The 144,179-nt window shown below is 36.6% G+C and overlaps 1 protein-coding gene across 3 annotated transcripts; it reads right to left on the bottom strand.

Annotated features, from left to right (window-relative positions):
* Nucleotides 1–45,453: 45,453 nt before the first annotated feature.
* Nucleotides 45,454–110,007, bottom strand: LOC131055405 (uncharacterized). 3 transcript variants are annotated; one of them, XM_057989874.2, is made up of 5 exons: nucleotides 109,891–110,000; nucleotides 108,769–109,012; nucleotides 63,663–63,808; nucleotides 63,366–63,514; nucleotides 45,454–45,901 (listed from the first exon to the last, which is right to left on the bottom strand). In XM_057989874.2, exons 2-5 carry the CDS (start codon nucleotides 108,792–108,794, stop codon nucleotides 45,824–45,826), a joined length of 399 nt encoding a protein of 132 aa, XP_057845857.2. In that variant the 5' UTR covers nucleotides 108,795–109,012; nucleotides 109,891–110,000; the 3' UTR covers nucleotides 45,454–45,823. The 3 variants fall into 3 exon arrangements, with proteins under 3 accessions (XP_057845857.2, XP_057845876.1, XP_057845865.2); XM_057989882.2 differs by having other exon boundaries at nucleotides 45,837–47,973; nucleotides 108,769–108,996; nucleotides 109,891–109,990; XM_057989893.2 differs by lacking the exon at nucleotides 108,769–109,012 and having other exon boundaries at nucleotides 109,891–110,007.
* Nucleotides 110,008–144,179: the final 34,172 nt, after the last annotated feature.

Genomic DNA, 144,179 nt, shown 5'->3' with positions numbered 1-144,179 from the left:
ACATCAAATTATGTATAGATAGAGATAGAGCATGCTCACCCACTTGTAGCTAAGATATTATATATAGTTTGATATCGTGATCTTATGACATGCACCCTATTATAGATGTGTGAATTTAAGCATATTAGAGAGGCACAAGAAGTTAGATAACTTGTGACCTTATATCACCAAATACACCAGTTTCATGCCTATAACCTTGGGTAGAGATCGTGTAAATTTGGAGATGTACTATAGTGGAGAGAGATATTTTGGAGAATTATAAGGATAACCATAATCTAGTGTCCCTTCTATTATATTCTTCCAATTTTTACCGTTATTTTTATCCTTATGGTTTTTAATTTGTTATATTAATGTTTATCTTTTTATTTTATGGCTAAAACCCTATTCATGTGTGTGTCATTATTGAATTGGGTTTCTATTTTGAAGGTGAATTATTGTATAGCTTGAGTTCTTAAGTTTGTTTCCCTTATTCATTTTCACTTTGTTGGTTTACCAACTCGAGTTCCCATTAAGCTAAAGTTGTCAATTTCCTTTTACTAACTAAGGTTCTAAGGTCAATATTTTACTTTAATATTAGGTCCCAAAGATTTTTCTCATGTCAAGTTACGACGGTATGTGAGGAGAATTTATATCATGATTTTTATTTTAACACTTATTTTGAAACCCATGACCTTGTACTATGGTGCCATATGTTATTAAGTTTGGATTGTTCGTTGTCAATTTTTATTAGCACAGTATTGTCCCTAAATATGTGGCACCACCTAATTGGTTAATAAAGGCTTAGTTGTATGTGTCAAAGAAATAAATGGAGATCATTGCCATATGTGCTAGGTGCTAGTTTCCTATATTGCATCATGATTTCTATTGCAAACCCCACACTCTTTAACACTTTTTGGAATGGTTCTTGTCATAAGGTTCTAAGTATATAGGTGTTATAAGTTATGATGATGTGGCAAGCTCTAAATTCATCATGAGGGGCCTTTGCATTGTGATTTTTCTTTATTTATTTATTTTATTTCAAGTAGCAAGCTAGTGAATTCATGGCATGTGTTCTCAAGTTAATGAATGTGCATGTTAGGTTCTACGGATGATAGGATGAGATAGAATTTGTTTATTGGTCTAAATAATATTACTTTCATGACACATGTTGAATTATACGTCCTTAATAGTTGGTTTTGTTTGATTGCATCTTTTAGCTTATTTGCATCATAGTTTCCATGAATCAATTTCCTTTTGAAATGTGATAAGTAATTATCTTTAAAAGCATAGGAAGGTATATTGAGCTACAAAATAGATGGCTAACTATTATTTTATTTTATTTATAAGGTTTATTCCATCACAAATTCATCTTGAGGACCCCATGTTCACATTTTTTTATATGGGATAGATACATAAATATGTTGTGTTAACATATTTTTTAAATTTATTGTTACAATGAAGTTATTTCATTGGGAAATGAGTCACAATATGGATGTATACTTTACACCTATCAACTCTCACTCCACAAGCCAAAATAACAATGTATGATAGCCATGGATCTACCTCATATGAAAGCATCAATGACTAGAATTAACATAATTAAAAGACTTGATCATTGTGTCATTCACTTCTTGAACTCATGCATGTATTAATACAAAATTTGGTGAGGCAAGTGAGTTGTTGCATTTGCATTGTTTAGAACCATTCAAATACTATTATAAATAAAATATATATAAGATTCCACAATCGTAGCAAAGAGGATTTTCGAATCTTTTTCATTCAAATCTAATTGAGAAATCTATGTAAGATTTCAACAATCTTTTTTATGGAGATTTGTGTACAAATTATTTTTTGCTACTTGATACGAGAGCATGAGAACCTCTTCAAATAAGAGCCAAGGTGATGCAGGAGCATCTAGTGGTGTAAAGGCAATCTTGCATCACCCAAAAATCTTTTTTCTATTTTTTTTCTTTAGTTGTTTTCGAGCACATGATGATGCATACGAGGTACAAGACACTTAGACGCTTGAAACAACCAAAAATATTCACCTACTTTTTTTAGTAAGTTGGCCTATTTGGGTTCATATGTGTAATGGTAAAAAAATTTAGGGTTCCACCACAAGAAGGATGAAAACTACTAATATTTTACTTAGGGACCACTACATTCAAAGGAGGGTTGAATCCAATAGATTTAGTCACAAACTAGCAAAGATGAGGACTCAAAATACTAATTGGATTCAAGGGATGAATTTGTCTACCCTCTTTCGTAAGTTGAATTGCTGAAAATAGAGTAAAGTGTTGAAAATCAAGGTAAAAATACAAAAACAACAAGCTACAATCGTTGGATTGAGGCATGGACCTAGATCTGAGAAATATAAGTAGATTTTGATCTGATCCACAAAAGAGCTCCCAGTATGTCGAAACCATAGTGATATTCACCCTAATACTCGAAACATTTCGCACACCAAAGGGGGATTGATTCATCTCTGTAAATGATGATGATTTTGAAGATCATAGCTCCTTACATGTTTCTTGCACATAGAATGAAAGAAAAATAGGTAAAAATAAATAGGTTGGGAATAGGGGCTTGCCTAAGTCAAACCCCGGTGTTGGAATTTACATGAAATAGAGATAAAATATAATTGAATTGTTGAAATTGAAGATTCTACTTTTGAGGGATATGTTGAATAATGATTGAAAACCAAATGATATACCTCCTTGTGAAGTTTTGTTTGTCTCCACACAGGATTAGGGTTTCATGAAGTCTTTGACAAAATAGGATATCATTGTCCACTTCAATGCTTGAATCTTGACTTTATTGCTACTCCAAGGCTTGAAGACTGATTACTTTCTCAATTTCTTGAATGCTTGATGTCAAATTGAATTTTGTGTGTGTGTATATTATGCATTCATATCCAAAATGAGAGGGGAAAGCCTCCTTTTATACTTGCTAGTCGAGAAACACATTAATTTTCTGACATAGACCAATACGGGCTGGGTTTCCCACTCATTTTTGAAATTGCAAAAAGGGTTTGAAGAGGGGCCCAAATAGGGAGGACTAAGGCGTGGCGCCCTGGTCCTACCCCATTTTAGGGCTAGGAAAAGGTGCCTAGTTGATGTGAATAGCAATAATGAATTCATATTTGCATGGTGCGAGCAGAATTAAACCCTAGTCGGGCCTAGGGGCACAAATGCTAAGGTAGGTACCCAAATGCAATCAAAATTGTAAAGGGGTGCAATTTTAGGATGCTACAATATGGACATAAAAATTGACCCCAAGGAGCGAAATTGAAAAATAAAATGATTGGTGAAAGAATCATCTCAATGATAGGCCTATTTGTAGATCAAAATTATTAATTATTGAATATATGTTATTATATAATATAAAATTTGTAATCCCTTGGTAATAAGGTCATATAAAAAAGTTGCTTGCATTGCTAATTCTTGGAGTAAACTCGCTAAATATTTCCTCATGTTTAATTTTGATGGTACTTAACATGAAAATTCAAGACTATATGAAGTTGGGGTTGAATGGGAAGTGATGATGTTGGTATTGCATTGGCTTTAGCAATGAACTGTAAGTGACTTGAGGTTGAAGGTGGATCATTAAATGTTATTCAAAAGCTTCAAAAGTATGATTGTCCTAGTTGGAAATGTTGTTGCTTCATTGAGGATGCAGTAGATTTGAGCAAAAATTTCAATGATATTTTACTCATTTTAGCATATGCTAAATTTGGAAACAAATTTTTGACCAACATGGGCGTTGATCGTGAGTCTTTCTTGCCTTTTTATGGTTATTGGAAGGATACTTGGACAAGTCTTGATAAATTTATTTTCAACTTTCAACCTCTTTAGTCATTTTGATGAATCTATTTTATGCCCTATTATCGTTGTGTTGTTAGATAACATCACCCATCTTACTTTTTTTCTTAGAATTTCTCAAAAACAACAAATATACCCCATACTTAAGGCCTATAGAATAACAATAATTCTATATCACTAGAATAAAGATATTCATTATTCAATGTTCAAGGGAAAATTATAAAGAGTAATATACAAATAGGATTCTTGGATGCATGAATCAAGGAGAGTACATGTTTAAGAGAGATGATTTCAACTCCCAATCACTTGTAATCATGCCCAATTAGGAGGTGATTTGATTAAATCTAACATGTACAAAGATGGCACCTAAGTACTACCAATCAAGAATTGATTAGGTAGTGATGACACTTGTGTACCTTAAGTCAATGTGTGCATATAATATTATTAGCTTAAGTGAGAATAATTAGATTTTCATAATATCCTAAGAATTTATTAAATTGGTGAAACATCACACTTAGGACAAAACAATATAAGATTAAGTAAACATCACACCCATTCCCCATGCCTTAGCCCCCACCCAAGCATGTTGTCAAATGCAAGTTATAAGGAAAAGTGGGTCCTAGCAACTAGGCCATGTTAGGTATCAATGTAAAATAAATTTCTCCACAAAAGTGAATGAATAACCCTCTAGGGATAAAAAATGAAGAGACAATGGGGGGGTATTCCCCTGCCCTTTACTTCCCCCAAATGTGATAGCTCCTACACTAAGATCAAAGAATGCTATAAGTTGAATAATATCCATACATGTAAAACAACATTCCTTCCCTTCACAATAAGTAAACTCAATGGTGCATGTTGAAGCTCTTCCCAATCTAGATAGAAGAAAATGCAAAATGAATATCTCTTGTGACTATGCGACAATGTCCAAATCAATGATAAGAGGTTTTGAGATTGAATCAAGTGTATTAGACCTAACTAAAGATAGTTGGAAGTCAAATCATGATGGAAACCAAAACAACATATGAGTTTAATGTACTCTTTCCAAAAATAGAACTTTTCAAATTTATTGTCCCACTATCTAGAAATAATAAGTCAATATCACAAGACAACTTTATGATTATAAAAGGTGGCTTATTATGTTATTGTCTAGAGCAATATAAATCTAATGAAAAATTAAATATTAAATTATATGCTATTTCAAAATAAAAATCACTCCTCTTGGATATGGAAGTGTTTCTTGGAGGTTTTGGGGCAATTATGGAGAAGATTCTAGGAAATTAATGCAATTTGATAAGCATTAATGTTGATTGGTCTTATCCTCTCACAAGATTTTATTCGCTTCTTAGTAGAGAAGATTCCTCTTGCTGGGAATTGGGTTTTGGGTGCCTATCTTAGGCCTTTGGCAAATTTAAAACACAATAAATTATCATTTCCCATGATTGTCATTTTGTTTGTTATATCTCACAGCTTCTTGCTTTTGTTTCTTCAATGGTTTCTCATCATTGGAGTTGGAGGATTTTGCATAGAATTTTCATGGTTTCTAAGTAATCTAAGGATGGGAGGCCTTGTTTTTTAGTGTGCAATCTTATCCAAAGGTTTTCATTGTGCCAACAATGTTACCAATTTACAGTTTCAGTGTACTTGTTAGCTAATATAGTTTATTTTGCAAGTTTCAATATTATCAAGTATCGGATTGTTCACAATTTCTATAATTTTTCTAGGTAAAAAAAAACCTTATTCAGGGTTCCATAGCCATATTGTACAAGGTAGAAGGGTTGATAATCCATTTTTGAGCTTTTTGGGTGCCCTGTAGTCCATAGTTTAACTCTATTTATTGTGGGTTTTGTCTAGAGGAAGTTTTTTTTGTTGTAGAATCTCTTGCATATAACAAAATAATGAGTAAAAAAAATTATTTCTATTTGAATACAAAAAATAAACAATAATTCCATTTTGTGATGCTCAATGCAATTTTGACAATTTGTTTTACTAGTAAAATCTACACTATTTGCAATGGTTGAAAGAATTGATATTGAAATTAGAAGTTACTTTTTTAAATATATTATTTAAATAATTAGGGACTTTATATCAAAGTCAAAGAACTAATATTTTCATCCTAAGGGGTAATTTGAAACTATGCATATCAGAGAGAGAGAGAGAAGGTATCTCTAGCGTGAGCAAAGGAAACAAATTGCAAGAGACTCTTCTTAAAATTAAACTGAAGAAGATGGTGTCTAACATTGAGTGGCATAAGAAGACCCTATTATAAATCCAGGATAATCAAAGGAATACTGCAAAGAGTCTCGTGGAAACAAGAAAGGTTATGAAACTATTAGTGAATAAATTACAAGGCTCAATGTCTACCTAGGAGAAAGGAAGTACTTCATGGGATTCCAAAACTTCAAAGAATTCTACTTTAAAACCTTCACAAACCACTTTCATTCCTCCAGATGAAGTCCCAATAGTGAATCATTCCTCTAATCTCATTCAATATTTTGTAACAAATTTGGGTGCAATTAGAGCTGCTTATAACAATCAAAATGAGGTATTTAGAAATTCAGTTCCATTTAGAGAATATGAGGAGCTTATGAATACCTTGCTATCAAGAAATGGATAAAAAAGAGACCTAGACAAATGTGGGAAAGATCCTAAAAAAAAATGAACAAATGAATAGCTCCAACCCTTGATAGAAGTAATAAAATCTCAATGAGATCTTGGTTACAAAAGTTTCAAACCTTCTCTATTCTCAATCCTATGAAGGAGAGGGATGTTGTCTAGTATCTAATTTGGGACCAAGTTAAAAAATTTATGATTCATTGTATCAAGTGATGGCTACCCAAGGCCATAGTCAAGTAAGTACATTTGATGATTTCAATCAAAGGATTGTTAGATATATTTGAACTCGAGGATGAGGAAGAATTTTTTAAGGAGTTGTCAAAATCAAAGAAAACAAATCCATCAAAGAATAAGTAGAATAATTTTAAACAAATGTTGTGGCAATACCTAATATGTCAGAATAAAATAGTCATATATATTTTTCTTGAACATATTGAAGAACCCTTAAGGGGTTTGGTTAAAGCTTTTGCACCCTCTACTTTCAAGAAACAATCAAAAGAAGTTTATAGCTTGAGACTTTCGTTCCAAAGAAATGTATAACTCACCAATCTAAGGTTTCTACTCCATGGCAAAATAAGTGAAATTTTTAGACATGTACCCCTATACAAAATAATGCACTACCAACAACAACTAAGAAAGTAGATGATAAAACAAAAAGTGAACTTACCGGGAAGAAGTTTATTTTTACTTGCAGAGAGCCACATATTCCTAGCCACATGTGTTTGGGTAAAGGGCATGTGCATTTTATTAAAGGTTGTTTCAGATCCTAAATCAAATGAGAATAAATAATTACATGACATAGAAGGTAACATTCATGAAGAAGAAAAATAAATCAGCAAGGGAGGTTCTTTGCCAGCATTACTTGAAGCTCCTAAATATCATTCTTTCAAAGTTTGTAGGGTTCTCCCTAGGCATAGGATGACTGTGTTGATTAAAAGTGGGGCAACCCACAACTTTATTTATTAAAGTTTCATGATGAAGAGAGGATTGAAAACAAAGGAGTTTGAAGGCTTTAATGCCACAATTGTCAATAGATTCACCATGCATTGCAATTGTGTGATCCAACAACTCAAGATGATATTGGTTGACTATGAGGTATGTAATTATTTTTGTGATGTTTATATTTAGGATATTGATGTTGTATTGGGTGTCAAATGGATGCACTTTATTGGAGGACACTATCAAAATTACCAAATGATGGATTTCAAGTTCAATCAGATTGGAAATAAGTCATTTTGAGAGGCCTGTCAAATGGGGTTCCAAGAGTGGTGATCATAAAGAAGATGGAGATGAATTTTCAAAGAGTACAAGTAGAATGGGTAGTGATTGTCATTATCCATCCAAAATTTCTTTCAAAGGACAAGGTAAATTTCATATTGAAATTCAAAAAAAATTGGATAGGCGTAGTGTAGTTTTTAATGATATGCCTCTAGGACTACCACCAAATAGAGAGCTTCAACATGTAATTGAGTTAGAATAGGATTTCAAAACTATTATAACAACACCTTACCATCATCCAAGAGGCTACACAGAAGAAATAGAAAAGGTTGTCGAAAAACTTTTCGATATGGGTTTCATCAGATTAAGTTTCAGCCTAGATGTATCATTTATAGTGTTAGTGAATAAATATGGAACTCTAAGGATGTGTATAGATTATAGAGTATTAAAAAAGAAAACAAATAAGAATAGATATCTCATTCCAAGGAAAATTAACTGGAATGAGTTACATGGATTATTGTACTTTTCCAAAATTGATTTGAGATCAAGGTACCACTAGATTCACATGAGAAAGGAGGATGTGGAGAAGACAATTTTCCAATGCCACTATGGGAACTTTGAGTTTTGGCCATGCCATTTCACCTTATGCTCCTACAAATTTTTAATCTTGCATGAATAATGTGTTCTCAGGAAATTTGTTTGGGTGTTTTTTATGATATCTTCATTTACAAAAAAACATGGAAAGAGAGTTTTCAACACATAGATATTGTTTTGGGCATTTTTGGAGCAACAATCCTTCTATGTTGAGATGTCCAAATATGAGTTTGGATCAAATGAAATTATTTACTTGGGACGTCATAATTTCCAAGGAAGTTCAAGTGGATCAATGCAAGACTTGAGCAATCCTAGATTAGTCACCACCAACTAATCTTACATAGTTAACAAGATTCTTTGGATTGTGTAGTTATTACAAAAAAAATTGTTCTATTTTTTTTCATCTTGCTACCCTTTGACTTATTTGACTGGGGGATTCTTTGCATAGTTTGAGGAAGCACAAAAAGTGTTTTTAAGTTTAAAGAGGTAATGATCTCATGACCAATGCTTGCAAATCCTAATTTTTCACTTCCTTTTGTGGTTGAATGTGATGCTTTATGAGGAGAAGGTTCTATACCAACTCAAAGGGGACATCCAATAGTATTCAAACACAAAAAAATTAAAAATTTGGGAAGAGGTTATTCAATCTATGACAAAGAAACATTGGCAATCATAGATTCTCTTGAAAAATTTAGACAATACCATCTGTGTGGAAATTTTGTGGTTATGATGGATCAAAATAGTCTCAAGTTCTTCCTAAATCAAAAAGACTTGAATTACCACCAACAAAACTGGGTATGAAAATTACAAACATGTGATTTTAAAATTGAGTAAATGGAAGGAAAGAAAAAGGTAGTGATTGATGCTCTTTCTAGGAGGTCCACTTTATGTTCCTTGTCCATTGTTTCTATTGATTAAAATATTTGATAATCTCAAAGTATGTTGAAGATTCATGTGTTTCTAATATTTTGGATGAGAAGATAGAATATGATAGGTACACATTGGTTGATGGGTTAATTTACAAAACAATTTTTTTGGTACCAAGATCTAAGATTAAGGAGAAGATTCTGAGGGCTCTTCATGATACACCCTTGGCTAGTCATCAAGGGTATTATAATACATATAGTCAGATCTAAGAGATATTTGCATGGAAGAGGTTGAAAGAAGATGCTTTCAAACACATCAAAAAGTGCATAGTTTTCCAATAGAACAAAGGTGAGCATTTTTTTCCTACGAGACTACTCCAACCATTACCAATTATTGAATAGAAGTGGTAAATAATTTCTATGGACTTCATCACATGATTACCCAAAGAACAAAGTAAATATTGTATTTATGTAGTGGTGGATAGATGACAAATTGTGCATGGTTTTTTCCTATCACATTTGAATTAAAGGCATTACAAGTACTCGAATTATTTTTCAAGGAGATTTTTAAATTACATGGGTTGCCTAGAAATATTGTCAATGATAGGGATAATAAATTTCTTAGCTCTTTTTAGAAATAAATTTTCCACTTAACATGTACAGAGCTCACAACAAGCAAAAGTTACCATCCATAAATAGATGGATAGAGATAATGGTGAAATGGTTGCATCTTGGAGAGTATTGTTACAATACCTCTCATCACATGTCTATTAGTATGCCTTTTTCCAAGCTCTTTATGGATATGATGCACTTTCTTTTGTTGACCTATAATTTTCAAATAGCAGAGTACCTACAAGTGACCTTATCACTAAAATTCAATAAATGTTGAGATTGCATAAGAATAATTTACATCATGCACAAAATTAGTAGAAGCTATATGCAGACAAGAAGAGAACACGAAGATCTTTTTAAGTAAGAGATTTGGTTTTTTTTTTCAAATTGCAACCATATTAAAAAAAATTCATCAAAAAAGAATGGGGTTGAAAATCTCAAAATCAATTATTATGGACCCTGCATAATTATGAGGAAAATTGGAGATGTATCTTATGATTTGGAGCCGCCACCAAATAGCAAAATTCATAACAATTTCCATATCTTGTATTTGAAAAAGGTTCTTGGGCAACATGTTGTAGCTTCATCTGATTTACCACCCTTGGATGATGAAGGGAAAATTATTTTGATCCCTAAGGAGGTGTTGGAAACAAAGGAGAAAAGGTTGAAAACATGGGAAGGTTCTAAGATACTTGAGCATCCTAATCTTCATTTCTTAAAGACAAGAAATCTTTGGGAGGGAGGACTTTTCATTTTACCTTTCCAAAATAAGCCTTTAAGAATTTAGTATTTCCCACCATCCAAAAATAGTAAGTCGAGATCACGAGACTTCTTTGGGATTATTAAAAATTTAATTTTTTATTATAAAGTGAAATATAAATCTAATGAACAATAAATATTAGATTAAATGTAATTTAAAAAGAAAAATTTATCCTCTAGGACATGGGAATGTTACTTGGAGGTTTTTGGGCAATTATGGAGAAGATTTTGAGAAATTAAAGCAATTTGATAACTGCCAGTGTTGATTAGTCTTATCCTCTCATAAGACTTTTTTGGCATCTTAGTGGGAAAAAATCCTCTTGCTAGGTGTTGGATTCTGGGTGCCCATCTTCGGCCTTTGGCAGATTTTAAACATAAGAAATTATCATTTTTCCTTATTATATCTCACAGGTTCTTGCTTGTGTTTCTTCAGTTGTTGCTCAACAATTAGAGTAGGAGGTTTTTGGATGGGATGTTAATGGTTTACAAGTAATTTGAGGATATGAGGTCTTAATTTTTTTAGCAAACAATCTCTTCCAAAGGTTGCTATTGTGTCAACAGTGTTACTGATTTGCAATTTTAGTATGCTTGTTAGGTAATATAGTTTATTTTGCAAGTTTGGGTATTATCTATTGTAGGATTGTTTACTTTTATGTGATTTTTTTAGCAGACCATAATTTTTTTGTGTGTATGTGTAGAGGAGGAGATTTTTTACCTCTAAGATGATAAATACTAGAGAACAAACCTATTTGTCGCCACCTCACTTAAATTGGTGCTAAGGGTGAGCTAGGGGATGCAAAATGTGAAACCAAACTAACAAATTGCAACTGAGACTGTCGGATGACTTTGTTAAGCCTATGTATCGAGGACGAACACGTAGAGCAAGGACACCAATGCGGTGCATTGTCATCCTGTACAGACGACGTACAGAGACCATACAAAAAGTAATAGGTGCAACTATAGTATTAAATAAATTTGGAAAATGACAAGACTAAGCTAATGATAATGGAATGTGAAATATTAGAATGAAATAGGAAAAGAGGTGAGAAGCTCACAATTGGTCCACAATTGAAGCCTCCCACAAGATGATTGTTTTCCCACGATTGCAAAACCTACACACAAGCAAGAAGGAATATGTTGGGGGTTGTGTTTTGGAGTCTGCCTCAGTCAAACCTTCATTTTGGTGTTTCCACCTCCACAGATAACCCAAATAGTAGCAACAATAGAAAGATAAAATGATAAAGATGGAAACAAAATAGATAAGCAATTGAAAAACTAGATAGAAACGATGGATATTGAAATAAAGAGGGATAAAGATGAACTCACCTTCAGCACTCAAAGAAACTTCACTTGGGCAAATGGAGTTAAATTCCAAGAGCTCTCTGAAGATTGTGGTAATGGTGGGAATTGAATAGAAACCCTATGAATACTGCTCAAGAAGATCAGTAACAGCTCCAACCTACAAGAATTGTTCAAAATTGCCAAACAATCCCCCAAAATACCTTCAAACAGGAGACATATGGCTTCCAAGAGGAAAACCGACATCGATGGGCGCATGCAAAGGCGTTATGATTCCTTCCAGGCACAAGTGTGTTAGGATAACCGGTGAACAACTGAGAGGGGGGGTGAATCAGTTGTTAACAAATTATACAAATCCAGCCACTTAATAACCATAAACTGGAGCACATAAACTTAAATACCAAAATAGCAGAAATAGATACCAGTAAGCATTAAAACTTAACAATAAAGTAGATAATTAACATAATGCAACCATACCACATAACACCATGATTTGTACGTCAAAAACCCGAAAAGGAAAAAACCACGGTGGGAAGCCTACCCACAGTCAGATGATACATTTGCAGAAAGTATGTGTTACAATCAGGGGTCTGCACATGCAGGAAGGCACACTGCCTAGAGTGTACTGCTCATTACAAAAGGAGTCTCGTTGACTATAGAGAGGTAATGGACAACAATCCAATAGAGTGAACTGCTAGAGATAGCATCTACCATACCTGATTACAGTTTCGGTCAAGCTCAATGTTGGAGGACTAAATCCTCTTTTTGAATCCAATTAGATCATCAATGATCGACCAACTCCTCTACCTGAACGATATTATAATATTCGCACATTACATTCCTTGACCATGACCTTTCCAATAACCATGATACTCTACAAAGAGTTTCTACCTCTTATTTATACAAACCCTAAGGCCTAAACCAATTAGGTCGGCCACCTAAAAGATATTACAATAAGATCAATACTTAAATCCAAATTACAATGATATGCCATGTCGGTTTAAGACCAAAACAACAATAACCAATCCATAAAATATCTCAGTAACGCGTAGAGTACACGTTAACATGATATCTGTCCATAACCTAGATAGGTACCGGGCCTATTATGGGTCCACCACGCCAAAGCAATGTCTTCAATTAGTTGAAGCACGAACAAAGAACATCTTCAGCATCCTGAAATCCATCTAGAAGCCGCACCAACACCACTTATGCATACTGTCAAGTTTCCTCAGTGAAATCTCTTATGGTTAAACCTTAAACTAATGTCGGTATCGATTTACAAGAGTGTGTGATAGCATCTGATTACCGAGTCAATACCAACTAACCAAAACATACTCCAAAAGCATGTAACACATGAAATCAAACATACTCCATAGATCCAAACATGTCAGAAGTGTCCAATAGATAGTCTCTTTTGTTGGTAACACTAGATCTTCTACCGGTAACCAAAACATGTTTGCCGGTAACCAAATCTAATAGCTTGTGTTGACATCAATGAAAAAACATCAATGCAACACATAATCAATTCATCCATAATGCCAACAATCTCCCCCTTTGGCATTGATGGCAACACTAGATGTGAAAAACATCTAAGTACCAAGAAATGCCAAACAAGTCTCCCCTTGTGGAAGACAACCAACAATCTCCTGAATAACTCTCCCCTATGAATGATATCTCTATTTTTTCACATTACTATCTCTCCCCTTTGACATCAATGCCAAAAATCTCACACAAATATCAAAGGAAGAATGTAAACCTCTAAAACTCCAAGCTGACTACTCCCCCTGAGTAGTAGCACCACTCATCAGTGCCAGAATGAATAATATCTCTGATAAGGCATGACGGACTGATGACAAACTGCATCAATCAAGTCTCTGTCGGAGGGACAAAAACCCTTAACCTATCTCTCAAATACTCAAATGATTCCTTAGATAGTGGTTTAGTGAATATATTTGCAATTTGTTCTTTAGTGTTCACATAAACCAATTTGACTTCCTTTCCTTCTACCTTGTCCTTCATAAAGTTATACTTTATTGATATATGCTTAGTCTTAGAGTGAAATATCAGATTCTTAGACATATCAATAGCTGTAGAGTTATCACAATAAATAACTACCGGTTCACTACAATTTACCTTGATATCCTTCAACATTTGCTTCATCCATAAGACCTGAGTGCAATTAGTTGTTGTTACAACATACTTAGCTTCTACAGTAAATAAAGAAATTCATGACTATTTTTTGTTGATCCATGAAACCAATTTCTTTCCAAGAAAGAAAGCTCCACCAGAAATGCTCTTCTTGTCATCAGTATCTCCTGCCCAATCTGAGTCAGTATATGCACATAAAGTGAAATCATCATTTCTAGAATACCATAAGCCATATTTTTTGTTCCTTGCAAATACCGGAATATCCTCTTTACTGCACATTAATGATTTTTTTTAGGATTATTTTGATATCTTGAAACAATACCTATTGCATTCATAATATCCGATCTAGTCTGAGTCAAATATAACAGACCACCAATCATAGATTTATACCTTGTCGGATTTACCAGTGTAGAAGTATGCTTGATAGATAATTTCTCACTTGTCACCATAGGAGTACTTACCGGTTTGGAATTATCCATACCAAACTTCTTCAACAATTCCCTCAGATACTTAGTTTGACAAATAAAAATGCCTTTGTCAGTTTGAGTAATCTGCAAACCTAAGAAAAATCTCATCTCACCAACCATGGACATTTCAAATTCATCCTTCATATTATTAGAAAATTCCATGCACAATTTATCTTCTCCTCCAAAAATGATATCATCAACAAATACTTCAATAATCAGAATATCATCATCATTGATCTTATACTATAAATTACTATCAGCACTATCTTTAGTAAAACCAAGCTTCAAAAGATATTTATCCAACCTTGCATACCAAGCTCTAGGAGCTTGTTTCAATCCATATAAAGCTTTCTTCAATCTGAAAACCATATCTTTATCATCTGTTAGTGAAAAACCATCAGGTTGCTCAATGTATACTTCTTCCTCAAGTTCACCATTCAAAAATGCACATTTAACATCCATCTGATAAACATTATAGTTCTTATAAGTTGCATAGGCAAGAAATAGTCTAACAGCTTCAATTCTAGCTACAGGTTCAAATGTCTCACCATAATCAATTCCTTCCATTTGACAATATCCTTTAGAAACCAATCTAGCCTTGTTTCTTATAACTTGACCATCCACATTCAGTTTATTCCTAAAAACCCATTTAGTTGCAATAACATTCTTATTTTTAGGTCGGGGAACTAAAGTCCAAGTCTCATTTTTCTCTATCTAATCTAATTCATCTTTCATAGCCTTTAACCAATGTTTATCTTTACAAGCTTCAATAACAGATGTCGATTCAATATGAGAAATAAAACATACCTCTTCATTTGCCACTCTTCTTCTTGTCATAACTCCCTTGTTCCTATCTCCAATGATTTGATCTTCAGAATGATTTAATCTTACAAACCTTGGTGTCTTTTGAACTTTAGGTTCCTTGCTTTGATCATCAGTCACGGTTGAATTTTCTGATTGTGTCGGTGTAACTATCTCAAATTCCTATACCGGTTGAGGCATTGTCAATTCAGTTATGATTATTTCCACTATCGGTTCCCTACCATATGATATAGATTGATTTATGTATTTCTCATCCACTTTCACATTAGCACTCTCCATAATTTTTTGCAATCTTTTTTTATAACATCTATATGCTTTTCTTTGAATTGAATAACCAAGAAATATCCTTTCATCACATCTAGGATCAAACTTCCCAATTGAATCATCTCTTTTGATATAGCATTTAATTCCAAAAATTCTGAAATATTTAATAGTAAGTGTATGTCCAAACCATAATTCATAAGGGGTCTTACCGGTTTCACCTTTGATGTGAACTTTGTTGAATGTGTAGACTATTGTACTCACTTCTTCTCTCCAGTAGATGTGAGGAAATTTGGCTTCCATCATCATAGATCTTGTTGCATCCAAAATGGTTATGTTTTTTCTTTCCACTACTCTATTCTTCTGAGGAGTCCGAGGTGCAGATAAATGTCTCCTAATTCCATTTGTCTCACAAAAACTGTTAAACTCATGAGATGTGAATTCGCCGCCTTGATCTGATCTTAGACATTTGGTTTTCAATCCAGTTTCTATTTCAACCTTTTTTTTAAAGATCATGAATTTCTCATAGCTTTAGACTTCTCCCTTAGAAAAGTCACCCACATCATTCTAGAATAGTCATCAATAATCAACATGAAATACCTATCACCTTGAAAGCTTTTAGTCCTTGCTGGACCACATAAGTCAGTGTGAATCAAATCAAGCACATCATTAGATTTATCATGTATGCTCTTAAAATAACTACTAAGTTGCTTCCCCAATTGACATTCTTTACATACCGGATTATGAGGCTTCATAATATTAGGTATATCTCTAACTGCCTTAGTTTAACTGATCTTAACAATACAATCAAAATTAACACGACACGGCCTCTTATGCCATAACCAAATCTCATCAATATGAGCAATCAAACATGTCTTATTACTAGTGTTCAAGTGAAAAATATTACCTCCAATCTAAATACCGGTTGCAATCTCCAAACCAGTCTTGTTATTGATTTTGCATTTTCTATCTTTAAACTGAAGTTAGAAACCCTTATCAACCAATTGACCAACACTCAAAAGATTATGCTTTAAACCTTCTACATAATAGACATTATTAGTATTATGCTTTCCATCCAAGGAAATAATACCTCTACCTTTGATCATTCATGCTTTGTCATCTCCAAATATGACTTGATCATCATTGTATTCCTATAGTGACAGAAATTTTCTTTTATCTCCAGTCATATGATGTGAGCATCCACTATCAATTACCCATTCATCCTTACCTTCATTTTTTGTTGCCAGGGCCTTTTCTTTATTCATGATAGCCGGTTACGATTCATCTTCCTTCAAGGCATAGAACACCCATTCCTTTCCATTGCCAGATCCACTAGTAGAGTCTTATGTCGGTTCATCCCCAGAGTCATCACTTACTCCTTCCTCATCTGCTATGTAGCATTGTTTACTTTTCTTGAATCTATATCTAATCTAGTTAGGCTTAAATGATTTCTTAACTCTTTCCTCAAATCTTGCATTCCTTTCAAGAGATCTAGAAGTAAAATGACCATTCTTATTACATGCAAAACATTTAAAAGGTGATTTTCCTTCATACTTACTTCTTGTCGGTCCTTTAAGTACTCTTCTAGCAAATAAGGCTTCAAGTTGCTCAAATTCTTCATCTTCTTTCCTCGTGCCTTCCAATTCTTTTGCATATAAGGCCTTCCAATCACTCTTGTCAGTGGATGATGATGCATGAAAAGCAGGTTCAGACTTTGCAGCTCCAGAAGATCGAAATTCTTCAAGTTCAAAAGCAAATTAATTTCCCAATCAGAATATCTCTGTTAACTAAAGAGTTTGTCATTGTTCTCAACTCATTAATTGCAGTTTCCTTCATCTTGTAAGCCAGTAGAAGGGCTCTCAAGACTTTGGAAACTATTTCATCTTCACTCAAAGATCATCCACAACATTGAATTCCCATAACAATCTCATTTACTCTTTCCATAAACGCAGCAATTCTTTCATTATCTTATATCTTCAAGTTTTCATACCTTACCCAGTAACCATCAAGTTTAGAAATTTTCACAGTAGGGTCACCTTCATTCAGAGTTTGCAATTTATCCCACATAACCTTTGTCGATTATTTCTCAGTCAATCCCATGATTTGATGATCAGTAAGTGCACACAGGAGGGCTTCTCTAGCTCCGCAATCATTGTCAATATTCTTATCCAAGTCTGCAGGAGCAGGATTTCCAGATGTCGGATCATAAGGTGTGTATCATTTCTCTGTGATCTCCCAAATATCATTGCCAAGACATCTAAGATGAGTCTCCATCCTAATCTTCCATATTCCATGGTTTGTTCCATCAAGCTTAGGGATTTCTCTTCTGAAAATAGTTGTCAGTGGATTTGAAGTGTTAGCTGCCATAGGATCTACCTCAAATGGTTAAGATTTTGCAAAAGAGGACCAGAGCTTTGATACCAATTGTTAGGATAGTTGGTGAACAACTGAGAGGGGGGGTGAATCAGTTGTTAACAGATTATACAAATCCAACCACTTAATAACCATAAACCGGAGCACATAAACTTAAATAGCAGAATAGCATAAACAAATACCAGTAAGCATTAAAACTTAACAATAAAGAAGATAATCAATGCAACGCAACCATACCACATAACACCATGATTTGTACATGGAAAACTCAAAAAAGGAAAAAACCACGATGGGAAGCCTACCCACAGTCAGATGATACTTTTGTAAAAAGTATGTGTTACAATGAGGGGCCTGCACATGCAAGAAGGCACACTACCTAGAGTGTACTGCTCATTACAAAAGGAGTCTCGTTGACTACAGAGAGGTAATGGACAACAATCCAATAGAGTGAACTGCTAGAGATAGCATCTACCATGCCCGATTACAGTTCTGGTTAAGCTCAATGACGAAGGACTAAATCCTCTTTTTGAATCCAATTTGATCACCAATGATGGACTAAATCCTCCGCCTGAATGATATTACAATATTTGCACATTACATTCCTTGACCATGACCTTTCCAATAACCATGATACTCTACAAAGAGTTTCTACCTCTTATTTATACAAACCCTGAGGCCTAAACCAATTAGGTTGGCCACCTATAAGATTTTACAATAAGATCAATACAAAAAACCATATTACAATGATATGCCATGTTGGCTTAAGACCAAAACAACAATAACCAATCCATAAAACATCTCGCTAGAGTGTAGAGTACACGTTAACATGATATTGGTCCATAACCTAGATAGGTATCGGACCTATTCTGGGTCCACCATGCCAAAGAAAATTCTTCAAGCAGTTGAAGCATGAACAAATAACATCTTCAGCATCCTGAAATCCATCTAGAAGCCACACCAACACCACTTATGCATACTGTCAAGATTCCTCAGTGAAAGCTTTGTCAGTTAAACATTAAACTAATGTCGGTATCAGTTTACAAGAGTGTGTGATAGCATCCCATTACCAAGTCAATACCAATTGACCAAAACATACTCCAGAAGCATGTAACACATGAAATCAAACATACTCCATAGATCCAAACATGTCGGAAGTGTCCAACAGATAGTCTCTTCTGTCGGTAACACTAGATCTTCTACCGGTAACCAAAACCTGTCTCTCGATAACCAAATTTAACAGCTAGTGTTGACATTAATGCAACACATAATCAATTCATCCATAATGCCAACAAGGCGTAACACTCAAACGGCCACCTATGAACTGTCAGATTCATAGGACTCTACTGCATTGTGCGGATGTCTCCGCGTTGTGTTAATGTCTTGCAAATGATAGGTTAGCAAAGTTGTTAAGATTCCAGTCTAGAGCTGACGAAGTGATCTAGGTGGGAAAAAAGACAAAAATGGTGGTACATGACCTCCGATGACTTGGAGGAAGATTCCATTTGCTGCAATGCATTGTACAAGGTGTGATTTTTTATATTACATTTTGCCCTCACTTTAGCCAGCATGTCTTTACTAAGAGATGTGAATCTAAAGTAGAGGAAGATACAGAAAGGAATCACAATAGGGAGGTAGAATTTTTTTTATCAAACGAGGTTGCCCCCAATGAGATGAAAATAAAATTTGAGATAGATATTGTTAACTGATACATCACAAACATGCTAGTTGCAGACTAACATGTCTGATGGTAAGATAAAGGATAGATTGAGATGGATGATAGATAAGATGTCATAACAAAAATGAACCTCGATTTGGAGGGAAACCCCTTATTTCGAAAAGATATAAGATAAGTCATCATCATGATATGAGATGCACCAATATAGATAGAAAAGTGGGTTATGCTAGATATCCATATGATAAGGTGATGATATATGCTACTATGGATGACCATATGATAGGGTGATATTTTGTCAACATGGGTAGTGATATGCTAGATAGCCATGTGATTGGGTGATCAAAGATAAATTTGATAAGTAGTATATTGGCCCCTTTCTGGGCTAAAAATATCAAGTGGTTTGGCCCCCACCTAGGAAAACATGGAAAAGTGGTCAACAAGGAACATGCAAGGAACTAGATAACAAATCCAGATCATGCATAAATGCAAATATGATGGCCCCCCCTTAGAATAATATGCATGAAAGGCATGTCAGTCTAAGGAGAAGAGTGTAAAGACATAAAACATTCTAATTTTAATAATAAAATATAATACTCTTTATTCTTAAATAAACTCATAATTCCTTAAATAAGTCTATTTACTTCCACTATTTCATCCTTAGTTCTAAATGATCATTTCCAATGATATCATTATAAACATGAGATTGCTATAAGGAGATGTAGATTATTTATTCAATAAGAAAGTGTATTAGTATTTCAATCATATCTACATACAATACTTAGGCCTTTCTAATGCCTTAAGTTCAATAACAAGAAATTATAAAGTAAAGGATGAGATGTGTCCTTTGATCTACAACAAGCTATCTTCAATGCAATCTCTAGAATGCAGACGAGAACAAGATTCGGGTGCTTTTTCCACCCAACCTTGAAGCTTACACTTCCCCGAGATCCTTGGTCAATCAAGAATACCTGACCCTGCATGAATTGCTTAGAAAAAGGAATTCAATAGACAAGATGGAATTTGGTAAGTGCCTAGAATGATACATGCATTTTCTATTTTCTAATTCCTTTAAGAAACAAGCAAGATCAATCAACGATATGGTAGAAAGCATAAATAAATCAATCTATTTCAATAGTCAATTAGTTACTCGGCCAAGTATAATGCCATGCATAGCAATAAAATATATTTTTGAAAAGAAAACTATTCTCTCTATGATTCCACATTCGGCGCCCATCCCGGAAGGTAACTTTCCCACAAACACAAGCCTATCTAGCTTTTTTCTATGTTCATAAGAAACTTAGAATAAATATAAAAAAGACAATCTTTCATTCTTCAATTCTAACTTCCTATTTCTCGCATGATAAAAATACAATATTAAAAAATACAATCTTTCATTAAATATAAATAGAAGGAAACAATCTTTCATGGACAAACAAATATATATCCAAAGAGAGAACAATCTTTTACTTATATCTTTCAAGTAAATCAAAGACAAGAGTTAAAGAAGGTGTAACACATGTATGTATGTATATTTACATATAAACGAATAGAATATGAGTACACATTCTTTCATCAAATAACATATTAAATTTGACACTAACATGTGTTTTCTATGATTTACAAATTCAACTATCTAAATTCAGTAATTTTCTACAACAAGTATTAAGTAAGACGACATTTCATAATGCACATACCTATATGGCTTCTTCAAATGAAATTTCAAAATAAATTATCATGTCTTCTAATGCATAAACTAATTCATGGTTTAACTCTTTCTTCATTAGTGATATAAAATAAACAATTCTCAAGATAATTCTATTCTTATTCCTGTAAATATATAATAAACTATTGCTCGATTAAGAGCCTACCTCCAAAATTCGATGCCAAAATTGTGATGTTGTTCACTAATTCTTCTTCTAAATCTGACCGCAACACTTCTAGATTCCCAATCATTTTCTTCCTCTATGTTTTACAATTCCTTTTGTTGTGTTGTTTTCATCTCACTTATCTATTCTATCATCTCTATTATTTATTCTATCGTCTCTATTCTCTATTCTTTCATCTAAATTTTCTGCATATTTCCCCTCGTGTCTTTCCTCTAAAACCAACAGTCTATATTTATAGTGATCGAATCTATATCAATTCCTATTTTTGAGCCAATCTCTCATAGGGGTGGACTAATTTATTGGTATCTAAGTGACACCACATATTGTTTAACTGCAACATCTCAGTCCTAAATGGTTTCAAACACTTATGTGTTCTCCATGCAATGATATTCGTTATCTACTACGTGACACCAAACTACTGAAGCCGTTAAGTTCATAATTATTGATGATTTCATGTGGGCTAGTTACCCACGTTACTTTTTTACCATGCCACGTTATATGGTAAATATGAAAGCACCACATAGGCGTAGTTATTTGCAGGATAGAGTCGTGATATATTCAAACACTATGAACACCAAATTTGTCTCCCATTCGAACTCAATGAGTTCGTTGCAATTACAAACAAAGTTGGTATTTTGCAAAGTCAATACACTTCTCAACTTCCTTTTGCTACAAATAAGGTTACGTGGGGTAGTTGGTGTTTGTAATTGAACCCCACTCCTTTGCCAATTAGTATGCTACGTGGGTTTGTCGGTTATATCACTGACTCCCACTATGTGATATGATTTGCTATAAAATAAGTCTACCACCCTAATATATATAAGTTGCACGGTCGATATTCTTATCGACTCCTCACAAACAAATTCTGAAGTCTTAGTGGTATTTAAGTCTATGTCAAGTCGACCTTACCAGAATCGACTTCCCTCATAACGTGTAACATACTTTGTCGACTATGACTTCCATAAAAACCTGCCACCATATCAGATATGTGGCTTTCAAATAAGTCCCTATCCTGCATTATATATATATATATATATATACACACATATATATACACATATATATATACACACATATATATACACACGCACATATATACATACACACACACACACACATACACACACACACACACACACACACACACACACACACACACACACACACACACACACATATATATATGTATGTATATATATGTGTGTGTATATATGTGTGTATATATATATATGTGTGTGTGTATATATATGTATATATGTGTGTATATATATACATATACATATATATAAGTAATGATTTATCATAAAACAAAATAATTTAATTTCAAATACATACATATATATATATATGCACGTATGATCGAATTTTTATTCGAACTCATATATATATATAATACATATAAATATAACTATAGTAATAAATCAATTCAAATTTAATAATCTTTTCTTCTTTTCAAGACATCATATAATTCATATGTGTGTGTGTGTGTGTGTGTGTGTATGTGTGTGTGTGTGTTTATAGACATCATTATCATAAATCAAGAAGTGGAAATATAAGCACGATATAAAATCTAATTCACAAGATACACATACAAACATCAAAATACATGTACAAATATTTAAATTAATCTATCAATTAAAACTACTTATTACAAATTCATCATTCCAATTTAAACAAACACTCAAATGAAGTCATTTAAATCATCTATCTTTTCAAGATGCAAATTATAAATTCTAATGTGGTGTGTGAGATTCCCATCTATTCTTGTGAAGTCCAAGAGCTAAAACAACTTTACATGGACCCTGTTCTCGCCTTCATCTGGATTCACCTATTCCTGCATTCACTTGCACTCAATTGCTCATTATCATTGATGATCCCCAGTTTCACAAAATTAATATTGATCATTCAATTGCATTTACATAAATAACATAATGTAAATCTTTTCATTGCATCTGAATTCCTATTTCATTATCATCTATTTCACTAAAAATTCCATTTCCATTTCATTTTGATTTCATAAATAAATAAAATAAGAATCATTTTCAAAATAAGTAATTATAGATAAATATGGTTTGTGACATCCTTCCCCACTTGAAAGAGACATTGTCTCAACGTCTTATTATCTATCAATAAGCACATAGTATTTCAACATCATAGAATATTAACCGTATATATATCATAGTCTCAAATCAAAACATAGACAATAACAATAGCATCCATGCTATCCAAGTTCACAACATGTAAATCAAATCAGAGTACCAAGGTATCTCATGCACTAAGCGAATACTAGTCTAAGAAAGCAAATGAGGAAAACGACGGTCAATCATCTCAGCATCCTCCCATGTAGCACTATCCTCAGAATATTGGTCCCACTAGACCTTATACTAAATGAAATCTCTTCTACGTAGCTTCACGCTATGTTGATCTAGGATTCAGATGGGCTCCACTAGCACCACCCCTAGATCATGTACTTGTAAAGATCGCCAATCAATAATATGAGATGCATCGAGATGATAAGGTTTCAACAAAGAAACATGGAAAACATTATGGATTTGAGCTAGAGAAGGTGGTAAAGCTAATCTATAAGCAACTGGATTAATAACTTCCAGCGCATCAAAGGGTCCCACATATCTTGGTCCCAACTTTGATGATTTCCCAAATGAGATAGAGCTTTTATGAGGCTTGACCCTCAAACATACTTTATCTCCTGCAGAAAACTATCTAAAAGTCTTGTTTCTATCAGCATAGCTTTTCTATCTATCAGCTGACTCTTTCAATCTTGTCCTAATCAACTTCATCTTCTCATCCATTTCTTTGAGCAAATTAGGACCAATAATGATCTTATCTTCCACTCTATCCCAACTAATGGGTGTGTGACACTTTCATCCATCGAGTGCCTCAAAAGGTGTCATCCTTAAAGGTGTGTGAAAAGAGTTGTTATATGCAAACTCAACCAAAGGCAAATACTCCTCCCACTTGTACTATTGATCCATGCAATACATCTACAGAAGATCCTCCACAACCTGATTAACCCTTTTTGTTTGTCCATCAGTTTGAGGATGATATGTTGAAGTAAAGTTCAGTTTGGTTCCCAAAGTTGCATTCAATGTTGTCCAAAACCTAGATGTCATCCTGGTATCCCTATCTGAAATAATGGTTTATGGTACACCATGCAAATGGAATATTTCTTGCACAAATTTCTTTGCAAGAATAAATAATCCATCCTCAAGATTTCCATGTATGAAATGTGCAACTTTGGTTAATTTATCCACTACGAAGATGGTATCATGCTTGTTTTTCTCATATGTAACCCTTGGATAAAATCCATACCGATTACTTGCCACTTATACTTTGGTATGACATGTTGAAACAAAAGTCCTGCCAGGTAAACATGTTCAACTTTCGCTCACTGACATTCCAAACATTGTGCCACATACTCAATCACCTCTTTCCTGAGTTTAGGCCGAAAACACAAAGATCTCAATTTTGTTATCATCTTTGTCACTCCAGGATGTCCTGAATAAGGTGCATTGTGCACCTCATGCAATATTAATTTCCTTGTCTCTACCTTCAGGAATATACATTTTTCCTTGGTATCTCAAAATACCATCAAGTTCCAACTCATATCCATCAAATCAGTGATCTGAAGGATCTACTCCCAAGGCTTGCTCAACCCTTAGGTAATGCTCATCTTCAGAAAGATTTTGCAACACTTGTTTCTTCAATTTTGACCTTGTAGTAACCATAGCAGATAGATGTCTTCTTCTACTGAGAGAATCTGTTACCCTATTTTCCTTTCATTTGATGTATTCAATACCAAAATCATACTCACTTTGGAATTCATGCCACCTTCTTTATCTTGCATTAAGGTTAGGTTGTGTAAAGATATATTTCAGGCCTAAGTGGTATTTTTTCAACTCAAATGGCTTCCCTAAAAGGTAATGCCTCCACATTTGTAATGCATGAATAATAGCTAAGAGCTCTAATTCATGTGGTGCAAAGTAATTCATATTGATTCAATTTCCTAGACTCAAAAGCAACCACCTTTCCTTTTTGCATTAACACTACTCCTACACCTTCACTTGAGGCATCTAAAATCACCGTGAAGTGTCCATTAGGATCTGGTATAGTCAAGACTGGTGTTATTGTCAATTTTTGCTTCAAGAGCTGAAATGAATCTTCACACTTCTTAGTCCACTCAAGTTTCCTTCCCTTCTTCTGAAGAGAAGTAATAGGTGTTGATATCTTTAAAAAACCTTCCACATACTTCTTGTAATATCCTGCAAGACCCATAAAACTTCTAACCTCTATAACACTCTGAGGTGTTGGCAATCTACAATTTCCTCTATCTTAGTAGGATTAACTGAAATTCCTTCAACAGATATAACATGACCTAAGTAGTACACCTTTTCCTAAAAGAAAACATAGTTTGAAAACTTTCCAAAAAGCTTTCGATCCCTTAATCATTGCAAAACTATCCTTAAGTGCTTCTTGTGTTCCTCTTCAATTTTGAAATAAATCAATATGTCATCAATGAATATAAGCACAAAAACATCCAGATAATCTCTAAAAATGTTGTTCATAAGGTTCATGAATATTGTTAGGGCATTGATTATACCAAAAGCTACGACCATGAACTCATAGTGTCCATACCGAGTTTGAAATGTTGTCTTAGGAATATCCTCATCCTTAATCCTCAGCTGGTGGTAACCTGATCAAAGATCTATCTTAGAGAATATTATAGCTCATTTCATTTAGTCAAATAACTCATCTATCCTAGGAAAAGGATATCTATTTTTAATGGTTACCTTTTTTAGCATCCTGTAGTCAATAAATAATCTCAAGGTACCATCTTTCTTCTTCGCGAAGATTGTTGGTGCACCCTACGGGGATACACTAGGTCTTATGAAACCTTGCCTAAGCAACTCCTGCAATTGAGCCTTAAGCTCATACAATTCTATGGTAGTCATTCTATATGGAGCCTTGGATTGTGGCTCAGTTCCAAGTAAGAGTTCTAAAGAGAAATCAAATTCCCTTTTTGGTGGTGGTAACTTAGTAAGGTCTTCTGGAAAAACATCCAAAAACTCTCTAAGAACTAGATAATCCTTAGGGCTCTTCTTGGCATTATCCATGTCACTTATAATGATATCAAAGATGGAACATCCCTTCCATTGGGCTTTCTTGAATTGCATAGTTGAGATGTGTCTCAATTTAAAAGGCTTTTGAGACCCAAAAATCTCAACTGGATTTCCAAAATCATCTATACAGCTAACAACCTTATCTTCATAGTTTACTATAGCTTTGTACTCAGTTAACCAATTGATACCTAAGATTGTATCATACGATCCTAGTGGGGCCACATATATATTAACATAAGTTTGGAAACCAGGAAACTCTAAATCACTGCAAAATAGACATGAATCTACCTTCTTCTCTGCTCGATTTCCATATTGAACCATCCATCCATTTGACATATAACCAGGTCTGATAGATAATCTAGAAACTACTATAGGATCAATAAAGCATTCAGTAGCTCCTGTATCTATCAAAATAGAAACCAATTGACCAAAAAGCTTACTCGTCGTCTAGATAGGTGAAGCTTGAAAATCAGCCTGACGGTTGTCAACCGCTGCATGAATTTGATGTTGTGAATCTCCTTTCTGACTTCCTCCTCTTTGAGTTGTAGAACGTTGTGGAAATTTTGAAGCATAATGATTTTCCCCATAGTTGTAACATCCATCTCTAGGTCTTGGGTGTCCACAAGATCTATTCCTGTCAAATTTTTGCCTAGTATTGAGATTAGTGAAGTTGGTGTTAGTATTCACTTTCTTGTTTCCATCCCGGTTCACTCTTCCTTTCTCTTGAGTATTAGGTCTTGTTTTTAGATTCCTTATCTGTCGGTTTCCCTTCTGATGATCATTATTTTGAAAACTCCTATTCCCAAAACCAGGTTTGGTATTCACATTCTTTCGGAAATTTTCCAATTGTTGCAACTTTTGTTTCTATTTAGTTGCTTTCTCAAAGACTTCCTCCATAGTCAATGGATTATGAATATCCACTTCTGCTCTAATGTGAGTCCTCAAACCTAAGATGAATTACCGAATGCAAAATCGTTCATCCATCCGGTATTGTGGAACATACTTTAGGAGATTGGTGAACTTCTCCCAGTATTGAGTAATTGTCAAACCACCTTGCGTCAAATTCTTGAATTCAGTCATCTTCTTGTCGAAGAATAACTGAGGAAGCCACCTCTTCCTAAATGATTACAGAAATAGTTCCCAAGTAATATCACCAGGTTGTACCTTCGTCTTAGATTTCTCATTGTCCCACCATGTCATAGCTTCTCCAGTAAGCTGATAAGCATCCCATGCTTCTTCAGTCTCATTGGACATGTTACAAAGCTCAAAATACTTCTCCAACTCAATTACCCAAGCTTCCGCACCATCACCAATGGTCTTACCATCGAACTTAGGTGGGGCTATCCTTTTCAAGTCTTTGGCCAACTCCCCTTCAATCCTACCTCGATAATCACGTTGTTCCTCAACTCTAGGAATTTTATTTCTAGGTTGCTCTTCCTGACGAGGTTGTTCATTTTGAACCTCATCAACCCTTCGAAGTTCTTGTTCAATTCCATCCATCTTAGCATTCTACTGATTGAAAAGATCAAGAATTTGGTCAAGTCTTCCATTCCCATTGCAATTCAACAGTTCATGTATCAAGAAATGTTTCTTTGGCGTAATGGTCATAGGCCCTAGTGTTTCAAACCTAGCGCTCTGATACCAAAATGTAAAAAAGTAAAACATTCTAATTTCAATAATAAAATGCAATACTCTTTATTCTTAAATAAACTCATAATTCCTTAAATAAGTCTATTTACTTCCACTATTTCATCATTAGTTCTAAATGATCATTTCCAATGATATCATTATAAACACGAGATTGCTATAAGAAAATATAGATTCTTTATTCAATAAGAAAGTGTAGTAGTATTTCAATCACATATACATACAATACTTAGGCCTTTCTAATGCCTTAAGTTCAATAACAAGAAATTATAAAGTAAAGGATGAGATGCGTCCTTTGATCTGCAATCCAAGCTATCTTCAATGAAATCTTTAGAATGAAGATGAGAACAAGATTAAGGTGTTTTTTCTACCCAACCTTGAAGCTTACACTTCCTCGGAATCCTTGGTTAATCAAGAATACCTGACCTTGCACGAATTGCTTAGCAAAAGGAATTTGATAGACAAGATGGAATTTGGTGCGTGCCTAGAATGATACATGCATTTTTTATTTTCCAATTCTTTTAAGAAACAAGCAAGATCAATCAAGGATATGGTAGAAAGCATAAATAAATCAATCTATTTCAATGGTCAATTAGTTACTCGGCCTAGTATAATGCCATGCATAGCAATAAAATATAGTTTCGAAAAGAAAACTATTCTCTTTATGATTCCACATTCGGCACCCGTCCCGAAAGGTAACTATCCCACAAACACAAGCATGCCTATCTTTTTTATATGTTCATATGAAACTTAGAATAAATATAAAGAAGACAATCTTTCATTCTTCAATTCTAACTCCCTATTTCTCGCATGATAAAAATACAATATTAAAAAAGACAATCTTTCGTTAAATAGAAATAGAAGGAAACAATCTTTCATTTACAACCAAGAAAACAATCTTTCATGGATAAACAAATATATATCCGAAGAGAGAACAATATTTTACTTATATCTTTTCAAGTAAATCAAAGACAAGAGTTAAAGAAGGTGTAACACATGTATGTATATATGTATATTTACATATAAACGAATAGAATATGAGTACACATTCTTTCGTCAAATAACATATTAAATTTGACACTAACATGTGTTTTCTATGATTTACAAATTCAACTATCTAAATTCAGTAATTTTCTACAACGGGTATTAAGTAAAATGACATTTCATAATGCACATACCTATATGGCTTCTTCAAACAACATTTCAAAATAAATTATCATGTCTTCTAATGCATAAACTAATTCATAGTTTAACTCTCTCTTCATTAGAGATCTAAAATAAACAATTCTCAAGATAATTCTATTCTAATTATGTAAATATATAATAAACTATTGCTCGATTAAGAGCATACCTCTGAAATTCGACGCCAAAATTGTGATGTTGTTCACTAATTCTTCTTCTAAAATCTCACCGCAACACTTCTATATTCCCAATGCTTTTCTTCCTCTATGTTTTACAATTCCTTTTGATGTGTTCTTTTCATCACCATTCTCTATTCTATCATCTCTATTCTTTATTCTATTGTCTCTATTCTCTATTCTTTCATCTAAATTTTCTGCATATTTCCCCTCGTGTCTTTCCTCTAAAACCAACAGTCTATATTTATAATGATCGAATATATATCAATTCCTATTTTTAAGCCAATCTCTCATAGTGGTGGACTGATTTATTGGTATCTAAGTTACACCACATATTTTTTAACTGCAACATCTCAGTCCTAAATGGTTTCGAACACTTATGTGTTCTTCATGCAATGATATTCGTTATCTACTACATGACACCAAACTACTAAAGTCGTTAAGTTCATAATTATTGATGATTTCATGTGGGCTGGTTACCCACGTTACTTTTTTACCATGCCATGTTATATGGTAAATGTGAAAGCACCACGTTGGCGTGGTTATTTGCAGGACATAGTCATGATATATTCAAACACTATGAACACCAAATTTGTCTCCCATTTGAACTCAATGAGTTCATTGCAATTACAACAATGTTGGTATTTTGCAGAGTTGATACACTTGTCAACTTCCTTCTGCTACAAATAAGGCTACGTAGGGTAGTTGTTGTTTGTAATCAAACCCCACTCCTTTGCCAATTAGTATGCTTCGTGGGTTTGTCGGTTATATCACCGACTCTAACTATGTGATATGCTTTGCTATAAAATAAGTTTGCCACCCTAATATATATAAGTTGCATGGTCGATATTCTTATTGACTCCTCCTTGCAAACGGTTTCTGAAGTCTTAGTGGCATTTAAGTCTATGCCAAGTCGACCTTACCAAAATCGACTTCCCTCATAACAAGTAATGATTTGTCATAAAATAAAAATTTAATTTCAAAAATATATTTACATATATAATAATTACGTACCTATATGTGTGTGTGTGTGTGTGTGTGTGTGTGTGTGTGTCTAATCAAATTTTTATTTGAATTCATATATATATAATACGTATAATTATATATACATATAAATATAACTATTATCTTTTCTTCTTTTCAAGGCATCATATAATTCATATACGTATATATATACACACACACACACACACATATCTCTCTCTCTCTCTCTCTCTCTCTCTCTCTCTCTCTCTCTCTCTCTCTCTCTCTCTCTCTCTCTCTCTCTCTCTCTGTTTATAAACATCATTATCATAAATCAAGAAGTGGAAATATAAGCGCAATATTTAATCCAATTCACAAGATACACATACAAACATCAAAATACATGTACAAATATTTAAAGCAATCTATCAATTAAAACTACTCATTCCAAATTCACAATTCCAATTTAAACAAACACTCAAATGAAGTCATTTAAATCATCTATCTTTGCAAGATGCATATTATAAATTCTAGTGTGGTGTGTGAGATTCCCATCTATTCTAGCAAAGTCCAAGAGCTAAAACAACTCTACCTAAACCATGTTCTCACCTTCATCTATGTTCAGCTATTCATGCATTCACTTGCACTCAATTGCTCATTAGCAATGACAATCCCAGTTTCACAAAATTAATATTGATCATTCAATTGCATTTGCATAAATAACGTAATGTAAATATTTTCATTGTATTTGAATTCCTATTTCATTATCATCTATTTCACTAAAAATTCCATTTCCATTTCATTTTGATTTCATAAATAAATAAAATAAGCATCATTTTCAAAATAAGTAATTATAGATAAATATGATTCGTGACAAAGAGTAGTTGTGGCACGTCAACATAAAAAGATTTTTTCATGGAATGCCACCATTAGCTAATGATACATAAATTTCCACAACATCAGTGATGAATGCAAGAGGACAAGGGGATCTGATAGTTTGACGTCAAAACCCGTAGCAATGAAATATATATATATATATATATGTAATACAACTGCAAGATGGGTGTATCGTCATAGTGCCAAAGTTCTCGAATCTGTAAAAGAGCACGTGAAGACAAAGAGAAAATAAAAATTTAGGTCAACGTGGAAGGAGGATAAAGATGCCCCCAATGCTTTGCATCATCCCCAAATATGAAAAAGAAGAAAGATACGACAGATAGAAGAAATAGATAACAAATAGAAGTTGTACAATGAAAAATCTCTTGTATCCAAGCACCTATAGAGTAACTCAAGTCCTCTAGTAGAGTACAATAGATAAATATAGTCAACCTCCCATATCCAAGCACCTACAGAGCAACTTGGGTCCTCTGAGAGGGAACGAACATATAAAGAAAGCACGAGGGAACACAATCAAACTCACATGCAAAAATATTGAGAGAAAAGAGAAACGTCCTAAAGGTTATCCCTTAGGAGATCATCATCCTCCCAATCTAGATCAGAGAGAGGAGGATGAGCTCGGAGAGGGACAATAGCAAGAGCGGCACCAAACGCCTCACTAGCAGTGAGGACAAGGGATGAAGCAGCATCAATGTATGCATCCACGGGATCGGAGAAGGTAAGGGTCAATGATCATGTGAAGATCATAGACAATGTCGAGATTTCCTCCAAGGAATTGAACAAACAAACATTCATAGAGGAAATAAGTGACTCAATCAAAGAAGATGAAACAAGAATAGGACAGTCAGCCTCTAGAAGAGTGGCAGTGAAAAACTTAGGAGAAGGTGGAGCCTTCTCAACCACATACATAGAAATAGACAAAGGACTAGGCATTAAAATAGGTAGAGAAAAGGATGAGGAACATACCTGCTCGAATTTTCGCCGTTGAAACTCTGAGACGGGGCCTTGCTCAAACTTGGGTTTGGTTGGAAGGAGAAACAAATCTTCCATCAATCGTAGAAAGCTAAAGGACCCCAGAAGAACTATGATGCAGGAATGACTACAAAACAGGGGAAGCAAAAAAAGTTGCACTGGGCACCACCTGCATATGTATCATGTCAATAGGCCGAGACAATGGAGGTAGGTCTAGCAAAGAGGTGATGAGTGGCAGCTCTAAAGGAGAGATGAAAACCTACACTCTCTTTGGGGGAGGTTCATCGATAGGCCCCAAGGAAAAAAGAAGTAGAACTAAAGATGATGCAGAAAGAGGAGTCATTGACGAGGTAGGAACCAATGCAACAGAACTAGGTGTTGCAGATGCACCAGCAGATTGGAGAGAAACATTGCACTCTTGATCCATAGCCTATCGATAGCACTTACGCTCACATGCACGCTAATTATGACAAAGATGAGGGCCACCAACTAAAGCTTGAGAGGACTCGGGAGAATCATGCTCCATCGGAGAGGTCTCTGAAACCTTGTCAAGGATAGGAGAAGGTCTAATAAATGGAATAGGAGGTGCATCCAAGATAAGCACTATATTCACATCAACTTTTACCCTACTCTGCTTCACACAAGGAGTAGCAGGAGGAACAGAGGGTGCCGACGCAGAATGTGAATTAGGAGCAAGTGGTGATGAATGAACACAAGAAGAACGCTTCCCTTTCTCATAGCAAGAGGGCTGACGGATATCGGCCATGATTGGGAGCTCAAAGGGAGGGTGGGCCACTAACTTTGAGAGCACATGTGCCTTTCCCTTGTCTATATTGGGTACAGTCGTAGGAATGAAGACACCATCGGAGGCTACGTAGTCCTTAGAATTGCTCACCATTAATCATATGTAGACCTATGCCAACTGTTCACGAATAGAGTCTCCTCCATAATGGCATCAACTCTACATGATGGGTCAACCATCACGTCTGTGACAGTTTGACCATTCAACCTATTAGGGATATACAAAGGAGCAAACTCTCCACAATATGGGGCATCCAGAGGGGTGAATGATAATGACACATCATACACCTTCCACTTTTAGCTAGGGAGTGAACAAATAGGAGTGATGGTGACCATGTTCACAAACGGACCATCACCCGAAGGAGGATCTGATGCAGAAATGAAATTTGTCAAATGCGAGGGAAACGGATGAGTGTAGATCTGCAAATTCCTATTAGTCTTATCAACAAATTTGTTTGATTTATGTTTCCACACATCAACTTTAATCACACCACTGTCAATGTGGTCTTGGACAATATTCCAAAGACGATAACATTCTTCAATGCCATCACCAGGCACACGATGGTAATGCCAAAATTTTGACCATCATATCAACGTGGATAGGGTACGTTATCAAGTAGCGATCGAACCTCGGGAAGGGTAATCAGATTATCTTTTAGTAATCATTGCATTATGCTTAGGTAGGAGTCATTCAATTTAGAGAAGACTCTATTCTATTGTAATCCCTGTGGGATAGCCACAATATTAGCTACAACCTTGTTCTTTCTAGACCCTCCCATGGACGTTCCTACGAAAGACCCACCATGAGGATTCTCCCTCAATGTCAACTACAGATTGTCATTGAACATCCACTACAAATCACTATCTGGTAGGGCAAAGGGAATATTAGTAAGGATTGACTAATATCTCGAGATAAAATCTGTAACCTTTTCGTTTGGTTTCTGTTTACAATGAACAAGGTCAGCGATAGTGATCTTGTTGCTAATGTTAGCCTGAAACCATCTAGGAAACAAATACATGAGTTAATCAAAGGTATGGATTGAATGATCTGGCAAGGAGCTATACTACTCTAACGTGGTTCCCCTAAGGGACCGTGAGAATATTTTAAGCAACACAAAATCAAGGCTATGGTAATCTCTACACATGGTCATAAAGGAATCAATGTCCCCATCGCCATTAAACTTGTCGAACTTCAACGATTTAGCCCTGGGAGGAAGGATGGTGTTCAGGATAGTGATTTCAAGGGGACTCTTTCTATAATATGCAGGCATAGATGATTGACTAGAAGCGAAGGCCAAGTTTGTGAGTTGTAGTTGTAACTCTAACTGCCCCATGTTCTATAAGATAGTGTTCAAGACAGGATTAGCAGGCAGAGGAGGCGAAGGTGGGCCAGATACACCACCACCGACAAAGGTTGAGCTACTAGACATACCTGTATAACCCAAGGGAGTGGACAAGGAATTGATACTAGGAATGGTGGGTCCGAGGTCAACCATGTGTACTATCAAACCAGGTATGTCAACACCTAGATAATAACTACAAGTGTTAGATTGGCCATCCTAAGGGGGTGCATCTGCCAAGGGTACACAGTTCTTAACAATCATAGACGATGCCCTCAACATCTCTAAACCTTTCTTATCTAAGATGAGCATGTCTCATGGAGTATTAACTAGATTCCCAACTTAAGGGAGAACATTCTCCCGATTAAGGAACCCTTTGAAATCTCTCACGTTCTCCTCTAGGGATTGAATCTGGTCAAATTCAATACCAGCAGCAGAATCATGATCAACAACAGGAGGAGAAGACTACAGAGAGTTTGTCAAGGAGTTGTTCTTAGAACTAGCAGCTAATGAGCCTTCCATAAAAGGTACCCAGAGTGTATAGGAGGGGAAAGGCTCGCTTGAGTCAGGCAAAGGATTTTTTATCATCGCGTTAGTTAGAGGAGAACATTAATGATCAGGAGGAAAACTTCGTCTAGATGTCCTCCTGTGGCAGTCTTAGTCATAAAGCTCATAGATAGGCCTTGCAATATTGAGACCACACTATAGGGACACGAGGGGTTTGGGTATTCTAATAAAGTTTGCTAAATAGAAAGATGAAGAAACGAATGCTAGAACAAAGATGCAAACTATGTTCTTTTATTAAAAAAAATGGATTTTAAATCTTAAATGAATGCAATGAACTAAATGATGCAAAAAGAAAATTGGCTTCACGTCCGGTTCACCAAAATGTAGAGGAGATTTTTTACCTCTAAGATGACAAATCCTAGAGAACAAACCTATCTGCCACTACCTCACTTAAACTAGCGCTAAGGGTGAGCCAGGGGATGAAAAATGTGAAACCAAATTAACAGACTGCAACTAAGACTCTCTAATGACTCTACTAAGCCTCTGTCTCAAGGACGAGCGCGCAAAGGTGGGTCACCAGCGAAAGGTGACTTCTTTTTTGGGGGGGGATGATGTTTGTCGGGAATAATCATTATGTTATGTTGTTGTATTATGTTATGTTGTCATCGGTAATTATGGATTACAGCAGTCAGTTAGTTTTCTCGAAGCGCAGTTGGATGCGACGGTTGGTCGCACCCCTTCGGGTATTATATATTGCATACCTTTCCTTCTTAAGATCATCATAATAGTCATATCTGGTGTGATGTTGTAAGCACTTGATGTACATAGACTGTTGAATTAATACAGAAATTGGTTCTTTAATATATTTTCGTTATGCTTTGTGCATTTACTTTCTGCATTTAATTGTTTACCCGTATGTGGCAAACAATGTTGTCGTCATATACGGATGAGGTACAGATACCATACGAAAAGTAACAAATGCAACTATAGTATTAAATAAATTTACAAAATGATGACTAAGATAATGATGACGGAATGCGAAATATTAGAACGAAATAGGGAAAGAGGTGAGAAGCTCACAGTCGGTCCAGATTAAAGCCTCCCGCAAGATGATTGTCTTTGGACCACGATTACAAAACTTGCACACAAGCAAGAAGGAAAATATTGGGGGTTGTGTTTTGGAGTCTACCTCAGTCAGACACCCATTTTGGTGTTTCCACCTCCATGGACAACCCAGATAGCAGCAATGATAGAAAGATAAAATGATAAAGATGGAAACAAAATAGATAAGCAATTGATAGACTAGATAGAAATGATAGATATTGAAATAAAGAGGGATAAAGATGAACTCCCCTTCGGCACTCAAAGAAACTTCAATTGGACGAATGGAGTTGAATTCCAAGAGCTCTCCAAAGATTGCGGTAATGGTGGGAATTGAATAGAAAACCTATGAATACTGCTCAAGAAGATCACTAAAAGCTTCAACCTACAAGAATTAATCAAAAATGTCAAAGAATCCCCCAAAATGCCTTCAAACGGGGGGGATATAGATTCTAGGAGGATAACCTACGTCATTAAGCGCATGCAGAGGCGTTACAATTCCTTCCAGGTGCAGGCATAATGCTCAAATGGCCACCTACAAACTTTCTTATTTGCGGGACGCTAGCGCGTGGCGTGGACATCTCTGCGTTGCGTTATTGTCCTGTGAATGACAGGTCAACATAGTTGGTAAGATTCTAATCTAGAGCTGACGAAGCGATCTAGGTGGGCAAAAAGACAAAAAAAAAATGACAGTACACGACCTCTGATGATGTGGAGGAAGGAGCCATTTGTTGCGATGAATTGTACAAGGGGTGATTTTTGATATTACAATATGTACATACACTTATTATGGGTGCCATATCATATTGTACAAGTTAGAAGGGTTGAAAATGCATTTTGGGTCTTTTGGGGTGAGTTTTTCATAGAAGAGGTCTTAGAGTTGCGAAAGTTGTTGAACATAATTAGATATTACATTATATTTGTATTTGTAGAAATTAAAAAAATCAACAATAACTTCATTTTGTGATGTTTAGCACAAATTTGGCAATTTTTTCACTAGTAAAATCTACACGGTTTGCAATGGTTGAAAGAATTGACATTAAAATCAAAAGTTATCTTTCAAAATCTATTATTTTAATGATCAAGGAAATTAAAAGGAACCAAAAAAATGTGACAACAGCTACAATGGCATTTTCATCAAAGAGAAAACTCAAATAATCAAAAATGTCCTCCAATTCTACAAGGTATGACTCACAAAATGGATACTCAAGAACTGTTAAGTACCCATCTAAATGAATTGCCTTTGGAAAACATATATGGTCCTACTAAATTGAATCATTGGATACACAAATAATAGTTCCAATTAAGTGGATTAACAATGCACTATGTTTCAAACGTTGCGGTCACTTCCCGCCCAATGGGTATTTCAAACCCTATGTTTTCTGCTCATGCTCCTTCCTCTGCGATTTGTGGCATCTCTGGGTCGTCGGTTGTTGATGGGGGCGATGGGAATGTGGGTTTGAACACAGAGCTTGCTACGGCCGCCCCCATTTCGAAGGGGGTTTCTTCCCGTTCCTCTCCATGTGCCCCAGTGTCTGTGGCTAGAGGTCGTTTGCCTGCTCCACCTCCTAGGGGCACCCGCCCATATGTTGGGGTCTTGAAGAAGGGTGCTTCAGTTGTTGACCCTTTTCCTATTTGTAGGTCCATTTCCCTTTCTCTAGAGGAGGATACTATGACCGAGATTGATCATGTTGCTTCTGTTTTTGCTACTCATGGTCTCATTTGTAGATCTGGAGGTTTTTGGACCAGCCTTCTGGAACGTCATGCATGGATTTCCAATCACTGGGAGCCCCTCATTTCTGGTATAGTTCATATTTTCCCCTTAGCTAAAGGGTTTTTCATAGAAAAATTTGACATTGTTGAGGACATAAATTGTATTCTATGTGAACATTTCTTCAGTTGGGATGACCATTTTGTGTTAATGGTTAAGTCTCGGCACAAAGATTTCAATCCCTCTTCCGAAACTTTCAATAAGATGCCTTTATGGGTTATAATGCCTAACCTTCCACTTCATCTTTGGGTGGATTCTCTTCTTGAGGAAGTGGGTGAGGCTCTTGGGGACTTCCTGATGTTCGATTTTGATTCCTTTAATATTCACCATTCTACCTATGCTCGCATCTTGGTGGATATTGATGTGTCTAAGGATTTCCTGTAGAGATAAAACTTATGTCTCCTAAGGGCCATTGGATTCAGCCTTTGGACTATGAAGGGATTCCCTTCATGTGCAGAAGGTGCTTTAAAACGGGCCATGTTGTTGCCAAATGTGATCTTGGTGTTACTAAGAAACGCTTTGTGTCTTGGTGGAACGGTGCTTTAGCTCAACATTATTCTGTTGTGAATAATTCTTCACAGTGAAGTTTTTCCCAGGTGGTTACTCGGGACAGCCTGGCTGCCACAACGGTTTCGTTGATGGATGGGGTGGCTTCCCCCATGGTGGGTGGGTCTATTTCCTCATGATCTGAGGTGGTTGTTAGGGGTCGTGGGTTGCAATCTGGTGTTTCTTCTATTGAGGTTGTCCCTCTCGTTGTTGTTAGGAAGGAAGGTGATGTTGCTAGCTCTTTGGTTACTGGATCTGTCATGTTTGCTAGATCTGACCGGTCTGTTGGGGCTATTCCTGTCTCTGGGGAGATTGTCGATGCAGTCCCTTTGCTTGGATCTGTTACCAGGGTTGATTCTGGCTCTAGCCCTGCTAGTCCTGCTAGAGTTGCGTCATATGTTGGTCACTCCATGGTTGTTGGGTTTCTAGCGCTAGATTCGTTGGAGTGGCAAGATGAGGCTGCTAAAGTTGAAGACAGATGGATTACAGTTAAAGGCAAACATTTTAAGCGGTCTTCACCTTCTTTTGACATGATCCTTTGATCCCACAAGAAGGGTTCCATAGGGAAATCCTAAGTTAGGGGGGTTGTCTTTACCCCTGTGGGCAGCTGGAACTTTCTTTGCTTTTTTCTCTTTGTTGCCCTTTGTTTCTTTTGGTTTGCTTGCAGTTGGGTTCTACTTTTCATGCAGCTTTTCTCTTTTGGGTCTCTACCCTTTCTTTGTTTTGTTTCGTCTTGTCTTGGTTCTATTCCATTTTGTGAACCTGATTGAATATCTCATGTCATGGGTTGCAGGAGCCCCTTTTAAAACCTGTTTTGTATAGGGTTTAGGGTCCCTTAAAAACTTGTTTTTACTTAATCAAAAACATTGAGCTCAATGAATGTGGAATATGATGATAAAGTCTCAATGCATGTCATCAAACTACAATGGTCACCACCAATAGTGTCCACACTAGATAGCTAGCTAAGTATGAATAATTAATATGTAAAGTCCTTTGTCACAAAAGCAAGAAGAAAGTCTATATGTCATATTAACAAGCAAGATCTTCCCAATCTTCAAATGTTGTAATTATATCATGACGGTACGGTCAAAAATTGGCAAGAGGTATAAGACTATCTATCACATTATCACCTACGAATGGAGATACATTTGAGTCTTCAAACATCTCCTGAATTTATTCCATTTAACATGAAGTGACTCTATACGAACAATGGTTGTTCTAGTGTCAATGTTGGCATTGCACAAAATTAATCCAAAGATTAATCAATTTGGTCCTTCCATGCAATTTTTTGTTGAAAGGTAGTGGGCTCAAGAACCAATTCATAAAGAATTGGCAAAAATTTGACCCACTTGAAATGCTTTAAGAATCTATCTCACCAAGACTTGTAGTTTTGTATATTTCAATCTATTTATTGCATGATGTTTTTTTAATACTCATTTTATCTCCTTGTGTTAGATTAAGAAACCAAACAAGCATTGAAAGCAAATGTAACCCAAAAAATTAAAACTATATCAATTCATGGCGTATAAAATATCCAATGCAAAAAACTCCCCATTAATTGCAAATTTTTGACAATTCATAATTAGTGCAATTGCAAGTGCCTTGGTGGCCTTGATCCCAATGTATTGCAAATGTTAAATTAAGCCACAAAGTTGAAAATATATTTTGTATTGAGAATGAGATAAATTAAACTATATCAATGAAAAATTATGCACTTCCAAATAAAATTGCATCCAAAATGTTATTGTATGAGATGAACAAAGCCTTCGAAATTCTCAAAAAGAAAATTACTATCATCACTTGTGAAAATATACATTTATTAAAATATCCAAACAAGATAAAGAACCATACATACCATTATGAAGTTTTTTAAAAATTATTCTCAAATCAAAAAATAAACAAATTTGGGCAAGAACAAAGCTTTTGAAGTTCAACAACAAAAATCAAAACTTTGTTGGAAAAGGCAAATTGGGGCGAAAAGAAGATGGCATCAATTGGTGCAGAATGATGTCAACAAATAAAATATTCTAAAAATAAGAAAATATTCCCTAATGCCACAAATCATTCAACTATCATCATTAGTTTCCCTCGAAACCAACATTTATACCCTAAAACCTTTGTAGTCATTGTCAAAATTGCTATCTAGTAGCAAGAAACCCAATTGAAGCAAATATATGGTTGTGGTTTTAGCTATCAAGCTAGATGTTGGAAGTGTTGTCCCAGTGGAAGGTTGGATACACTAGTGCACTAGTAGTGGGATTAGCAACACTGGTGATAATAAAGGTTGTTGATGGCAGAACCAATGATTGTCACCCACTTATGTAGTGTTCTCAAGGGTTCCAAACCCTCTGATACAAATATGCAAGCACCTCAAACAAGTTTGCAAGTATTTGGCATCTTATCTATCCTTTGGTTATTAAAAAATATTTTTTTTAAATTTAAATTAAGAAAGAATGTAGTAGCGTGGAGGGTTTCCAACCCATTGATACAAATCTGCAAGCACCTCAAATAGGTCTACAAGTGTTGGGTACCATATGTGTCCTTTGAATATTAAAAAAGGTTAATTTTTTTAATTTAAATTCAAAAAAAAAAATGTACAATAATAATGCATGTGCAAGGAGCTTTTTGCGACAATAGATCTATTTGATCAAGAGAAAATAAATTTCTTAAAAGTTGAAAGCACAACGCTTCGATTTGGCCAAATTGACAATTGATCTGAAAATTTTTGGGTCTTCTAGACATGATGAAAGTATCAAAATTGACCCAAAGTACTCCAATATATCAACTGCATATAATCTCTCAAGAAAATCTTACATGAAAAGCTTTGTTGATCTCATTTTATATGACCATTTTGAACACAACAAAAGATATATTTTTTCAAATGCTTTAATCTCAATGGTGAGCTCAAAATTGCTTTAGGAACATCTTAAAACAACCTACAAACAAAAGTCATAGAAGAGATGCTCTTGACGTACATGAGTAATTACGCCAAAGACGTATTACATTCACATATAGATGCAAAAATGTTCGACAATAAAAACTAGAAGCATTTAAGTTGTCATGTTTGTGAAACTTAAAATGCATGAAAAATAAAAAATCATTTTATTATTATTTTTCATTTTAATATTATTTTTATTACAAGATTAGTACGTTAATATATATATATAACAGTATAATAACAGTATAAATATATAATATAATATAATAACAGTATAATAATAGATTAGAAAAATATTATTAATTGTAGTGGATTGAAATTGTTCCGGATAAGAATAAGAACTAATATGAGGTTGACCCCATCGTACAACGATAGTTACAAGTGCATTGTTGATGCTGCATCCATGGTTCGACCCTCACCCAAGTCGATATTTGATGGAGATCATTGGCGTTTGACGAAAGGATGGAAGGAGGGAAGTAAGGAGACTCAAGAGCGACATGAAAAGAGAGGTATGTCGATAGGGGACGAAGGAAGGAGGTGAAGACTAGACGGTAAGGACAGAACAGTAATGTCATGCAAGCAGTCATGGTGGAAGTCCTGGCACGATGTACGGAGGGAGAAGAAGATTCACGAAGGGAGGTGACCCGCTAGAGTGTGTAGGAGAGGTGTGGGATTCGAAGGAGGAATGCAGAAGAGACAGCGGCAAGTGGAGGTAGACGGAGAGCAAAGAAGGGGTGATGGAGGAGGCAGAAAGTCGGAGTGGAGGAGGACAGAAGAAGAGATGGGGTGACATAAGAGAGGAGTCAAAGAAGAGGAGGAAGGAGGGGGACAAAGGAGAATAAGGTAGAAGAGAAGAGGAAGAAGGAAGAGAGAGGTGATAATGCTTCGATGTGATCATAGAGATGGTCCTTTCATTGTGGTCTCATTAGTTCATAACTCCAGTCAAAAGTGTTTATCAATCAGAGAAAAAAAAGAGGAGAGCAGAAAGTAGGAGTGGAGGAGGAGAGAAGGAAAGAGATGGGGTGACATAGGGGAGGAGTCAAAGAAGAGGATGAAGGAGGGGGACAAAGGAGAATAAGGTAGAAGAGAACACGAATAAGGAAGACAGGTGATAATGCTTCGATCTGATCTTCAAGATGGGGCTTCCCATTGTGGTCTCACTAGTTCATAACTCCACTGAGAGAGAAAAAAAAAAAAAAAAAAAGCGAATATAAAATCAAAATATAACAATATGATAACATAATAATAATAATAATATAGTCATAATAGCTTTTTTTGCTTTGGTTAAGAGTAATAGAAATATGAAAATATAATAATATAATAATAATTTAGTATTAAACGTTTTTTTTTTCTTGTAAAAATTTTAATGGAAATATAAAAAATATAAATGTAATAACAAGAATATATTAAAACAAAATAATATAATCATATCTTAATAATAATTTAATATTAGTTACAATATAATAATATAATATTTTTTTTAGTAGAACAATGAACAAATATGATATCTTTCGACATACTTTACGTATATTCTTCTAAAAATAGGTAATATTAATGTTGTAGCTTATTGCAAATACCCCTAACTGGCTTTATGCATGATCAAACTGACATACAAAATGAAAGGGTTAATGCTAAGTGGAACCATTTGACAAGAAACCATATGAAGGCAAAATCTTACAAAAGAACTAAACAAACAAAAGTTAAAATTTAACTGACAGACAATTCTCATGGCTACCTTGTTTTCTTAGGTAGGTAAAAGTGTTTAAAAAAATAATACCAAACTTCATACCCTAAAACCTTTGTAGTCGTTATCAAAACTGCTATCTACTAGCAAGAAACCCACTTCAAGCAAATGGTTTTGAAGATGCCAAATCTATTTGTTATCTACTAGCAAGAAACCCAAGCAAATGGTTTTGAAGATGTCAAATCTATTTGTTGTGTTGTTTTGACTATTAGGCTGCATGTTAGAAGTGTTGATTAGTGGTAATAAAAATTGTCAATGGCAATGTCAATTGGTTGTCACTCATTTATGTAGTGTTGTCAAGGGTTTCAAACTCTTTGATACAAATTTGCAAGCACCTCAAACAAATCTGCAAGTGTGGACGTGGCTAATCCCCATACAAAACAACACTCCATACAATTTCTAAAATCCACAAAACACAACGAAATTTCGCAAAATTTTCAATAGCTTAATCTTCATGATTTGCATCGTCGTTGCTATAAAAACACAAAAAATCGAACAAAAAAACTCAATGTTTTGCATATCTAGGAGTTCTTTTACAATGCCATTTTGTATGGAGATTAGTTGTTGGGTGCAAGTGTCAAGTGTCCCATGTGCCCTTTGAATAAATTAAAAAAATGTTAATTTTTTAATTAAATTCAAAAAAACTTAAAATCTACATACAATAATGATGCATGTGCAAGGAATTTGTTGTGACAATATGACCTATATGATCAAATTTCTTAAAAGTTGCCAACAAAGTGCGCTTCGATTTGGACAAATTGACAATTGATCCATAAAATTTTGTGTTTTCTAAACATGATAGTAGGATCAAATTCAATCCAAAATACTGCAAGATATCAACTACCTACAAAATCTCTTAAACAAATGTCATACGCAAACCTTCACTAACCTTACTTTATATGACCATTTTCAATGCAACAAAAGATAAAAAATATTCTACAAATGTTTTAATCTCGATGGTGAGCTCATATTTGCTTTAGGAATCTCTTAAAGCCAAAGAACACTATCCCTACTATACCCTAAAACCTTTGTAGTCATTTCCAAAACTGCTCTTTGCTAGCAAGAAACCTAATTCAATCAAATATATGATATTGAGGATGCCCAAAACTGTTCGGTTTATTGTTTTGGATATCAAGCTAGATGTTGGAAGCATTGTCCCAATGGAGGGTTGGACACACTAGTGCACTAGTGGTGGTACTAGTGATAATAAAGGTTCTTGATGGTAGAGCCAATGGTTGTCACCCACTTATGTTTCTCGAGGAAACCCTTTGACACAAATCTGCAACCACCTTAAATAGGTCTACAAGTTAGGTACCCTAAGTGCCCTTTGAATATTAAAAAAATAATGTAATTTTTAATTTTTTAAAAAATTGTTCAATAATGATGCATGTGCAAGGAATATTTTGCAACAATACGATCTCTATGATCAAGAGAAGAAGATTTCTTAAAAGTTGCAAGCAAGTAATTTGATTTGGACAAACTCACAAGTGATCGATAAAAATTTGGATCTTCTAAACATGATAGTAGGATCAAATTTGACCTAAAGTACTCCAAAAACATCAACTACCTATAGAATCCCTATAGAATCCCTAAGGCAGATCTCATATGAAAACCTTCATTGATCAAGCCTTATATGACTAATTTGAATGCAACAAAAGGAAAAATATATTTTTTTGAATGCTTAAATCTCAATGTGCTCATATTTATTTTAGGAATCTCTTAAAACAACCTACAAAACAAGGCAATAGAGAAGACGCTCTTAACATGCATGAGGTGATCTTGTGTTGAGATGCTATTAACATACTTATGTAATTAGTAGCCCTCATGCGCATGTTGTAACTAAAGTAACCACATTGCAAACACCCCTAACTTGCTATATGCATGATCAAACAATACATGGCATACAAAATGAAAGGGTTATAGTCCAAGTGGAACCATTTGACAAAAAACCATATGAAGTCCCAATGTCTTACATCAAACGAACTAAACAAAGTTAAAAAGCAAATTAGGACATTTATCATGGCTGCCTACTTTTCTTTGGAGTGTAGTGGGGAAAAGCACTTAAAAAATAATAATTTGATGCTCAGGTGACCATATTATTGATCCTCACTGCTCCTCTGCCTTTTTCTTAAGATGATGAAACTCATTACATTATTAGTATTGGTGAATAGCAAACCAACAAACCTAGCGGATATATTTACATGCAAATTGGAATTTGATAGGTAAAAAAGAAGCTTGTTTCTTATGATGAAAGTCATTCAAACATAAGGGGTGCAATTTGGCCCTTCTAAAACCCCATTAAACTACACTAATATGACCTTTATAGAGAAGCAGACATTAAAATATTATTTTCCATGGAATTCTAATACCCATTAGCAAAAACCATTTAAATAGTTAAATACATTACTGCTCTAGTTATGGAATTTATAAGTCCACCACTCTAAAATTGAGTTATAGACGAGGCAACTGATGTCATTTCAAATTGTAGAGGTAAAACCAAAATGAAAAATAACAAACCCTGAAAACCTCTGATACATAAATTCCTCACTTCAAGTAATGAAATGCGAGGGACTACGTGATCTTAATTTCTTCATGTCTTCAGGAAGAGACCTATGCTCACCCAACTTAATACTAATATGATTCCTTTTCTATGTTCTTTCATGACGAGGTTGCGAAGTAGAAAAGCATCACAGTAACTAAAGAGGGTCTACTTTTTTAAATCAACCGCCCTTGGTCTCCATAATCCTAGCCTGTACTTGTGTGTGAATCGTAAAATCAATTTTCTCTGCAGGACAAGCATAAAAACCAATGGTATTAGCCAGATACAATATACTTTACTTGAAATGAAACAGAATTATTCAATGTCTAAGCCTTGCACCCCCTTAATCTTCTAATTTTAAAATGCACACAAGATTGTTACAATGCCACTAAGCCTTCCATAAATACGTCACAAGCATAGTACTGTTTAACCCTCCCATTGATCCTTACATATTTTCCGGTGTAGTTGTTAATACATTTATGAGAATTTCTTCAATAGTTGGTAAGTAATTATTTATTAGCATAATTTAATAATTTGTTGATTGCTAACTCAAAATTCTTGCAATTGCTTCCTGTGTCTCCAAAGTTCGCTTCCTCTGAAATGAAAAATTGTGAAACCATCCAAGATTTTTATTGCTTACAACACCTTTTCATATCGTATAGCAACAGTTCAATTAATAATCACGTGACAAGATTTTGCTATTAACCCATGTCCCCATGCAGCTGCTTAAGTCTATTTTCTGCTTTAAAAAAATAATGAGAGTGTCCCCATATAATTTTTTAATCAGGAAAAGAAAAATTTGGAATCTTTTCCTACTTTTGTGGAGCAACTGCTGCTTAACAATTGAAAATAGGATGTAGAAAAAAGGAGCTGGAAATAAGCAGCAACTGCTTATTGAGAAAAATGACCCATGGCTTTGCCATTTTTTTTCTCTACTTTTTATTTGCCTTTAAATTTGCCTTTAAATTTTATTTGCATGAAACATTATTAATAATTTCATTTAAGCAGCTGCATGAGGACCTGCCCGCCCTTTCCTAATTCCAAGCCTGAATCTATTATTCTGTAGTCACTAGTCACTAGTCATACATAACAAATTTACAAATAGTAATTTTTTCCTATTCATTTACACAGCCTAAGACTAAATCTAGATTTTCAACTAAGGTTGCTTCGAGCATATTTCAGTGTCTCCAAATTCTATGTTGCCAAATACGAAAGAATTTCTATCAGGTCAAAATCATGGAGAAGCTACCCAGCTTAGTAACTACTACAATCAATTATCAATCTATGCTTAGATTGCAGGAATCTCCCCACACAACATGAACCAACAGAAACATGATATTAAACAAGAATCAAAAAGTAAATCTCAGTTAACAAGCAATAGCATTCTTGCAAACTGACTCCTTTCAAGAAACGAGAGGCTAAAAGTTTATGTTTGCAGCAGCATCCTTATTCTTTAAACTCTTCCCATCCGACTAAAATGATAATAGAAATAAATCTTCAAGAACAATCGCCAAATACTCCATTTTTCTATGTTTTAGGTTGTGGAAAGTCCAAATTTTGAGAAACTCGCAAAGATAAAAATAGTATGAATAAACACCATCCGCTTCCATAAAATCCAATCCCTTGCAAGATTGTTTATTGCTAGTTGCAAATTGTACCAAAGCATACAAAAATGCTTCTTAGTTCTTATATGAATCAAAAACTTTACATAAAATTGTCATTCATCATGTAGAAAATTTTCTAAATCGCCTAGCTTTCACATACAATAGCTAATTCTATGATATCTTCAGGATACCAGATAAATTCTAATAATACTTGCACATACAATAGCAAATTCTATGATGTCTTCACGATATCAAATGTTTTACAATAATCTGCTTCCATGAAATCCAACCCCTTGCAAGATTGTTTATTGCTGGTTGCCAATTGTACCAAAGCATACAAAAATGCTTCTTGGTTCTTACATGAATCAAAAACCTTACATACAATGCCATTCATCATGTAGGAAATTTTCTAGATCACTTAGCTTTCACATGTGGTAGCTAATTCTATGATATCTTCAGGATACCAAATGTTTTCTGATACTACTTGCACATACAATAGCTAATTCTATGATGTCTTCACGATATCAAATGTTTTACAATAATACTGGATTTTTCAAGGCCTCCAACTCTCTCATTTTCCACTTCAATTCATGCATATTCCTTACTGGATTTTCAAGCCCTCTAACACTCTCATTTACCACTCCAATTCATGGATATTCCTCATGATTCCAGGACTCATTTGCTAAGCAAACATTCTGTCCAAAATATAGCTCGCTGCAAGTTCAGAAATAAATATAAATCGTTTTTCATAGTTCTCTAAACAATTTTTCTTCTCTTTCTACATCGAATATAATGTATAGCTTGATTTACAATGCTTCTAGAAATAAATGTGCACGTATTTTTTTTCCATAAGCATTCTAAAGCATTTACATGCACTGTGAAAATTTGAAAACTTCTTCTCTTCCTCTCAATGATAAGCCAATGCAAGTGACTTCTGATTTCAATACAATATTGTCTTTGTTTGTTCCTCAGCATTAATATGTTGCCCTTAAAGTTTGATCATGACATTTTTTAAATTTTGCGTCCTCCAAGTTAAAATACATCAGTTGAAATGGTACTTTAGAAGGTTGTGCAAGTGCTTTGAATCATTTATTAAAGTCCTTTGTCATCTAAACTTGCTCCACTCAAATTTCAGGTTTTCAATGCAAAATCGCTTAATGTCAAAGAGTCTCAATGGCAAATTATTTAGGAAAGAATTTGGTTATTTGGAGTCAGTAAAAATGTTCATGTGAAAGTTGAAAAAGACAATATTAATTCAAAACGAGGAAATAGGATTTGATTGTACATTTGCAGTATGTGCAAATGCACAAGTAAAGCCCACAACTCCATCAAATGGCTCAAAACAGGAAATTGTACCTTTTAGACACGTTTGCATTACATGCAAATGTAAGGTCAATTCCCATGCCCCACCTTTGCACTTGCAGCTCTTAAATTGAAGTGGAATGAAAACATTGTTGTTCATGCTTCATCCTATACATTTGTGTTGCTGGTTCAGGTTTGAACTCCGGAATTTGGTTTGTGGATTTGGCAAAGACATCCTTAGGTTGGTTTCAGTTTTGGTGGATTTGTACAAAAATATATATAAATCATAAGCATATGAATGTTTGTAGCCTAAAATAATACACAAAGTTTATTGTTCAATATTAATTTATTAAAATAATAAAATCATAACCCATCGACATAATCCATATCATATCATTATCTAATATTTATAATTATAAATGCATATTTATAAAATAAACTTTTACAAACATTCAATATGCATTTTTAAAATTAATATTTTAAATAAAATCTAACATGAAAGTTCAAAGCTATAACTCATGAATAACTTGATAAAGAGGGCTATCTTAACCGAAAACTATATCTTTGAAGTTTGGTCTTGCATTATGATAAAACATTAAAAGCAGAATAAATAATGGGGAAAACTCCAAATGATTTATTGCGCCGATCTGTTCGCAACGAGGTGCACAGAGCTCCAACCAGCACAAACTCCACAAGTCATTCACATAGGCAGGCAACAAGTGGAGCTTGAAACGACACACAGAAAACCTATATACCCTATAATCCACCTATTCTTCAGGCCAAACAACAGCATGAAAGGCTGAGAGAAGAGAAGACACTGGGCCCCAACCGTGAAGAAATTTATAATGTGCTATTTTTTTGTCATATCCCCGATCTAATATCCCTTTCACATACAGAAAAACTTGCATGTGAAATTGTCTTACGGAGTAAGACTTCACAATTTCATAACTCGGGTAACATATTGCTTATCTTTTGTAATCAGACATGCCCCGCATTAACAGTACCAGTTAGAGGATCGATCACATTCATAACTAGCAGTTAGTTAATAGATAATATCAGTTTAAAGAAGATCGATTCCATCCATAATTAATAATTTGTAAAGAAGGAATAATCAGGAACGGTTCACAAAGGATTGGTAGTGAAAAGGCAGCAGTCATATATGAGAAGACATCTTCTTCACAGCCATTGTAACCCATGGGAAAGAACATGACCTTCCAGCGCCAAAGAGGAGTATAAAGAATCGTCCCAGCGCCAATGAACAGGGCATCGATCAGCAGGCAGAAATAAGAATATAAGCAATCAGCCGAAATCTAGAATTCATTCTTTCTATATCGTGGTATGAGGAGATAATTATATTTTTCATGAATACGTCTTTATGTCTAATATGTATATATTCATGGCAGTTGTACGCAGATATGAATGTCTATTTTATGCAGATATGTGTCTATTTTATATAGATATAAATGTTTTGGTATGCAGATATGAATGCTTATGCATAGATAGTGGTCTAAATCAGGCATTAGCACTCATGTATTTAATAATGTGAATATCTATGTGCAATAACCAATCATGTTGGGGAAGAGGAGGGGGAACAGTGATGACTCCTCACTAGGTAGGGTGCCTCACAATGATGGTTAAGGACCATCGGTTAAGGACCACATGAGGCCAAGGAGGATAGGGTCCTAACCTTGGTCCTAGGGTTGAGGGTCAAAGGCACCCTATTGTAGCTTCCCTACTATCTCCACATGGATCGACTGTTGAAGCGAATCAATCATAAGAGGTGAGAGGTTGATATGATGGAGGGGAACAGTATAAAGCCCTCACTAGGTACACCACCTCATGATGATGATAGAAGACCATCAGTTAAGAACCACATGAGGCCACAGAGGATAAGGTCTTGCTATTGGGCCTAGGGTAGAGGACACTTGGGACACTCCATCATGTCTCCCAACTCAACCCTCGTTATGGTTGAGCCTCCGTGTAATTATTGATATTTGTCGTGTAGATCAATGTGTGTGTGTGTGTGTATATCACAACCCTATAATGGAATGTATTTTAGGAGTTATATCTACATTTTTGTCTAATCTGGTTACAAGTTTCGAAAACAGGCACATCTCATCTTATTCTTGAGTCAAGATTATATCTCTAACTACACTTTGCCCTTGTTTCATTCTGATTTGTGAATTTAGGGCGAAGTATGAGATGATCCCAAAGAGGGGACATTACATTTTTGTTCAGGCCAACTCCAAACCAACATAACAGAACCCTGGACCGCTACGGTGAGGAATCGACCTAGTTTCCAGAATGGATTTGGGCTGGACCCGGATCTTGACCTGTAGGCCAACAAACCAGCAACATAGTTTGAGGACAATATGAGGAGCTACATGTCTAAGTGCATAAAGTTGCAAATATTCATTCCAAAAAACTGCTAATGATATGGGATCTCACTTACAAGGAATTTTGAATAAGCATACAATTTCTGCAAATCACAAACACTTTTGCCACCTGTTGACATGTATTTTGTACACAATCATACACAGAATAAAATACCCAAAGGTACCTTATCCTCTCTTGAATAAAGTCTCTGATTGCTGAAGATGTCGCAAAAAAGGATCAATCAGGGTGACTCCAATGTTCTTTTATGTAGGGTCTCTACGTGTGGATAAGCACCAGTGGTCGTTGTGATTGTTGTTTCATCAAGGGGACTTACGTATCCGGATTGCAGGAACAAGATTTTCCTAATACTAATGAATTCCAAAAAAGATCAAAAGAGTAGGGTTTGCAAGAGGTAAACTATAATCTAATCCTAAGAATGACTCAATGCGGGTAGGACTTGGTAAGATTCTACCAACTTCAATATTGCCATGAAATAACAACTCAACTGAAATTGATGCGATCTTCTAAGGTAACAAATGATCTTTCAATTCATCAAGGATCATGAACACTACCACAAAGGCACATATCCAAAGTTCAATGACGATTGAAGGTTTAAGTAATTCAAGTCTATCCAGTTGACCACACAAGGCGTTCCTACAATCAGTAAGAAGCTAGTGGTTTGGAATGTGAATCTCACCAAAGATCAAGCCCAACACTTAGTCCTTCAAACTTAAATACTATTTTGACTGAGAATGATTCAAGAAAGTAAACAACCATGAAGATAACCACGAGAATTGCAATAAAACACCATAACTTCAATATTTTATTGATCTCAAAGCCATCATAAACAACAATTGTTTGAAATTCCTTCTTCAAAGCTCAATCTTGCTACAAAATAACTTGCTTCTCAAAAACTCTAACTATTTCTTATTGGCTTATTGCTCTCTCTGAATTCTATATCTATCTATCTATATATCAAAATGAAAATGAATGAGGGTATAAATAGCATCCTCAATTACAATGAACGGTCCAGATCAAAAGAAGATCAATGGCCAAGATTATGACACCTAAACCCTAATTAGGGTTTATTACAAATAGCCCCCTTTTTATTGAACAATATTAAATGCATAGCCAAATATTAAATTTGGCACAAAAACCTAGGAGACATAGACCAATGAAAAATAAGGTGCCACATCATCTATAACAACCTTTCTTCTAGAATCTTATTCCCTTTCCAATGCTCTTTCTTAGCATATGCAATGAATCTAGACACGATTCCTTCGATCTCAGCAATTGGAATCTCGGGAAGATTCCTCATTCGTTCCTCCAAGTGGATGACCTGATCGAAAGCCTTGAGAAGAGCAGTGTCCCATCCAGGTTCAAGTTCTTTGATTTTCTCAATCAAGAGCATGGTAGCAAACATCTGATCCCGTTGCTCATCTATAATAACATTCTCATCTTTGCAAAAGATGACCTTGACTCTATCTTCTAATTCTTGCAAATCCACATCTGTCTCAACTGCAATCCTCCTGCCAAGAATAGTACATAATACTTCAAACACTTTGTCCTGGATCGGATGGATAATCTCTTCAACTTGATTGCATTTGTTACTGATGTCCTCAAAAAGGACTTCCTTCATCTGGAGTAAAGTTGACCATTGGAGTAAACTATGAGGTCCCCCATCCATTATCTTTTCTTGCGTTAGGACCTTCCTTGATGTTTGTCTGATTACTTGCAGGACAGGAATGATAACATCCTTAGTATGAGCAAAAGCAGCTACAGTTATCACTAGGTTGTGGATGATCTCAAGAACCTGAATAGCCTGATGAATAGTCTGCATCATTCTTGTTGCAAATTCAATAGCAACTGTATGGGATTTGTCAATCCAAGAGCTCATAAGCTGGACCAAACTCCTGACTCTCTCTGCCTCACCAATTGATTCAAAGGGAAGTGCCTGCGCAGGAGATACTGCTGGATCCTGACGCCTCAAAGGCTGATTGAGATGGCTAAAGTAGCCTCTCCAAGCACTGACCTCTCACTCAAGCTTTCTATTCTTTTCCATTTCTTCTCTAAGCTTGTCCTTAAGTGCCTCAAATGAATCAGTAGCATCGTCCAACGTCTGCTCGGCCGTGAGTGGACCAAGCTCAAATGTCTCTACATCATATTCCTCTACAAGGATTTCACCTTCATACTTGTCCAATGCTGGTGTAGCTATCTGTAATTTCCTGGATCCTGTCTCATCTCTAATCATCTTGGACATCTTAGTGGCTTTCCTCTTTTTTGTCACTTCCTGAGAATTTCCAACAAGGCTCTCTAAATCAATCACATTATCTTCGTCCTCGATCACAATCACCCTTGTTAGTCTCTCCTTCAACCAATCTGGAATGGCAGATCTTATTTCTCTAACCTGTATCTCCTTAGGCAATATTTCTTCTTCTCTGAGAGGAGATGTCACTTCGTCATTATTCTTGTCTTCATGTAGCTCATTGATTTGGCTTGATGAACGTTGAGGTGCCTGTCCTTCTTCCTGTTTATCGTTCTGTACCATTGATTCCATAGATTCCTCCATTTCAAGTGTCCTCTTCTCTTGTCGAGAAGATGTGCCGGATGAACGATCTCTATTGGCCTCTTGCTTCTTCTTGGAGGATTCTCTTTTTTCAGGTCTCTCTTTCCTCTTCGATCCTCTAGGATGAGGATTGCCTTCACTTACACTTCGAAGGTTGCCTTCGCTTGTGTTTCTGGGATTAGGATTACCTTCACTCACACTTGCTCCTCCTTCGCCTGGCCTTTCCTCCAAAGTAAAAGTCATAGATATGCCCTGCTCTCTCAACTTTTGATGTTGCACATCAACCCATCTGCGAGTACAAGACAAAACTGGAGCCATCAAGGTATCTAGATCCAAAATTTCAGGTTCATTCCAATCTAGCCTCACTGCTTTGCTTTCTCGGTCATAAGATGATTGGAGATGTCTGCCACTGTCCTGGGCTTGGTCGGCCACTCTATAAATTTTGCATTTCCTGATGAAGTTTAAAGGCAATCTGGAATGCATCTTTCTTTTCACTTCAAGATCATCTGAGAGATTCATCACAAAATCCTCTATCTGAGGTTCATGTCTGTATTTCCTTCCGACTGTCTCTTCTATATACCCATAAGGATCGAAACTCTCTCTCATGGCAAAGAATGAAAATGAATATAAAGCTAACTCCTTTTCTGCATCATCCATGGCTAGAGCATTAGGACATACCTCAACTGAATTTCCTAGTATGATAGGAACAGGAACTCCATTTCCATGCCTGTGTCTGAATGCCTTCGCATAGGCTGCCAACTGTCTAGTTACCTCAAGTAACACTATTCTGTCTGTCGGATATCTCGGCAACATATAGGGAGGTGAAGGACATCCATGAACTCTAATATATGTAAACTTCTGAAATTGGATGAACCAAGCACCGTACCTCTTTACAAGCTCTTGTGCATCTTGAGATAGCCGATTGTGAATCCCGCCTTGCAATGTCCTGGTGATGTTCATCGTGAAGGTATCATTGACTAACTTGTAGTCACTTCCTGGCGGATGATGCAAATGAACATAGGAATCGCAAACTCTGACTTCCCCAGGCCCTCTTCCGATCACTCCTCTGTGAGGTAATCCTGCATATTCAAAACTCCTGATCAAGGCATATATGATGTATGAACTCATGTAGAAAGACTTGGTAGCCTTCAGTCTTCTTAACTGCACGTCCAAGCAATGGCTAATCATTCTAGCCCAATGAATTGTTCCTTTTCCTTGAACTATCACTTGGATGAAGTAGAACATCCACTTCTCAAAATATAAGGCTTGAGGAGCCCCTGTAACTCGGTTGAGTAATGTTATCAAATCTCTATACTCTTCCTGGAAGTCGATCCTATGTGGTGTGTTCGGAATCTTGCTCAGGCGAGGACGACTCTTGAGTAACCAATTCTTGTTGATGATGCTCAAGCAAGTGTCTGGATCATCTTCGTACATGGACCTGGCTCCTTCTAAGCTTTTATAGATCATATCTTTATGTTCTGGCAGGTGAAGAGCTTCACTGATAGCCTCCTCTGAAAGATAAGCCAAAGTGTTTCCTTCCTTGGACACGATCGATCTGGACTGTGGATCATAATGGCGAGCACACTCGATCATCAACTCATGGCACTGGATTGCTGGAGGGAAGCCGACCGCCTTGATAATGCCACTTTCAATTATTCTTCTTGCGACAGGTGATGGCTTGCCAATGTAAGGGACCTCTCGAAACTTCTTCACACTGAAGTTTCCCAAGTTGGTATCTCCAATGTTGCTCCATTTAGACACGATCTTGGTCTCCAATTCATCGTTCTTTTGATCCTCCTTCATGAGGGTTGGACGACTGGTAGATGCTCCTGCCTTCGGGGTCGCCATCGTGACACCTACACAACATTTCATAATGAGTAATAGATTTTGCAATATAGAAATATAGACTAGATTAAAGATTAAATTTAGGAAACCTCATGATAAATCTTTGAATTATCATTTCCTAAATATAACGATGCAATTTTGGAATTCAAGATTCAAAATTCAAAATTCAAAATTGAGGCTAGGACGATTCAAAATTCAAAATTTGGACAAGGGGGATCTTGCCATACCTTTCTTGAGAACTAACTCTAAAAAGATGCAAAATTAGGAAATTCGCCTAGGCAAAAATGGAGATTGGAGTCTTCAACGTGAGCTTCTCCTAGCCAATGCGCCTCCTTTATCAACTTCACCACCTTGGGGTCTTCAACGCCTTAAGGGAAAATTCGCTCCAACTCTAACCACAAACAAAGTTCGCACTCCACCTTGGATGGAAATTTCGCTCCTTTCCTTGGACAAAATTCGCTCCTTTTATTGCTCTTCCAAATTCGCATGCAACAATGATTGAATGATGGTTTAAAATGCTTGAAAGTACCCCTCTTATATAGGCGCTCACCTCCTTAATTGCACATAGGCCGACTTTTGGAAATAAGGCAAATAATAAATAAAATTTAAATAAAATGGAGGCAGACTTTTATAAAAATATGGAAATATAACCCCAAGCGCTCTCCCTTTTATTTAATTTAATAATTAATTAAATTAAATGCCTTTGCAATTAATAATTTCGATTTTTTAAAAGGCCCAATCAATTATTAAATGCCTTATGCGCTATTTTTTAAATGCCATTTTAATTAAATATTTCAAATTTTATCGAATTTTAGCATTTAATGTATTTCAAAATTTATTGGCGCCAAAACATGAGAGATATAAGGGATACTAACCACATCGCTCTGGTCCCTTGGTGAGGGACAGGAGCGATTTAGCCAACTTGGATTGATTTTCACGTTCAAAGTCGCTTCCTTTACGTCCAAACTAGGATCTTCATTCGTAACTTGGAGTTTGATCTATTCAATTTTTGAAATGAATGCCTCTTAGACCATTTTCGCCCTGGTCCCTTGGTGAGGGACAGGAGCAATTTTTGCTTTTACTCCATGGTCCTTGTCTTTTGAATCGCCAAATCAACTTGCGAGGTAGGCAATGATCATCCTTGTTTGTTCTACGCATGCCAATCTTGTCCTTTGCAAAGCAAACTTGATTTTTGGAGATTTTAGCCCTGGTCCCTGATTGAGGGACAGGAGCGAACTTTACATTTTAGTCAAAATTTGCCGAGCCTTGGGGTCAATTCCTTGTTCATCATCTTCGAAAGGCACTCCTTACTTTGCACAATTCTTGCCTTGGCGTGATTCTGGAGGGAGATGTTTGATTTCATAGAAATCGCTCTGGTCCTTGACTGAAGGACAGGAGCGAACTTGCATTTGTGGCACAAAATTGTTGATTTTTGACGTTAACTCCTTGTTCATTATCTTCCTAAAGACATTTGGGATCCCGCATGATCTTGCCTTGACGTAGTTTTTGAAAGGAACGGTTGACTTTATTGAAATAGCCTTGGTCCTTGACTGAAGGACAGGAGCGCTATTTTGTTCTTTGTGTGAACCCTTGATCATATCAACTTCAAATTGTCTCCAAAGCGAAAAACGTTGTTTCTTATTCCTTCTTAAGTCTCGCAAACGATAGTAGTACTCCAAAATTAGGCACACTTGAAGAGTTCGCTCTGGTCCCTGGGAGAGGGACAAGAGCGCCTTAGGTAATTTGATCAAGTTTTGTGGTCCTTTGCAACTTCGTTCTCCTTAAAAGCATTCCAAACATCATTTTGACTTTGTATCTTGGCTTGGACTCGACCAAATTCGGAAGGGAATGCTAGATAATGCATATTTCGCCCTGGTCCCTTGGAGAAGGACAGGAGCGAACTTTCATTTGTAAGCTCATTTGTGTATTGCCAACCTTCAAGATTATCTTCAACGGATTGGTTGGGTCGCCTTTCCTTCATCTCAAACTTGAAATTCGCTTTTCCTTGGTCCAAAACTTGTCCTTTGAGAAAATCGCTCTGGTCCCTTGGAGAGGGACAGGAGCTATCTTTAAAATTCGCCTTGGTCCCTGACAGAGGGACAGGAGCGAACTTGACTTCTTGGGTAGATTTTCTCTTTCGGGGTCCATTCAAGTTATATTCAATAGGCAAAACGTACCTTCCTTGATCTCTTCCAAATCGCGAAATCATTTAATCCTGCAAGAATAAGGCAAACTTGGTGTTCAAGCTCCGGTCCTTCAGTGAGGGACAGGAGCGATTTTGTCATTTTAGCACATTTCCTTGCTTGCAAATTACTTCAAATTATATTCAATAGACAAAACGTGTCCTCCTTGATCTCCTCGAATCAAAGAATTGTCTTGACCCTGTAAGGACAGTGCAACTTTGAGAAACAAGCTCCGGTCCTTCAGTGAGGGACAGGAGCGATTTTTGTCCTTAAGGCCAAATGTTCAACTTTTCATTGCAAACGACTAAGTCTGGGTGCTCCATTATGTTGATTTCATCCCTTATTGCGTCCTTGACACTTCAATTTGATCAAGTAAGGCCAAAAATGCCCTAAGCAAGCCATTTCGCCCTAGTCCCTGGGAGAGGGACAGGAGCGATTTGGCCTTAAACCTTAAAAATTTGCCATTTTGAGTCTCAAAAATCTTCAAGATCCTCAATTTGCATTCTACTGCATCCCTTGGCGACCCTGCACAAGACAAATGAAACAAGTCGATAACCAAGATGCATAAAATACCAATTTCGCCCTGGTCCCTGACAGAGGGACAGGAGCGATCTTACCCCTATAGGCCAAAATATCAAGAATTTAGGCTTTCAGTCACTTCACAAGGCATTATTAGGTCATCTCCAAGGCCAGGGGTCAATTATCAAACTTTTCAAAATTTGGTCCAAATTCACCCGGACAAAATTGCACAATTCCATCACTAATACTTAGGCAAAATTTGAACTTGCTTTCAAAATTCCGACTGGACCTAGACAGACACACCTGACATCCTAACGGACTCGTCCTATTTCAAAATTGCAATTCATACGAGGATGCTCAATAATCTTCCAAAAATGACTGGACTTCGGCTTGAAAATATCAAAAAGGAAACCCTAAGGCTTAGCCCTAATCCAGACGACTCACTCACTTGCTCAAAACCCTAAAAGCAGAGAGAGAAACAGGCAAAACCGAGCAAAAAAAAGAGGGGGTCCCCATTTCAATGGGGCGATGTGTGAAATGGTCACAACACCACCACATTTGCAAAAATGGGTGGCTCAACCCACATGAATAAACATATTTTATAAGCCTGTCAACTGCCTCTACTATGGCAATCATTCTTTGTGATTTAGGCAGCCCAATCATGAAGCACGTAGATGCTCTCCCTGCATTGATTAGGAATGTGTTAAGTGCAATAACAAATCCAAAAAATTTGGCTCAACCTCATTTCTTTGGAAGATAGAAAACCCCTTCCCAAAAAACTCTACTTGATCTGTTGACAACTTTGAGGAATCCCAAATGTCCACCAATCAGTGAAGAAAGAATTTATAATAAAATGTTACATTTTAGTAAGAGGTTTTGCATAGGTGTAGCTGGAATTGCTTGCCTCAAGATCTCCAAAGATTTTGGATCCCATCGCATCTGTTAACCAATCTGCTTGGTCAATGTGTCTTGCACCAAGTTCAATTACAGTATATGAATTGAATGAAAGAAAGTCTTTGTCATTTTCCTTCTTAAAGCGTCCATCTACATTTACAAATTACTTGATCTTCTTGTAGATGATTTCAAAATCATGTTTGAATATCTTTCTTACCCACTTTTGCTGTTTCTCTGAGAGTGGTCCTTGCTAAAAAATATATTTGAGACTTTGCTGATCAATCTTTACTTGAAACATCCACTCGTGAACATCGGCACCATTATTTGATATATGAAGTGTGGCCAATATCCCTTTTTCATATGTTGATGGTGTAAAGTTATTTCAATTTTAATTAAAGAACAAGTTATGAACTATGAATGCTATATATGGATATGAGGAATTATGTCAATGTCTAATATTTCTGATTTTTATCTGCAGGTCTGAAGGAGAGAGATCATTTAATATTTTCTATGTCTTCTCCAAATGAATTCAATTGGCATATATATTATTTAGGCAACCGGTCAATTGGTGTATTGACCGGTCATGCCTTTTAGGCATGACCGATCAATGCACCCATTGATCGGTGCCTTTACAATTATACCATTAACACAATGCTGATTATCGGTTCAAAAACCCCCGATAGCATATTGTAATATCATAATATAATGACTGATCAATTTAATGAATCGGTTCATATAAACACCGATGATTCAAAGTGCACGATGAATATAATCCAACCGGTGCATTTGTTAACCAATGTTAATGCCAAATGAAGCGGTGTATTCATTAAACCCGATAACAAATATGCTCGATATAATTAAGCCCGATAACAGATGTGAATCGGTGCCAATGTTTATGCATCCGATAGCAAGTATGTATCGGCGAATTTAACCCGATAACTTATAGCATTTAATATGCTATTGGGTTAATACCCCGATAGCATATTAATGCCAATTAACAATTGACATTAATATGCTATCGGGTTGTTAGCCCGATAGCATAATGATAAGCAATGTTTGTACAATCCGATAATCATATGCAATATAAATCAGACATGAAGCATGTAGATAAATAACAGAACAAGGAAGGTTAGGAAGATCTTATCTTGCATAAGCTACCATGCATTAACAGATGGTTGCAAATTTTTACCCTTTCATTCTCTATTTTTAAATGGTAAAGGGCACTCCCTTGCATTAGAACTGCTCCAATGTCATGTCCTAAAGTATCACACACCACAATGAACATTTTGGTAATGGATGGGGGTGGACAGTTCCAAAGAAGATTGAATTGTTGGAAAGCTTAAGTTGCTGCTTTGGATTTATTCGAATGAGCTTTTTACTACAAGGTCGTACATTATGTGGACATTATTCCAAACAAATAATGATGGTATTGAGTTAAGCCTAAGAATAATCTCAGACCTTCAACATGATCTTGAATAGGTTGTTCTCCTTCAATTATAATTTTTATCCTTTGTAATCTACCTTGAGTCGTCCATGTGATACCCCATGACAAGGAACTCCACTTTCTACACGCACCTAATTTAAAGAACATAACTTTTACATATAATTCATCATCTTCCTCCGCATGCCAACATGACCACCATTCTCAAGACCTTTTTTCCTAATATGTATTGTAAATGAGGATGTCACCAACAAACAAATGAACATATTTCTCAAGAGAAACTCTAAATAAAAGGAATTCAAGAGACTTTGGAACGTGGCACATTAGTAACAACAAACAGAACCAATGAGAACTCCTCATAGTGTTCCTTGTGAGTTTTGAATGTGTGACCCTCTAAACAATCTCCCATTACTCTTGTAGAATATGTTGTAGTTGTACTACTTCTTGGACCTCTGATGAGTATAACCATTTCACCACCACTTGAGCTCCTTCAGAAGCAGTTTTTCAATCTCATGTGAACTAATTACTTGACTTCAAAAGCTTATGAGATCCTGAAAATGAAAATCCGTCCCAGTGTCCTTGAAGACAACGAGCATTTGTAGTAATTCATATATATAGTACCTAAAAATTGCAAGTTAGAAGCTCCCAACATTTGTCTTTTTTAAACTAGGTCGCTAGGGGATGTGTTGTGACATTTTTACACATCGCCCCATTGCAAATGGGGACCCCTACTTTTTTCTGCTTTCTAGGATAGTTGTAGTTTAACTATTAGCCTTTCACTTGGAAGAGGTATAGTATCTTAGGTGGCCAGAAGGTATTCAAGTCAAGTCTCTCTCTTTGAGATGAAGTGAGGTCAATTAGTTTTCAAGGCTTAGGAAATGAACGGTTCATGATGATCATTGCATTTGATCATCATCTTGCAAAATCAGAAATGAAGTGCTGAAATTTGGCTAAGGCAAATTGTTTTAGAGAGTCAACTTTTGGAAGGAAGGATAGGCTGGAAGTCCAAATCATCATGAAAGGGCTAAAGGAGAAATGAGTAAGTTATCAAAGTTGACATTTTGATCATTTCTTTTGACCCCCCGAAAGTGAGACTCAAGCATTTTGATGATTTCCTTTGATTGCATAGATCAGCGACTTAAAGCATTTTGATGATTTCCTTTGATTGCCTAGATGATCAGCGACTTAAAGCAGTTTGATGATTTCCTTTGATTGCCTAAATCAGCGACTTGAGACATTTTGATCATTTCCTTTGGTTGCCTAGATCAGCGACTGAAGGTTTTGATCATTTCCTTTGCCTCCCCAATCAGCAACCTAAGATGTTTCATTTCCTTTGATGCTTTGATCAGCGAATTAAAGGATTCTACTTCCAATCCAGCTCCCAATGTGTGACTTGGGATTTTGGACTTCATTTCCTCTGAGGGTCTAAAGGTGCGACCTAAGGATTATGTGATTTCCTTTGCCCCTTGAAAAGAGCGACTTAAGGATTATGTGATTTCCTTTGCCCCTTTAAAAGATCGACTTAAGGTTTGAGCGATTGTCATTGACCCCTTGAAAGTGCGACTTAAGATATGGTGGACTTTATGTGTTGATTCAACAATTTGCATGGTCTCTACTTCTCATTTGTTTTAATGTTGGTTAATTGAATGGAAGAACTTTGTGTATGATCAATGGTGAAATTCGTATATACATACTACTAACACCTTGCTGATTGTAAAGTGCCTTGCGTAGTCAACTGGATCCATCTAAGCCAAGCTTAACTTCAATTGCTACTTCTTCATTGATATGCTTCACCTTGAAAGCATCTATGCTTGTAGTGGTGATTTAAAAATCATAAAGTTATCCCTAGAAGATCGCACTAGCCTTGAGGAGATGTTCACTACATGTCAAAGCAAAGCTCAGTTGAGTTTCATCAAAGATTGTCCATTGCTCTTACATTCTTAGGATTAGATCAGCTTTCTCAACCCTCATCCTTTTTCCTTTTTTTCCAAATCAAATGAAATTTCCACGTTCCAGCAATATTCAAAGCATTCAAGATTCAACGTAAGTCCCCCTTGTGATTTCAGCAATATCATATCACACAACTAAGTCTATCCAAGAACACGTCAAGACTTGACATCTAGAACCTTGGAGTCGTCCCATTTGATCACGCAGCTTAGCATTTGGGGAGTCTTTGTTCAAGAGAGGATAGAATAATTAGTTTTTTTCTGTGTTGCATAGTGCGTAAAAACACCATCAACAGGATGCTCTAACACAATTAAATGGAGAAGTGGCAGAATTGGAGGGCCTTCTGCATCCCCTGAGCTAAATTATGTTGTGGGAATGGTTCAAGGAGAATCTGGCATCCTGATATAAATAGGAAAAGAAACTTGCTACAGACAAATGCAACATTTGGTCAAATAGACGGAAAGGCTACTGAACACTTTCTATTTTGGGCTTCAAATGGCCATCTTGACTAGGAAATCTGCCAGACTTTTGTGAGGGAGTTCTAAGTTGCAAGTTCACATTACCAGGCCAGATATATGTTGGTCATCTAGTTTTTCCTGTAGACTTTTTCAAATGCTTGTTTCCCTCTTTCTATCAAGGGAACAGATGTGACAAATTCTAAAATCTTGTCATTTAAAACAGGCTTTTTAGGATGGATTGAACTCTTTGGAATGACATTGCCATTCAAAGACAACCAATTCTTAGAGGAATGGGGTAACATGTTATCATGAGCAGACATTGCAAAAAAAGGAAAAAAATATGTGAGCTGCTGCTGGCAACCAAGAAAGTTGATTACAGGGTATCCATACTAGGATCGCTTGCATGAAAGATAAAGAATCCCCTGCTTTATCATGCTCTGAAAAATTTGAAACAGTGACCTGCATATGAGAGCCTTTTCCCTCTCAAGGACCCCAAGAAAGCACTGCAACATAGAAAAACTGATATAAAAAAAATACTAAATCAGACTTTTGATGCTAAAATTAGTAAAACATACCTGTTTGCAAGGAATCCCCATCTTCTTGAGCTTTAAAGTTCTGATCGTGAGCAGCTGTTGCAAATCTCCGATTTCATTTGCAAGTTTTTCAGTATGTGTCTCAACTCCATTGCCTACAGCCTTCAAGAAATCTGCTAGATCTACTTCCTCTGCATCCACATTTAACTATTATTACTTCCATTAAATAAAAAAGAAAATATCAAGAACAACAAACAGCTACACCCTATTTAAATTTACAATGAGCATCATTATATTTGTCATTCACTTCATCGAAAAAAATAAACTGGGGGTATGTACTTAGGTATTTTGTTCGTTTGGAGATGCTTCGGAAAATGGTGTTGCAGACAGGCAAAGGATTCTGAGAATGTTGAGACATGAGTTTTGTACAAATTCTTTTAGAAAGCATGGCCAGTGCCATGATTAAGACTTTACGTCCTCGATACCTAGACAATTGACGAAAAAAAAATAATAATAAAAATCCATGAGTCAATGTAAGCAGCAATTTGGAATTGATTGAGATCAATGGCAGTTATTGTAAATTATAAAGATGCAAAAATATAAATAGCAAACAGCATGTAGTTTATGTAATTTCCTTGTCAAAAAAATCTACAAGGTTTTTTATGGAAAAACTTTGAAGGAAGGTAGTCTCTACATATCTCATAACCTTCGTACACTTTTAAATTTTTAATTTTATGAAAGTTTAATTTGAGATTTCCTTGAGCATGCTTGGTTGTCTTCTCCACTTGCTATAAGGATTTCACTGTGCTCCGCTGATGAAGTTTCCTTTTGCTTCCTCTCCTTACAGGAAGAATAATGTTGCAAAATAGCATTTGCTTCCTGTGCTCACTACTTGTACCATTTCTTCAAAATTCTCATCTTCATAGATGATAGTCTGATTTCACTCCCTTAACCAAATTTGGTGGATGTCTGTAGCTTGTTTCTTGTGAAGGGTTTTGTTTTTCCTTTCCTAGGCTACAAGGAAACTTTAGTTGGTTGCATTGCTTCCAGACCAGTTGGTCTCTTTCCTCAAACCATTCTAACTAAAATATGTTTATGGAAGTTTCCTGCCATTTCTACCAGCTCATTCAGCTCAAGTTATTTCCAATGTCCTTGTATCAAAGTTTATGTTGATGAAAGCTAGCTGCAGTTTTTACATGCTCATAGGAAATTTGCTCCATTTGTTCTTGTTGGTTGACAGATTTGCCACCTAACTCTATATTCTTTCACCCATGGAAGTGACAACTGAAAAGTGAAAACTAATAGTTGAGACAGATGTAATGATGTTTTACACCCGCTCTTTGCTTGTTTTACAGGGCACAGCTACCTTCTAATAATATACAAAGAATAAATTCCATGTATGCTTGTTAACCAGAAAGCAAATAAGGTAGAGCTTTTGACTAGAAAGCTTTAAAAAGTGAGAAATCATAACAAAATTATAACTAAATAAAATACAAATATTCTACCTGAAAATACTAAGATTCATAATATCTGAAACATTACTGCTCCATTTGTTCAAAGCCAAAAATATCCACAGCAATGTGCACATACTAATTTGTATAGACCATATAGCAGATATTCAGAAAAGACAATCCAATAGCAGAGAATTCAACATAAGAAGAACAGCTAATTCATCAACCATAACTCAAAGTTTGTGATCCATGAATCTGCATTCAGATTTCCTTCTTCATATCCATTCAAACATAGACTAAGTCTATGGAAAATAATCACCCAAAAAAAGATAAAAAGGAAAAAAAGATCCCTTTTACAAGCATCCATCTAACATATAAAGATAGCCTTGTAACTATCTTGAGAACCAACGGTCTTTCAAAGACAACCATTTTCAAAGCAACTAAGAAGTCATAACATAAATTAAACAACATAATGGCCCTCTAGAGCCAATAGTTTTTTAGCACCCCATCAGGGAAAAAAAAAGAAAAGCAATAAAACAAGATTTATGAAATAACAATGGCCCCTCCATCTTCAGCTCCTCCACATGACGCTTCTTCTGCAGCATTATTCATAGATCCCTCGTGTCATTCGTCCTTGCATCTTTGATCTATATGCCCTGTATTCGGAAATGATCGGTGTGATTGTTCTAGCATTTGGGTTGCCTGTAATATTCATCCTTAATTTATACTTGTTCAACTTCTAATCTGCCTCTACAACTTTCAGACGTACATCATCAATCTGATTTTTAAAGCTGGGAGGTAGGATGCTAGGTTCTTCAGAGTTTCCAATGTTTTCTCACTCGCTTTTTCGGCAATCAACTCCTCGTTTATTCTTGCCCTAAATCTCTGGATTACATCTGTATTCCTTCGCAGCTTATCTCCATCTTTCTCAAATATGTTTAACTCGAGAAATGACAAGTGATTCTTTAAATCTCTGATGTCTAGTCGAGACTGCGCTAGGGTTGACCTTATTTGGCTATCCAACTCGTCAATTATGGAGATTTTCCACTCAAACATATCTACCCATGAGGCTGATGCATTCTCACCTTGATTGCTGATTATCCCTTCATTGATCAAAAGGACCACAGCCAACTTTGATGCTTCCTGCAACTCATGAAGGATCATGGACAAATTGTTTCTCTCTTTTCACATTTTGTAACTCATTGTTCCAAGCCTTCGTTTTCTCCGATATCAGCGCATAGGCTCTCATCGATTCTTCTATGCATACTATTCCATCCAATATAACTTTGTGGACCCAATTATCTATGGCTAAAGTGACAGACTAATTTCTTTAAATTTGTTTTAACTTACTGGTGTCCAGTCCCTCAATAGGAACATTTTCAATTTGGCTTGTAGATTGATCATTTGTTTGCAAAATGGATTGGATGAAGTCAGTCAACGTACTCACCTGCTTTTGTAGCACCAGGTTCTTTTGTACTTCAAGCTTGACCCTTTTTGATAGAGCTCCTACAGAGAATTTGGCATGATAAATGCCTCCTTTGACTATAGCTAGACCCACATCTACTCTACTCAAGTTGAAGTCCAATTCTGTGACTTCATGTTCATTTTTGTCACCGATGGGGTCTGCAATCTCATAAAGTTTGTGGCTAGAAACGGGGTCAGCAATCATTCTGGACATTCTTCTAGTCTTTTTAGGCGTGGGACTTCCTTGCAATAATTTAGCCACTGTGTCTATTTTTGAATCTAGCATAGATTATCTCTTTTTCTTTTCCATGGCTTTCTTCAGCCATAGAGGTGAGGTGAGAGCGGACAAACTAGGAACATTGGTTATTGCATTCGTTGGTGGTGGAGGCACAGAATTAGCAAGTACAGAATCACCAAGTAAGGAGAAATCAGAACTATCAAAAAAAGTATTGGAAACGTTATCTCCACCGATTTGGTGGAAGATAAGAAAAAAAATTTCTTGGCCATCGCCCGAAATAGTTGACAAGTTGTCAGAGGTGGGGGTAACAAGAACAAAAGCTTCTTTCTTCACCTTTCCCTTAGAGGTCGGTGCATCTTCTTCGCACACAGATTTCAGCTTCGCATTATCCTCTGGTTGCTCTCCATCTCCTTTGGATTGAGAATTACTCCTCTAGGATGTGGGAGTTGAGATGGTTGGAGTTTTAGAGGTGGCAGGGTTTTGAGATGCACTATGTTTTGGGTTTGGTGCCCCAATCTGTGTGGAGGAACCAACATATTCCCTTGTTTTCTTCTCAATCCACCTTTTTGTTCTCTCCAAGACATGTAGGGTTTTGTTCTCAATGTCTATGTCATTCTTATCTAACCAGGATGACTGAAGGAGGGGTATCAAAGCAACATTTTGATAAATCTCATCAATCATCTCAAAACCGTCATCAACCAAACCCTTGGGGATAAACAAAGGTAGCTCAAAGGCCCTAACTTGACCAAGGGTCAACCTCATGTAGTCTCGCTTCTATACTTCTCTGATATCCAAGCAATCTTCCCCAACAATCCTCTAACTACAGTTGATGTAGATATGTTATTGCTCCATGAAAATTAGCCCGAACGTAGCCTTTGTTGTCATAATAAGGTCTATGTGATGGAAACTGAAAATTGAACTTAGCTAAAATTTTACCTGTCGTCTTGGCAGCCTCGGCGCTTTTGCAAGAAAAATCAGACAAGGAAATGGGAAAAGAATACCCTTTCTTCTTCAAGTGCTCTATATATTTAACATTCACCTTTGCCATTTGGCAGCAAACTTCCAGTAGCACAAAAAAATCAAAGACATACTTTGGTAATTTATACAGGGTATCTTCATACTCCAATCCTTAAATATGAGAAACTACCAAATTGAACAAAATAGCTGCCAAATTGGATCACAAGGGCTTCAGCTTCTGGGGATAATCTCCTTTCAGTCGAACCTTCAATTCTTTTGATCAATATCCACAAGAAAGCGTCATTGACACAAAGAATCTTTCAACCCCAGCTTCCTTTGCAACTGCGGGAAATAATCATATATGGGCGCATCTGCCATCAAGGAGCTTAGGGTTTGCAATCCCAGCCAAGACACTTCTCTGCTAGCGAGGATATATGTCAATAATGAACACACATGGAAAGATGCCCTTCGTTGATAACTAGCCAGTTCATGTAAATGTTGGCTTATAAGTCTTGCCCAATCAATGCATGAGTTATCGCCACTGATAACAATCATAAATTGGCACATCCAAAATGGAAACCCCTCCGCTTCAACACTTCCCACAACCCGGTGTAAAAGGGTAATGGTATTGGATATTTCATTATGGAAAAGATCCCTTTTTAGCAATGAAAGGAGTTTTGATTTACCCTCCTTCTTAACCTTTAACCAACTGGTTGCAATTCGGTTCAAGCACCATTCCCTTTTATCTGAAAAATAATCCCACCCAGACACCATGGATACATTCACAAACTGCTCCCTTTCAGGAAGCCTAAGCACTGGAGACAATTTCAAAATTAATTCTAGCAAGCACCAAATCATTGAAGGTTCAAAACTTTTGTGAGATTCAGGGCGGTAGTGATTAGCACAAGAAACGATGAACTCAGGACAAGGGACGGAAAGTGGGGAACCGCCGGCTTCGAGGAGGCCACTTTCTACAGCTTTCTTGGCAATAGGAGAGGCAGACTCTTCTCTCATTATTTTTAAAATGCCATGCAAACTCACGTCACTTAGCTCTGTGTCTACTATATCCTCCAAGCCATTTTCTATACTGGGAGGCATGGAGGAAACAAGGGTTTGGAACTGGTGATATAAAACGCAATTTACAAAAAGCTCCGCAACATAGGTTGGTAGGGGGTGACCATATACTAGAGTCTCACTAGGTAGACTCATGAGGGGATTCTCAATTTAACACAGTGGCCAGACTTTTGAGGAGGCTTCACCTTTAATTCAAGGAGAGGAAAAAGAAAAGAAATCTTTTAATCTAACCTATGCAATTTTCTACCACCAAAAAAACTCAAAGCTTCTTCCTGCTAGCTCTCGAGGCGAAATGATTTTTTTTGAAATGATATCACCCTTTTTAAGAAGGGGCATTAAATTCATTTAATTCTGGCAGTGTGAGCACCTTCATTCTCTTTTGAAAATTGTGCAAACATACTTGCATTACTTTCACCACCTAACCAATCATTAATGCCTCATACTTGCAAGTGCTTTGGAATGACCGCTACTTGGAGGATGGAAAATCTTTTAAGTCGGGGCGTCGATGACTTTTTGAACTTTTGAACCATCACTAACAAGGGGTGCTAGGGTTCAAGAAACTACCGACTAGAGAGACGAGACCAACGCTAAGACATCCTAAAGAGTAGTCGGACGATCGATGGACTTAAGAACTCATGAACCATATAAATGAAAGGAGGTAAAGGTTCAAAAAGCACCCAGCTGACTGACACAGAGACTTCTTAGCATACGTGACCAACAACAAGGGTTTAAAGCAAAGAGCAGTTGGGTGGTCAGCGGTTTTGTGAACTTTAGTACCATGAGCGTTGGGTTTAGAAACTCGAAAGTTCACCACCTTGGTGCAACATTTAGACAAAGAGGCGACTAGGGAACATAACTTGGCAAATGAAGGCGAGAACATGCTAAAGGACAATTTTCAAGCAAGAACTTGCATTCTAAAAAGGGGGGAACCAAAATTTCAAAAAACCTAGGGTAACAGTTCTACAATTTATTCCTACCCCTCAAACCCCATCCCCATAGTCCTACTATTGTTCCCATTTTTCCTATTCAAATATCAAAAATTGAGTCACCACCCATAGTGCTGCCTTCATTATTCCCATTTCTCCCTTTTATATCTCATGTTCGAGGGAGACACAACTCTTCATTTCATTCCTTATGACCTTTCATTAAACTTTAAAAAAATTAAATTATATCATATTTTATTTTTCTTTTTTATATATTTTGATTTATTATTATTATTTATTATTGAATCCCATTTCAAACAAAGGACATTACAGTCTCCCCTGCCCAAGATTGCTTGTCCTCGAACAATTACAAGCCAAGATGCTCTCTTAGAGATACCTAGATCAAAAATTAATCTTGGAAATACTATGAATGTTTTTAATAATGCAGTGTATTTCATTAATTGTCTAATTGGTTCCGAAGTCTAGTAAATGTGGTTCCTTAACAACTGGCTTTAGTTGGTGGTTACTAGTAATGTTGAAGCACTCCCTTTAGCCACTAAATAGAACAATGATGACTACCATAACAAATAGTTGAATCATCATTGAGATATTCAAACTCTAAAGGGCTTCATGGAAAGCGTGAGAAGGGAGAAGTTTTAATTGAAGATGATGAATCTGATGTAAAATCAGAAGTTGACATTAAGACATCCTAGAGTGAGATTAATGAAGGATTCAATTGTCATAAGATTGGATGTGGATCAAGCTATTATAAGATTGAATTAGCAAAAGAAGATTGCAAACAGCTTCATGTTTCAAATGATACCTGTTGTGACCTAATCACACATCACCCCATTCCAAACGGGGGCCCCCTACATTTTTGTCCATTTGATCTTTTGGTTGTGGTCTTTTGGGTAGTTTGGCAAAAGTTCCTTCAATCTCCCCAAGAACCCAAGTGTTTTGGCGAATTTTAGCTAAGTCTGCAAGTATTTTGGAGAAATTTGGCTAAGTTAGAAACATGCATCGTCTATTTTTAGGTTTTTATCCTTCGGACTTAGAAATGAGTTTAGTAGCCTAGGGCATTGTGAAATCTGAGCGAAGCATTGAAAAGAGAACCCTTCAAGAAAGCTACCAGTGAAATTTGAGCAAATTCTAAGAACTTACTATTTTTAGTAAGTTTCACTACGGCCAAGATTGGCCTAATTTTGAGTTTAAACAAACTTACTATTTTTAGTGTCACTGTCCCGATTTGCCCAAATTTGATGTTTGCAAGAACTTCCTATTTTTAGTAAGTCTATTTTTGAAAAGTCTAACTCTGGCAACTGGCAAAGCATTGACGACAGAATGTTCCTAAATATCCAGTTCTAAATCTGAAAAAGTTGACAAGCAGGCAAGTGATCAAAATTTTGTCTCTGTCTGGAAATCCTTCCCAAAATGAATGAAGCTTGAAAAATCCATCTTGGGCGCATTTCCCAAGGACGGGAGGATTGTTCCAAAATAATGGAATTCCTTCTCCTACCTCCAAAAGTGCTCTGACTCATGCCTTGGGCGCATTTCACTAGAAGAGGAGGATTTTTCAAAAATTCCAAAATTCCTCCTTCCCCCCTCATTTGTGCCCAAACCCCTGCCTTGGGCACAAATCCCAAGGCAAGGAGGATTTTCCCAGTGAGAGGAAATTCCTCCTTGACTTCCCAAATGCACCTAGGCAAGCTCCTAGGGCGCAAATCCACAGTGTAGGAGGATTTATCCTCATGTGCAAAATTCTTCCCTCAAGGCCAAAATGCACCCATGTATGCAGTCAAACTTCAAAATCACGAAAAAATGGCTAAGTGCTGCAAATTTCTCTCCTTCGAACACCAAGCAAGACAAAATTCTTGGAAAATGGAAAAAATGGCCAAGTGTTGGAAATTTCTCCCCTCCGAACACCAAGCAAGACTAAATTCTTGGAAAATGGAAAAAATGGTTAACTTTTCCTCCTCCAAGACTAATTTGTGCTCAAGAATTCCTCAAGAATGGAAAAATTCATGAAATTTCTTTCAAGGCAAGGAAATTCTTCAATATATATCATATACGCCCAAGATAGAAAGAATCTTGTGGAAAACAAGTTGGTAACATGCAAAATGGAATATTCCGAACTAATGAAGCATAACTCAAGGTATTATGGAAGTTCCTATTTTTTAAGTCAAGTGTGACAAGCGAGGTCCACCAGAATGACAAGTTGTCTCTTTCTAATTAAGGAAACATGAAGTGTGATTGGAATGAATTAATGCAACTGCTAAAATTGTCTCATTGCCAACTTAGCAACTTGGGGGATGATTCCTATTTAAACAAGGTTTTAGACTTCATTCTTCACATCACGTTTTTGAGAATTCAAGCAAGAGCAAAAGTGAAGAGCAACTAGGGCGTGACTTTTATCCAAAAGTTCTTATTCTTGGAGGTTTTTTATTTATTCCAAAGTCTAGAATTGGCAACATGGAATTCCTCCATTCATGGATTTTTTCTAAGATATCCTTTGCATGAATTTAATGTATATTATTGAGTTTTGCAAGAATGGTTGAGTCAAGCAGGTGGCAAATACTTCCAGGCAGGCACTAAACAAGAACGAATAGAGAGGATTCCTCCCCGAGACAAAGATTATTTCAAAATGGAGAGAAGTCAATGATACCAACTTGGGTACTTTCAAGTTGGGAGAATTCAGAAGGATAATATTTGGTCAAGATGGACATCCTCCATCAACAACCGCCAAGAAGATAGTTAGAAGCCGAATTGTAGCAGTTGTCGGGTTCCCTCTTGCCATCCAATGCTCAGAACTAATCATGGAATGTGCAAAACATTATGATGCTGAAAGAAGAGCGATTATGGCACCTGATGGCAGACTTCTAGCAAATCCTACTGCTGAAGCAATTGGTGAAGCTTTTGGAATCCCCACATTCTAGTCCATGATGTACATGTTCGCAATGAGTTGCCCCCCTAGTTAGTGAGAAGTTCAACATTGACCTCGGGATGTGTGACATTTGCTTCCTCCTACCTCTCGTGGATCCTTGTCTATGGCCGCTCTCACGTTCTAGCTCGAGCTTTTGGCGTAATGGTAGCAGTATCTAGTCTGAAACTAGTATCAGAACGTTGGGTTACGGGTTTGCATCTCGCAGGTTATGTTGAGGGGGGGATTGTTGGCAATGAGTTGCCCCCTAGTCAATGAGGCGTTCAATGTTGACCTCAGGATTCGAGACATGTGCTTCCTCCCGCCTCTGTGGATCCTTGTCTTTGGCCACTCTTTCGTTCGTTGATGGCTCGAGATTTGGCGTAACGTTGAACACCTCACTAACTAGGGGGGTAGCTCACTGCCAACAATCCCCCCCTCAACGTGACCCACGAGATTCGAACCCGTAACCCAATGCTCCGATACCAGTTTCGGACCAAACACTGTTGCCCTTACGCCAAAAGCTCGAGCCATCAACGAACGGGAGAGTGGTCAGAGACAAGGATCCACAGGAGGTAGGAGGAAGCACATGTCGTGAATCCTGAGGTCAACGTTGAACGCCTCACTGACTAGGGGAGCAGATCATTGCCAACATGTACAACATGGACTAGAATGCAGGGATTCCAAAAGCTTCACCAATTGCTTCAGCGGTAGGATTTGCTAGAAGTTTGCCATCAAGCGCCATAATCGCTCTTCTTTCAGCATCATAATGTTTTGCACATTCCATGATTAGCTCCGAGCATTGGATGGCAAGACGAAAGCCAACAGCTGCTACAATTCGGCTTCTAACTATCTTCTTGGTGGTTGCTAATGCAGGATGTCCGTCTTGACCAAATATTATCCTTCTAAATTCTCCCAACTTGAAAGTTCCCAAGTTGGTATCATTGACTTCTCTCCATTTTGAAATAATCTTTATCTCAGGGAGGAACCCTCTCTATTCGTTCTTATTTAGTGGGTGCCTGGAAGTATTTGCCACCTTGCTTGACTCAACCATTCTTGCAAAGCTGAATAATATACATTAAATTCATGCAAAGGATATCTTAGAAAAAATCCATCAATGGAGGAATTCCACATTGTCAATTCCAGACTTTGGAATAAATAAGAAACCTCAAAATTTCCCTGAAATACAAATTTGTTCAAGTCCTTTTCACTGCATGTAAGTCCACCTTGGATTACCAACAAAACATCAAGCCAAACGAGCTCATATCCAACATAAAGTCGCAAGTTCGCAATAGGAACCTTGGAGTCGCCTCTATGATCTTCGCAATCTTAGCATACGAGGGGTCTTTGCTCAAGAGAGGGTAGAGTGACCATTGGAAACTCGCAATAGGAACCTTGGAGTCGCCTCTATGATCTTCGCAAACTCAACATACAAGGGGTCTTTGCTCAAGAGAGGGTAGAGTGACCATTGGAGACATTGTTTTTTGTTGGTGTGATCATAAAACACCCGTCAATAGTACCCATACCAATGACGATTATCGATTTGAAACATTATAGTCTAAGCCCCAACTTGCAACCACTATGACTCACATGTCTATACCTCTCAATATCCATCTAGCTACAATATACAAAAAAATTCTTGGCTTATAATGATTTCAAATTTATAACAAAGAAAATTTATGATTAAATGCCTTGGTTTGGTGCATGTGTTGGTTCACAAGGGTGTGCTCTTATTCAAAAAAATCAGATCTTTGGAGTAGTTTCAATTCAAAGATGAGAACATATGGCTGAGGTATTTTATATCCTTGTGTGGTGAAACTAGGAAGTAGCTAGCAAGTTTCCCCAAACTTTATGTTTCTACTTGCAAAGCTCTTTTATCTGCTTTCAATGAAAAATAGATATGTAGTGTTGGCCTTGCCTCTCTTGTCCAAACATTGTTTAATATTAGAAGGCAAAAAAGTGAGTCACCATTTGGATATTATGTAATCCTTTATTGTCACACACATGAGAATTCTGTATGCAGTGACCTATTTTGTGAAACTTATGACTCTGGTTGAGTGTGGTGCCTAAAGAAATGAAACCTATTGAACTTGATCGAGTATATGAGTAGGTTGCTTTTCTTGAAGAAACAAAGCAAAAATGTAAGAATACTCTTGTGTTTTCAAATGTTGATGGTAATGGTTTAGCTGTCTTAAATGACATAAAGCAAGATGCGGTCTATAATGGTGACGCTTATAAAGTAGAGAATGGAAATGTATGCCATGATTGAAGAATTAAAGTAAGGGCTTAGCTTGAGAATAGGCTACATGTTGATAAAGCTTATAAGGAAGATAGTACAAATACAAGATATGGCAAAGAAGTTAAAGTATGTGAAGTTGCAACTCATGACAGCTGTGTGAATCAGAAAATAAGTGTGTGGACAGCTGGTCGAAGTAATGAATCAACTCATATCGCTGATAGTGCTAAAGTAACACATGCAAATTTTCAGTGAAAAGAATAAAGACTTAGTATCTACCGGATGTACTCCTGGGCTTTGCTTCCTCTGAGGAATATAGTGTCACTGCTCACTATGCTGCAAGCATTTGCACACGAGGATGAACTGAATAGTTCTACACCTGAAAATGATTATGCTGGTAAGGACAGCATCATGAACATTTATTTGCAGCCTGAAAATGGTGTTAATGAAGGTGGGTATGCAAGCATTCAGCTTGACAAACATGAACAAGATTTTATGCATCGCGTGCTTCCTTATTTCATTAGCTCCAAAGATAATGATTCTAATGAGATCTATGCTACTCATGTTCCTCCTCATGAAAATGAGGTAGAAATTTTAACTTCACAGGAAAATTGTGCTGACAGGAATGCTGATGAGGACATGTGCTTGCTTGTGAGTGAGCTAGGTTCTATAGCTAATATGTCTCTTTTTCTTCACCCTCTTGATGTTAGCTCAGTTGTTAAGGTTTGTTTATAGCCCAGGTATGTTTAATTTGAATGATCTTCCTTGTGAAATTTTCTGCCTTGGTGATTTTTTGGATTACTGGTTGGAGATGTCAACTATTGTTGTGGATGCAAACAATGTTGAGAGTTTGTTTCTAGACTCATTGGCTAAATGTATTGATCGTGGACATATTTGTTCTGAGAAGGGTTTTAATTCTTGTCTTGAACAAGGTAGAAATCATTGTGAATCTCTTTGACAAAGTGGTGATAGTGCAGTAGACTACAACATAAGGTCTGAAACGGAGAAGCAAATTGAAAAATGCTATCCTTCTCTTGACAGGTTTTAATTCTTGTCTTGAAGAAGATAGAAATCATTACGAATCTCTTTGAAAAAGTGGTGACAGTGCAGTAGATTACAACATAAGGTCTGAAACAGAGAAGCATATTGAAGGATGTTATCCTTCTCTTGACAGGTTTTAATTATTGTCTTGAAGAAGATAGAAATCATTGTGAATCTCTTTGATAAAGTAGTGATAATGCAGTAGATTACAACATAAAGTCTGAAACGAAGAAGCAAATTGAAGGATGTTATCCTTCTCTTGAGGTCTGTCAAGATATTGTGAAACCTGATGATCTTGTTTTAATAAGTGAATAGGTTAATGACAGTATGATTGTAGACATTTGTGCTAATATTGATTTGCAACTAAATGAGTGCACTGATGGCATGGAGAATGACCATGTTTTATTGAAGAGGATTTCATAAAGTTTGCCTGGAGCAGGTCAGTTAGAGCAGATTGTTATTAAAAGCCTGAAACAGAGAGAGAATTTGAAGGGCATGGTCCTTGTCTTAAGGTGCTCTAAGTTGAGTTGTATGCTGATGGTTGAACTTATTGTTTGAATCATGATTTTGATTCAGAAATGGAGGATTATATCAGCATTTGTAATAATGATAAATGTTGGCATCCTTTGCTATTTGTCAATAATTTTGGAGGCTTCACGTTTGTTCAATAATTCTTGAATAGGATCCATGTCCTCTTCCCTTCTTAGATCTTCAAATCTCTTTGATTAGAATGCACCCATTATTTTATATTTACCCTGCAGGCTGGCAGGATCAAAGCTCTGATACCAACTGTAATGTCCATTATTGGGATATTCCTAGTTTGTATGCCTGCAAACAAAATTAATCACTAAAAAGTAAAAATTAATAATTAGAAATATTAAATATCAAGAAATTAAGATAATATTCAAATCAATACATCCTAGCATCATTAATATTTAGATCAATACATCATAGCATCATTAATATTCGGATCATAGCATATTCCTCATAGCCAATCACATCATGAATTCCTTGGAAACGCTTGCAAATGGCAGTATCAAGGCTGGTCGTCCTTTGAATGCCGAGTGCATGGAAGGTGGGCCATCCTTCCATCTCTCAGTCCACCTTGGAGGCTTGCCGTCCTCCTTGATCAAGCCCAAGAGCATGGAAGGCTGGCAGTCCATTATATCTCCTGTTCAACTTGATACGAGCATGAAAGGTGGGCCATCCTTTCATCTCTCATGAAATCGGAAGGCTGGTCATCATTCCTATTCGCAAGACACCTCCACAAATTCAAAACTGATTTCTCAAGGAATTTGATAGATTATTGCTGATTGCTTGATTTCTCTTTATTGTCATTTCTTGAAGGATTTATCAGTGGATACTCAAATGAGGTTGGAATGGATTGATTCTCGAATAATTGATATTTGAATGATTAAGACTTGCATAATTGATTGATTGATGAATTGTTGTTGAATGATTGATATTTTCATGATTGATTGAATAAATTCCTTTGATTGGATGATTTCGGGTATTTGTTGAGTGATAATTAAGTGATTGTTGATTAGATGATTGATGAGTGATGATGTAATAATGAATGTGGGTTTGATATATTAGTGAATGATGATTCAATGAATTCTCCTTTGATAGAGTGATGATTGAATCCTTGGAATGATCTCTCCTTTATATTTTATTGGTGAAAGAGTCACCACCCTTCATTGCTTCTTTTTGAGAATAATAAATTATTTTCCAAAATTCATCCTTCCATTATTGAGATGCTCCCTTCATTATTCCTTCATCCATATCCCCCTTTCAACTGAATTCGGGAGAAGTCACACCTCTTCATTATTTCTGCCTTTGAAAGAGTCACAACTATTCATCTTCAATTGCTGTCTTTGAGAATAATCATGTTTATTTCCATATTGATTGATTGCTTCCTTCCCAATTGATTATTGATGGATGTCCTTCTCAAATGAAATGATCTCCCTTTTATATCTCATGTTTGAGGGAGCCACAACTCTTTATTTCATGCCTTCTAACCTGTTGGTGTCTGTTTTATCATCTACCAAACATTAGGATAGGATACCCGAAGGCATTCTATCCTCTCCTGAAAAATCACTATTGATTCCAAGGTCTATATGTGCGAACAAGCAACTTTAGTGGAATAGCTTCTTGGGTAGTGTATGCTGAAAATCTCAAGGGGGACTTATGTTTATCAACTGTCTTGAACTGTTGGATTTAGATGGATATAGCAATTTTAGGCTCTTCTCTTTTTTTTAGGATTTTCTGGGGATTTAGACTTTCAAAAAGGGGAAAGAGATAGGGTTAAGAAGGGCTAATCTACTCCTACAAATTCTGGAGACGGTGTCAATTGGATGCTCTCGAGAAACCAAACTCTGCTTCGCCACACTAGGGACAACTACACAAAGCTGGTGCAATCTTCAATGGGTTGTGCTTATGATCGAGATATTGGGATGCACATGGGATAAGCTTAGACTAACTTTGCACAGTAGAATGGAAATCATCCATTTACCAAAAGTATGAGCAGAGATGCACAATCAATTGATACTTATCAGATCCTTCATTCGAATTAACAACAATGAAAGCAAATCTATATTAATTCTAACTAAGTGTTGAGGAAATTGAAACCATGCAAATCATTCAAACAATAGGGATTACAAAGTAGTGTACATGCAATATATTATTTGTAAATGACCTTTCGCAACAATACATCAAAAACCTCACCCTCTCCAAATGAGGAGGCAACCTTACATAGTTTTCAAAAATCAATGAATGGCCAAGATCAAACAGTGATCAAGGGCCAAGATTGAAAGCTACAAACCCTAATTAGGGTTTCCCAAAACTAACTACCCTCGACCAATGAGAAGATTACATTCGGGACACTTGTCCTTCTTGCTAAAAATGAACCCTCAATGAAAATAGAAGGTTGTTACATTGTGAAGTGTGCCCTTCTAGAAGCTTCTGGATAAGTCAGGTTCATTGAACCTGGACATGTTGACTTGGAGCAATCTGATTGATCGAAAGATGACGAGACATCACCTCAACGTGTTGGATGTCTTCCTTGAATTCTTCAATTTGTGTCAAGAAATTGTCTAAGTATGGAAATTTGGTTCCTTCTTGTCGCCATTTGATTTTGCTTGGGAGCTTGTCCTCTTCAGGAGATGAAATCCTTCAAGAAGTTGGAAGTTTATCTAACTTTTCCATATTTTCACCAAGTCTGAGAACTTTTCTTTCTTGATGCCTTGAGATTCTTTCAAGTGCCTTGAATTTGGAGAAGAAATCCCCTCGTGAAGTTTTTCTCATACTTAGCCAAATTTTGGCCCTCTCTATACTCGGACGAACCTTGCCTGTGGTCCCATCTTCAATTCTGAATTTGGCTTGAAACTCCATTTGTGTTTTCTGTGATGATCCTTCCTTCAGTTGCCATTTTATGTTGCGTGGGAGGAGGGTAAAAGCTCTAGATAACCCCTTGCAAATATGAAATGATGGGATCAAGCTGTTCAGACATTCACTGTGATCATGTCCTCCTTCTCGATACCCTGACATTTGGAGAAGAATTTCTCTATGCCTTCATCATAATTGAGGAAATTGGAATTTTCTTTGTGAAACATTTCCCATACAGCCAAATTTTGGCTATCTTCACGCCCGGATGAACCTTGTCTGTGAACTTGTCCTCAATCTTTCGTTTGGCTTGAAACTCTAGCTATGATCTCTATGATGATCCCGCTTCTATTTCCTCCTACGACCTATAAAACCAAGGGAAAATAAGTTAGAAATCTATCTTGGATTAAAGAAAATCGAGGCTGTGAACGGCTAAGTGTTTGGAGATTCCATTTCATTTTCATACTTAGCCACAAAAATGGATTTTCACCTCAAAAACCCTTCATTTTAAGGCGGGTTGTGGTCACCACCAAGTGTTAAAACTTAAAAAAAAAATCATACTAAACCAAAAAAAGATTTTCTTTCCAAAAATATTTCTCAAGTTCTGGAAAATATTCAGAAAAAGTCCATAAATCTGCATCGTGAATTTGGTTTCACCTTCGAATGGGCAGAAGCAAGGCTAGAAATTCTCTCAAGAACACTCAGAAAATTCAGTAAAGGTTAAATAATCTTTTCCCGTATTGGTTGCCTTCCAAAAATCTGCGAAACTTTGGTCAAAAGCGATTATCCAACTTCCAGAAATGTCAAAAAACTTTCTCCAGATGATCTCCGAACTGAAATAATTTACTAAGCTCTCCTTAGTAACTTCGAAATTGTTGGTGTAGAAATGAAGTTTGAAGTGAAGTATTTGTAAATAAAATTAACTTTTCAATTGGAAACCCTTAAAATCTTCCAACCCATACTTCTAATTTCATCTTCACTCTTTTTTGGAAAGTGTTGCCATGTTTCCAAGTTTGAAGAAAATATCTTCCCAAAGTTTCTAATTTGGTTTATAAGTTGAAATGTTTATTAATCTTCCAATATTCTTCTTTCGGAAACTTTCTATTTTGGATTCAGGTTCGAAAATATCCACTAATCCTCAAATATTCCTTTTAAAAACTTTCCATTTTGGTCTTAGGCTCGAAATCCTTTCGAAAACTTTCTATTTTGGTCTTCAAGTTCGAAATCTCTGTGGACTTTTGTGACATCATTGGCATCTTGTTGACTTTGTTTGGCCCTTTATGTGTAGGCGAATTTTGATGATAACTCTCATCACCTTCAAATTTTGGCGAACTTTCCTTACCTCTCCAAGGCATGGCGGAGTTTGGAGGTGGCACCAAGGGTATGGCAGACTTTGATAACTCCTCTATGGCAGACTTTGGTGCTATTTCTTCCAAGGCGGAGTTTGAACTACCTTCTCCATGGGCGGAGTTTAGAGGGTCTTCAACATATGGCGGACTTTAGGAGATGACCCTAAGTCATGGCGGAGTTTTGAGTCTTCAACTTCACATGCCTTCCATCTAAGGCGGACTTTTGATGAGGCTTCCACACCTTCTTTCCCCACTCCACAAGTCATAGGGCAAACTTTGGTGTTACCTTTTCCTAGAGCGGACTTTGGAGGGTCTATCTTCATGGGCGGACTTTAGACAAGGCTCCTATGCACCCCACACACACATGGCGGACTTCTTGCACCTCTTGGGCGGACTTTAGACAAAGCTCCATGCAAGGCGGAGTTTGAAGGCATGTCTAGGATGGCAGACTTTGGAGGGTCTATCTTCATGGGCGGACTTTTCACTACCTCCTCAAAGCGAACTTTAGGCATCTCTCAACATAGGGCGGAGTTTAGAGCTCTCTCTTCAAGGCGGACCTTTTGAAGGCTCTCAAGAGGGCGGACTATATATGAAATATAACATTTAAGTATAACAGCTTAATCATATTTAACCGGATTAACTTGAAATTTGAAATCCATGCCTAGGTGGATCATTTAAGGCATCACGCCCCCTAAAATCTAGGGATTTGGCTTTTTAGGTCAAAACTTGGAATTTTTGAGTTCCGATCGAAGTTGGTCAGTGGCAGCAGTGCAAACTCTAAGTACCCATTCCGAAAAAGCAAAAAAGCAGACTTTCTAAAAATAGAAAGAAAACTTTCTAAAAATAGCCATACCGAGGATTGGGCCAGAAATGCCAAAAACTAAACTTCCTAAAAAATAAGAAAAAGCAAAAAAGCAAACTTTCTAAAAATAGAAAGTTGTCCAAATTCATCTAGATCGATTGCGATCTTCGTCCTTTGGCCTCTCTAAGCACTTTGAAAGTGTCCTGACTCTAGAATCACTAGGTTTGCAAAAACTAACTTCCAATCTTAGGACTTGAAATGTTCGAAACTGAGCAAGGCTTGGCAAACTGAAGTGAAAGGTCACGAGCGCTAACAAAAACCCTAGAAAGCAAGAAAAGAGAGGGTCCCCATTTGCAATGGGGCGATGTGTGAAAAAGGTCACAACATAACCTTTCATTAAACTTAATTAAATTTTAATTATATCATATTTTATTTTTTATTTTTTAAATATTTTAATTTATTATTAAATCCCATTTCAATAAGGGGACATTACACAAATCCGTTTTCACTTTCATTGGCTTTGCACTAAAGATAACACTTCCAAAGGTTTTTTTTCAAATCCTTGCCAATTCTTGAGAAAAATTATTGTTTTACATCAAATTTATAATCACCACAAATCTAAAACATAAAAGTAAATCAACAACAATTGGCATAAGAGTAATCATATAGTGCAGTCACAACACCAAATTTACTTGGGAAATCCCTTCAGGAAAAAACTTCACATGAAATCAATACCCCTCAATATATTATCAATACAATGGGTTTGTCCTTGCTGCAAATCTAGCAAAATTCTAGTAACACCTCCTTACTTCAAAAGCAACTATATCAAACCACTATCCCAAGACTCTTATTTATGGAGTCAGAAGATACATGAAACCACAAAGGACATCTACCAAAACTATGGTTACACGTCCCAAGTATCCCCAAGTATGATCTTTTACCCACCCAAGGTGACTTGTCATATACTAAAGACAAATAATTCTACCTAGAGAATGATGCCAACCTTCTGACTTTTCATATTCCATCTTGTAGTGATCTTCTTTTGTCTTGATGCATGTCTTCACATGGTCTCTTAATTTAATACATATTTCTAAACTTACATGCAACAATTACAAAGGAATATATTCAATTATCCAAGAGTAGCATCTGTCCCAAGATGAGCACTCTTAACCACCCACAACAGTTGTTGATTATGCAAAGTATACATTATCTAGCACAACAATCTCCTACTTGATATAATACATAATAGCCATGATCAAACATGAATTACTTTCTATGGGCAAGGGCAATGACATTTCTGCACCAAATAAATTTTTTGTGCTAATTGTCTTAGTAAGAGAATCTGCATCATTTTCCAACAATGCCTTATTTTCCACCATGCCATGAAAACTGTAATATTTAACATCTATATGCTTTGACTTAGCATGAAATGTAGGATTTTTTACCAAATAGATAGCTCTCTAACTATCATAGTCTATTCTCACTTATTTCTAAAGGAATACGATATTTATGCATGATCTCTATGAACAAACCACATCCTTGTATGGATGTGTTGCTACCACATATTCAGCCTCTATGGTAGAAACTAGAAAGAATGAGTACCCATTGCCTCGTGCTCATCCAACTAATAGCCTCACCAAATAAAGTGAAGATATGTCCACTTGTACACCTTCTACAATCTGCATCACCTACCCAATTTGCATCTACAAACCCCTATCAATATATGAGGTCTCAATATAGCAAATTAAAAAACCTCTAGTGTCAAGGAGATACCTAAAGACCCTTTTCACTATTGTCCATTGTTCTTTACCTAGGTATGCCATGAACCTACTCAAGACTCCCACTCATTGACCAATATATGGTCTTGTGAACAAGCACATGAAACATGTAGCTTCCCACTACACTTGTATATGGGACATGTGACACATCCTCTATGTCCGCCTAAGTCACAAGAGATTGCTCCAAAGGCAACTAAGGACCGATAGAATCCACATACTTCATTTGACTAATCCAAAACTTTGTGTTAACCCTATCCCTCTTTATTTACATTCCCTAAATGAGCTTCGCAGCCCCTAAGTCCTTCAAACAAACTTAAAAGAATGTTAGGGTTTTCAACTCTTTTGTAATGCCTTATCGTTTCCTTCATACACAAAAATGATAGCAAAGTGATCAGCTTCATGCTTGTAATAAACGCAACAATTAGTTTTTGTTAGTGTTTTGTAGCTTTGGGAGCTATTTTTCCTTAATATAATTGATTCAAGGCAAGTCGGCCTTTGTATTGTAAAACAAAAGAATAAATATTTAAGGCAGGCTAGCCTTATATTATAAACAGTTATTGTATTACAAAAGTCAGTCCTAGAAAGGCGGTCACCTAGCTTGCTATATAAAGTACTGCTGCTAGGAAAATGTGAATTGGAGAAGTATTGTATTAGAAAGGTGGTCACTCTCCAATTCACATTTTCCTAGCAGCAGCATGCATCTTTCAGCACCAGATCCGATTCTTTGAAGAAGTATTATCATTCGCTCAAGGAGAAGTAGCATATATTATTGTATAAGACTTGGCCAAATTCAAGGGCCTGATTTTGTATGCAGACTTCTGCACTTATTCCTTCTATAAGAAGATATTATTTGCTGGATTTTTTTCCCTCGAGTAGGAGGGTTTTCCCAGGGTAAAATACTGTGTTCATTGTTCTATGTGTTATGCTTTTTGCTTATTGCATTTCTGATCTAAAAACAACATGGTATCAGAGCGGGTTTAGAAAAGATCTGATCAGATTTGGCTAAGCAGTGAAAGCCTTCAAATTGTGAAGATTTATTTCAGTATTCTTAAATTCACCTTATCCATTTTCCGCCATGCTCCCAAGGTAACGACTGCATTGAAATCATGCTATGTATGGATACTAGAGATAACACTTAGATCGTGCATATAGAAGTTGATGGTTTCTTTTGAACTGTGGCGGAATTGTTGCTTCATGTATATCTGCTGGGAAGAGCAAGCTGGGAAATTTTGTGTATATCAGGTGCAAGTGTTATTTTGGTTCAAAGGTTATTTCTTTATTCAGAGGATTGCAATTGTTAATGATTTGTAGCTTCGGTCGGATTACTCCTATTGTTGAAATCAAAGGCATAAGTGGCCTATCGGCCTTGAGCATTTGATTACTATCCTTTCCTTGTATTTTTACTATGATTGTTGATTGTCTTAATTCATGATTAACTACAGCAAGATAACCATCATGTATACATATATATGTATACATGACTGACTTTGTCTTGATATTGCTGTTATTCATATCAGTCATACAATCATAATCGTGCTGACAACAATCATCGTATTATTGATAATAATTCAGACTTCAATATTGATTTCGATATTCTTATTAATAATATTGATACCATTAATAATTCTAATATTATTCCTGTTCGATAAAGTGTATCGAACTGATTCATATTTCTAACGTGCTTTGTGTATCGGCTTAACAAATTGTAATGGATATTGTCTAAACTAATTGCAAGTGAATCGGTGTTGAGAAAACCGATAATGTAAACCATCCGATAAAGCATGTTTTGGCATGTCTTCGTAGAGACATGTCTCCATATATTCCTTCATATATATATTGGATTCAAAACGATTGGAGAGGCACCGAAATCAATTAGTGCCAATCAAGATCGAATTTATATATATTTGAAGAAAGTTGAAAGAAGTATACAACAGCAATCCATTAGTGCATGCCTTTGAAGATCGGTCCATTCTTAACACTCAGCAATATAATCATACTTGGTGAATCAGCTTACTGTGTGCATATACTATTTCCACTTTATACTTCCAGCAACCTGCAAGATTCGTAGGTTAGTAAGATCATCATTTGTGAAACATAAAATTAAAAGATACCTCTATTTCTATCTACTAAGAAATCTAATCTACATTAACATGGTATCAAAGCAAGGTCAAGGAAGATCCGATTAGATTTGAGATAGTAAATTATCTAGACTATCATTTTGCTCTTAGGAAAAATTACATTCCTTTCTTCATAATGGCAAGCGGAGTCAGATTCCAAGATCGTCTCGAAGGAGCGTCTAACTTTGTATCATGGAAGTTTAGGATCATGCTTACCTTGAAGGAGAATGAACTAGATTCATTTATAAAGGGATACATACCTGAACCAAACGATGATGTTGAAAAAATTCAATGGAACAAGAACAATGGAAAAGCCATGAAAGTGATCATGGATGCAGTTAGAGACCATATAGTTCCAGTTATTTCAAAGTATGACATAGCATACCGCATGTTCAAATCACTTGAAGACATGTATGAAATAAACAATACCAGCAGAGCTCTCACGTTGAAAAGACAACTCCATCATCTGAAAAAAATAAGGGAGAAACTGTCACATCATATTTTATGAGGATCACTGAATTAAGGGACCAACTTTCTACAATTGGTCATCTAATTGACAACAAGGAATTAGCGTTGATGGCTCTAAATGGACTACCAACATCATGGGAATCATTTATTTAAGGAATAAGTGCACGTTCAAAGCTCCCCAAGTTTGATCGGTTGAAGATGGATTGCATTCAAGAAGAATCCAGATTGATCACCAAGGGGATTGACCAAAATATCACCAATGAAGATATTCATGTGTTGAACTCTCACTCTCACAAGAAAGGGAAAAAGAGGTACTTCAAGAGGAAGAAGGACAAGGGCACCAATAGAAAAGGCTCTTCCAAGAAGAGGAGAGACATATCCCAAGTACAGTGTTTCAGATGCGATAAGTATGGACATCATGCCATGAAGTGTCCGGATAGGCCAAAACAACAAGCCTCCATTGTTGAAATTGAAAAAGCTAGCATGGAGAATGAACCCGAGAAGTTTGTCTTCTATTCAGCCTTATCAAGCCAAGTCTGAACCAGCCTCAATACCTAGGTGATTGATAGTGGAGCCTCACGTCATATCACCGGATTTAGAGAACACCTAGACACTATGGTGGAGAATTTTGATGAGGAAGTAACCATTGGGGAAAATTCCAACTACCCAGTCAAAGGGATTGGAACCTATAACATAAATCTGAAATCAGGCATATCTCTACAGCTCACAAGAGTATTATTTGTGCCAGGGATAAAGAGAAATCTAGTATCCATTTCTGCACTTGAAGACAAAGGGTATAGGATAACCTTTATGGAAGGCAAAGTTCTAGCATGGCCAAAGAGCTCCAGAATCAAGAAGGCTCATACTATAGGAGTCAGACACGGATGCCTTTACAAACTATGCACTACTCCCACTCAAGCCCTAATTCATGAGACATCAAATTCAAACAAGATTTAGCACAAAAGATTAGGGCATCTCCATTTTCGTGCGCTACCCTCCTGTTGACGTGTATTTTATACACAATCATACACAGAATAAAATACCAATAGGCATCTTATCCTCTCTTGAGAAAATAGTCTCTAACTGCTGAAGATTCGCGTAAAGGATCAGTTAGGTAGACTCCAAGGTTCTTTTAGTAGGGTCTCTACGTGTGGACAAGCTCACCGTGGTGTGATGTGATTTGCTGGAATCACAAGGGGACTTACATTTGGTGTTTGAACTTCCGATCTGCTTTGCTGGGACACAGGCTCTGACTAACTTAGAATTGAAAAATGGAAAAAAGGATAAGGGCGAAGAGAAGATCTAATCCTAATACTAAGAATGTAGGAGCAATGACTTGATTTTTGATGAAACTCTAACTAGATCTTGTTTTGACATCAATGGAACATCTACACAAGACTAGTGCGATCTTCTAAGGGAAGCTTTATGATGTTCAAATCATCACCGCAGGCATAGATACCATCAAAGTTGATGCATATCAATGAAGAAGTGACAATTTGAAATTGAGCTTAAGCTGAATGATTCCAGTTGACTACACAAGGCAAGTCTGTAATCAACAAACTGCTAGTAGTATGGATATACGAATTCCACCATCAATCAATCACATTTCCTCCATTCATCTAATCATCTACCATCTAGGATTGAAGACTCAACAAGAAACCATGCAAATTGCAAGAAACGACACACTTCACCATTACTTCAATGAAAATGGAGTTTGTTTACAATCAATGGCAACAATTTCTTGCCTTGTCCTCCTATTCTACTCTAATTGCTATTCTATTTCTATCTTCTAACTATTCCAACTATCTCCTAACTCTCTAGCTATTGCTAATTAGCCTTTACAAATGAAATGCCTGGGCTTATATAGTGCCCACAATACAATTTGATGGCTTAGATCAATTCAAGATCAATGGCCAAGATTCAACAATGAAAACCCTAATTAGGGTTTGTTACAACCCTTACATAACATTTAATGCTTGACCAATGATAAAATTGTATTGCTTGGACACATGTCCTCTCTAGAAAAATCGACCAATGGATAGCCAGGGTAGGTACATCGGAGTTTGTGCCACCTTCCATGAGTTAAGTACATTGAATCTGGACATGCTGAGATAGACCTCACTGATTGGAGACGTGATGACTAGGATGCCACCTCATCTGACACTTGTAACTTTGGTAAATATTCAACTTGATGTTGTTGAGAAGCTTGCTTTAATTAATTCATCTAGAATTATTTGCTTCTTCAACGAGCCCTTGTTCTAACTCCTTGTGTCCTTGATGTGTAGGATGATGATGTACCTCGCCTTGGAACGCTGGATTGAAAAAGGTCGCCCTTGTCCTGGCTTGATCGTCCCAACGAAGACCGTCCTTGATCCGGCTTGATTTTTCTTGATGAGATCTTCATTTGATGCCTACACAACATTTCAAAATTAGTACCATGATTTTGCAATACATAACATAAATTAGAGAGCAAATTTTAGGAAACTTAATGATAAGTCCTTTATTAATCATTTCCTAAAAACAACTGAGCTAAGGGAAAACAAAATTTCAAAATTCAAAATTTAAGCTATGACGATCAACGTTCAAAAACAATAAATCCATATCGCCATACCTCTCTTGAGAGCTAACTCTAGAATGCAAAACAAGGAATTTGCCTAGGCAAAATCAAAATTAGATGGCTTCAACGTGATTTCTTCTTCAAAATGTCAACTTCGCCATCTTTGATATGTCCTTGATGTGATCTTTGGCAAGTTCGCCCAACTTGAGACTAAGCTCGCACTCCTTTGATGATGTCTGCGCCCTCCTCTTGAATGACAATTTCGCACCTCCTTTGTATTCTCCAAATCGCATGCTAATGAAGGATGTTAAATGATGATTTGAAATGAATAAACCACCTTCCCTTTATAGGCGCTTACCTTCATATTGATCTTAGGCCGACTTTGGTAAATAAGACAAATTTAAAATAAACTTAAAAGGCCGACCCTCATAAAACAATAAAATACCAAGCGCTCTATAATAATTAATTAATTTGCCCTCGTTTTTAATTAATAAACTTCGATTTTTATTTTTTTTACAAGGCAAAAATTAATTAATATTTAAATGCAATATTTAAATGCTATTTTTAATTAAATTTTCAATCTTATCGAATTTTCTAGCATTTAAATAAATTCAAAAATGTGTTTGAGCGCCAAATTTTGAAGATGAAAATACGTACCTCATCGCCCTGGTCCCTGACTGAGGGACAGGAGCGATCGATCATGTTGGCCTTGATTCTTGCATTTTTTACGTCCAAAATCTCTATCTCCACGTTGGATTTGGCATGTTCGCTAGGTTTTTTAAACTTGAGCGACTTGTCCTGCAAACAAATGTCCTTTAGGTGTGATATCGCCTTGGTCCCTTGGAGAGGGACAGGAGCGATCTTCATGCTTTCTCCTTGATCTTGCATTCCTTGACCTCCAATCTCTATCATAGGCGAAAAATAACATTGTTTCTTTACTCCACGCTTGCTCCACTTGATTTTTTTTTACAAGGCATTTAGACTTTAGAAAGATTATCGCCCTTGTCCCTTGGAGAGGGACAGGAGCGATCCAAAAGCTCTAGCCAAAATGTGTGATCTTTCAACCTTGATTCTTCGTTCATTGCCTTTTGAAGGACGTCCTTGATCTCACGTGCACTTGCCTTGACATGCATTTAAAGGATCATGAGTGTTTTAATGAAATCGCCTTGGTCCTTGTCCAAAGGACAGGAGCGATATAGGCTCTATAGCTCATTTGATAACATTTTGACGTTCGAAACCTTTGTAAATCATCTTCAAATGACACCTTATACATTGTGTGATCCCGAAAGACCTTGACTTGGCATGAACTTGAAGGAAAATGAATGATTCCATATAAATCGCCCTGGTCCCTTGGAGAGGGACAGGAGCGATATAGCTTCTGTATTCAATTTGACGATCATTTTACGTTTGAAGTTTTTGTATATCTCCTTCAAAAGACGCCTTAAACCTTTTACAACCTTGTGAAGTCTTGACCTTACGTGATTTTTGCATGAATTGGCAAATATGGTGTATATCGCTCTGGTCCCTTCCTGAGGGACAGGAGCGAACTTCAACATTTTGAGCTTGTCTTTGCCTTCTTCAACTTGTAATTGCTATCAACGCGTAAAATGAAGTCCCCTTGATCCCCTTGGTCACTTGACACTTGACAAATTTTCGAAATCTAAGCCATTATGGAAATATCGCTCTGGTCCCTTCCTGAGGGACAGGAGCGAACTAGGGGTCTTGATGTAAATCCTTCAATGTTAGCAATTTTTGATGCTTTGCGCTTGATGGAGATGTCTTAAAATGTCTTCACCACCTTGTTCTTCGTCTTGGAGTGCCTTGAATTTGGAGGAACGGTAATATAACCATTATATCGCCCTGGTCCCTTGGAGAGGGACAGGAGCGATCCTGCTCTTGTGGGCTTCATTTTACTTTATCACCTTCAAAATTTATCTTCAATGGTCTCGTAATGTACCTTTTCACTCATCCATGCCTTGAGACCCTTTCAAACTTGGCAAGAAAATCATCTAAGACAAAAATCGCTCTGGTCCCTTCCTGAGGGACAGGAGCGAACTTGGGCATTTGGGTCCCTTGTTGACGTTTGATAATCTTCAATTTGTCTTCAATGGGTTCAATTCGTCTCCTTTCTTGCCTTCAAACATAAAACTTGCTTGATCTTTGCCCAGATCGTACCTTATGAAGAATTTCGCTCTGGTCCTTCAGTGAGGGACAGGAGCGAATTTGACCCTCTAGGCAAAAACTTCACCATTTCATTATTTTTGATCAAGTCTGGATGCTCTATCATGCTCATTTCGTCCTTTATCATGCCTTTGATGTCTCAATTCGTCCAAACACGATCAGGAATGGCTCAAATAAGTATTTTCGCTCTGGTCCCTTGGTGAGGGACAGGAGCGCTTCGCCTTGGTCCTCCTGGGAGGGACAGGAGCGAAATTCGCTCTGGATCCTCAGTGAAGGACATGAGCGAAATTTGACTTTTCGAACTCTCTATCAGGACAATTTTAATGGAATATAACATTTAAGTATAAGTTACATTTCCTTCTTTCTTATACTTTAAGTTATATTCCATATATACTTTCAGGATGTTTGAGAGTGGTTTCAGACCTCCAGGAGTTATATTGCAAAATCTAGTTTTTGGAGGTTTTTTCAGTTTCCAGACTTAGTCAAATTTCAGGATCAGGACATTCCAGACTTAGCCAAATTTCAGGATCAGGACCTCACTCAAGCCGGACTTGCTACCCTATTGATCCCCCGACAGCACTCAAAAAGCAAAGGCTAGCTAACAAAACCCTAAAAAACCAAAAACAAACCCTAAAAAGCAAAAAAAAAACATGGGTCCCCATTTGCAATGGGGCGATGTGTGAAAACGTCACAACACCTCCATAGAGAAAATGGTGATTGGTTTGCCTAAGCTAAATCAAAATCATGAAGGAACATGCAAGGGTTGTGCCCTAGGAAAGAATAAAAAAGGATCTTTCCACAATAGTAATAGCAAATCTAAAAATGTACTAGAACTAATTCATTCTGATTTATGTGGACCCATGTCTGTAACCTCTATAGGAGGATTCTTATACTATGTAATATTTGTAGATGACTTCTCTAGGAAAACTTGGATATATTTTCTTAAATGTAAAGAGTCTAAAGAAATCCTTATGAGGTTCAAGGAATTCAACGCTCTTGTAGAAAACATATCAAGGGAAGAAAATCAAAACATTAAGGACAGACAATTGGGGGTAATATACTTCAGACATTTTTAAGGAGTTTAGTGTAAATGCTGGGATTAAGAGGGAGTTTACTATACCTTATAATCCCCAACAAAATGGGGTGGCAGAAAGAAAGAATAGGACTATAGTAGAAGCTGCTAGAGCTATGATGTATGATCAAAACATAGAAACTTCATTTTGGGCCGAAGCCTCTAGGACAGCTGTCTACATCCAAAATAGATGTCCTCATTCACTTCTAGACAACAAAACACCTGAAGAAACATTCACTGGCATCAAACCTGATATAAGTCATTTAAGAATCTTTGGTTGTCCTGTCAACTTACATATACCTAAAGAAAAAAGGTCTAAGTTAGAACCCTCAGGCAGGAAAGGAGTGTTTGTAGGCTATAATGAAACATCTAAAGCCTATAGGATATACATACCTAGTCAAAGATTGATTGAACTTAGCAGAGATGTCATTTTTGAGGAAGACATTGCTTTCAGGAGATCCAAAAGCTCTCTTGAGATAGAAGATCAAGATCCTCCTAACAATATGGAAGAGGATCATGCTCCTGAGATTCAGAGGGAGACTCCTGAAGAAATTGATAGTGAAGGTCAAATTGCTCCCTTAAATGAACCCAGTAATGAAAACCGAAAGAGACCTCTTTGGGCTAGGAAGATGATTCAAGAAGCCAAGAATTATACAGCACCAAAGGGAACCTTCAAGGAAAGCAAGAGACCTCGTAGATTCTCTAGTTATGTTGCCTTGATGAGTGAGATCATAAATTCAGAACCATCCTGTGTTGAAGAAGCTCTCAATCATCAAGTGTGGAAAGATGCTATGTCAGAAGAGTATCAGTCCATTATAAAAAATGATGTCTGGGACATCGTACCAAGACCTAAAGAAAAATCTGTTGTATCATCAAAATGGCTCTTCAAGATCAAAAATGTTGCAGATGGTAGCATTGAAAAACACAAAGCCCGGTTTGTTGCCAGAGGTTTCTCTCAGAAAGAGGGAATTGATTATGAAGAGACTTTTGCCCCTGTTGCCCGATACACTTCAATTAGAGCCGTAATTGCTATTGCAGCATCAAAGGGATGGAAGATCCATCAAATGGATGTGAAAACTGCATTCCTGAATGGCACGATTGAGGAGGAAGTCTATCTAGAGAAACATGTTTGCAGATTGAAGAAAGCTTTGTATGGATTCAAACAGGCCCCTAGAGCCTGGTATGAAAGAATTGATCACTACCTCTTGGGGTTAGGGTTTTCCAAGAATGACGTAGATCCAAACCTCTACTTTAAGGTAATTGATGGTGATATGTTAATCCTTATTTTATATGTTGATGACCTGTTAATCACAAGAGAAGAACACCTACTTACCCAGTGTAAAAAGTGTTGAGACATGGACCAACTAGGACTCGAACCTAGGACCTTCCATACGCTGCTGGAGTGCTCTACCACTGAGCTACTGGCCCCTATTGGACCACTCCATCGTCGGTCCGAGTGTGGCTTATTTCCAACACCAACACCCCCCCTTAAGCCACACCTCACGTGTGCTTGGGGCTCCTAGCCTGGACCTGGCTCTGATACCATGTTGAGACATGGACCAGCTAGGACTTGAACCTAGGACCTTCAATACGCTGCTGGAGTGCTCTACCACTGAGCTACTGGCCCCTCTTGGACCAGTCCATCGTCGGTCCGGGTGTGGCTTATTTCCAACACCAACAAAAAGGACTTCGCTTCAAAATTTGATATGAAGGATTTGGTATCCTACGTTACTTCCTTGGATTAGAAGTTTGGCAACAGGCAAATGACATCACTCTGAATCAGGGAAAGCATACTATTGACATTTTGAAGAGGTTTGGAATGATGGAGTGCAGACCCATGTCTACACCTATGGAAACAAATCTGCACAAATTGAAGGAAGCAAAAATAGACTCAGAATTTGCAGATCCCGCTCTCTACAGACAGATAATTGGATCCTTGATGTATTTGGTCAACACTAGACCTGATATTTGTTATACAGTGAATGCACTTAGCCAGTTTATGTGTGAACCAAAGGAGATACATCTTGTTGCAGCAAAACACATTCTGAGATACCTTCGAGGCTCAATTGGATATGGTTTTAGATACAAACATGTAGACCTAGATCTACATGAATACAATAACTCAGGTTGGGTTGGAACTGTGGTTGACAGGAAGAGCACATCAGGATGTTGCTTCAGTTTAGGATCAACAATGATCTCATGGATCAGTAGAAAACAATCCTCAGTTGCACAGAGCTCTACAGAAGTTGAGTACATTGTAGCCTCCATGGGAGCAAGAGAAGCAGTGTGGCTTAGGAAATTGCTTGTAGGACTATTTGGTCAGCCCTTCAATCCTATTGTCATCCATTGTGACAACCAGAGTTGCATCAAGCTTTCAGTGAATCCAGTGTTTCATGATAGATCAAAACACATTGAGATTCCTTATCACTATGTTAGAAACATGGTAGAAAGGAATGTGATCCAGTTGGAGTATATTAGTACAAGTGATCAAACAACAGACATCCTCACCAAGCCACTCTCCAAGATAAAGGTTGAACACTTTCAGGATAAACTTGGTATGGTTGAAAATGTAAATTAAATTTGAGATTGAGTCTCTAATTATTTTATTTGTACTAATATTTAAAGATGTTTAATGTGTAAACTCTTTTTTGTCATTTGTGTGATTACATGATTTCATGGGCTCATGTGAACATCTTGAAAGGTGACGATCTTTCAATGATGTACACTTGTTCTTATGGTTACTATTGTAAGGTGACGACTTTACAATGGTTGATCCTTCTATCATGATGGATATCATGTGACTTGATATCCGTGGGCATGTCATGATAATTCCTATCTCTTGAGTTATATTTCTGAGATACTTCATGGCAGATATTATGTGACATAATATCTGTGGATATGCCATGTGCTGATTTCCGTGTGATAGGCATTATGTGACTTAATGCCTGTGCATATCATAGGGAATATTGTGAGTATGACAAATGTCATGTGACTTGACATTCTTGGAAAGGTCATTACTCCTGATATCACGTTGAGGTGATATCCCTCTCATCCTTTTATGAATCTATTGTGTTTATGTAAGGATAGTAATCATCCTCCCTAGCTAAGAGGGGGTGTTAATGATTTGTAGCTTCGGTCGGATTACTCCTATCGTCGAAATCAAATGTATAAGTGGCCTATCAGCCTTGAGCATTTGATTACTATCCTTTCCTTGTATTTTTACTATGATTGTTGATTGTCTTAATTCATGATTAACTACAGCAAGATAACTATCATGTATACATATATATGTATACATGACTAACTTTGTCTTAATATTTTTGTTATTCATATCAGTCATACAATCATAATCGTGCTACCAATAATCATCGTATTATTGATAATAAGTCAGACTTCAATATCAATTTCGATATTCTTATTAATAATATCGATATCATACTATGTTGATAGCATAGTATGATATCGACACCATTAATAATTCTAATATTATTCATGTTCGATAAACTATATCGAACTGATTCATATTTCCAGCGTGTTTTGTGTATCGGCTTAACAAATTGTAATGGTTATTGTCTAAACTAATTGCAAGTGAATCGGTGTTGAGAAAACCGATAATGTAAACCATCTGATAAAGCATGTTTTGGCATGTCTTCGTAGAGACATGCCTCTACGCGAACTATGTCCACGTAGGGACATGACTCTACGGAGACATGTCTCCATAAATTCCTTCATATATATCGGATTCAAAACGACTGGAGAGGCACCGAAATCAATTAGTGCCAATCAAGATCGAATTTATATATATTTGAAGAAAGTTGAAAGAAGTATACAACAGCAATCTATTAGTGCATGCCTTTGAAGATCGGTCCATTCTTAACACTCAGCAATATAGCCATACTTGGCGAATCAGCTTACTGTGTGCATATACTATTTCCTCTTTATACTTGCAGTAACTTGCAAGATTCGTAGGTTAGTAAGAGCATCATTTGTGAAACATAAAATTAAAAGATATCTCTATTTCTATCTACTAAGAAATCTAATCTACATTAACAACAATAAATATCTAGAACTACAGTGTCGTATTTTGCAAAGTGTGGGAAGGCTAATTTTATTCAAGAAGAATCGAATTCATGGTTTTAGCAATATTTTAGGCTTTTGGATGGGATGGTCTTCCTTGGCAAAGCTCGATCTGGCAGATAGAGACAAGATTTGAAGATAAGACAAGTCCACCACCAAGTTTAATAAAGACAAGTCGATGCTAGTAAGCTGTAGAGTCAGGAATGTTAGAAAATAGCCGATAAATAATAATTTATCTCTGCTCACACGTCAGTTTATTTCCCCTACCAAACCATTCGAAAGTAGACAAGATGGAAATGAGGCAAATTTGTGGGTCTTGAATATTTACTGAATGATTGAAGTCGACGATCATCTGATTTGTCAATAAGACAAAAGAGTGTTTGTCTATTTGAGACACCCCAGACTCAAAGACTTTCGTCAATTGTGAATGGCCTTGTATTTGGCAAAAGAAATGTCTGGAATATTGTCGGCCAAGGATTATCGTAGAAGCTCATCTTGTTGCTCATAGAGGTCGATATTATATCCATTGAAGCTAACTTTATTAAGCTCAAGACGATATAAGATTTGGAAGAACGAAATCATTTTCTTGAAGGCACCAAAACTTGTATACTTGTCGCCGCCACCGTCTTGGTCACAATTAAAGCTATCGAGACATTGTTATCATATAATCGTGATCTCTAAGTTGACCCAGAGGTGTTCGATACATTCTGGCCAACTCACGGAAATGTCTCATGCTGAGCGTATTTGCATCTTATGGTACCAAACGACTTCCAGTTTACTGAAGATTATGCTCAGACCTGTGTGTATTCTAGTATTTGGAGCGGCTATAGTGTACACAAAATGAAGGGGATGAGTCATCAAATCAGATTGGAAGTTTCTTAGAGCAACATGGTATGAGTCTTTGAAAATGATACAGCTATTCGAACTGAAGCATCATTAGAGAGTCGAAGTTGCTCTGCATTCTACAGTAGGGTCTAAATTTTTATATAGAAAATCTTGTAATTGCTTTTAGTGATTACTGTCAGTGCTCAAAGTCTATATTATGTTATAAACCTAAAACTGAAGCATCATTCATGAGTGGTTCCATGTGAGATTTACCATTAAGTGAATACGTGAGCATAAAGTATTCAAAGTAAAGACTTTGTTAAGGATATTAATATGTCAATGCCTTGATGGATCTAATTCAAAGAGAATGAAGGCATGGCATGAGGTATTATATTGAAGTTTGGGTGAATATCAATAGAGATATAAATTTCTGAAACAAATCGCCCTTGTCTTCTAGTGCCAGATTAGTCTCTAGGTTGCCTGTAGGTTGTCATCAGCTCTGGAAATCTGTAACTTCATTCAAGTTTGCTTCTCCTTGCTTGGGCAGATTTTGACATTCTTTAGCATAGTGTCCAAACTCATCACATCTGAAGCAACGGATATGTGAAAGATCCCTTCGCTTCTTCTTTGAATCATGAGCAGCAGGAGGTATGTAGTCTCTATCTCTTTTGAAGTTGTTCTTCTTCCAAAGACCACCCTTTCTTTTGACATGTTGAGATGCAAGCACATGATGCTCACCTCCATGAATGCCCTTGAGCATTCCTCTTGCAGCTAGGCGTGATTCCTCTTGAATGCAATCAAACCAGAGGTGATCAAATCAGGGAAATTCAACTCTTTCGCTTATGCTTTGAATGAATGGATCCCAAGGATCAGGGAGACCATTTTAATGCAATCATGAAAATATCCTTGTCCACAACTTCACTTCCAATGGAGCTGAGTTGGTCCTTCAATTCTCAAATTTTCATGAAGAAGGACATTACTGAATCTCCCTTGCTCATCTTGATTTGAAGAAGTTGCTGCCTTAGAGTAAGTGCCTGGCTGATGTTATTGATTTCGTATATTCCTTCTAGGTGTTTGAACATCTCCTTGGTTGAAGGTAACTTGGAGATGACTGGAACAAGATGATCCTTTACAGAATCAATTAGGAACTTCTTTGCCTTAAGAGCATTCTTCTTGAACGACTTTAACTCATCTGGATCTAAGGGTTCAGGTAGATCCTTGTCTTCCACAAACTGTAACAGCTCAATCTCTTCAAGGGCAAGAAGAACACGAACTTTCCAAGAAGTAAAATTGAGAGCACCATCAAGTCTGTCCTCTACCTTCAGTCTTGTAACCATCTTGCAAAACTAAAACAGCAAACTGAAAATGAAGGATAACTGATAATCTAATTACTTTATACTGAACCTAAAGCTCTGATACCATGTTAGTTTTAGTGATCAGACTTAATAATAAAACTCAGGAGTAAACAATGCAAACGAAACACAAGACAACACAAACAATTATCCTGGGAAAACCTCCCTCTTGGAGGTGAAAAACCCAGCCAAACTTCTCAAATCTTATTAATCAACAATCAGTGGGTCTCTTTACAATTAGCTTCAGCACATTAAGTATTTAACAGAGTAGTATTAGGTCAGCAAATAGAACAAGCATGTAACTTATCTGCAGTCCACAAATGGAGTTTGCTGATCACTCATAAATTGCAGACCTGGAGATATGTTCGTTGTGCCTAGGAAGGATTTCGCTGCCTCTATTGTCTTGTAGATGAGCTTCACTACACCTGCAAATCAATTTGCTGCCCGAGACAGACAGTCTGCTGACCTTGGATAGGGTTTGTTTACTTTCTCCAATAGTTCGCTAATGCTAGAAGGAGATTCTTTGATGCTAGGAGTATTTCACTGATAGAAGATTGAACTTGCTGAATGGAGAAGTTCGCTAAAGATGTGTAGATACAATGAATGATACTTGCATATATAGGAGACTTGGCCTCCTTAATTCACCTAAGTCGGCTAGCACATATAATCTTAATTTTATCCTTTAACTTGGCGCCAAAACCCCACAAGTTACATATAGGGCATGATTAATTACAAGACTTTCTTTTATCGCCCAGAATAGGTCCAGACCTATTACAATTTAATTACAATTATTTTGGGCCCAACCCTAATGAGTTTAAACGCATAGATAATGATCAAACTGTAATTGCTTTTAGCAACATTAAGGTTTGATAATCCGAGCTAATATAATCCGAGCTAGCTACTAATTTCAACACTCTCGAGGGCACAAGGTTGGGTCAACCTTGGATGGAGAGTTTGCATCAGCAAAGGAGATTGAGATAGATGAAGACACTAAACAACGGACAACCTATCATTGCGATCAGCTACTTCAAAGAGGAGGAAATGACATTCAGAGGGAGTTGAATTCTGAGAATTCAAAGCACGAGTTGAGAGCATTTAAGGTTCTAAGATTGATCAATAGAGGGAAGTTCACTTCCGGAGGATTTCTTTGCAATCTCTGAGGCAGGGATCAAGAGGAAGTTCTGTGAAGAAGTGAAGGTGTCAGCTAAGTAGGTTGCAGTGTTGCAAGGCTAGGTGCTAAAGTCCTTGAAAGACCTCTTCAGCTACAGAGAACAGAAGTGCACAGTCAATCTAGATTTGACATTGGTAGCTCCGCAAACCTATTCAGAATAGGGTGATCTGGGATGAGGTCGAGGAGGACAATCCTCAACTCTAGCATGTCAGAAGTTCCAAAGGTGTGCATTGGAAACCGTTCCTCTAAGGAAAGCATTGCAGGCAATCTTGGATGAGGAGGTCAGGAGATTGATGCAAGTGCTTGGAGCTTCAGAGGGAGTCACATCATCATGAAGATTTGTTGTAGTGTATATTTCTCTGAGACAGAGAAATATGAGGTGAAAGCCCTTGTAGTGTATATTTCTCTGAGATGAAGAAATATGAGGTGCAAGCCCTTGTTCATCTTTAAGACTGAGATGAGATGTCATGTTGAGAGACTCTGTGACGACATCACGTTGAGAGACTCCGTGATGAACATCTCTAAGACTGAGATGTGTTTCTTTCCACACATGGGAGTAGCAATGGTGGACGTCATGTTGAGAGACTCCATGACGACATCACGTTGAGAGACTCCGTGATGAACATCTCTGAGACTAAGATGTGTTTCTTTCCACACATGGGAGTAGCCATGGTGGACATCATGTTAAGAGACTCCGTGATGAACATCACATTGAGAGACTCCGTGATGAACATCTCTGAGACTGAAATATGTTTTTCACAAATGGGTGTAGCCATTGTGGACATCATGTTGAGAGACTCCATGATGAATATCTCTGAGACTGAGAAGTGGTTTTCCCCAAATGGGTGTAGCCATTGTGGGCGTCATGTTGAGAGACTCCATGACGAGGATACTTGAAAATACCTCCCTAGCTAAGAGGGAGTGTTAGTGTTTTGTAGCTTCAGGAGCTATTTTTCCTTAATATAATTGATTCAAGGCAAGTCAGCCTTTGTATTGTAAAACAAAAGAATAAATATTTAAGGCAGGTCAGCCTTATATTATAAACAATTATTGTATTACAAAGGTCGGCCCTAGAAAGGTGGTCACCTAACTTGCTATATAAAGGAGGTGGAGCCTCCACATTATCGCCTCTCCAATTCACATTTTCCTAGCAGCAGTACACATCTTTCAGCTCCAGATCTGATTCTTTGAAGAAGTATTATCATTCGCTCAAGGAGAAGTAGCATATATTATTGTACAAGACTTGGCCAAATTCAAGGGCCCAATTTTGTATGCAAACTTCTGCACTTATTCCTTAAGAAGATATTATTTGCTGAGTTTTTCTCCCTCGAGTAGGAGGGTTTTCCCAGGGTAAAATATTGTGTTCATTGTTCTATGTGTTATGCTTTCTGCTTATTGCATTTCTGATCTTAAAAACAATAGTTTTACTACAAATACATCCAAGTTTCAAGGCATATGTGTCAAACTTTTGATACCACATTCTAGGTGAGAATTTTAAACTATAAAGAGACTCTTCAATTCGCAAAACATTTTATCCTTGGCTTTTTGGTGAAAAAAGATCTTTTCACAAAACACTCAGATTGTTGCATGCAGATATCCTTCTCTAGATTCCTATGCAAGAAAGTTGTTTCCACATCCATTTATTCTACTCCTAAATCAAAAGAAAAAACGACAAATAGTAGGAATCTAATTGAATTCAACTCAGCAACAAGAAAAAATATCTCACCAAAATTTATTCCCTCAACTTAGGAATACCCTTTTGCCACCAATGCTGCTTTATACCTTTCCAGTTCTTCAAAACTAGGTTTTCATTTTAAGACCCAATTGCACCCAAATCCTACCTTCCTTGAGGTGATCATTTTAAGACCCATTTGCACCCAAATCCTACCTTCCTTGAGGTGATCATCTAATCCCAAGTCTGATTTTTATCAAGAGCAACCATCAATTTGTTCATGGTCATTTTCCAAAACTTGCTCTCTTTTGATGACAAATCTTTATGCACATTTCTAGGATCATCATTAGTTGCAAATTAAAAAAAAATGCAATGAAATTCAATAGAGCTATTGAAATGATAATTAGATGTTGTAATTAATTAAGGAGAGGAATACTCCTTATATAGAAAACTACAAGACAATCTTTCAATAATGGAAACGCTCGTGAACTACAGACAAAAAACGTAACTTACTAAACAGAAACTAGATGACCATTATAGATAAATATAACAATATTACTTTAATACCCTCTCTTAATGGTCATTCCACTAACTACCCTACAAAAGACTTGACATAATCTGTAGATCATTTGGCCACAAAAACATAAAAGGTTGCCCCCTTCTCAAAACGCTCTGTGACATGAGCCTATTGAGACCCTCCTTGGTTCTAAAGAACTTCTGGATATGACCAAGTTTCACACAATCCTTCCAACATGATGTTGGGTAACAAAGCTATCCCTCCCACTATCTAGAGACACAGAAACCAAGATCAACTTCTCCAAAACTTTGATTTTTGTTGATAAATGATCAGCAAAAAAACTGAAACTTACTATAAGACTGTACCATGATTTTGTGGAAAAATCATCAAACCCTTGAAGCGATGCTGAAATCACACACGATTTTGTGCAAAAATCAGCAAAAACCTTGTTTAACTTCATTTTGTGGAAAAAATGGTACAGCCCCACAAACTCAAAAATTGTCAAAAAGAACCCATGATTTTTGTATGAAAAAATCACACAAAAAACGAAAAACCCAATATAAGTACAATGGCCATACCATAAGTTTTCCACAAGATATCTCAAGTATTGCTACAATGATAGCTCGAAGGTTGCAAGACCTTGAGGTGCTCATCGTTCATAGGACCAACATAGAAGGAAAGAACTATGACTGTTATGTAAACAAGCATCATGTTATGGATGCAATTGTCTATAAAATTCAACATGATCAATACTACAATGATGTTACCATTGATATTGATGTTGTAAATCTATTGCCAAATACCACCATGGATGTATCAAACATGTTTCATCGATTGAAAGAAAATGCCCAACAAACAAACATTTTGACAACAAGTGCAACTACTGATATGAATAATGAATCTGAGTTTGAATAATGCATCTAAGTTTGAAAGCTCATCATCACATACTGAAACTGCCAAATGCAACTCAAGAGTTGCAAGCCATCAAACAATAGAGGTTTCTGGAAAAAATCTGAAAACCCATCAAAAAAACAGGTCTTAGCAAACCCTAGGTCACACGCTAAAACCCTAGGTCGACAGGAAACAGACTTCATGCGACATAATAACAGAGACTTTGTGCGACAAAAAGAACCTTTAGCAGACCCACAATTTTTAGAAAATCGTGCAAAAGAATGATGGTGCGAAAAAAAACACTAAGCCATCGTGAGAAGAAACAGACTGCAAGGTTGTCATAAACTCGAAAACCCCTCCAAAAAATCTTCACACAACAAAACATCTTGTCATCATGCAAAAAAGCCAGACCCAAGTTGTGCGAAAAAGAAAACCAGGCATCTAAAACCCCTAGCTCAAACTCAAAAAATCTCATACAAACTTTGCAGCAGCCCACGATTTTATTAAAAAACCATCAAATCTTGCAGATAAAACTGGTAGAATTTTTTGCAGAAAACCTGTCATCGTGAAGAGCCATCTCGGGAAAAGAACAAGTCGTAGCGAAAATAAATAAGTCGCACAAAACCCACAAAAAAGACCCTCGATCCGTCGTGAAAAAAATTACCCATGCGTTCTTTCGTGATGCTTCGAAAACCCTTTGATTTCCTGCAAAAAAACCCGCGTTTTTACTACAAAAGATGAAATTGCAAATTCATAGAAGAAACATCCCGAGTAGAACCCTCGAACCCACAAAGCAAAAGAACTTTCACGCCCTGCGATTTGCACTCAATATGTAATTTTTCTTTGAAGTTCGGTGTGATTTTCAAGAAGAAAATACGCCCAAATAAAAACTTCAAAAAGAAGCCACAAAAATGCAGATCACAAACCCTCAAGCTTCACAACAAAGCATGATTCTTTGAACTTTTAAAACTCAAAAAAAAATCTTCATACGCAATTATACAGTAAAAAACCCACGACAATTTTTCATAAAAATCATTTCAAAAAATAATAAATTCTAGGTAAAAGCCACAAATTTTTTAAAAAAATCGTCAAAAACTTACGGAAACTTCTACTCTGATACCATGACATGATAATTCAATGTTGTAATTAATTAAGGAGAGGAATACTCCTTATATAGGAAATTACAAGACGATCTTTCCATAATGAAAACAATCATGAACTATAAACAGAAAAGGAAACTTACTAAAAAGAAACTAGATGTCAATGGGCCCTTGGTCTACTGGTGAAGTTGAATGGCTCCAAATGAGCCCACCAGGGATCAAGTCTTGCTGAGTGCAAGGCTCCGACATCATAAGGGATGAGGTCGGGATCGTGCCCCAAGCGAATTTGGCAGAATGGATACCCCTCGGTCCTTGGCTCTTAGCCGAAGAGGTTCAGCCTATTGGCTAGTGCCCCTGTATCAGGTGGCAAAAAATACTTTGTGAAGGCCCTCGTTGGGCTGGTAGCTCGTGGGCTTCATGCCCTTGCTGGGTTGTCGTGCTCGCAGGTCTCGACCTCCATCAAAAAAAAAGAAACTAGATGACCATTACAAATAAATATAACAACATTACTTTAATAGCTTATACCTTTCTAGTTGCTATCTTTTTCTTGTTGACCTTCTCAAGGGTGGAGTATATAACTCTTTATCCTAAGTTCTTGTTTGAATATTCACCCTTCCTTTACTTATCCACAAACCTCAATAGGTTCATTTTCAAATACTAGAATTTTGTATTTTACATCACAAATTGTATCTCAACTTTTTTATTGCCTTTCTCTTCACTTTCCTTTGGTTGACCAACATTAGAAAAACTTTTGATTTCTTTCCTTCTATGACACTTTAAAAGAAACAAGATTCCAAAGCTTATAGCCATTTCACTATAACCAATGAAAAATATTTTTCCACTTGACTATCTATCTTGGTTCTTTTCACTTTAAGTACATGGACAAATGCATCAAAACCAAAGATTAGTTTAATGAACATGAAAAGGTTTCTTCCATTCCAAAACTCATGGAATTTTATCAATAAGTATTGAAGTAGGAGACATATTGATGATATAACAAACAATGCTTGTTGCTTAGGTCCAAAAAACTCTAGACCGACACTAGCATGCATGTTTCTTGCCTTCTCATTAATGTCCTGTTCAACCTTTCAACCACTCCATTTTGTTAATGTGTGTATGGGGAGATCATTTGCCTTGCTATTCATTATTCTTGCAAAAAATCTCAAAATAGAGCTAGCAAAACTCTCCATCGTCTATTCTATGGATTTTTATGTCACCCTGTTGAGAAAATAACACACTGAAATACAACAATTTTCCTTTTGTCCAATAACAAAAGTTATGTTGATTAACTAGATCTAAATTATTTCAACAAAATATTAGCACTTAAAAATAAATTTAGAGTAGTGAAGAGAAAAACACATGATATACCCCAAGAAAACCCAGCAACAAAATAGTTACAATACACTTCAAAGATTAACTCTTCTTGGAAGTCTTTTGGCTTCAATTTTCAAGAGACAAACCAACAGTAAAACTCTACAAAAGCAATCTTTTAGCACTTAAAAAGCCCAACATTTGTCTCCAACATTCACCCTATAATGCTCCAAATCAGGATGAGAATGCCTAAACCACTCACTCAAGGCTTGTTTATTTAGGCAATGAACTCACCTACAAACCACTAGTGGCATCCAAAACCATGTGCTAAACCAATGAGATGGCACAAATTCCAACACCTCTTTTAACCTAATTTGAGGTGTGATAAGTTGTTTGTAATTTCCAACCACCTAGTAGAAAATAAGAGATTTTCTCTAACTGTATCTTAACCAACTTGCCCAATCAAATTCAGCTCTACCACCCTATATTCACTCCACACATATCGATTATCTCAAGATTGCACTTATTTATTGGGGCATCCTAATCCACACATAACAGAGTTGTATCCTTTTCAAAATTGTCATAGTGAGTGATCACAATAACCCCTATTCACATGTCAAATGATTTTACAAGTATTATTAATAAGGACTTACTGTCAGCAAGTATTCCAAATAGGTTGGTCGAGAATATGGTAAAAAAAATTAGACAAAAAAATTGTCAAATATAAAAGAGGTAGAAATGAAAAGAGATGTGAAAAATGTCAATGGGAAGTTCAAATACATGGTAAAATAAGGAACACGTTATAATCGGAAAGATGCATTAGGATGGAGTGTTTATAATAAAAAATTTGGAGGTACTACAACCATATGAATGAACCTGATAGAACATGGGTTTAAATGGTGAATCCTCCATGAAGGTATTGAAGCTCATTGTTTCCGTAGCATTCAAAAGCTGGTTGTAGGAGATTATAAGGTGATTATTGTTGGTTTAGTCAAAGGAGCTATTACCAGTTGGAAATTAAATAGTGATCGATCATAGGTGTGTAAATTGTGTGAAAGACTTGAGGAAGCGACATTTCACCATCGTTGCATGGAAATGCAACAAAGAGGCAAACTTTCTACCAATTGCTAGCATGATCTATTAAATAAATAAGAGAAGATGATGAAAAAGAAAACAGAAATAGAGATTCAGAAATAAGACACATCATGAATTTATACCGGTTCACCATAAAAGGCTGCATCCACTCTCGAGCAAGGCAATCTATTATTCACTATTTTCAAATACGTATGTGGAATTCCATCCTCCAGCAACATCTCCTTCAATATTATCTACAACACTTAATTTATTCTTGATTGCAACCTTAACAAACTTTGACAGCAAAACATTTGCATCTTCGCATATCAAACCTTCTTGATTTGGTTCCATCTGATTCAATGTTTTCTATGCCTCTGTTAGGCAATTGTAAGCAAGGCAACTCTTGGAAAGAACACGTGGCAGGGTCATTTTTCCAAAACCTTGTCAAAGCAAGTTGCAAAAGGCGTTCATTCCTTAATGCCTGTGAAGTAGCATGTCCCTGTGTACTATGCATATGAGCATTATTTCCGACTATTGTCTGTAAATTATAGGATGACCACAGTAGAGCATGTTCCACTTGCAAATGTCCAAAACCATCAAAATTTAAAACAGCATAACATGACCCTAGATTTGAATCCCAATCCGAATGAGTGAATGATGATGCCACAATACCAATTATCTCATTTTTTCTAGTTTGTGTCTACTAGGTGCTCCCTTAGACGTATCTAATTGTCCTACGTGAGGATCAATTCTCAATCTTTTACAAGGATTGGCCATGTTATCCTTTGCTTCTGTCATTTCAGACCCATGTCCATTACAAGCATTAGTCACAGCTTGACACTTAGCAAGGATATCCACAAGCATCTCTTCTTTTTTATTCACTGCAACAATAGATGGTGTTTTTCAAGACCCTTATGAATTCTCAATTACTTTTGGGTTCTTGCATTCACCCATAACCCCATAGTCACGTTTCGCCTTTACGCATGATCTGAGGATGTAAAGCAACATTTGAAAAATGGTTGTAATCATATTCTCTAGCAACAATTTCACCCCTGTTTTGCTCCTCATTATCAATGAATCCTAACCGATGGTCATCCTTTTTGTGACCAAATTTAGGAGAACCCAATTTAGGCATAGCCCCAAGTGCTCCATTAGAATCCTACTGCATAGGAAAATCGACTACTTCTGGAATAAAACTCTTACGGCCATCTGATTGCATGTAGTCTAATTGGTTCACAAGACTGGCAACCTCAGTGGAGTTGCTTCTATTTAGACCGCCTGCAACTAAACCACTAGTCTTCTTTTCAACATCTAAACTCTGAATATCAGGGCTCTTTGTTGCTATCTACTTCATGTCACTACTTTTATCATATTCAAGCATACTAAGGAATTCATCAATAAATGAATCAGCAACATCATCTAACTGATCCAAAAGCCTCTTCGAGCAGCCAAGATCTCACACAATGGCGAATCTAAAGTACGATGAACTTCCACTTTAGGGTGACCCTCTACTACATACAAAGTGCCTAATTAGCTGCCCCAAGCAATTACCAAGACCCCATTTGTTACTTTCCACCTATTGGATTCAAAACTGATTTCACATCCTAGAGAACCCAATTGACCAGCAAAGATTAAATTTGTTTAAGCTAGGGAACATATCTAGAATCCCACAACAACCAACAATTCCCATTTTTCAGTTTTAATGAAATATCCCCTTTGCCAACAATATTGCAAGATCTATTGTTACCAAGAAAAACCTCACCGAAGTCACCGCTTTGCAGATTTTTGAAATACTCCTTGCACGAAGTGGCATGAAATGGCGCTCCCATATCAAGTACCCAAACATCAGTTGCAATTTCTTCTTTGGTTGAGATAAGAACACCTAAATCTTCTTGATACGCTACATTGGCTACCTCTTCTTTTGGTTGATTTATAGTCTTCTTGTAAGACCAACAATTCCTTTTGATATGGCCTTGCTTGCCACAATACTAGCAACCACCATCTCTACCTTTGGATTTTGACCTTCTTCGTTATTTATCACTATCTCTTGGACTCTTCCCTCTTTCTTTTGATCTTCCCCTATCATCTGCAATCAAAGCATTACCTGATGTTGGAGTCTCACCCATGCTCTTCCTTCACATTTCCTCACTTAAAATTACACCAACAACATCATCAAATTTTATTGTATTTAAACCAAAAACAGAGTTACTAACTGCCATAACCAAGCTATTCCAACTTTCTAGCAAAGAGGACAAAATTAACAAGGACCGAACATTGTCATGTCCCCCGCCTTGAAAGAAAAATCGATTTTGAGAAAATTGTCTTATTATAAGACCTCTCGATTTTCTGTAGGAGCTAATGTTTTAGGCATTAGATGCCTTCATAAAGCAAGTATGGGAAGCAACTATTAAATATTGCATATCAATAATCAAGTGTAATGAAGACCAAACGTTGGCATTATTACCAGTCATGTAATCTGGCAGAATCCGAAAGTAACAATCGACACGATATCGTGATCGATGTAGTAACTAACAACAAACATATTGAATACCTTTAATCCACAAAGGCAAGCAGTTGTCTCATACATCATCACTGACCAAGGAATAATTATCACGATCTGCAATTAGTTAGTTAACCAATGACAATTAAATTATAAGGAAGAGACACAAATTAGGCACTTGTTGCAAAGGGTTGTGGATGTTGAGACAACTTCTCACATCATGTCTCATCATGGCATACTTAAGGATGATCACAATTTCCTTGCAAAGGATCAAAAAGTTATGTTATATATATTTTTTCATAACTGCAGTGCTCACACGAGCCAATAGTCAACCAAGTGAGAGGAGGGTGAGAACCCATTTTATTGCAAGGTGAAGGACACATGCTCAAAGAGGAATCATAGCAGAGACGGCGTCAAGGTTGCACAAACACAAAGCCATAACAGGAAGAGCAACAGAAATTGTAATTCCAATCAGATTCATAACCAGTTCAAATAGCATGATCATAAGGAAATAAGTCAAGGACAGAGATCTTACCAACTAAAGCTCTGAACCAATACTCTTGTAGACAATAATACCATCAGAATTCCAATGATCATAGCACATTTTGTAGATCCATTGCATATTGAGTTTTATATCAGTTAAGAATGTTTTATTATTTCATTCCATATTCATATAAATCTCATGAATTAAGCTCTTCTTGATTTGAATATTACATAACGATAATTCCATTAGACATTTCTAATCAAAACCCTAAGAATCCAGAGTATAATCGTCTCATTAGATTGTGAAGATAGAGGAAATCTTACAAGGGACATTACAAACTTCTTCACCAAAACATATTTTAACAGAAGCTAAATGACTGATAACGGTATTAAAATTATTTTAAAGTTTTACTACAGAACCACCTTCAACCATTATCATATTAAACAACCGTTTTATTAGAAATACCTTATTCGATGTTGAAGGTTTTTCATACAACTTTTCCAAAATACTCATCAAATCAACAGCTGTTGTTGCTTTAGATATGTTAAATGCTACAGATGGATACAAGCACAACCAAATCACCCCCAGTGCTTTTCTATCCAGAATATCCCAATCTTCATCCAGCATAGTTGCCAATTTCTTTGCTTTAACATGTAATGATCACCACAAAACTCTCTAGTACAAATAATCCTGCTGAACACAACCGACTCTGATACCAATTGTTAAATAAATAAGAGCAGATGAACAAAAAACAAAACAGAAATAGAGATTCAGAAATAAGACACAACACAAATTTATAGTGGTTCACCTAAAAGGCTACATCCACACTCAACCAGGCCAATATATTATTCACTGTTTTAAGATGATTACATACAGCGATAGCTTGCTCTTTACAAACAATTATGATAACATTATCCAGAAAGTGAAGAGCCAACAGTCATTGGAGGGAAACGAAGTGACTGTTGGGTTCACATTCAACATGCTCAACTTACCTTCTTTGCTTTGGTTAATGAGTAGGCAAATTTTCAGAATGGCCTGTTCGCCATCCTTAACAAGGATCAACCATCAATCCTTCTGAAACTTCCTCCCTGCTAATGGCAAAATGGGAGCTTATGAAAAGGATATGGACAAAGGATACAGAGATTGTATTAGATGTTGTAGTTAAAATCGCCGTTGTAGACATGTTAGCAAAATGTGGAAGCATAGATAGGGTACACAAATTGTTTAACAAAATGCCTCAAAGACATGTTGTCTCATGCCCTACAACGAATGCCAAACATTCACAAACTAGATTTGTTGAAAAGTATCTAGAAACTTTCGAGCAAATGCAATCGGCAGGTATAAAGCAAGACTTAAAAACCTTTCCCTGCTTTCTCCCTGCCTACGGGCATCTATCAAAGATTAATGGAATGGGGAATTTGTTAGATGTCATGGATGCAACTACTATGGCGGACATGTATGCAAAATGTAGAACCATAAAGAGGGCACTTTAACTGTTTAGCATAATGCCCTAAAAACAGAAAAAATCAACAATCGAGAATACTTTCGAAAACAAAAAAATGTGGCTTATGGAACGTGCAAACTTACCAGTAAAATGAGCTTCAGGCGTTTGGCTTACATGAACGATAGGTAAACCCTGTCGTTCCTCAAACAATGTCGTCTTTGTTTCAAATTAAGGTCAGGTCGGCCTAATATACATAACTGTTGAATGTGAGACGTGAAGACTTTTATAAAATTATATTTATATTTTTAATTTAATTTGAAGAATATTAAATATAAAAAACAAAAAATGCTTGAATCATTTTATTTTATATAATAAAATCAAATACCAAAAGCCTGATATATTTTATTTATATAATAAATTTATCATAAAATTAATTTACAGTGAAAATATAATTTATATCAAAAGAACAAAATATTTATAATTATAATCATTAAATCTCGATATTTAAATAAGAGAAAATAATAATTTTATTCTAAATAAAAGAAACAATAATTTTCAAGAATCAAAGATTTTGCGAGGAGAGAAGAGAATGTGTGGATGTAGGAGAGACAACTCATTCATATCCTAAAGAGGGTGGGTATCAAGTGGCTGATATAAAAGACAAATATCCTTTGAATGGCGAGGGTATTAGTAGGTCTACCTATGTGTTTCCAAGTGATCAAACTAAAGGTGTAGAAGGTGGAGATAAGGTAGTAGCATCAGATGATAATACAATCTCAAGGGAAGATGTTGGGACTTTAATGATAAAATTGATTATAGGGGAAAAGGTGAATGAGTAGTAGCTAGAATCTAGTACATACAACGTTTCTAAAGATTACCCATGCTTGCTTTCAATCAATAAACTCCTTTCCATAGACCCCTTGTTGGATTATGTGGAATTGTTGAATATTGTACAAAGGCATACAAGATGTATAGAATATACACGCCTTGGAAAAAAGGGGCATGCTATGCAATGTCATTATAAAGCTCCATGGCCTAAACAGCCAGTCTCAACCTTGACATAAGGCAATGAAGAGAACAAATGTTACAAACCGGCAAGAAATGACAATCGCCTTAATATTCACAACCCGCAGATGCTTTCAATTTGTCGAGCTAATGTTGATCATCGGCGTGTTATTTCAAGAAAAGTTGTTCTAAGCTATATCTCTAAATATGCATCCAAATCATAAACAAAATTTGAAACATACATTGAAATTTTGAAAAGGCTTGGAAACACAAATAGCTATGAAGATAAAGCACTGCTCACATATCAAAAATCTATGATGAATATTGTTGTTGATCGTGACCTTGGTACACAAGAGTCATGTCACATGTTGCAAAAATTGTTGCATGTGACTACAGCCGACCACTTATATCTCTTAATGTGGGCAGAAAAACATTGCATCGGCTAACAAAATCAAAAATAAAACATGAGCTCACAAGTACTTATATTAACAATTATATGCAAAGACCTACAGAATTAGAGAATGTTTGTCTTGATAAAATAAGCACAACTATACACATGCCAGTTATCACAAAAACAATAAATGGCGCATACAACTGACGCCTACAATAGTTACTATGTACCCACTATTCAAGCATGCTCCATTTGAACATGATGTAAACTTTGAGACATTCTTTTGATTTGGGTTGCTATTATACAAACCTTTCCAAAACAATCAAATTGGCATAGGCATTACAAAAAAAGATACAGTAAGAAATTGGAAATTATTAGATGCTACAAATTATTGCCCTTGGCATATTAGCAGGGTAACAAACACACCTGGCCTTGAAGAGCAATATACAAGTGATGACGATAATGCACAGCCTCAATATTTGATAGATGAATATGAATAGGAAATACTATCAAGGAAGGGTGCAAGTAATAACCTTAACATAGATCAGCTACAAGTACTAGGAAGACGAGATTTTGACCATAGCCACTCTTGGAATGCACACAATGTGCCACATGAACTTGATAATACTACTGTGTAGTTCATATTACAATGTAAATAGCATCCAAATCAATTTAAAATCCTTTGTCCATATATGCACGTAGCAACTTTTCAATTGTCTCCAAAACAACAACTTTGCCTTGACATCATCAACAACCATCATACCAACCCATTGCCACAAGACCCTTTTGCATATGATTATCCAAGGAACAATAGGCATAGACAAGTCATTTCTAATAGATTGTATACACAACAAAATAAATGACCCAGTTCTTGGGAACAAAAAACCATTGCTTGCTCTGGCACCCATAGGTGTTGTTGCTTATAATATTCATTCTACAACAATCCACACCACTTTGCAAATACCTATAAAAGAAATGAACCCTTTGCAAGGTACCTCATTAGTGGTTTTTCAAGAAGAGTTTAGACAACTCAAATACATCTTGATAGATGAGATGAGTTTCTTAGATCCAAAAATACTATTGAAAATAGATTCCCAACTTAGACAAGCATATCCACATAGACAACAACAATTTTTTATGGTGCTTTTATTATCTTGATTGGTGACCTTGGCCAGCTGCCCCTAGTTATGGATAGACTCATATATGCATCCCACTCCAGAGCTCTTTCCATGTGGCACACATTTACAACTTCTATATAACACTTGATACCATTTTTCACCAATAAGGTCATAGCGATGCTCAGCAAAATTTGCGAACCATCCTCCAATATATAAGAAATGTTGAACCCTTTGAAAATGATTGGAAAACACTTATGAAACAAAAAAATGAAATGTTTACTACCACACAAAAATAATTGTTTGATGCATCCATCCATTTGCATGCAACAAATAAGATTTGTTGCATTGCATAATAGGAAAATGCTAAAGCAATTAAACCTTCCTATTGATCACTTCAACTATGTGACTACTACAGTTTGCTATGCTCAACTACAAAGGAACAAACACTTGAGTTTGTCAATCACATTGACATATCAAGTAAGATGCACTTTGTTTTTTACTACATGCTTTTATATTTCGTATTGTCTCTATATCTAAATTCTTGATCTTCTATAAACAATTTAAAATTACATATCTTTATGCTTTAACCTACTAATATAATGTTTCCCAGCACATTTTATTCATCTCCTCTGTTCAAACTAATGTTTCCATCTCGTGTTTGCAGACTACAACATTTCCTAAAGAATAATGTACTCACAATTTCAAATTCAATGTTGTCTTATACATTGCAATAGTAATCCCTGCCTTCACTGTAAAAAGTTCTTATTTCTTTGATTTTTTTTATTTCACAAATTCTCACTGTCATTCAACCATGCTTGTTTTGAACTTCTTGTAATCTACATCTCTAAATTATTACTCTTTCTACAAAACTTTTCCACCTACAAACATGTTAATTTGGAGTTTGTATACACTACAATGCTCCACCATAAGTTGTCCTCATAAGTAGATCCTAGTTTTTACACTTATTTATATTCATTTAATTTCCTTTTATAACTTGCCCTAAAATACTTCCCACTCTTCTACATAACTTTTCTTCAATCTTCACATGTACTACAACTAACTTCAAACTGGTGTTTCCATTTTGGTGTTTCCAAGTCACGATCATTGTTGTCTAATGGTGTGTTTACAAATCCAAATACAACATCAACACATCCCTTTAAAACAATCATTTCCACCTTCAATATGGAAATTTCACCTTTATTTAATTTTCAAATGTAACTTCATTTAATCGCAAGCAACTTTTTAAAATTGTGCCATGTTCAAATTTGAACCATACATTCATATTTCAAAATATTTATTACAAAGCTTGTAAAACACTTTCTATAATTTCAAATATAATTGCAGAGCAATGTGCTCTAATTTTGGCTTCTATGCATTATAAAATGATAAAAATAAGAATGCTTTGATTAAATTATTACTTTTATTAATCATGGTTTTTGCTTTTATTTTAAATTTAGTAATAGTCATAATTATGTGTTGTCTATACATTATAAAATGATAAAAATAAGAATGCTTTGATTAAATTATTACTTTTATTAATCATGGTTTTTGCTTTTATTTTAAATTTAGTAATAGTCTTAATTATATGTTGTTTTCCTTCTTCTTTTTTTTCTTGATAAACCAAATTTTTTTATGTTTTTTTGGCATGATTCCTATATAATAATTGTTACATAATTTGAACTTAACTTGATTCTATCCAAATTTATATTTAGTGATTAGTTTTCATTTTCTATTCATCTATTCACCACCGAGCTTTATATTTGGACTCAATTAGATCAGTTTACTTTTGCAAATTGTGAACATGATCTCAACTATTCAAATTCATATTAAGGCCTACAACAACTCATTTCTATATCTCAATTATGTGTTGATTTCAAGCATAAAATGTTTCATTTATATTTTTTGGAGTTGTATATAACTATAGATCATTATTCAATTTTAAAATATGAAATCTAAGGCTCCATATATGTTTTCATCAACTTCCTTAGAACAACTTACAACCATTTGTCATTTGTGCATATCTAAGCATTCCAAAAAAAAAAAGAAAAAAATCCTTGCATTTCAAACTCCCCAAAAAAGTTCAAAGCTTAACAAATAATGCATTAGAAGTACACAAAAGACTCAAATAGCTTCACAAATCACACAAATATCTAATAGTGTATCTTTATTTATTTGATCTTCATAAGCCAAGCATTCTCCAGTTGTTTGACCTTTAATTAGTGAATCATTTAATTTCATGTACACAACTTACTGCTATATGCCATATTTGATATTTAGAAAATAATGTCATAAACCTTGGTATGTACATACAAATATCTTATCCAAACAACCCAAATAAAAAAAACATATCACGACAACAAAAGGTTACTATGTGATGCTCTACAAAATACCCAATGGTTAGACTAAAACTTGTGGTCGTATAACACACAAAAACACAAGAAACTGTTAGTGTTAATCAACCAAAAATTAATCTAAGCAGGCATATCAAAAGAGACACTAAAAACATGCTAAAGTATTTAACTAGGGAAACAAGTATCACGAGGCATCTCCAAATGCCTTCTAACATGCTCTTAGCTCCTTCTCCTTTGTTCCTCTCCTCTCCAACTTCCAAATTAGTGTAGCTCTCAGCAGCTTTTTGCACTATGGATGCCTTATGGAGATTCAAGAGTATAGATGATTACTCTAAATGCTATACAAGTATGAACAAGTTAGACATGAGATTATTATCTAATCTAGTGTTAATTTTAATCCAAAAGAGTATATATGACTAAAATATGCTAAATGCTCTCTAAAATTCACTATAGATTAAATGCATACAAGTTTTCAGAATCTGGATTATGAAGGAATGGGCTCTATTTATAAGAAAAATAGAGCAATGGATGGTTGAGATTGAGTAATCTTAACAACCCAATCCCAGGATGACAAGTGTCAACATGAGAGGGGTTGAGAGGAGAGGGAAGAAACATTAAATGCTTGACATGACCTGAGGGTTAACTTGGGAGTTAAGGTCAATGGGTGGGTTGAGTGAATAAATTCTTTATTCAAAGAATAAAGTTTTTATCCAATGGATAAACTATTGTGCAAAGGTAAAAGGGATAATCACGGTCAAAGCAACAAATGCTTGAGGAGACACATGAGTCATATGAGGGTTGAGTTAGGGGTTAACCATAAATGGTCATGTAAGAGTCATAAGTGGTTTGGAAGACTTTAGAGGTTAATTTGTTGAACACACAAAGCATTAAATGTTTTTCAAAGACTTTGAAGTCTTTGAGAAGTGACTCCAAGTTGCTTAGGAATGTGACAATAATCAGGGGATGGATTAGGTTAATTAGGAAGGGCTTAGAAGAATCTAGAAGGGGGTTAGGATTGCAAGTGGGTTTGGTGGGTGAGGGAAAATAAGATTTTTATTAAAATAAAATTCATTTATTTCAATAAATAGGTGCAAGTTGCATTTGTAGAAAAATGCAAGTGGGGGGATAAATGATTTAAATAAATGTTTTATTTAATTTATTTAAAAGAGGAAAAGGGGTTAAATGAAATAAATAGGATTTATTCATTTTAATTGATTGAGAGTTTGGTTTAATGAATTAATTAAAATAAATTGAATAATTTATTTAATTAATAAGAGAATGTTTGAAGATGAATTAATTAAATATTAATTTAATTAACTGATGGCTAGTGAATTTTTAATCAAATAAATAGCAAATATTTATTTAATTAAGATGGACAGATTTATGTGACTACATTTGCCCCTCTTTGAGACGATACGGTTTATCACGTCGTTTCAAAGAAAGAAAAAAATAGGTGTGAAGAAATATGCCCCATAAAATGTTAATTTAATGGGTGGTATGCCCTCTCGAGAGATGGGCTGAAAATTTTGAAAAATCAGACGATCTCTTGAAAAAGAATGAAAATTGGCAGGGTGGTAGAAGAGAAGAAGTTAGCAATGCTAGTGAAAAATAGAAGAAATCAGAGATAAAATGGAGAAATGGGAGGCTCAGAAAGTTCACGGGGACCACGGCGGTGAGCGGGGGAAAATTAGGGTTACGACGAAGGGTTTATATGGAGAGAAAGGGGTGAAAACAGGCTCATTTGCATTCGCGTCCATAGTGAGATTTTAGCTCTGACAATGACTTTTTGGAAGAGCAAGGAGCAGTCAGGATGTCGATTCCCATAGCAGAGCACCATTTAGAGTGAGTCTGTCGATTCCAGCGGCCAAACAACTACGGACCAGCGGTATGTGAATTTGAATTTTTGATTTTTGTGCATTTTTTATATGTTTTTAGCTAGGTGCAAGTTGAGTCAAGACAATAGCGCAAAAATTGTGTTTTAGCACTTTTGTCAGCCAAATTAGCGCTTTTGTGCCGCTATGGCGCTATTGCGTAGTTGTTTTAGTGCTTTTGTGCCACTATGGCGCTATTGCGTAGTCGTTTTAGCGCTTTTGTCAAGGTTAGCACTATTGCATAGTTGTTCTAGCGCTTTTGCGTTTTTAGCGCTTTTGCGTTTTTAGCGCTATTGCATAGCTGATTGAGTGTTATTGCAAGGAAGTAGCGCGTTTGCATGGTCAGTATAGTGCTATTGTTGTTTGAGCGCTATTGCCTAGTTGGTTGAGCGCTTTTGTCAGCCTTTTAGCGCTATTAAATGCATAATAGTGCTTTTGTGTAGGAAAAATAGATGCCCCAGAGTGTTTTGAAAAAGAATCTCCTGATGCCAATAATGGATGGATGGAGATGACGTTAGAGTTGTTTTGAACCATAGCAGCCCTGATGAGACTTAGGTCATTAGGATAAATGCCTGTTGAAGTCTAGGTGTGTCATGATTGCTTATCTGTTGAGACCCAAAAATACTTGATCAAAGTATCTGTTGATAGTCTAGGTTTAAACTTAAAAAAATTTGAAACAAAACAACTGATGATGATGGTTGATGCACATGTGCAGAGGATCTTCGCGTCTTACAGTTGCACGAGAGGCATCCCACTACACAGGTGCTATGCGATCGGTTGACAGAGGCTGAGGTGGATTGCATTGCAGCTACAAGCATGTATGATGTGATGTATATACCTGTGATTCGGATGAATCACGGTTTGATTACAACATTGGCAGAGCGGTGGCATAGTGAGATGTGTACGTTTCACTTAGCGCAGGGAGAGATGACAGTGACTCTGGAGGATGTATGGCGCATCTTGCACATTCCTATCCGAGGAGAGCTAGTGAGTTATGATCGAGCGTGGGGGACCCTAGCAGTGCAGAGATTTTTTGAGGAGGATGTCTATATTGATGATGGTTCGATAGCCTGGTAGGACATAGCCGCGTTGTATGAGCCATTACTAGCAGTGCTATCGGGTATTGTTGGGGGACTAATATGCCCAGATCGACGATTGCATGGACTAGTCGTTGGTCGGGGTCAGGTGATCAAACAAATGATTATAGGGGGGACCCGGTTTGCATGGGGACTGTGCATGCTACCGCACTTATATCGGGAGCTACATGAGGTAGCATATCAAGGGATGGGCTCCTTGGGAGTAGGTATCATGCTACTACATATTTGGGCATAGGAGCATTTACCCGTTACCCGACCAGTGAGTTTAAGATTCCGAGTAGTGGATCAGCCCTATGTATACATTTATGGAGGGATGATGAGTCAGGCCCACCTGGAGAAGTTAGAGTGGTGGTGGCGGGCACTGGATGAGCTAGATACAGTGATCTGGAGACCGTATATTGAGTGTGAGCCATGGGAGGATGATGCGGAGGCATTTCCATATGTGTTCATGACATGGTACCTCATTAGTAGGACAACCTACAATGTGGAGAGACAGTTGCCAGGTAGGGTGTTGAGACAGTTTGGGCGGAGACAAGGATTGCCTAGTGTTTCAAGAGTGTATGCACGGGTAGTGCGAGAGAGATATTTGTGGGGACCAGTGTTACCCTATGATCAGGCGCTGGTAGAGTTCCACACATTGCACGCGAGACCATGGCAGATGAGGCCGGAGGTAGTAGATGCTGGGGTGTCAAAGGAGTACACGTAGTATATTGCAGCACATTTGATTCCATGAATATCAAATCTGGCAGAGCCGATACCGGAGTTTGAGGAGGATAGAGGACAGAGACGGAGGAGGAGAGGAGGTCGCAGAGTAGTAGGTGGACTAGGGAGAGGGGATGGTGGTGGTGGGGATGGAGGAGGTGGAGGAGGGGGTGGGAGTTTTGGAGGTGGAGGTGGATTCGGAGGTGGAGGTGGGGGTGGTGGACGCTTACAGCGGAGGGGTCGAGGTGGGCAGCCTTTGCGGTTATCTCAGGGACCTTTGATACAAGGAGGCATGAGACTAGGTGGGAGGGATGTTGGTGAGGGACAGGCACCTATGGAGACAGAGGAGGGAGCTACTGGAGAGGCAGCCACTGGAGAGGTACCTATTGGAGAGGCAGCCACTAGAGAGGCACCTATGGATATGGGGGAGGGAGCTACATGTGGGGATATGCAGGACTATATGATAGGATATTTGCAGACTCGCGTGGAGGATTTGGAGGCAGAGGTGGCCACTAGGCATGTGCAGCTATTTGCACGAGAGTCAGAGTTGACCGTAGTGCTGCGGGAGAGGGATCAGACGGTGGAGAGATTATCAGAGCTGCAGGAGAGAGTCTGGGTTGGAGTAGGAGCACAGGGTCCTACTGGGGAGGTGATGAGGGAGATTCGGCGAGCATGGGTTGAGATAGAGTATTGACGGGGTTTATATGAGCAGGTGGTACCATCTAGTCGACGAGCACTTAGCTATTCATAGATGCGGCAGGCGAGATCAGAGTGATCGCAGAGGTTGCAGAGTAGTGGGGGCGTGATGGGTCCTCCACGGAGAGATAGATCAGGTGATGCAGGGGCTAGTGGGGGGAGCGATGGGTCCTCCACAGAGAGATAGATCAGGTGATGCAGGAGCTAGTGGGGGAGTGGGTGGTGATGGTGGTGCAACATCTCGTCGGAGTGGTATCTGAGAGAGCATTTTGTATGCATGTTACATTTGTCATGTTGGACTGTGTCTTGGATGGCTCTTGGTAGCCGATATTTTGGACTTCATTGTACTCTGATACATGTATGTTTTTGGCAATATGATATGATATATATGAGGAGATCCCATATTTTGTGATGATATGCATGTTGATATGTATGGATTTTATGCAGGATGTTGATCTTATGAGTTATGCTTAGATGGATAGTTGTACTTGCTATGCATATGTATGGATGAGATGATTTCTACATGTATGTTTCATGATGATGTATTCCTACATGATGTCTATATGCATGTTTTATGATTGTGATGCTAACAGACGGATGCATGTTGATATGCATGATTTGTAGATGTAATGCTTTATGTATGCAATGTCATGATGATTATGTATGCATATGATGATATAGACAGTATTTTGTACTTTATGGTGAATTGATGATAAGATGATGATATGCAATGATGTTGATGTGATGTGTTAAAATAAATGATTTATGTAATTGCATCTAGATGTTTTTGGATGAATGTGATATGGATAAACAAATGTAAAGTACAAATGTTTATATGATGATTTCTAAATGAATGCATATGTATAAACTGATGTTTAATACAAATGGGTTTATGTTATGATCTAAATGATAAATATGAAGTAAAATGATAATGTAACTCATGGGTAATTAATAGTTGCACCTTAATGCAATTAAAATGAATGCTTTCTGAATGAATCTTTAAATGGTACTAAATGAATGCATCTGTAATGGCTAATCATGGTAGTAAATGCAAATAAGGACAATTTATCATATAAATGAATCTAAATGTCACGAGTGTAATAATGAAATGATGTAACGATGCTAGTGCAAGTAATTGAGAATGGACTATATGTAGTAAGTACAACTAAATGATATTAAATGCACGCTAATGAATGGCTAAAAATTTCAATAAAGCTATATGTAAGTACATGATAATGAACTAGGCTAATGCAAATGCAACTCAATATAATGAAATGATGATGTGATTATGATAGATGAAAGCAAGGTTGTTTAAACTTTGCATGATGCACAGATGATGTATCAGAGAACTCTATCGTGATTGTATCCAAGACCAACTCAATTTTTAGATAACCTCTTATATTAATCTTGTTCACACTTGCACACAAAATCATGTATATGAAAATGGATGAATGATATGAAACAGAATGCAATATAAATAGATGAGATGGAATGATGATCCATAGTGCTTGATTTTCATCATTGAGCTAAAAAATGTTGGAAGAAAATACAAGCAACTTGATATAATGATTCAAGATGACCTGAGTATTCCTTACATGGATTTTGATATAGCAAGTTAATACAAGCAACTTGATATAATGGATCAAGCTGACCCGAGTATTGCTTGCGGAACAAATAAGGATTATCTCCTTTCATGCATGACTTGGAACGTCCTCCTTGATCTTTTGCCAATCATATCCTGAGACAAGTTCATACCGTAATAAGAGATAAATCATTATCGAGCGTGGGTGAGTGAGTAGGAACAAAGGACGGAGCATTGTACCTGCAAGTAAATAGTATATATAAAGAATAAAGAATATGGACCCTCGATAATGGTTCATTCTCATATAGTCGAGGTATATGCTATAGTCAGCAAGTCGTAGTGATCCATGACTGAAGTTTGCATACGATCACGTAACTTAGTGAACTTCCCACGTAGACACCATTAGTACATGCCCCAGAATTTCATCGGAAATAATTCACAGAAGACATACAAACAATGCTTAGGAACCATCTCGACCACTCTAATCACTCGTGGATATCTCAGAGTAGCGTAGGAACCTGATATATATAAATGAATGAATAACCTACAAATCAACCAAGTATTTGATAGCTTAAACAAAAATTTCTTGTCAAAGAAAATGGTATCATGTCTTTGTTTTGGTAAGGAAGGATGCATCCTTGTTAAGACAGTTTGTGTGTTGATGTTGGTTGTTTGGTCGATTTGATAAGTGATCATCATTTGAGTATTGCACAATGTTTGTTTGGTATCTGCTCGGATGAGTATGTACAAGGTGTTACCATGTTTTTGATTGATTTTTCGATGTTTTCTGATGTTTTGGGATTTTGTGATTGTTTTGAATGTTTTTGGTATTTTGTGATTGTTTTTGAATTTTTTGGTATTTTGTGATTGTTTTTGAATGTTTCTGGATTTTGTGAGACTGTTTTGAATGAAGAACCCAATGAATCACAAGTAATGTAGAATCCACTTCCATCAATAGGTTAAGGGCATTGCCCCCAGTTTTAGACATGACTATGAAAAAGCGGGATGCAAGACGCATGAAGTACTTTTCTTGATTGCAGATCAATAACAAGCCATGATTTGGACGAATGGATGTGTGTATGTAATGAATGTGATCACAATAAGCTTGAAAGATAATGAAGGCATAGTCTTTACGAGTGGCGCCTGTTTGCCAAGTTTTCACCATCGCACTTACCCAAGGTGCCACCAGAGTGGTTGTTCACCGTTTGGATGCATGATTTTTCTTTACTATTTCGATGTTTTTGTATTTTCTTTAGAAGATTTTTCAAAATGTTTTTTGGTGTTTTCCTGGTATGTATAGGAGCCTGATGCTCTGTATAGTTTATGTATAAAACCATTTGAGGTGCATGTTGTTGATCGGATCTGCTAGCGGTTCTCCTTCTGAAGTAGCCAACTGATATGCCCCGGACCCAAAGACAACAGTGATAACATATGGACCCAACCAGTTTGATTCAAACTTTCCCTGATGTTCTCGGTTGGGTTGGTTACGAGGATTCTCTCGTAGAACAAGATCACCTACCTCAAATGTATGAGGTCTAACTTGGTGATTGTAGCTTCTTCTCATGCGCTGCTGATAGGCTTTGAGGTGATTGTATGTAGCTTGTCGTTTCTCATCAAGGAGCTCTAAGTCTTGAAGACATGATACTCTATATGCTTCATCATCAATGAGATTATGCAAGGAAACTCATAGAGATGGTATATCGACCTCAATAGGTAAGATAACTTTTGCCCCATAGACCAGTGAGTAGGGAGTTGCGCCTGTAGGGGTTCGAATACTAGTTCGATATGGCCATGGTGTTGGATTTAATTGAACATGACAATCATGGCTGGCATCATTGATTGTTTTCTTGAGGATTCTTAATATGTTCTTATTTGATGCTTCAGCCTGACCATTGCCTTGTGGGTAATAGGGAGTGGAAAAGCGGTGTTGGAAGTGAAATTTCTCACAGAGTTCACAGACATCTTGATTTTTGCAAGGAAGCCAGTTATCTATGATGATGGACATGGGTACACCATACCGGCAGATGATATAATTAAGGATGAATGAGGCGATTTGCTTGCCGGTGACTTGGGTAAGTGGAATAGCTTCGATCCACTTTGTGAAGTATTCGGTGGCGGTAATAATGAATTTGTGGCCATTGGATGAAGATGGATGGATTTTACCCACAAGGTTGAGTCCCCATTGATAAAAAGGCCATGGCGTTGTGATTGGTTGCAATTCCTGTGCTGGTGCATGTATCAGGTCTCCACAAACTTGGCATTTCTTGCATTTTCTGACAAAGTAGTAGGAGTCTTTTTCCATGGACGACCAATAGTATCCAGTGCGCATGAGTTTCTTGGCTAATGAAGGACCGCTTGCATGACTTCCACAAATCCCTTCATGTACCTCTTCCAAGGCCTTTGTTATCTCATCTTGTTCCAAACATCGAAGGAGAGTACCATCAAGACTACGTCGGTATAGGGTTTCAACAATAATGGTATATCAAGCAGTTTGGCGAATGAAGGTTTTACGTTGATTATTTGATTGGTTAGGAGTAAGTGTGTGATCATGAAGGTAAGTGTAGAACTCACCGTACCATAGGGATTCAGAACCAATAAGGCGACATATCATCTCGGATTCAGGGATATCATAAGCGAAAATCCAAAGTTGTTCGACCAAGAACTCATAGTGTGTCGAATTCCGTGGAAGATCTAGGAGAGATGTGATGGTAGCCATAGCGTCAGCGGCTTGATTTTGATCTCTAGGTATCTGCTCAAAGGTGATAGTAGTAAATGATGCCTTTAGATTGTCCACCATTTGCTTGTACGACATGAGTTTGTCATCTTTGATTTGATATTCATCTGTGACTTGTCAGATGACCAGTTGAGAGTCGCCATATATCTGTAACTCTTTCAATTTCCATTGTATGGCTAATCTGAGTCCTGTGATCAAGGCCTCATATTTTGCTATGTTGTTTTGTGCATGGAAATGTGAGCCCTGTAAGACTTTGAGATGTTGTCACCTTGAGGTGTGATAAACAGAATGCCTGCCCCCGAGCCATGCCTAGTGTATGAACCATCAAAGTATAGCTTCCATGGTTGTGCTTATGTGATCATGAATATCTCTTCATCTGGAAAATTGGAAATGAGAGGATGGTCGCCTATGAGTGGTGCATCGGCCAACTGATCTGCAATAACTTGCCCTTTGATAGCCTTACGGTCCACATACTCAATGTCGAATTCACTTAGAATCATCACCTATTTGGCCAAGTGGCCAGTCAATGCTGCTTTGCTAAGTAAGTACTTTAGTGGATCGATATTTGCAATGAGTTGTACCTTGTGTGTTAATAGATAGTGCCTCAGTTTTGTAGCTGCCAAGATTATTGCTAGGCAAGCTTGCTCAATAGGTGTGTAGTTGAGTTCATAGCCAACTAGTGTGTGAGAGATGTAGTATATAGCACACTCTTTCCCTTATGCATTGTGTTGAGCCAATAACACTCCCAATGTCGTAGCAGTAGCTAAAATATAGAGCAATAGAGGCTTGCTTGGATCCGGTGGGATCAACAATGGTGTATTCATGAGATAGTCTTTAAGCATCTGGAATGCTTGCTGGCATCTGGTATCCCATTGAAAGCGGATGTTCTTGTGTAGCAGGTGTGTAAAGGGATGGCACTTATCTGCCAGTTGTGCAATGAATCTTCAGATGGACTGTAGCCGACCTTGTAATGTCCTTAGTTGATTGATGTTCTTCGGTGGTGGCATGTCCATTATTTCTTTGACCTTTGTTGGGTCGACCTCAATGCCTTTGTTGGAGACAATGTATCCGAGAAGTTTCCCTGAGGTTACCCCAAAGACACATTTCTTTGGGTTGAGTCGAACATGATATTGTTTGAGTCTATCAAACATTTTCTCCAATATTTCTAGATGACCTTCTCTTGTGAGTTATTTTGCTAGTAAGTCATCAACATAATTTTCCATTATGGTATGCATCATATCATGGAAGATAGTGGTCATTGCTCGTTGATAGGTCGCTCTGGCATTGTTTAGACCGAAAGGCATTACATTCCAGCAGTACGTTCCCCATGGACATGTGAAGGTCATCTTATGTTGATCTTCTGGTGCGATCTTTATCTTATTGTATCCTGAAAAGCCATCCATGAGTGAAAGCATGTCCTGCTGTTAGGTCTATTATGATGTCAATGTTGGGTAGGGGGAAGTCATCTTTAGGACATGCTTTGTTCAGATCTCTGAAGTCTGTATAGATACGGATGCCCCCATTTGGTTTACTAACAGGCACAATGTTGGAGATCCAATTTGCATAATCAATTGGTCTAATAAAACCAACATCCAGAAGTTTCTTAAGTTCTGCTTTGACTAGTACTGCAATCTAGGGATGCATCTTGCAAAGTTTCTGCTTGATAGGCTTAGCTCCTTCTGCTACTGTGAGGTGATGCATGACTAAATCAGAATCAAGACTAGGCATGTCTGCATATGACCTTGCGAAGTTGATCTGGCATTTCTGGAAGAATTCGACAAACTTAGGTTGTTCCTCTGGAGTCAAAAGAGATGCCAGATGTATGTGGTGAGGAGTTTCAGGAGTCCCCACATTGTATTCTTTTATTTCCTCTATCAAAATTCTTGATCTTTCCTGATGTGTACTAGAGGGGAGAATGTCAAACCTTTCATCCTCAGGCGCCTCAGAGAGGTTTTCACCATTGGATACGCTCTTTCTTTTTACTTTTGTGGGATCAAATAGTGCCATAGAGTGGTTTTCACTGGAAGATTCATGTTTTATTGTTATATTTTTGCAGCTGAAAGGTTTGGCATCCGCCCCAAAGTATGTTGTGCCATTAAGTTCAATGGCGAATCCAACTTTGTGATCCCCGCTTGGTATGTTATCCCGTAGTTCCAAAAAGTCAATGATCGCCTCATCATTTTGAAAGTGGTCAAGACATGGGAGATTAGGTTGGTTCCATTCGATGAGTTCAGGATGGATAATGGGCATTACCTCATCGATTAGGTTAAGTTCGTGAGATGTTTTAGTGAGGGTTAAGACATTATGGGCAAGGTCATCGATGGTACTCTCCCTGTCAGAATCGGGCATAAGATGTGACGTAGGGTCTGTGGAAGATGTTTCCAGTTCAGGAACCCAAGAGGTCTTTATTTGTGCTTCTCCGTAAACAGGGATGTCTTTGTGAGGTGGAGGGGGTGATGTGTCTTCCTCATCTGAAGTATTTAGATGTACTAAATCAAACTCCCACTCATGTGAGTTAGTTTCTGAGTCACTTTCCAGGATCCGATTGCTATACCATACTGGGATATCTTTTGATTTAAATACCGCAGGTGTGATCGACTGATTTACCTGGATAGACGGAATGATTGGTACTACAAGAAGATTTATGGAGATCAATGAATTTGATATAGGAAGTATTGGTAGTGATGAATCTGCTGCTTCTGCTAGAACTACTGGTGTTGTTGATACTGCTGGGAATTCTGATATAGTGGCTGCTGCTAATGGTGCTTTTGATGTTATTGCTGCTGTTGATGGGGTTGTTGTTTTGATTGGTGGAGTGATGGGTGGTGTTGCTTTTATAATCAAAGGTGGCCTCTTTGTAATAGGTTGATATAGTGGTTTGCTGGGTTTCCCTTTGAATCTGAGTTTAGGAAAGATCTCCTTTTGAAAGCCTAAGCCTGTGTTATCTTTAGGCTTCATTTCCGGCTGCAGCGGCTCATGTCATCCTTGCTTGCAAGGTCCCAAAGCACTCTGACCATCATAACCCATTCTTTGCATAATGAGAAGGCCTTTTCCATATTGATCTGTGGGAAGCTTAGCTTGTGGAATATCCGTGGTGATAGGATCTTTATAGATCCATTCTACTAAGTCCTCATCTCTGGTCTCTTCTTCTTGACTCTTTCCCAGGATGTAAGGCATCAAAGTGCATGCTGGTGTGACCATTGGTGTATGAAGTAACCGTTGAGGTTTACCATGAGTTTTTGGAGAAGTGGGCATTTGTCCAACACAAAAGAGTTGGCTTAGATTGTATTCTCCAGGACCTTCCTCTGCTATTTTCATCTTGAGCTTCTCTTGCTTGGTTATAGTAGTGTTTGAACTGGAAAGAGAGGCTAGACTTACATATGAGGTGGATGAGATGGCTTCCCTATTGTTAGGAACGATAATCTCTAGTTGATGATTTATGTTATGACAATATGCAAAGGGGTTTGCATCGCCCAGGATCGTGATTTCTACACCATTATGTGGGAACTTGATACACTGATGGTAAGTGGATAGAACGGCTTGCATGGCGTGTATCCAAGGTCTTCCCAACAATAAATTGTATGGTAGAGGAAGGTCCAAAACCCGACATATGATGTGCTTCACCACAGGGCCCACTCAGATTGGTAGCATCACTGCTCCTTTGGATGAACGCTCTACATCATCATAGGCTTTGATTGTGATCTTCTTATGAGGATCCACTGATTCAATTGCATATCCCAATATGGTGACCAATTGTAGTGTACAAATATTTAAACCTACTCCATTGTCGATCAAGACTCGCTTGATCCTATGCTGGTTGATAAATCCTTCAATGTGGAGTGAGCCGTTATGTGGTTGCTGGAAGGATGTGTTGTCACTTTCAGAGAAAGTGAGACAAGGTGATGATCTTAGACTTCCAACCATGGCTTGGAACTGATCTGTACTCAAGTTTGCAGGGATTGACACCTCTTGGAGAGCTTGATCCAAGATTGTTTTGTGAGATGGAGATAGGCACAATAGCTCTACGATAGATATTAATGTGGACGTTTTATCTAATTGATCCACAAGGTTATACTGCTTTGGGATTGATGTGGTACCTTGTGGAGCTACATTTATGGTAACCTTGTCACGACGTGTAACAACATTACAATTGGTACTGGGTGGATTTTTTATGGTAATAGTTGCAATTTGTTCACTGGCATCATACAGGTGATTTACAGTGTAATTATACGCGGCTTGTGTATAATCAATGGCATCAGTGTTTCTCCTGGAAGTGGAAGGACCCCTTTGATCTTGTGATGGAAGTGGATTTTTGAACATTAGATGATCATTGTTTGTTGTCTTTGGGTCGTGTCCTTCGATTTTGATATCACCTCAGTCAATAAGATCTTGAATAAGATCTTTTAATCTGTGACAATTGCTTGTCTTATGTCCTTTTCCTCGATGGAAATCACAATGTTCAGTATCTCTCCACCATGCAGGTTTGACTTGAGGTTCATAATTTGATGTTTTGGGTAAGGTTACCAGATTTTGAGAAACCAACTGACATAACACTGTTTCGATGGGTTCCCCTAAGGGAGTGTATGTTCGCTTTGGTTTAAAATTTTGTTGATGCTATCTGGGTTCATCTTGAGATGTGATGTGGCCTTGATTTGGAGGAGCCACTGTGTTATTCTTGGGTGGGGGATTCTATCCTGCAAACCGAACCACAGGTTGTGCACTTTTGATAGTTCTAGCATCCACAACCACGTCATTGATAACATTTTTATTTTTGTTCCAGAAGTTTGGCTTGTCACTATTGAAGGGTGGGTGAGGGCCATCCTTTGGCTCATTGTAGATTTTGATGAGCCCTTTTTTTATGAGAACCCGCTCACACTTTAAACCTTTGGTGATCATGTCATTGAAGGAATTTGTGTCTTTGAGGTCTAGGTGAAATTCCATTTCGTCGTTTAAGTTGGAAATAAACATTTCCACTAATTCTCATTCTGGTAATTGAAGTGAACGTTTGCTAGACATTTGACGCCGTCATTGCAGAAAGACCGAAAATAGCTTGCCTGGTTTTTGTTTAGTGTTACATAGATCAGCCATTGTGATATCCCGTTCAATGTTGTGTGAGTAATGTGATAGGAACTTTTGGATTAGTTCTTCAAAGGTCCTAATGCCACATGGTAATCGAGAAAACCATGATGTGGTTGTTCCTCCCAAACTCTAGGGAAAGAGTCGCATTAGTTATGTATCCTTGTATGCCACTTCCAGGCATGCTAAATGGAATTCTCTAACATGATCACGAGGATCTCCTTTTCCTCTATATTTTTTGAACTTGGGTGTTTCAAACCCTCGTGGAAAAGGTGGCATATGAAGATTCCTATCAAAGGGATAGGGACAAATATCATTAAGTGAAAACTGGTTTGTTTTCACGCCACTGCAAAGCTGTTGAGCGAGATTTTTGACTTGTTGCCGCAACATGTCTATGTCATTTGGAGGAGGAGGAGGTGGGGGATTACCTTGATGAAGGTTGTATTTGATGTGATCTCGTCCTCTTTCATCCTCATTACAACTTTGTCATTCTGATGCTTGTCTTAGTTGTGCAACATCAAAGTTAGAAGGTAGTTTGGCTCCCTCTTGAGCAAGTCTCAAAAAGTGAGCATCAACATTGCTCTTGAGTATTTCGTCAAAAAGTCTATTAAAGAGGGGGTTGTGTTGTGCCCTTTCTATTGCTGCAGGAGTAGGAGTACTTGGATTTTCCTCATTTATGTTTCCTCCAAGAGCTTCTTGGAATTCATTGATGTTTTCCTCCTCTTCTTCCTCAATTTCCATTTGTCTGGTTCTAGATCTGGTTTGAGCCATTTTGTTCACAAGTTTTTGTTGAAGTTGGGTGAAAATGATGATGAGTTGTTGATGAAATGAGAGATGTATGTTTGGTGGAGTATTTTGCATATGAATCTCTAGCACTAAAGGTAGCTATTACCAAAGTCCTTTCTTGAATTGCTTGTTGCGTTTGATTGACAAAGTTTAGTGTGATAAGGTTTAGAGGGATCTGAGATGTGTTACAGATTCAGCTACCTAGTAATGAGAGGATTCACTCAAAGACTAGTTTTAACTCGTGTAGAAATGCCTCTTTAGGATGAGTTTATCCTAGATATAGAGACACTCTAAAAAGTGATGTTTTGTGTTTGATTCAAGCAATATCTAAAGAGAACTTAGGATAAAAACCTCTTGATGTTTTGAGAGTTGAAATGGATGAGATGATGTGTGAAAAAGTGGTAATGGACGAGATGTTTAACTTCAATAGAAACTTTGTGTTACACAAGGAACAAACTCTTCTTCTTCCCTTTTGGGGGTTGGTGGTTCTTCTTGAGCTACATTGTATGTGATACAAATGTTGGGAAATAAGTCAAGGTTGATCTTGCCTCCTTTGTTTTTGTGATAACTTAAAGCTCTATATTGCATAAAAGCTTTGCGGTTCAATGACTCTTGATCAAATTCATTTGATTTCCCTTGAAGATAAAGACGCATGTGACGCAAGAAGGCTCTATTAGAGAGAAAGATTTGTCTATTAAGATAGAATAATTTCTTCCTTTCGATTAAAGCCTTTGAGCTCAATGGTCTTCTTTTCAAGTTGACATGTTGATGAAGATTCTTCTTTCTCAAGATGTGAAGAATGGTCATATAGTTTGATACTCTTGCTCTTTGTTTTTTATTTTTGTTGGTATTTTGAAAATGTTTGTGTTGGATGAATACTTTATTTTTGGAACTGATTTTTTGATTTTTCTTTGACAAGAAAACAAAGCAAGCACACAAACACAAGAATGTTGCCTCAAAAGGTACAAGTAAGTGTGGGTCTAGATCAACCCAATCCTTGGAATTTTATGACCCTTTCCTTCAAATGTATTTTAGGTGTTTTCCAAAGCCTAAAGTCAGCTCAATTTGTACTGGTCTAACACAAAATGAAGACACTTCAAACACTCTTTATCCCTAAGGTCAAATGGCTAGTTGCGATAATTCCAACCCACATCTTGATATTTCTTCAACTTTGGTACTACATACCTTATGAATCCCATCGTGGTAGGTAAGGATGTGATATACTAAGTCTTGCACGAGCATAACAAATATATGATCCCTATGATGGGGGAGTCACCACTTTTATCAGGTTACAAGTAAGCTTTCAAAAAGCTATGTTTCTACTCAAGGAAATATGTATGGTGAGTATCTTGGGAGCAAAACCATCTATGCTCTTGCACTGAACTTTTCACAAATATCCTCAATCAATAGAACGGGTGGGCTACTACTTAAAGGTGTTTAGTAATGTTTGATGTTTTTAGACATAAGTTCATTCTGCAGTGACTCACTTAAGAGCCTTGTAACTCGTGGTGGGGCCCATTTGTCCTTTCGGCAAGTTACACTGTAGGAACAACTATACCTAAGGCTACAGCTTTTGCTCTCACCTGATTTCTATAGCGGTTTGAAGGTTTTACCGCGCGAGGTCATTCCCAAAAGTGATTGATCCCTTGGCAGGCCTCTCTTAAAAAGATAAAACTTGAGTGTTACTAACACTTTTCTCTTCCACCTAGGACCACAAGAGCCAAGGGAGATGATAGTGTGTGTTACAAGTAGGACCACTCGACAAACTCTTTTTGCACAAGTGTGCCAAATACGAAATGCACTTGTTCTTTTTAACTTGTCATTGCAATGATGTTTTATCTATTTAGAGATGTTGCTCCACCAGTCATGATGTTCTTTTTAACTTCAAAGGCAATATGTTTGAGTAAACTAGAATTTGAAATCCTGGTCAACTTAATGAAAAACACGTTTGCATGAAGTAAATCGTTTTGCAAAATAAGACAAATTGATTGTTCTTTTTATTTGCCAAAAAATGGAAATGTGGATTGTGAATTTTTAGTTTGATGCAAGAAATAAATTTTGCCTTGATTTTAAACACCAAAAGAAAAATGAAGCCTAACTTGCAAGAAACAAAGTTTGTGTTGTGAATTTTAGAGCACCAAATGAAGTGAACCTAACTTGCAAGGAAATAAAATTTGTTTGTAAGTTTTAGAGCACCAAAAATGAAGTGATCCTAACTTGCAAAGAAATAAAAATTTCTTGTAAATTTTAGAGCACCAAAAATGAAGTGAGCCTATCTTGCAAGAAATGAAGATTGTTTTTGTGATTTTTAAAGCACCAAAAGAAGTGTTTTTGATTTTTAAGCTAAAAAAAGAGTTATTTTAAAACCTGCACATGAAGCAAATAGTTAGAAAAAAATCAAAAACATGGTGGGCTTCCACAAGCCTAAGAAAATTTATTTTATTGGTTACATGGCCTTTTTTTACAACGTTCTGTTACAATAGTGTTACTCTGTGTGAAAACAGAAGCGCTACTTAACACAAATACACTAAAATGACTACAAAAACGCTAAAAGAAAAGATTTCTACAATAATACAAAAGCGCTAATATAAAAACACAAGCGCTAATTAATGAACAAAAGTGCCAAACTACTGGCAAAAGCGCTAGTTCTTGGACAATAGCGTTATTTTAAGAACAAAAGAGCTAAAAGACAAAAAACAATAGCGTTAAAACACGAACAAAAGTGCCAATGCGTGACTTGTGTGTCAAGCTAAACATAAGTTAGTTTTGTTAAAAAAAAATGTTGTTGGGTGTTGGATTCATGTTGGGTTCACCAAATGATGCTCTGCAAAATACCCAATGGTTAGACTAAAACCTGTGGTCGTATAACACACAAAAACACAAGAAACCATTAGTGTTAATCAACCAAAAACTAATCTAAGCAGACATATCAAAAGAGACACTAAAAACATGCTAAAGTATTTAACTAGGGAAACAAGTATCACGAGGCATCTCCAAATGCCTTCTATCATGCTCTTAGCTCCTTCTCCTTTGTTCCTCTCCTCTCCAACTTCCAAATTAGTGTAGCTCTCAGCAGCTTTTTGCACTATGGATGCCTTATGGAGATTCAAGAGTATAGATGATTACTCTAAATGCTATACAAGCATGAACAAGTTAGAAATGAGATTATTATCTAATCTAGTGTTGATTTTAATCCAAAAGAGTGAATATGTCTAAAATATGCTAAATGCTCTCTAAAATTCACTATAGATTAAATGCATACAAGTTTTCAGGATCTGGATTATGAAGGAACAGGCTCTATTTATAGGAAAAATGGAACAATGGATGGTTGAGATTGAGTAATCTTAACAAGGGCCAGGATTGAATGATATTCAATCTATGTGAGGGCTTTCAACCCAATCCCAAGATGATAAGTGTCAACATGAGAGGGGTTGAGAGGAGAGGGAAGAAGCATTAAATGCTTGACATGACTTGAGGGTTAACTTGTGAGTTAAGGTCAATGGTTGGGTTGAGTGAATAAATTCTTTATTCAAAGAATAAAGCTTTTATCCAATGGATAAACTATTGTGCAAAGGTAAAAGGGATAATCATGGTCAAAGCAACAAATGCTTGAGGAGACACATGAGTCATATGAGGGTTGAGTTAGGGGTTAACCATAAATGGTCATGTAAGAGCTATAAGTGGTTTGGAAGACTTTAGAGGTTAATTTGTTGAACACACAAAGCATTAAATGCTTTTCAAAGACTTTGAAGTCTTTGAGAAGCGACTCCAAGTTGCTTAGGAATGTGACAATAATCAGGGGATGGATTAGGTTAATTAGGAAGGGCTTAGAAGAATCTAGAAGGGGGTTAGGATTGCAAGTGGGTTTGGTGGGTGAGGGAAAATAGGATTTTTATTAAAATACAATTCATTTATTTCAATAAATAGGTGCAAGTTGCATTTGTAGGAAAATGCAAGTGGGGGGGATAAATGATTTAAATAAATGTTTTATTTAATTTATTTAAAAGAGGGAAAGGGGTTAAATGAAATAAATAGGATTTATTCATTTTAATTGATTGTGAGTTTGGTTTAATGAATTAATTAAAATAAATTGAATAATTTATTTAATTAATAGGAGAATGTTTGAAGATGAATTAATTAAATATTAATTTAATTAACTGATGGCTAGTGGATTTTTAATCAAATAAATAGCAAATATTCATTTAATTAAGATGGACAGATTTATGTGACTACACTATGCAACTTAAAGTACAATTGTCACCTAATCAAATCACATCTAAAATACGAGTATACAAACACATTCACAAATTCATGCCCAGTTTGAAATAAAGACAACAATATGAGGTTCCAAATGAGGAAACCTTCTAAACTTTAAGCCTTTAAAATCTTGGGTAGGTGAACCCTCTTAAGACTATTTTCTTGCAAAAATAGCAAAAGGTTTACAGAAAACCAGTGTAAATTCTTGTAAACTTTCCTTTCTGACTGGTACAACTAAAACATAAAAGGAAAGTTGATTTGATCTTTTGAAAAGGATCACAAAATGCACCCAAAAAACCAACAGGTAAACCACTGCCTTATCTGGGCTATAGAGTCATCTACAACAAACTACAACCTGACAAAAGAAACTTGTACACAAATCCCAAGTTCCTGATCTATCAACTCTGAATATGCCTGACATATACAGAGTCCTAACCTGAACCAGACTTCATCATCAAATCCACACCAAAAATACTGATATCAATGGCTTTGTTCAAAGTATATTTATATTTTCCTCCTTGAGAAGAAGACTAAAAACAACTTCATTAGATGCCTAACAAATCATTCAAATAAACAATCCTTGATTATTTAAATAGAATGGACACCAATACAATGGCATAGAAACAATACAAGTCTAAGTTTAAATTCTCTGGACTGTATATTTCATTCCTCTGTCAAAAGGTTACAAGTACATCATATCTGACTCAGAAATTGCTAAGAAAATGGCCTGTATTGATTTTACTAGAGTTTAGCTACAAAATTTGTGACCCTTTTCTAGGTAGCCTTGGTATCCTTTTATGGAAATCAGGATGCAACAAGCTTCAGACTACCTAGAAGAAAACTCTTACCCTAACTATCATTTACTCCAAAAGTTACATTGTTGTACCATTGAAGTTGAGGGAGAAGCATACATTTCTTTCTGGGATGCGTGCATCATTAATTCACTGGTCATTCAGTTGGAAAGTGGCCAAAAGGGCAGGCTCCTATTACCCAAAATCAGTTACAACAATCGACGACTTCATAATGCTAGTGTATTGTCTCATGCCAGAGCATTAATGGGTTCTTCCTAAGAAAACACACAGTCGCGCACCATTATGTTCTCTGCAAATCTCCTTGAATACCTCTCACCAACTTTTCACTTCGAACAATGTTGGATGGAACTTGCACACCTCTGCCATTAATTCTTTTGAATATTTAAATTTTGGCGCCAACAGACCAGGAATGCCTTCTTTCTGAGCACCTTTCCTTTAGTCGCTCTGTCACAACATTTAAAGTTCGGACGTATTTCCATTGCAGTATAGCGACAACCATCCGATCATGGAAAACTAGCACGTCCTATAACTTTCCTAAGTAACTCACTCAAAACAGGCCCCACCACTTGGTCGTTGATCCGCGAAGACTAAAGGTCAGGTAACTTCACATAGCGGCACAACGATAATCATCGAATTACCTATCCACCACTCGATCTTTAAAACCTTTGAAAACTTAACCGCTACCACTAGTTGTCCGTCGTAACCACTCGCCTTAATTACTGGCTTTAACCGCTGTCTGGGCCTGCTGCTAGTGGTTTGTCACCATGTCGCAAGGAATAACCATTACGCACCTTTGTGTTGCGGTATAGCGACAACCGTTGATCTCCATCGGACCTGTCCGGTCATTAACCATTCTAACCTTCAAAGCGGGCCCCTTATCTATTTCACTCATCTGCAGACCCCTGCCATGTGTCACCTCTGGATTGGCATGTCGCGAGGGTATTCATTTCGAGCACCTCACAACCTCGATACAGCAACAGCCGCTGATAGTTCCGAAATTTTACTCCACCGTTGATCCTCCTCGGATCTGTCATCAGATCCTCTTGATTTGCACGACCCTTATCTCACCTGGGCTGCTCACCCCTTCTATTGGGCCCGCCACGTGTCACTTCCTGGTTTGCCTTTGAATCCACCTACTCGCCACTTGGACCTACCACTAGACTTGGGCCCACCTTGGTTCTTCTTCTACGCTCTGCCACGTGGCACATCCTGATTCGCTTGAGCCCACCTGGACGACCACCTCAACTGCCACCTCGCCAGTCGCTATGTCGCGGGGGATAACTGGCGAGCTTCTTTCTATCGCAATATAGCAACCATCGTTGGATCTTTCGCATCATCGACCGATCTTCCTTGATCTGCTCGACCTTTAGCTTGGTTGATCGACTCCCTTCTGTCGCGTGTCAGCCACTGGTTCGCTCATGAGATCCGCCTGGACCACCATGTCGCCTTTGGTTCTGTTGGTTTGTTCGATAATATTCTTTTGGCCAAACTTCCTCCCTCGATGAGCTGTTCACATGTCTCATCGATTCTGTAGTTTCATCGATACTTTTATTTTATCAATCGGACCAGTTTTGATTTCTTTGATGTACTTTATATCGATGGAACTGATGCTTTCGGTGAATCCATTTAGAGATCCATTGCGGCCAAGGTTTGTTCGATAAGTTATTTTATGAGTTTGATGACATGCCACTTGACTGCCATCTCATCACCGCCGGACCCACCACCAGACCTTGGTCTTATACCCTCTGCTCCACTACGTGGCACCCCCTGATTGGCTCTAGGGTCCGTATCCTGCCACCTCAGTACTGCCTGGACTCACCGCCTGAATGAAGCTCTTCATAACCGTCTGCCTTAATTGCTTGCATTAACTGCCAGCCATAGTCCACCGCTAGTGGTTTGTCGCCATGTTATGGTGAATAACCATCGAGCACTTTTATGTTGCGGTATAGCGATACCCACGAGATCAACAGGAACATGTTCGATCTTTAGGAAACCCAACAGATACATAGGAAAAGACATAGGACTTAGGAAAAATTAAAATTTATCGGAACCCGCCCAGGCCTAGACTAAAAAGGGGCCCCCTCTTGATGACGCATAGACCCTTCCACTTAAGTGGAAAAAGGTAACGAGCAAATAAAAGACTTGGAGACACTATGACTCAAAGGCATATTTTTTTAAAAGGTTTTTTGAAAAAGTAAAAACCATAAACCCTCAGAACCACAAACTCGTAGATAAAGGTCAAATTTCTGAATTTTGACAGATTTTCAAAAATAAAAGGCAAGACTTCCAACACATTTAAAACAGTGATAACAATGAGAACTCAACCGTTTTACCAGAGTCAGAATGACAAATTTGATAAACAGAGAGGAGGTTCATAGAAATGTCAGGAACCAAAAGAACATCCTGAAAACAACCACCTGTCAATGGAACAAAACTTGAACCTGAAACTGAAAGTTGTGTTGAGTCACCAACTCCAATCTGTAAAGTATTACTGTGAGCAAGTGTGGTAACAAGCTGCGATGAGTGTGTCATGTGGTGAGAAGCCCCAAAATCAGTAATCCAAGTGGATGCAGAAGGAATAGCTCGTACAGAAAGAGCATGTCCTTTCCCAGTAGAAGAGGAAGATGGAGGTTGAGGAGGAGAAATATGATGCTGCTGCATGGTTGCCTCCAAGGCCTCTAATCGTTTCCAATAGCGAGAAACTGGATGACGTTCTTTGCCACAAAAACTACAAATTTCATCTGACTTCTTCTTAGTCTTGGAGGAAGACTCACCAGACTTAGAAGAGTGCTCCTGTTTGGGATAGGAATTTGGTTTGTAATCAAACTTATGTGGTGGCTTGGAGGAATGCTCACTGCCAGCTGAATCCTTCTTAGGCTTCAATTTTTGCTTCTTGTTCTCTTTAGATGTTTGAGCAACCAATGCTTTCGGCTGTGAGCCTGTGAGAGTGTCCAATTGAGATAGGTGAGCTTGCTCACGAGTCAAGCGATCACAAAATACATCAAAAGTAGGCATGGTGAAGCATGTACCTAACGCATCCATAGTAGAATAAAATGTGGAAGCAAATATCTGATAGGGACCTCAAAGCTTAGAGAGAATCAGGTAGATACACTCTGGGTCTGTCTTATTCTTACCACAACTGTGTAAGATAGATCTAATGGTTTTGAACTTGTTTAGAAAGTCCTCAATGTGAGGAAAATACTCAGGTAACAAGGAAGAGAGTTCGGCCTCAATCTCTAATGCTTTGAACTCATTAACAGTACCAAAGAGAGTTTCAAATTTGGACCACATAGCTCGAGGAGTGAGCAAACCATCAAGGTGAAAAAACAAACTGCCTGAAACATGTACGAAGATGACACCCATAGCCTCATCCATCTTATTCCAATGCTGAAGAATCTCAAAAGGACGCTGCAACAATGGCTGATCCGCATCCAAACAGGACCTCCATGGCTATTTTGCTTCTCTCTTTCTGTGACAAATTTGCACGGAGGTGATTTTTGGGAGTTGTAGAGTTGATTTTTCCTCAACTCCAATATGGTATCAGAGCTCTAGATCTGCATGCCCCTGTTTTCTTCATGAGAGTTTTTAGGCCTTGTTCTTCAGATTTGAGTATTCGGGGATTTGTGCAGTTGTTTTTTTCTCATTTATGGGGGTAACTGATTTTTTGGTACATTTTGGTGCCAAAAGGACCTCACGATTGGATTCAGGAGGCCAATTCCATGAATTTTGATATATAATTCAACCTATTTCGGTGACAAGGGCATTGGGGGCATGATTTTTTATTGGCACAAAAATCCTTATGACTGTACCTACAAATGCGTCAAAAAAAATATATTTTAATTTATTTTTTACCCTCTTTATGCCCTAAAAGAGGGGTTTTTTTTCTTTTGGTCGTAACTTGGTCATACGGAGGCGTTTTTTGACAAATCTTATATTGTTGGAAAGCTCTTTCTGAGCTCTGATACCATGAAGAAGTTGAGAAAGTACAACTTCTAAGATCCCAAGAGAATCTGCAAGAAAAATACCTGTCACAAGAGAAGATTGGAGACAGAACACAAATTCCCTCTTTGAAATGATAATCTTTTCTTTAGAGCCTTTTTTGTGTTTTGTCTCCAATCTTCTCTTGTGACAGGTATTTTGCTTGCAGATGCTCTTGGGACCTCAAAAGTTGTACTTTATCAACTTCTTCATGGTATCAGAGCTCCAGATTTGCATGCCCCTGTTCTCTTCATGAGAGATTTTGGGCCTTGTTCTTTAGATTTGTGTATTCGGGGGTTTGTGAAGTTGTTTTTCTTATTTTGGCTATAATTTGGTCATATAGAGGTGCTTTTTTAAAAACCTTATATCGTCGGAAATCTCTTTCCGAGCTCTATCCAAATCTAGATGTTTGAACTTTTGATTTTTCTTTTTTGATAGTGTTTTTTGCTATCAAAGCCAAAGGTTCCTCTTTGCACTCTAGGAGACATCACTTGAGCATTCGAACTTCGTTTTTCAAAAACTTTATATTGTTGGAAAACTTGTTCTGTGTACTTTTCAATCATATGATTGTTCTTTCCAGATTCTGCTCCAGGTATAGGTTATTCGGGTTATTAAATGATCTTTCAAATTAGACAGAAGATGCAAAAGGGGTTTTTGTTTGTTTGTTTTGAGTTTAGGTGTTCTGATTTTCTAAAGTATATTACAGAAAATAGTAAAAAATAGCACCCCCCACAATATGTAAAACAAAAACCCAGTACAGTCTAATAGCCAGAAAAGAAGAGAAGAGCAAAGAAAATGTGACAGACACTATCTTGTGTACCTGGTGATTTAAAAAAATAATAATAACTCCAAATCTGAGAAGAACTCTCCAAGACCTTTCTGATGCTTATTCGTTTTTCGAAAACAGAGTCTGTTTGCACAATTTATGGCTCCCAGAGTGCAGAAAAGAGTGCTGACTTGGACGGCAAAAAACAAGTACCAATGAAAAAATCAACAAATCTCACCACCAGATTTGAGTAGGGCTCGAAAAGAGATTTTCGACACCTGTTCATTTTCAAAAATCTGACTCCATTTGCCCAAGTTATGGAAAAAAGAAAAAAAAAATCCTCTTGTAGGGCATAAAGGGTAAAAAAAAAAATTCTCGAAAAACATGTTTGTAAGGGCCAAACTCAAAAAAAATTCCTAGAGCTAAAGTTGTCCAAACTGGACAAATTTTATATGAAAATGGGGGTTTTTGGGTGTTTTGAGCTCAATGGTGAGGTCCTTTTGAGCTCAAAATGCGCAGAAACAAAAAAAGATACCCCAAATCCAAACTAAAAACTTTGAAAAAGAACTGAAACCCTTGCCCCCAGAGAAAATCTTCTGAAAAGAAATCAAGAACAAGCAGCAACAGATGATGGCTCTGATACCATGAAGAAGTTGAGAAAGTACAACTTTTGAGATCCCAAGAGCATCTGCAAGCAAAATACCTGTCACAAGAGAATATTGGAGACAAAACACAAAAAAGGCTTTGAAAAAAAGATTAATTTCAGAGAGGGAATTGAAAAAGAAAAGTTACAATTCAATCCTTATGACAAGGGAATAGAAACCCTAAAGATGTGCAACCCTAAAGAAACTCTAAAGGGATAAAGACTATTTAATAATTAGAATAATTATTAAATACCTACAATATTATTAAATGCCTAAATTTAGCTTACGTGTAGAGTATAATAAACTAATAATTAAATAAATAATTATTAGCTAATACAAGATAACTCTAACAGTAATCTTTATCTTGCGCAACCATTTGCATCATGTGCACAATGAATCCCATAAAAATAAAATAAAAAATCTGACTTATAACCAATGAGCAAAATAATGAGAATGAAAAAAATAACCATTTTTAGAAACAATGCTTTTGCATTGCACTTTTTGCTTTAAATGCTTTCAAATCTTCAAAAAATCGAAATGCATTTGCATCAAGTTTGCTATTTGTTTTTCTTACACGAATAAGAAATCGTGTTGCCATTGTAGAGTTATGCCTATCAACATAATAACATTTCTTACTTATATGTTTTTTTGTTGCAATAGCTTGACTCTAAACTTTTGTTATCTTATCATGAACAGACTAATTGTATATCAAAAGATAAGCCCATATTCCACATGGATTAAAGTAAGAAGATCGTGTATGTGGGAAAAACAAAACAAAGTTCATGTATTCTACAAGGAATCCCACACTTGCCTCTCATCCTCATCCATACTATTGTTTCCCTATTCAAATATTACTCATAAGATTTTGATTATGATTTTGGTGTTACATTTTCACATTCTCATGTCTCCCCATATAGGAGTCTGAAATGGTCAAAATTTGAGAAGATCACAATAGATCCTGAAACGACATGAACAAAGTCAAAAGGTGTTTCAATTGAAGGTAGATTAAATTCAATAAGAAAAAAGTCTTGGATAGGTAGATTTAAGACTTATATAACTAAAGAAACGTTATTGTGTGGTAGAGATAGACCATTCTCTATATTTTCTATTCACAAAAAGAAAATGCAAAAATTATCATGACGAATTGAGCTAGAGAGATAAATATTAGAGTGTGACTTTGGTAAGAGGCTTGAGACTACCAATGAAAATTCTAGCGAGTTCACCATGATTCATTGAAACGATGCTCTATTATCTTAAGGGTATTTAGATTTGTGGTATTTGTATTGGTATTTCTCTATCGACTAATAATTCCCTATAAGAATATCATTAGCTGTAATTAAAAGTTATGAATAAATTGTTAAAAGAATTAATTCTCAATGAAATTTGTTCGTCATGGATAAGCATGCAAGGACAATCAACCTATCAAGCATCAATTTTTAATCCAAAAATTATGAAAAATACTTCACTCCAAGTCCTTTTTTAACTATGTCTACACTCTCAACTAGACCACCGTGGGTAAAATCTCAAGCACAACTACAAAAGAACCTATATCAAAAAAATTCAATAATGAGATAATCATTCCAAACCCTTAAATCTAAATTGATGTATACCTCAACACAACCAAAACAAAAACAAAAACAAAAAAGTAAACCTCTTAATGAATCCTTGATAATTGTTTGAAATAAGATTTATATGAGGTCTTAAAAATTATGTATAGAATTTCAAAAAAAACCACCAAACCATGGCAAGTGAGTTACCTTAAGATTCTAAATAATTGTGTCATCCTCTGATTTATGCCAACAAATAAAATTGGAAAATTTTGCAAGGCAATGTATTATGAAATCTCACTAAAGTAGAAATTAGAGGATTAGAGTAGGACCATGGGAGTCCAAACCAGGTCATTAAGTGGCAATGAAAATTCAAAAAATTAGAGTTAGGCGACTTCACATAAAATTTGAATAGGTTATTAACATATTTTGAAAAATATGCAAACGTGATTTGTAGCAAAATTTAATATAGTTTGTAGACTACTAGTTGCTTTTTGAAAAAAGGTAAATTTATTTGGTGAAAATTTGAAATTTCAAAGTAGTAGTACTAATTTTTTTGAAAAAATAAACAAGTGTATGTTCAACCAACCTAATACAAGAAATTTTTTTTTTAAAAATTCAATATTAATAGAGGACATGTCCCTATTACTCGTTTTTTTTTGTAATTTTTTTGTAAGTAAATAATTACTTATGATTGTTTTATTAGGATTTTTTTTAAATATTAAAAAAATGTTTGCCTAAAAACCCTAATTTGGTAAAAATCAATTCTGAAAATTTAATTTTTTTTAACCTACAATTTGTGAAGCAGAGAGTGTGACACATCTTTCAGATTAAAAAAATGTGAAACCATTTGAAATTTATATATGTTTTTCAATCAGCCTATCAATCAGATTTTTAGACATAATGCATGTAGAAAATCAATAACAATTATCTATTAAATTAAAAAATAAGGCATATCTTATATCAACCAAAAGTTGACTGTTTCTTGAATAAACTCTTTTTGTTTCATCAAATTTAGAAAAAAAAACTCATCAACACAAAGGGTGAAGTCTAAAAAACCAAGGAAAACTTATAAACGCATTGGGGTGGTTGACTTTTTAGGTTTGCCTCTCCCTTTTTCCCTCTCCATCTCTCTCCTACTCTCTCTTTCGAGCACTCTCTCCCTCTCTCTACCTACCTATCTCTCTATCCGTTCCACCTTACATATATCTCTTCTTGTAAGGTATGAAACCCTTAACTATATCACATAAATAAAATCAATACTCAAATTCACATTGTTATGGAAATCAAATGAAATAAATTCAATATAGAAGAACAACTTGGAAGAGTTCTAGGCATTTTTTAATGCTAATAGTAACCCTATCTCCCATGACAACGTAGAATGGCTTTTAGAGATTAGTGTAGAAGTAGGTTTTATCCTAGACAAGTACTTGTAATATGACTACTTTGTAATCTAATTTTCAAAATCAATAGAGAGAGCTACTCCCCTGGTACTTATCTAATTAAACAACAATAATCCAACTGCCATTCTCAAGATTGCTAACCATTTTAAAGGCGCTAGCATATGGAGCTTCATGGTTAACTATATATCAGTGATCACATACTATTTGTCCTAGGATATACATGATGGGGGAACTACACTTTTGTGGAACGATTCCCGGGGCAGATACTTGAGAACTGATGGTAAAATTGAGGCAAATCACACCAAGGCATACTTGAAACAACATTGGGTTAGTTTGGTGAAAGATTATGTTGTTTTCCACCATAATGAACCTACTATATTGTGGGTATGGAAGGATCTCCACTTCTTACCTTTGCCTAGGGATGAGAAGGATCAGGTAATGGATGTCATCTCTAGCAGAAGGATAGTGTTTAGAAATGGAGAAGATAACCTTATTTGGGTCAGTATGAAGAACAACATCTTTAATGCAAAAGATCATTTTTCCCCAACACGAAGAATACCCAACCCTACATGAAATGCATAGCAACCTAGAAACAATAGGCAAGAGGTAACCTTGGTGCAACCCGACATATCTACGTACATTTCTAAGATAAAAATGCAATGTCCTACTATTAGGATATGGTAGAGAAACATATCGATTTAATTTGTTTAGGAAGACATTCATCTATTTCAATGAAAACATGGCTTTGGACTAAGCACTTGAAATATACTGATAGATCTCAAAAAGAAGATCCCCTTCTCTATTAGCCCATTTTCAACACCCATCCCGAAAAGTAAACCCATCACACACATAGAAAAGTAAACTTTTCTTTAATAGAAGACAAATGAAACCAATCATCCATATGCTCTTTAAATTAACTCTTTTCTTTTAATGCAAACGATAAACATTATGACACTAAATACCTTTATTTCCCTTCTATAAAATCATGCAAAATATTATGTGATTGGATATTATTTGTCATACAAAAAAGAGATCTACTTGATTATTTATGCATATTGATTTTCTGATATAAATTTTATGCAATATCTATTTCAATGCATATGCTTTCTAAATTTGTATTTACTCTAACTATATATCAGTATATTTGTCTCATGACAGTATGATAGTATATACTTGTATGTTTTCTTTTGATATATTGAAAGCCACTAATGTTATTAGGCACAATTGTATTGTTCCTAGCATTTTTCTATCAAGACTCTCCCAATCTAGATTTGTCATATTTGTTGACTTCTTTGCTTTTCCACCCAACAGTAAGAAAACATTCTTCTGATATAGATAGGCTTCTATTTGAATCTTCCATGGTTGATGGTCTTAGTTGTCAAACTTTTCAACCCTAAACTTGCCTCCTCCTACTAGTGCTCTCACTTGAATCTAAAATATCCTATCAAATTAATAAAAATGCCCAACTCTAACTCTTGTTCTTAGGGTTCAGTTAAGTCATATCAACAAATAATATTAATTACAATGTATAATTAAAAAGGAATAATAAAAATTCATAACAACACATATTTAACATTGTTCACCCAATGTGGGCCACATTTACAAAAAAACTATCC

Source organism: Cryptomeria japonica, chromosome 2 (assembly GCF_030272615.1).
Source record: "Cryptomeria japonica chromosome 2, Sugi_1.0, whole genome shotgun sequence".
In the NCBI taxonomy this organism is placed as follows: domain Eukaryota; kingdom Viridiplantae; phylum Streptophyta; class Pinopsida; order Cupressales; family Cupressaceae; genus Cryptomeria; species Cryptomeria japonica.
The sequence above is the reverse complement of the archived record's forward strand: the minus strand, read 5'-3'. Positions and strand labels throughout refer to the sequence as shown.

Excerpts from the sequence above, each read along its gene's own strand:
- LOC131055405 (XM_057989874.2), bottom strand. The coding sequence starts at position 108,794 with ATGAAAAACCTTCAACATCGAATAAG. Across the intron at positions 63,515-63,662 it reads CAAACGAACAAAATACCTAA|AGGAAGTAGATCTAGCAGAT; the intron begins GTACATACCCCC and ends ATGTGGATGCAG. Across the intron at positions 45,902-63,365 it reads TGGGGATTCCTTGCAAACAG|AGAAAATTGATTTTACGATT; the intron begins GTATGTTTTACT and ends CTTGTCCTGCAG.